The sequence below is a fragment of the Semicossyphus pulcher genome, unplaced genomic scaffold (assembly GCF_022749685.1).
Source record: "Semicossyphus pulcher isolate SPU_LCO1_2020_fin unplaced genomic scaffold, fSemPul1.0.p SCAF_23, whole genome shotgun sequence".
Taxonomy (NCBI): Eukaryota; Metazoa; Chordata; class Actinopteri; order Labriformes; family Labridae; genus Semicossyphus; species Semicossyphus pulcher.
This window is the reverse complement of record NW_027211697.1, coordinates 13,555,682-13,659,564: the sequence shown is the minus strand read 5'-3', so window position 1 is coordinate 13,659,564 and position 103,883 is coordinate 13,555,682. Positions and strand designations below refer to the sequence as shown.

The window sequence follows — 103,883 nt, the reverse complement described above, 5'->3', positions numbered from 1 at the left end:
CTAAAGAGAAGGGAATGTTAGAACCTAACGTTTTTTTTATAAACTTTTTTTCCACAATTAAACATCAAGTAAAACTAACACTGGAGTAAAGGCTACAAAATACAGTATATAATGGCAAATACGCAGGGGGACTGATTTTAAAAAAAAGGTAAAGGATATAAATAAAGTTGAATACATCTTGTATAATTGTATTAATAGCCTCTTTTCCTTAAATATATCTATCTATCTATATATATATTTAAGGGATATATAAGGGATGTAAAGCTTGGTGGGGGTGTGGTTAGAACAGAAAACGCAATGATAAATTAATGACGTTCTGGCTGTCAGCTGCTGTATTTCCTTCATAACAGAGTAAGAAAGACCCTTCAGAGCACTGCTCTCACACAAAGAGGAACGAGATGATCTCTTGAGCCACACAGGACTTAAAATGACATTTGGGTGCTGGATTTTCCTTTTTTTTATTGTGGCTTCTCACTACATTCAAATAACAGGGGCATTGGCTCTGACCCATGGAGACCTACCTGTTGGCTCCTAGTAACAAATGGGGAAATGGGGCCTTTTCTCTGCTGCACTCATGATATTTTGAGACAGAACTTTTGAAATGTAAAATGTACAGCAGTGAGCGCTTATAAGCTGACCTTGGGACCACAGTTACATGCCCTTAGATAAAAACAATAACATACCACATTCGACAAGTCCACTGAAACATAAACATGCTATAGTGCAACAGCAGAGTAATTATATTTGTTTGTAAGAGTACTTCGGTGGGTGTTTCAAGCAAATGTGTGATTGGAGTTGTGAAAAAAACAACAGAGTTGTGATATTATCTCGCAGTGGTTTTACAGCTACTTCCCTTAGCTTTTCCTGTAAACATAATACAGAAAATCACAACCATATCAATGGGTATATGTATAGCATAATATTTTTAATTATTATGGATTAAAACTGAACACTTAAAAATCCAAGCCCTCTTTAATAGCTGCTGAATTGAATTATACTTAGGGACACTTATTGATTTTATAAATTACACCTAAAGGGGAATGATGTTTTAAAATGTTTTCCCTTATTAAAAAATACACAATACAAACAGCAAAATCATCATCAGGCCCCATATTCTTATAACAATCATCATGGATTCTCTAAGTTGTTCGAATGTTTTTGCTAATTATTTGATTATAACATGTTAAACGTTCCTGATGCTATTCATGGCTAATACTGAACATGGGTATATAAATAACACGTAGATCATATTGAAGGGTATATCTTCTCTTTATAAACACAGTTAAGTTTAGTGATGGCAGATATATCAAGAGTATTATGACCTCCCATCAGCTTTTGTTCAAATGGATATACAGTCAGGGCCTCTGATTGTGAATAAACATCATTCTGCATCATATTACAGACCGGACAAAACAAAAATAATCCACTGTTCAAGATTTACTTCAGTCCAAACGGCTGTCTGAGATGTTTTTCTCTACAGCCTAGAACACATTATAAAAATGAACAGAAGTTCAAATTCCACACAGTAAGCAAAGTTTGAATTCTGTTTCCCTTTGCTGCAAACAAAGTGACAGACAATTGTAACTTCTGTCATACTAATTGTTTGCTGCCATGAGAGATGTTTTTGTAGACATTTATTCACAAATACATAACTCCAGATGTGACATTTCTGACCTACTACTAATCTACTGAGCCTCCAACTGCACATGGATAAATGCAGAATAGATAGTTTACTCCAAATTGCTGCATATTGTTCAGTGGGGAAAATGTCTAACCTAATGTGTTGATATGGGTTTGACCTATATAAGTAGGCCTTCACATTCTATTAAACTGCATGGCTTAGAGCAATCAGTATATCAGTTGAACACAGGCGAAAGTGTAGGTATAATAGGTGTCATTGCTCCCTGAGTTTTGCACATAAGGTTTTCCTTGTTTACAGCCAAAGAGGGCGCGGCTTTATCCCTACTTTATATGCGCGCGCCGAGTTCATTCAAGTTAAAAAGGAACACGCACGCACGCACGGCCTACTTTCCCCCAATTATATCTCTCATAAGCGGAGACGTGAGGGGGGCATAGGGAGCATAAAGAGTGGGATTCAAGTCCCTTGCAGGCTGCTGCCGCTGTGTCAGTAAGCGAATACTGGTGGATCGGTCTCTCCAAATTGAGTCTGCGCTGGAAACGAACATGCGACTGAACGACGAGCGCGTCATGCGTGTCTTCCTTGTCTTTTGCTCTGCGCGATCAGTGGCTCTGTGTTCCACAATCCCCTGGGATACTGTACCGCCCTCGATGGCTCTGCTATCGGTGTTTCGCTCACATTGAATGGCTGCCCGGAGCGAGGAAAAGCGGGGAGAAAGAGCCCAGCCTCTCCTCCTTTGAACCAGCGCTGTCTGCATCAACTTCCCGGCGAGGGGGTGAGTGTCTTGCCTGCCGTGGCGTGAGGCGTCCTGCCGGGGTCGTCTGAGGATTCACCGGTGGCGGTGGGCAGAGGAAGAGGAGGGGGCAGAGGGATATGTGCCGGGTGCACTTAGTTAGAGCCCTGGATTTGGGTTAATGATGATCGGTCCAGCTGATACGAGACAATTAATGCAATGGGAAAAGTCTGAAGATTTATTTTGCACAGCCCTAAACTTTCTGTGGCCCTTTTAAGACCCAATACTAAACTACATTATGGACTTGGAATGCGATGTTTATAGTTTAGCGGTTAATTTATCTAAAATATGCAAAAATGCGGTGGCAGTCAGGTTTTTTGGCAGGGCAGCTCTCGCGCGCCGGTTGTAAAGAATTGTGCCTTGTTGTGCCCCCCCACCCCCCCGCTCCGTGCCGCACTGGTTCCGTCTGGCTCGCCCTCAGCTGCTGCGTGTCCTGGGATGACCTGTTGATGTCGGTAGAATGGAGAATGGCAGGGGGAGCGATTTCCCCCATCACCAAAATATTTAAATAAGCAACATTTGGGCTTGACAACCGGCGTCGCAGCACCACTACCTCGTCCGCACGGCAGTAAGTGTCTCGTTTATCTATTGAGTGTGGATTATCGCGGAAATGCGCGACATTATGCAGCTGGGCTGAATGTGCATGAGGTGGATGGTGCGCCGGGGCCAACCCAAAATATTTAACAGCACTGTTAGCTTAGCCATTAGCCACATCTATGGGCCTGCTGCGGATGGGGAGAGGACATGAAACATTTCAGCTTTGACAGTTAGAGGGGAAAGATGAGGAAGTTACGAGAGCTTCGTCTGCTGAAGATGGGTTAGATTAATATACTTTAATGTCATTTGATGGCACGTAAACAGGAACACAGCGTCGCCCTCACCCGGGTATCACCGGGGCTTGCTGCCATCCTGTGTCGCCCCCCTCCCGTCGCGTCCCGGCTCCGGTGCCAGCAGACAGTGGAGCTCTCCCGGCGGGTAGCCTGGCACACGGCGTGGTTCAGAGCTCCTTATCGGTTCCTCGACATCCTTCCCCGTTGAAACATGTCTTCACAGAGACAGACTATAGTCGGGACAATCATAATGTCTTCCTCGGTAATGTGGAGTTAAGAAGTTTAGACGCGTTTGATATATGTACTCTTTGAAATTCAGTTTCTTCCTGTTATATAAGAATAACCAAGACTCTGGCCTGTATGTAGGCTATATCTTGATTTGATAGGAGTATAGCCAAGCAGGCATGGGCAGATGAGAACCAGGAAATGCCTATAGAGCATGCATTGTGTGCCAGCTGCACCAATGACTCCACAGTTATCATGCCCATAGCAAATTAAAGGCTGTTTTCAATCGTGCAAGTGAACAAACTGGAAAGTAGGTCTACATTGGGAAATGTATTGTCAGCTGTTCTATCATAACATAAAATAAGCCCTATGAAGACTGGCAAAACATTCTTAAGGCTTACTATGAAAAGTCTATGGTCTTAAGCATGTTGTGAGTATGTTTGACCTACTTTCCTCAGGAGGCTGGTTGGTTTGAGATTTAAGCCACAGGGTGAGTTCGGGTGAATTTCATTCTTTCACATCGCTGCACTCTATATATTTAATGGAATAAGGACCTGAGATGATCCCTCTTCATCTCTGCAGGCCTCACTGCCCCTCCTTGGTGCATAAAGACACACATGCAAACACACACACAGTCACATTCTCTCTCACTGTCAGGACAAACTGTGCAAACACACCCTGCTCTCAGCTCTGTGCTTGTGTGTCTTTATGTGCACGCATGTGTGCTTACTGCGGCTCGCCAAACTGTAAACAAGCAGTATTGTCTAATGCCTGTGTGTGACTCAGTGTGCCTTTTGTGGGTTTGTTTGAGTTTGTGTGTGCGCATCTGTGTTTTAGTATGAGGGAGAGGGAGCTTGAGTGAGACAGAGACAAAGAGAGCATTTCTCTTTACCCTGGAGCTTGGCGAGGTCCCAAATGAAAGGCTTTGGATATGATGGGGCGGCTCACTCCAGCCTCATCAGTCAGGCACACCAAAGTTGGTTGTATGCCTCTCACAGGGTGGGCTTCAGCCAGTTTGCTCTCACATTATCAGAGATCGTCGTTGATTGGTGTAAGTGCGTTTGTGTGTAGCATGCATTCATGCAACATTTTTAAGTGGTAAAGCATCCGTATGAACAGAAGCTTTGTGTAGAGTATGCATGCACACTTTTGTACAGTGCAGACCTGTGCACGCCTCAGGGGGGTTTCTGGGCAATGAAAATGTTATATGAGCTTATCAGCGGATTAGTGTTATAGTGGAGGTTATATAGTGATTGTGGGGACAGAGGGCATGTAATGCTTATACATGTGATGTCTCACTGCTCAGAAAGTAGATTCCACAAAATGTTATTCAGGTGAACGAGTTAATGCATTCAAACTGTAAAGCAGAAAACATCAGGTAAAATATCTGCAGCGTTTCACACAAAGTGACACTGAGAACAAAGCTCTCTGACAGAGCCCAGCAGTCGTGTTGCTGCCTGCACACACTGTGTTCATGTCTCAGTCTGAGGGAACTTTGGTTCACTTTAATTTAATATTGACATAATGTAGGAATCTTGGAGAGGGCGCAGAGCAAGGGGGTATGTTTGCCTTTGACCGTTTAGAGAAGTGCATGGAAAATGTGATGTGGTGTTTGTTTAGGCCACACACATTTGCACATAGAATGTGACCCAGTTATCCAAGGACACCAGGATTTTATAGCTCATAGAAGACAGAAAATAAAAAGGCTTTCACTGAGCCTGCTCCTGGCAATAACAACTTCTGGAAGGCCGGAGTGACGTATAGGATTAATGCAATGTAGATTATCCGTGGAGGCTTCAACCAAACTTTGTTTCAAACATCAACGTCCTGTAAGCCTGCCAGAGGCCTGCAGTGGGACTGTGTGGACAAATATCTTGGCCTGTGTCAGTCGAATATGACAAAGGAAATATTCTTTTTCTGTAGGGCAGAGGCATTACATTGTGAATAACCTGGCCTGGTAGTAATTAAAACACAGACTTTCATTGGGGTTTTTGTGTGTGCTCCGTATCACTCCCAGCCATTTTATGGAGTCACTTGACATTCCTCGCCTGTATTGTTTTAGGTCTGTTTTCGTTGAGCTTCCTGTCTTTTAACATCACAGTGTTACATTACACCCCCTGCCCGCAATGTCTTCTGACCCCCCCGACACCAAGCAAACAACAGTTGATAAAAAAGCGCATGTCATTGTGTGGAATGAGTCCTCGGCCCGCTTAATGTCCAGAGATGAAGCATGAAACGGAAAACACCGGGTTATAAATAGAGCTGCAACGACTGATTGATAAATTGATTACTGGGTAGAATGAAAATGAATCGCCAGCTATTTGAGTTGATCGATGAATGGTTCCAGGCGGAGAAGTCAGAGATTTTCTGCTTCCAGCTTCTAACTTGACAGGATTTTCTGCTCTTTGTCTTTGAGTCGATGACTGTTGGTTTGACAAAAGATCTATTTTATATACTAAAAGACTTGTTGCAGCCACAGTCACAGATTCCACTTATTCTTTAGTTCATGAATGAATTTCATAAAATCAGTCCTCCTTTGAAACCCTCATGTCCTAGTGAAGCTATGAGCTAGCTATGAGAGATTACTATGTACCTGCCCAGGTAAAGGTCATTGTGTCACAATCCAGACACTCATAGTAATAGAGTAATAATTAACAGCAACATCATGATGATGTCTCATTTCTGTCTCTCTTCTTTCCCAACAAGACCCTTTGGTGGTGTGCGTCGGCGCACCATGGCCCAGACCCTCCAGATGGCGATCCCAAACTTTGGCAACAATGTTTTAGAGTGTCTGAACGAGCAGCGGCTGCAGGGCCTCTACTGCGACGTCTCCGTGGTGGTCAAGGGCCATGCCTTCAAGGTAATGATGAGACAGCAAAGAATGATGGTTTTCATATAGGAATGCGACTTATTTTGAAAGTTGGGTGTAAACCTGTGGCTCCATGGCAGGCAGAACTAACTTCACGCACTTTGGATAATCTGAACGTGGAGGCCGTCTTTACAGCTTTCTTTGTAACGTTGTAAATGTGTGTATGCTGCTTCGATAGTACTTATATCAGTGTTTCATGATTCATAATGTACAAGTAATCTTTCAGTTTCTTATATTAATATTTTTTATGAATAAACACATGGCTGCACATAGAACCTCATTACTTATAACTTGCCTCAGTAATGTCTTAGTCTTTGCACTAAACTAAACTACTGGCGTATTTGAATGTTATCATCCCCTGAACTTATCAGTCTGTTAGTTATAAGAATCTCTTCCGACCCTGTCTTCATAGCAGGGGCAAAGAGGCTTGGACCTAAGTGGTCGTGACGTCCGTGGCAGTGGCATAAAGTCTAATTCACTCATCCCTTCTGTGCTTTTGTCTCAGGCCCATCGAGCGGTGCTGGCTGCTAGCAGTTCTTATTTCAGGGACCTTTTCAGCAGCAATAGCGGAGGTGGTAGCAGCAATGAGACAAGCCCAACCGTAGTGGAGCTCCCGTCGGCGGTGCAGCCCCAGAGCTTCCAGCAGATTTTGACCTTCTGCTACACAGGCCGTCTCAGCATGACAGTGGGGGACCAGTTTCTCCTCATGTATACTGCGGGCTTCCTGCAGATCCAACAGATCATGGAAAAAGGCACTGAATTCTTCCTTAAAGTAAGGATTACCTGAAGGAAGCATGTGTGCTGCACTTAAGACATTATTGAGCAATAAGATGTGTAAAAACCATGTCAACACCCGAAGTGTCGGTGGTAATAACATTATAATGTGAATGTGGTTCTAAATAAACGAAGGGGTCACATGAGCTGCATTTCCTCCACAGGAACTTCCCCCCCTGGCCCGGCGCTTTAGAGTGCTGCGAGGGGTGTAGTGCTGAAGATTTCTGAATTTGAAAACGCAGACAACAATTAACTGGAGAAACATTTTAGTCCCTTGAAAAGTAGCTCCTGAGACTAAAAGTCCCAGGAACTTTTGTTGGGCTTTAATCATTAAGACACGTTTACTGAAAACGATGAATAACCTGAGCACATTAAGGGGCCATTACCTGTCAAGATGTGTAGCTGTTGGACTGACAGATTGTCCGTCCTTCAGCCCAGCCACTAGCAGACAAACATGTTTTTTTCATGTGTGCTGACATAAAGATGATGTTTACCTTTATCTCTAGGTCTCCTCCCCCAGCTGTGACTCTCAGGGCCTCCACGCTGAAGAGGCCCCACCTTCTGAGCCCCAGAGCCCTGTGACACAGACCAGTAATGGTGCCACCCGGCCTGCCTCATGCGTGACGCCGCTCTCTCTGGTTTCCCGAGTGAAGACGGAGCAGCCGGCTAGCCAGCCAGAAGCAGCCACTCCTTACTCGGTTGTCTGCACTCCTGTAGCCAAGCGGCTATGGGAGGGTGGCAGCAGCCGAGAGGGAGGTGGAGTAGGCTCAGGAGGGGGAGGAGGGGCCAGGAAGGCGGCTCGTTATTCCCAGGAGGCAGTGCGTGGCAGTGCCATCCAAAGCCCAGGCGCTCTGGGACTGGCAATGGGTATGGGTGCCACAGCAACCAGCCTGGCTGGTATGGTGGCCAGTGGCGGGCTCAGCAGCAGCGCAGGCACCAACGGGAGCTCTGCAGCGGGTCTCGGCATGTCAGAGGGTGCCAGCCCCGGCACCCTGAGCACCTACGCCAGTGACTCACCCATCAGCTACCATGACGATGAAGAAGAGGAAGAGGGGACTGATGAATGTGCTGAAGAGCAGTACAGGCAAATCTGCAACATGTATACCATGTACAGCATGCTCAACATGGGAGCTGCAGGTAATGGACATGACACACAGTCGTATGTTTAAATGCATCTGCACGTAAGAGACAATGTGTCACATGGTCGAAGGTTGATGCCCACTTATATCACTTATAACAGTAATCCCATGTATTTCTGGTTTAAGCAGGCATTGTACCGTGTGCTCTGTTTTCTCTGCGAGTAAAAGTGATGTGGTTTTATTTTAATCTTACAGTAAACTGTTTTTCAGCAGCTGGTGAGCGTGTTGAAGCTCTACCGGACCACACAGAGACACGGGGTCGGATGCGAGGCAGAGACCTCACATGTCTTCCTGCAGAACTCATCGCTCAGATAGGCAACCGCTGTCATCCCAAACTGTACGAGGAAGGAGACCCTGCTGAGAAGCTAGAGTTAGTCTCAGGTAAGTCACGTGTTTTTATGTTTTGATTCATTGTCAAGAAGTTTTTACAAAAGTTTGACATTCAGAGGAGCTTATGAAATACACAGACTTGTGTTTATTGTTTCTCTCCAGAAATAAACAATTGGGCAAAATAATCCTTCAGAAATGTTCCAATGTTAGTTCATTCAAGGAATCAATAACACGTATTTGGAAGAAGCTGTCCTGAGATGACTGGGCTTGGCATTGGCATGCAGATTATGCGTCATTCTTGCACGCGGCTCAGTGTGTTTATGTTACGGAAGTCCTGTGACAATGTGTCTGTTACCTTACAAACTGAGCTGCATACCTTTCAATCTCGCGAGTCCATGAGACGTGAATAAAGAAAGAAAGGGTTGTTGGCGAGTGAGTCGTGAATGTACCTACCGTGATCGTGGTAGTGAGAGGAATAAAAGTGTTAAGATGTGAAAGAAGAAATAAAAACTCTAAATACACAATGACATGTAACTAAAGCACAGCCTCTTCAGTCTGAAGTGAGTCCCAGTTGTCACTAGATAAACAAATGTTCCAGTAAATCAGAGTGAGGATCGTGACTGTACATGACCCACATAATCCGAACAGGTCAAACAGGCTGTCAGTCATAAATGGTGATAAGTACTGATGACTTTCAGTGGTTCATTTGTTTGTTGATATACTTGCTTGCAGGTACTTCTGTGTATATATCGAGAGCCCAGCTGATGAACTGTCATGTGAGCGCAGGGACCAGACACAAGGTGCTGCTGAGGAGGCTGCTGGCTGCCTTCTTTGACAGGTCTGTTACTTCTGTCTGTGTGTCTGAGTCTATTTCTGCAAGTCTTTCATGTAAAGTTAGCAAATGCTTAGTTTTGATATAGACATGAATGTATTTTCTCTCTACTGGCATTAAAGCGGTTTAATAATTTCTGCTTTTGTCTGTTCCGTGCAACTCTGTCTTGTTTTAATGTATCAGGAACACACTGGCCAACAGCTGTGGAACAGGCATCCGCTCGTCCACCAACGACCCCAGTCGCAAGCCCCTGGACAACCGAGTTCTGCATGCAGTCAAATGTGAGCATGCATGTTTCGTCCACAGAGCACGCAAACGGCACGTGTTAGCTTGTAAGGATGACAACAGATGAAGGGGAGTGTGCATGCATTTACATTGTGCATGAATGTATTACACGTACTTCTCAGGCTCAGTTAATTTAACAGTGAAACAGGTCAGAGGGTTTGAGTGCTTTTTGATGAAAGTGCAAATAAGATTTTATTTGTTACCTACTGCAATAACATGCAGTGACCACTAGATGGCACCATGAAACTGAACGCAAGACCCTGACTGTTGTGTGTGTGTACAAAAAACTTTGATAGCTCAGTGACGATTCAGTAAGATTTCTCTTCATCTCATCAGTGCAGTGACTCAGGCAGCAGCTCGTGTTTCAGGAGATCAGTCTCTGAGCTGCTCATTTACAGTTTACGTGTTGAACCAGCATGAGCTCAGGAAGACCTCCAACCATCATTTTGAAATCATTTAACCGTCACTTATTGAGAGTATACAGTGTTTGCTGAGAATGTATTTTTTAAGGGCGCAGCTTTTTTCATTTTAGATGCTTCCGGATTTTCCATGCACACTGAAATCTTGGGATGTAATGCCCAAACTGACAACACACTGACACGTGTAGACAGGAGACGTTGGGCAAAAACCCCTGTGGAAAAAACAGAACTTTAGAAAGTACAAATTTAAGCAGCATCCTGCTACATGGTGTCATAAAGTAAGCTGAGCTCTACTTGTGACATGGTTGTTGTTTTGGGTCCGATCTGCTTCATGGCACTGTTGGTTCACAGCACAAGTTGCAACAGTTCTGACTGTGTTTTTATTCTTTCCTACATTAGTTTACTGCCAGAACTTTGCCACCAGCTTTAAAGAAAGCGAGATGAACGCCATCGCAGCTGACATGTGCACTAACGCCCGACGCGTGGTCCGTAAGAGCTGGATCCCCAAGCTGAAGCTGCTGATGGCTGAGAGCGACGCCTACACCGCTTTCCTTCCAGACGGTGTCAAGATGGAGGACGACACCCTGGGGACAGACCCGGCCTTCGACCCCGCCTCTCTGGAGGCTGCTGGCGGCGTGGGCATTGAGTCAGGTGGCTCTTCAGGTGAATCACTACCAGGTGTGGGCGGGGACGGAGGACCCTTATTTTGAACATTGTGTCCAGGGGAAGGTTGAAATTTGGAGACACAAGTACCAGTATTCCCCAGCTCTGCTTGCCTCCTCACTCTTTGGCCCACGCTGATCTCTCACATCTGACTGTACTACACTGCTCGGGTCCACAGCTGTTGGCACCCTGATGTAACAAGGACATGAACACTTTAATTCTTGCTTTATGACTGTACAATGGAGTTAGTTAAGGAAAGGGAGAGAGTAAGAGGGTGTTAAGTTTTCTTCTAACGGCCCTCTGCCTCCCCTTGTCTTTTTAAGGTGTATAACACATCCACTGTTGCATATTAAATACATTCCCTGAAATGCAGGTGGTGGGGGGAGCTGCGTGTGCAGCCTGAGAAAGAAAAAGTGGCTGAATGGACTAGGAGAAGAGGGGGCGAGTATATTGAATGTAAGTGTCGGTGGCATTTTTCTCTATGCAAGCCTGACGACTTGTATTCCAGCCTCGGAGAGGAAATTAATTTAAAATGGATTCAAAATGTAACGAACACTTCCTGTTCTTCCTCGTCTCACACCCTCCACTCACCACCCTGCAAGTATTCTTCACCCCGAATCCTTTCTGAGACCAGAGAATCTCACCTGAGTGTGTCACTGTGCAGTCTTATAGAAAATATCTCATCTTTGTTTTCAAAATGTTTCTCCGTCTGTGAACCGTAAAGAGATCCAGAGAGAAGGGAAACGCTTTCTACTGAGATGATTGTAAAGAAAACGGGAGGGCAACAGGTAATCAAAGATGGTCATATTTTTAGAGGATAAACTATATTTATACATGTGCCCATGCCAAGAATATGGTGTGAGCAAGGAGAGACAGAGAGATTGTTTTAAAATCTCGATCTTCATGTTTTATTGGAAGAGGTCTTGTCAAATAAGGAAAAGTGCTATTTTTGCAGAAAAAAGGAGTATATTAAAGCAGTCTTATCATAGGACCCATAGTTGTTTATTTTTATCCTTTCTGACAGAACTGAGTGATGGAATGAGCAGTAAGACTGCTAAATTTAAAGCATTTCATCTTCTGTTCACTAGCTTAAAAGGAATAATAAGACTGATTTAGCTGGCTTGACTGTTTTCTAAGATAACCATTTCTTGTGAGGTTATGAACCTGCAACGTTTGCCTCCTCCGATTAAACACTGACCCACAGTTTTGAAGATTGCATGTAGAAATACAAAGGTTTCATTGATGTGACAACAACACGGCTTGTTTTTCCTTTGTACTGAAACAATGCAAAAAGTAATTCTGGACTATTGGAACGTGCCTTTTAGTTTAAACCATGAAGCAGAGGCCGGGTGGGCTCAGTGACGTCATGAGGGGGTAAGATTGCTTTAAGGTACTATCATGTGTGTGTGAAACAGAAGGAGAGTCTGTACTGCATGGCTGTGTGTTCTGGTATGTAGTTTATTCATGTATCTAATGCACCACCTCTTTAATTTTGCACCTTTGTGAGAGGTAGAGTGGAGGTTTCTGCACCTTAATGAGAAGAACCAGTGGTTCACGCACCTTTTTCAGAATTGTTGTGTAGCATCTGAACCCCTTTAGGTGGAATTATAATTTGTTTCCTGCATAGAAGTGGCACAAACCCTACTGTAAATAATCAAGAAGACTGTTGAGTTAATCCCAAGTGTTCTTCCTTTCTGTTGCTGGATGCATCTGATTATTATATAATGTCAACAACTGACCTTTTTTATGTGAACGTTTGTTTGCTAGAAGAATGCATGTTGACCTGTCGCTCACAGGTTCGAACGGGGGATTCATTATTCCTGTTGCAGGCGGATGGAAGTGAAAGTCGTCTGGGTGCAATTTAGGAATCTGTGCTTAATCCGAAATGCTTCTAAAGACGACTGATGACTCCTTAGAGGCATTTCCTGAAGGTTATATTTTTGCTGAAGAAAGGTAAAAAGTAGTTATTTTTTCAGTCTTGTTGGAAAATAACTGAAGGCATGATAGATATAGATCAACATATGTTTATTATTGATTAAAATAATCAGGATGAGTTTACTGAGATGGTTTGGCCTGAGGATATAGGGACAGATAAAAATGCAGTACCTTGTAAGTATTCTGTTAAGGGTAATGCCAACAAAACCTCAGTACGCTTTGCATTTGACTGTAGATGCCACAAGAGCATCCCTCCCCCACTTACCTCTTTGAAGACTGCTGTGCTTCCTGTGCTTCATGCAGCTGGTGTCATGTTTCACTTCCACAAGTCTGTTCATGTGTGTCAGCCAGGCAAAGCAGCGGTTTCAGGTAGTTAAATCTGAAATATAATGTTTCATTTGCTTAGTGGCTTTTTCGCTGAGCAAAGTTTGCACAACCTCGACACGACTCAAGCTACATCTTTGTGTTTTTCACCCACATTGTTTTAATTATAACGATACTCTAAGTTTTTCTAGGTGTATTTAAGTTAGCACAATCCCTGCAATAGTTTGAGAAATCACATGTTACACAGAAAATCTGTAATTTCACACAAATGAAAGGACCAAGAGGAGTTCTTTCAAGTGGAAAAGCTACGACCTCTGAACTTAACGTAGGACGTGTTGTGGACATTCAGTCTGTCGGTGATATTGCACTCTGTGAAAAATCTCCTTTAGCATATTGTCGACTAAACCTAGTGATCAAAGCAGGTCGGACCATAGCCAATTGATTTCCATGATTAAAGGACTGTTACTGAGAGGCGTTTGCACAACCAGGAGAAGCAGAGCGTCTTTTTTTAACTAAACAAAATAAGACTTTAAACGATCAAAAACGAATAAGCTAATAACTAAAAATGAGAAGCAACAAGGGCTCTGATTAGTTTCTTACAGTAACGATGTTACACTGTGACCTGCTGAATGACTTGTGCTCCATTCTGAGTCACTCACTCGTGCTGAAATGTCACCACTGAATCAGCATTGATTGTAAGGAAACCATGTTGGTCTGCTTTTGGCAGCACAGCAGCTCAGCCCGACACAGATGCATTGATGAAGTCAGTGTGTCTGTTGTGCCTCATGAACCAAGTTTAAAAACACTGGGTGAAGAGCTACAGAGCTACTGGATGATCGAGTTAACGTCACGGTAAATGTCAGGGTCAGCCATCAGGGCCCGCTCTCTGATGTCCCTCGTTCACACCTACTTATTTCATGCTATTTTTTTCTCAACGTGCTTTTTAAACTTATTTCTTTATCTTTTAACGTCTGTGTTTACACCTCACAAAACACATAGACCTACACACTTGAATGGATAAGGTGTGGCACCGGCATGGGGAACCTTTTGTCACTAAACAGTACATATATAAATATGATAATACACATGTATAGATAAATACTGTATATTATATATAGACGCACACATAGGTCCGATTGTTTGTTGTGCACTCGCAGCATGAGGTATATATTTACCCAGAAACGACGCTTTTTCACACCCTGTGCAGTACTTGGTCTGCCCATGTCTTGGCCCCTGCTCCTGTCCCTCTGTAACCCTGTAGCACCAGTGGACATCCTGTACTTGTCATCCTCCTCTTTCTGTGTTCCAAGTGCCAATAACTTTGTGAAAGCCCTGTAACTGTGACCCAACATTATCAAAGGTAATTGCACATTAACGACTGTAAAATAAATAAATACAAATCATAGAGAAAATGTCCACATGGATTAAATAATGAATATCTTAATAAAAGATTTGTAACAATTCTGTGTGTGACTCTTGTTTCTGCCGGAGTGTTCAGCTGCCTGTCCGTCTATTTTTAAGCCGAGATGTGAGATATGTGCCACCACAGCCTCCTCGCACTGAGCCTGCATGGCTCATTTGGTTACTTCTCATGCATGAACCCAGAACAAGGAGAACTTCAAGGAAAGTGATTTGACTATGAAACGTGTTTTATGCACTGAACATTTGCACTCTACATTTAACTTTTACATAAAAAATAAACCGATTAAAATAAAAGTTACCATACTCAACAGCACCGTGTCTACTGTGGACACCTTCAGGTTCCTGGGATCCACAATCTCCAAGCACCTGAAGTGGACGTCCCACATGGACACTGTCAGGAATAAGGCCCAGCAGAGGATGTACTTCCTGCGTCAGCTCAGGAAGTTCAACCTGCCTCAGGAGCTGCTGATCATGTTCTACACGGCCATCATCCAGTCAGTTCTCTGCACGTCTGTCACCGTTTGGTTTGGATCTGCCACCAAACAGGACAGGAAAGGACAATCAGGTCTGCGGAGAGGATTACCGGAACAGACCTGCCCTCCATCCAGGACCTGTACTGTTCCAGGGTCAGGAAGCGGGCAGGTAACGTCACTGCAGACCCCTCGCACCCCGGACACTAACTGTTTGAAACACAACAGAGCACTAAAACATGCAGACACAGAAACAGGCTGTCACTCTGATAAACGCTTAACAGTCACAGAACGTCACAACAATCAGTGTGGAACAACCCTGTTACCTGTAAATAAATTATTGTTCATCTCATCGCATGGACACACTTTTTATTCATGTCATCTGACACGAATCTATGCACACTGTTTTTTACTGTAAACACTGGAGACTATCTGCCTCATGTAAATGAACCCATCTGTTACATAACTACACAGTTTTTACCACAGTGTATATTTCAGCATCATGTTTGCACTATTGTCTCATGTAGGCTTGATCCTAGTTTAATATGTAATGTTTAATGTAGGCTTGTACATATTAGTTTAATATTGTTTAAGTGTACATAGAGAGCGAAGTTAGACCGCAGTCAAGTTCCTGGTATTCTGATTCTGAAGCGCGCGCGCTCATCTTGAACACTCCTCTCTGTGCACACACCTGGAGCCTTTCATGTATGACCGCTGTTTTCATGCTCTGTAAACATGCGTATCCTCCCACACACTTCTGTCTGCCTTCATTTGGATACAGTTCTGCTCTCATGACTGATAAACACTACTTTACATACTGCCTTACGATACCACATATTCTACTTTGTAAAGCAAATACTTGTGGTGGCAGACTGGCAGTTGTACAACTTATTTCTTTATATTGATTAAAAAATACACATTTAAATAATGTATTTAAAACAGTGATTGTACTTGTCCTCAAAGTGAACCTGTTGCTTCAGTTTTAAATAATAACTCGGTACATCGATTGATTTGGTGACTTTTTTAGATATTATTGAATCAAAAACAGGCTCGGTTAAATTATTTATGGAGGTGATAAATGAATCAGTGGTTACTGGTCTAGCCACAGCACCAACCGTCGCCTCCTTAATGACGAATCGTGACCCAAAGTTTTTAACCAGTCAAATTTATTTCACTAAAATCTGTACAGTTTGGACCTAAATTCATTCACTGCTTTTTTCAACAGAAATAAACTACTGTAGGGCTCATCAAGTTTCAAGAATGTGACTGTAGCAGGGATCACCCAATCAGTGGCTACACGGAGTGTGAATGAACTACACTGCTACTGCACATGTTCTACAAAAGACTTGGTCACAACTTTGTTATTTTCAAGCACACTTCTGCGACCCACTTTTGGGCCCAACCAGGACTTACATCATGGTCCATATAAGATCATCAATTACATGAATCCTAAAGTAAATCTGACTGGATCAACTGACTGTGAATAATGCACTGTAATCATTTAAGAATGAGATGAATCGTCGCCTCTCTCTTCTTGTGTTAAACTTCACTTTGTCTCTAAAGGAAACACTGAGTGCTGCACAGCACCGGCCGAGTCAAGTCATTGTTTCCCTGGTTAGTGCACCACCCAGTGCTGGAACGTCGATAAGACAACTGACTGCTGGAAGTCAGGTGGATAAGACTGCAAACAGCTCAGCAGTTCAACCATTAACATGTTGTACTGAACATGAAGGGGAGGGACAAGTTTGGTTGATGGATTTTTAGTGTCTTGTTTTCACTGCTGGAATCTGAGCGGTTCTGAGGGACTGAACAGACGGCTGCACATCATCAGAAACACTCATTAATCCAATGAACAGTTTGTAGCAACCAACCAACTTTCTGCACACGTTCTCTGTGTTGTTCACTCTCATCAAACTTGTTTTCAGCAGTCAGATGTTCTTTGCACTGTGTGCCGCTCTTACAAGTCAAAATGGAAAGCATATATTAGCAAATGAATAATGAAAACAGAACTGTAATTCGGTTAATGGACCAAATGTTTCTGTCAGAAGTTGCTGGAAATTAAAACACAACTGACACTTTTGCTCCAATGACAAGAATGTGTGTCGCTGCTCATTGCTGTGTTGTACTGCTCCCTAGTGGTAAACATTGTTTAATACATGTTTAAGTCACAACAGGAATTCACTACAGTCTAATTTAGAGCTCCTGTGAGGAACTTTCGGTTTGTGTTGATTTTGGCGCCCCCTGCGGACAAAGCCGTACCTTTTATCTCTTTGCTGATTCTGTCCTGTACATGCTTGAAGGATGTTTTTTTAACAAAGAATCTCATCCTGCTTTCTTTCACAGTCATATGAATCACTCACTTTACATTTCTGCCCTGGAACATGTAAACAAAGTCAGCGTGCAGTTAACCGCTTCGTCTGACATTAAAAATAACTATAGAGAAATAATCAATGTTGTCGCTGATGGTCTGGTTTGCGTTTGTAGGTCATATAAAGTAATTAGACTTAATTTCAGTCTGTTTCATAACCTGCGAACACTGGCTGCCTGACTCTCCCGGTGTGGAGTTGCAGGAAACAAATTACACAATGGATTTGGATCTGACCAAAACATTGATTGACTACGTAATAAAAAAAACATGTAAAGGGCGTTGTGAATAGAGAGAAAAAGTAATTGTGTTGCAAAGCTTCAGGTTGTGAATCAAGGCCACAGGTAATTGTTTACCACCTGCGCTCTTTCCTCACTACACACACTGTCGCCCTGAAAGAGATTTCAGTCTGCTTCAATTCCATGAAGCGGCCACAGGAGGGCGCTCTTTCATCTGTTACTGGGCTGAGATGTGAGCACCCTAAAATGAACCTAAAAGCGTCCCTCCACCTCTACAGATGACTTCACGCACTTATAAACTGCTGAGTTTCTGAACAGCAGCAGGAGACCGGACAAAATTCATTTAAGGAAACTGAAGGTTACTGAAACTAAATGTATCAAAAAAACAACCAAACAACTCTAAATAAGGCTATACATGTTAATTATGTGTGATTCTGAATTTAATGTATTCGAACCAAAAATAAAAGTGTGAAAAGGTTTTCTGACATTTACAGCAGATTTTTTTTTTAAAATGCAAAAGCTGGATTGTCACAATTGCAACTGATGTTTTGCTGGAGTGCTACCATGCCAAAAACGATCACCTGCATACCACAGATTCCTGAACGCGGAGGTTTTAAAACAAAGGGGTTCTCTCTGTTGGCCTGAGACGATTACATTCTGCTGGGCCCACTCGTCTTAAAGCCGTCGATCGAAAGTAAAATGTACAGCATATTACGTCATGCTGAAGTAACGTTCAGTTTCTCTAACTGAAAATAAAGTAAAATAGTTGAGCAGTTTCTGAGGCGTGGATTCCATTGCCCAAATATGGGCAGAGGGAAGTAGCATGCCCTGACGCAATCCTCTCTGCTGTTACTTTAAATGGCTACAGGAAGCAAGGGCTCCCACTCGCGTCACGGGTTTTCCTCTTCATGTGCCTCAGGAGCAGGATGTGCTAAATATGGGCATCTGAGTCCTCACCCCCAGCCCCCCTTTTTCATTTCCTTCAAAAGGAAGCAGCGCGGTGGGGGAGGGGTGAGACTGTTCTAAACACGGCAGCAGGGGAATGCTCGTCTGTGAGAGAGACTGAACAAAATGATCTCTCCGAGTCAGGATTCTCCTGCTGCAGGTTTGGCTTCTCAAAGTCACACACGATGGGCATTTTATAAAGTGTTACTAGTTTTGAAACATGTAACATTGAGAAATGTGTGACATGCGTTTTTACACTGTTCTCATGCTTGTGTAGCCCGGTCCTGAGCTCGCCTGTGACATGATTTAATGCTTTTTAAATTAAGTTTAATGTTATTTTAGTACTTTACAACATTGTGTAGTATTTTATATACTCTATTCTTTAGATATTGTACTGATTTATATTCTTAGTGGTGTGTTTCTTCCTGTCCTGTTCTTGAGTTTATTTTCTCACTTCTAGTGTTAGTGTATATTTACTGTGTATTTATGTTTCCTGTGCAATGCTGCATAACCTGCTGCTGTAACACAAAAATGTCCCAGTTTGTGATCAAAATAGTGAATTTATCCATCTACCCATCTATTCTTTATTTATCCATCCTCCTAACAGGGATGATTCAGCCTGATTAACAAAGATGCCTTTAAATAATGGCCTGATGGTTCACCATTTAGAGGGACTGGATTGAGTACATTGCCAGTACATTGAGCAGCCAGTTTTACTACAGATTCAGATTCAGCTTTTAAAGCAACAGACAAACATTCGTCACCAAAACCAGTCCAACGCAAATACAGGTGCATGCTTGACATAGGTGTGACGCTCTTACAGTAAGAGAGAGGGGCGCTGCGGGTCTAAACTGCAGAGCTGTCTGCATGTGGAACCTGTTTATGTGTCATGTACAGTAAAATGCCAAACTAAACTCCAGGAGCATCCAGCAGCTGTATGCAGAAATATATGCAGCCCAACAAGCAGCTGCTATCTCTCTGTGTGGTGCACACACACGAGCATGTTAGAAAGATATCTTTGGGGCTGTTTCAGGCTCGTTTCTCTGCATTTTCTCCTGCTCTCATATTTTGTGGTAGAATTTTATGGCAAATAAGTTGGTTGGTTGTTTTTATCACCAGACAAGCGTCTGTGCTTCATTTCTGTTTGTTCTGTGCTCTCAGCACAGTTCTATGGGCCTATCACGTGATAGAACATAAACTGAAGCGTGTTATATTATAGAATATAAGCTCTGACATATTTCATGCAGCAGCTCGGCAGGATGAAGCAGCCACAGTTGTCTCACCAGTTGTTGCCAGGCTGTTTCAAATAGCAGCCTGGGTATGAGGCCGGGTGGGCGGGGCTCCTCATATGACGCTGAGTGAGTGACGTCACCGAGGTGATAAGTAGTTGTCCTGCAGCCTGCCTGTATTGTGTCTGAGTGAGAAGTCAGAGGGGAGAGATCGAACCCACGAACCTTCTCCGTTTGTCCCAGACTCATTTCAAAACAAGCTGCGACATGGAGGTCAGCGCGGAGGCCAAGAGGATCATGGTCGTAGCTTTGGGGAAACTATACAGCTCGCGCACCCAGCGAGGGGGTCTCCGTCTCCACCGGAGCCTGCTCCTGACTATGGTGATGAAATCCGCCCGGGACATTTACCATGAGGCCCAGGCGACGGAGGAAAGCCTTGTGCCAACATTTGAACAACACCAGTCAACGGCAGAAGTGACAACACAACCTACCAGTGGTCATCCGGAACTCCAAGGTCCTCTCCCCGGAGAGGAGGTCGTGGGTTCCCCTTCAGAGCTGCGCCACGACGCACACGCGCGCCCCGGCGCAGGAGACAAGGAGAATGTGTGTCCAGCTGTCCCGGCGCAACACTCGAGGAAAAGACGGGGCAAAGCAGCCGTGGAGCCGGACTTCCTGCCCTGCAAGAAAGCAAAGCTTGAGCAGGAAAACTGTCCTCAACTCATTGTGAGTTCGGTGTTGATGGACTATGTGAACTGCAGCAGCGAGCTGGGTACAACCCCAACCCCCCTGCCTCTACAGAGAGTAATTGCAGCGTGTTGAAACCTGCGGAGGCTTACGGAAATGAAACTTTTCGACGCGGGAGTCTGAGTCTGTTCCGGAGCCGTTCGTGTGAACAACCGGGTTACTGAGCCCTCACTGAGTCCCAAACATGACTCTGAACAAGCCGGGGCATGTTTCAGGAGGAAGCTCAGTCGGTGTGTGGGAGCCTCAGTGACTTCTGGCCTAGTTGTTGGCCTCGGCTCATCACAGGGACTGGCTGCAGCTGGCCGGAGGCGGAACTAAAGGAGTTGGTTCATCCGGATGAGGCCTTGAGCTGCCTTCAAGAACATTTACACAGGGCCTGTTTAGGAAGCAGGTTTTTCTGCTCCACGCAGCAAACTGAACAGTTATGAGAATGTTGATGCCACAGTGCTGAGATCTGATGAATGCAAGTGTAAACCATTCAATGACTACAACTACCTCAGTATTTATTAAACGTTTTTTACTTCAAGTGACTTCTGAGTGCTGTGTTGTTTCTATCTCATACATCATAGAACTAGTGTGAGGCCTATATTTATAATATACTGGTCATGATATGCAAAATACTGTTGCTGGTGGTTTAGTGGGAGTTTTGCTTTTGGTGCAAGAATGCCAGTGGGAAAGTTTGTGTGTGTGTTAGTCAGGAAACTGGTTTGGGTGTGAAGTTTGCTTCCTTCCCCCAGAGCTTCACACCCACGACACTGATTTGCAGGACAAAAAGCAGGAACAATTCAGGAGCTCACAGTCCGAAGAGTGCAGGGGGGGGGCAGGGTCATAAACTGAGAACAATCAGGACCCCGCGACTCTTTACGAAGTGTTTGTGGCCTCACTACTGTAATGACAAATGGTTCAGCTCCAGCTGCCTGGGTGCAAAAGGTGAGGTGACAAGAACCTGTTATCAGTCGAGTGATGAAAGACAGTGTGGAGGATAATCAGTAGGTTAAATAGTTTACTGCATTGCTCTGTGAGGAGAGTTTTATCACTGGCAGAAAGTTTTTACTGAACAAACACCTTTTATATTTATTGATGTGATATTTATATTGAAGGTGTGTATTTAAATAAGATCAAGCTTTTCCTTTCACATGTCAGCAGGCTGAACGTTTTGGAATTCAGACTGGAGCTGCTGCGACAGGGATTCACTCATGTTTGGGGGGAGGGTGTTAACAACAGAAGCAGGAATGTGGGGGGAAGTGCCTGTGGGAGCCCCATGGGGCCCCCTGCTTATTCTTCCGGCTGAAACCAGAGCACCCAGTCTGTGTACACAGGCGGGGGGTGGGGGTGGGCTGGAACTGTCTGGACATGCTTGTGAAAATACACACGTCATACACACACACTCACTGGCCTTCTCATGTGTGTCTCTTCCTGTCACTCACACACTTTCTTTAATCCTTTTCTCTTTCTGTGTTTTCTCTCACACACAACCTCACTGTACACGATGACACGTCCTCTGCATGACTAAGCATAAATCAATAATATATCTAAATAATATAAATAAATCATCCTGCAGGAAATCAAACATCACAGAAACAGGTCAAAAAGAACAGGAGTGTATGAGCTGGACAGGTACACTGATCCTCACCAGCACAGCAGGTTTGTTTACTGAAAGCTGCATTAGTTAATTTAGAGTTATAATCTCAAAGATCTCAGTGTCGTTCTCTTTGGCGGCTCCTGTTGCGATAAACAGTAAATACAGGAGCACACTTCCCAGATATCCAGACAGTGCTGCATGTGTGACGTCCACGGTTGGCTCCGGTTGTAACTCTTGATTTTCCTGGCTGACGGTCGCTTTCCTTTTCAGACTGTTTGCTTCATCTGAGTGTCGAGTTTGTTTCTTTTTCTTTGGATTTTCACTTCTTGTTGAAGTTGTATCTGTAGTCATCCATCTTTTCTTTGTTTGTTCAGCCATAGTAGATTACTGTTTACTCGCAACACTTGCAGAGAGCGGAAAAGCAGCCGCTTAGCTCCGCCTACCCTCTCTGGCAGACCAACCACTGCTGGCTGATGGAAAACACGTCACTAACTGGGCGTCGCTTGTAATTTTTGATGAAAGTCGCCACAGACACCCGGTCTGTAATACTGCAAATGCAAAGGCTTTCATCAGTGGGCCATAGGCTCAGTCACCATTGTGTTACCTCATTCAGCGAGAGATGGTGACTTAACAGACGTTTATTTAAATGAAAATCTTTTTAGAGTTGTAAATGTCACAAGTTGAAAATGAAATGACAAAGGTAAGAAAGTATCAGCTGGAAATGTTTGAATGTGCTGGACAGCCGTCGCTGATGAAGAACGTATACATGCCGTCAAACGTGCATCTCACAGTTATAATGTGAGTCTCTCGTAGGCTGAAAACGTGTGGTTGTGCTGCATGTGATCCGGTGTGACTGAGTCAGGTACAAAACATCGTCACTGTGAAAAGGACTAAAGCAATAATATGGACAAGAAAGGAGGCGAAGCGGTGTGCATTCTCTCTGGATTTTATTCTTTAGGAAGAGTTCTGTTTGGAATTACAAAATGCACTGGTAGAAATAGCGGTGAGACAGGTTGAGAGTGTGACAGATAAGAGTGTGAGAGAGACAGAGTTAGAGAGAGAATCGAAGGAGTGAGTAAGAGATCGAGGGTTCAGACCAGTCAGAATGAGAACATCATCAGACTTGGCTCGCTCCTGCACCCCCGGACCCCCACAGAAAGTAGAAGGGAGAATACACCATCTTCTGAACTGTACTTTCTTTTCTTCTTATATTTCTTTTTTCATTAAAAACAGTTCTTTTTTTGTGGTGTCCTGAACATGGTTGTGTTGTGCCTCAACCCCATGTAACAGAAAAAACAAACGAGACTTACTCTCACCAAAGTCTCTTTTAATCTTTAGACATTTTTTTTTTTGTGCAATTTTTCAGCTTTTTTGTTCTCAAAAATAGAAGGAAAAAAGAAAACGTTGCTTTTTAAAAACATCTATCTATTTATATATCTTTTTTTATTCCTCTGAATTCATTAATCTGCTTTTTCTTTTATGTCCTGAAGATGACTGTTAACCCACGGTGTGGCATGCACATAGCACATGCATTTCTGGAACTAGATATTTTTTCCTTTTTTTAAATCTTTTGTACTTAAAAAACTTTTTTTTTTCTCAGTAGCGGCTTTACATTGCTTCTTGAAGACTGTGTGTGGTTAATCAGCGTGTTAGTGGATTTCACTGCAGCATTGACACAAAGATGGACGGTGAATGTTTGGGGCTTTGCCTGTTTCATTCAGGGGTTACACACACACACACACGCACACACACACACACGCACACACACACGGAGAAGGTTTCAAGATGATTTCTGGAGACAAAGAAAAGAAGCAAAGCAAGCACAAAAAATGATCAAAAACTCACTCACACATGTACATACACACGCAAAAACCCACTCTTACACACGCACACACACGCACACACACACACACCACAACCAGGAGCTACATACCTAGTGTGCTTTCTGATTTTAAGTGTAGTGATGTGAAAAAATACTCGTCTGTGACATTCCACTGAGGTTGGAAAGACACTAATAGGCAGTTTTTTTCTTTTCTATTTTTTGGTGCATTCTCTGGTCAACATGTGATGGGCCTCCAGGTAAAACATGGGTCATATAAAGAAATACATGAAATAATATGAACAATGTTGGGGCTGACAGCGGTGTGTGTTAGTGACCAGTGTTAGTTTGAGGCACACAGAGAGAAATCAAAGATATATAGGAGTGATACACACAGAACAAAGATGATTTCCAAGGACACAATAAGGCCCAGACATCTTTTCTCCAACCCGTCTGAACTGTGTGTTTACACGTGCTGAACACAGACAAGGTGCTCTACAAGTGAGAGAATGAGCTAAACTGTTTTCTTGGTGCACTGACACTGCAGAACGACTCGGTAGTAAGTAAAGGGAGAGGTACAAAAACAATGCTTGTCATTCAGCGCCACCACAAGGTCACAAGTGGTGGTGGAGCTCTGCTTTGGCATCTGCAGGAGGGAAGACTTTCCCCGTTTGATCTGTTTGACTTTTTTTTAATTCACTCTTCTTCATCTAAAATAATGACCAGAAACCTTGTTGTCTGCTTGCCCTCCTGCAGACTCATTCTCCCACAATTCATCTGTGAGTTAGAGCTCCACCTCAGGGTTGGAAAAATGATTAGCCGAGCTTCGAAAGAAAAAAAAAGAATCGGTTTGTTTATCGATTATTACGCTCAGTAACAAAGAAAACAAAGATGAAGAGTTTCTCTCCTTCCTGCACCTTTCCATTGGTCTCTTTCTCTCTCATGTCTCTGTTTGAACCCCCAAACCCTGGAAGACTTTGAAATGTTACTGATTTGTTGGACCCAATACGGACACCAAGTCCTCGAACCACTTTACCCTGCTTCCCAGTATATCGTTTTAGGATTATCACGTAAGGTATAAAAAAGTTACTTCCACAAAAAACTGTGCAATTCGAGCTGTATCAGTGGCAGGCATCTGGCACGGAACATACAAACAAGCAAGCAAAAGGTAATCATTCTGTTCCTTCTAGATATAGATGAAGTAACGATCCAATTCTCTGTCCCCGGATTGGACACTGTGTGAAGGTACAGAGAGAGGAATGTTTGACAGAGGAGAGAGAAAGAGAAACAGATTCGCCAAAAAGAGAGAAACCCTAAAGACCACAAGAGAAATGACCAAGTAAAGTTTCCCCCAGCATACAGTAGATTCTCATTGTTGCTATTATTATTATTATTTTTTGTATCATTCATGCAAGATTCAACAGGGTGTACAACTCCGCAAGTCTAAAAACCGAAGCTGTGTGGGGTGCAACAGAATATTCAAGCTTCAATGTTTTGAAGAAGTAGAAGAGAAGGAGGAAGAAGAAGCAGGAGTAGAAGAAGAAATACTGCAGAAAACAGTTACTGGTTTGTATGTTTTTTGTTTCTTAAACCCATCTCCACTTTTTTTGTTTTTCTTCTCTCAAAGGTCATAGGTCGAGGTTGGTTGAATAGTTTGTTTGTGGGAGGAGGGTGATCTCCAGTGCCCGGGGTAAACATCCCCCAACAGACCCATCCAGTCCTCTAGATTTTGACTTGTCAACCCCGTTCAACACTCGCCAACACTCCCACCCACTTGGCCATCTCACCTCATACAGGTGGAGGGCTCATTGTCAGTTTTTTATTTAAAAACACAGATGATAAAACTCATCAATATTCAACTGGTGGCTGGGAGGGTTGGATTTGATTCTTTTTGAAGCTAACTTAGCTGAAGTTAGCTTTGAGAGGCAAAAAAAAAAAACAGTGGTCGCTCTTTTGTCTCTGACTGTAAAGTGTCTTCGTCGAGTCGCAACTCTTGACATCTTGTAAGTGGCTGTAGCTCTTTACCAGAGGCATAATTTAAGACACACAAAGACTCTTGTCCATCACCCCTCCTGCTTGCATCCTTAAAAACTGCAGTTTGAGGTTAGTCTTATTTGGCATCAAGAGATGGATGCAACAACAATGCACGCAGGACACGGAGGTGGTTTGTCGTCCCCTTACACCACTTGTTTCTTTAGATCCTGCCTTTAGCATTTTTGTTCCATCCCTTCATCCTGACACCCGTCCTTCATCCAGCCCACAGTCCTGGGATGGCCAAGCAGCGGAGGAGAGGAAAATTGAACAGACAAGAAAGAAAGAATCATGGTTTCCCTTGGCAGTCAGAGCTCCGGCTCAGAGCTTCCTGTCTTCAACTTTCTGTCCATCAATCAATTCTTTTTCCTCCTAATGCCCCCCCCACCCCCCTTCCCCAGAGGCTAGCACCAGTCGTCTGCCTCCTTCTCGCCGTAGGGTTCATGCAGGCCCTTGCGGGGACCCCTTGGATGCCCAGCTGGAGGGGGGACCTTGTGAGGTCCAGTATGTGGGGGTCCATGGAGATGTGTGGAAGGTGATGAAGAGCGGTAGCCGTTGGGGAGGCGGCGCTGGGCAGCAGGCTGCATCTGGCCCTGCACAGGCCCGGTCAGGGCGGTGGTGGGTGGGGGCGCATGGTGGACAGTCCTCGGTGAGGTGCGACTAGGCTGTTGGTGGGGTGGTTGATGAGGGTGGGGGTTATTTACAGGATGTGGTTGGGGGGGAGGGAGGGGATGGGGGTTATGGGGCTGTTGTTGAGGGGGAGGTGGCAGTGGGTGGTTGGCCAGGGCATGAGGGTGGGGGTTGCCACCCTGCATGGGGTTCTGCTCGTAGGCAGGTGGTTCATGGTGGGGCTCATAGTCCTGGTAGTCCTGGTTGTAGAAGCAGCCATCTCCTTCCATTGAGCCGCCTCCTCCACCGGTGTCTCCCCAGCGAGGCGGGGGATGATGACCCTGGCGAGGTGCGCCATGGTGGGCCAGTGGGATGCCAGCGGGGGGAGGGCCCTGGCCTTGGGGAGGCTCAGGTGAAAAGTGACGGGGGGCAGGGGCTGGGGGTCGACTCTGTGGTCCCCCAGGTGGTGTGGGCATGGCCTTGCGGACCACAGGGGAGTAAGTCACATGGGGCCGGGGGGTTGCGGGGGTCTGAGGCAACTGCCGACGGCCTCGACGTGGAGTACTGGTCCCCGAGGTCGAGGGGACGGGACTTCCGCTGACCGAACTACTGCCCTACACGAAAAGTGAAATAAAGCAAATAAAAAGAACGAACCACAAATTCAAGGACAGAACATGTAGAATAAAGGAGAGGATGGGAAAGATACACAGAGAAAAAACAAAGAGAAGGAAAGACAGAATGCAAGAGAGAGAGGCAGAGAGGAAGCAAAACAGTCGAGCAGAAGCAGAGCAACAATCAGAATAAAAGCACCAGTCAGAATGTACGTGGAGGAGAGACAGGCAGAAGTGACAGGCATCGAAAAGTAAGAGAGCAGAGGATATGGATAAAAAAGATGTTTTCAAACAGCACCATACAAAGAGAAGCAACATGTTACGGAGAGGAAAGGAAACAGAAGACGACAGGAGAAAAAAAAGGGTAAAGGGTTGATTTCCGGAGCAACAAACGTGGTCCAGGGTAAACATGGAGGCTAAAGCTACATTACAGGCGTTTGGTTTTAAATTATCGTGCTCTGTGATACGTTCAAGTTATAACACAAAGGCAAAAATTCAAAGGGAAGGAAACCTCAATTAGTAATCCTTTGCAAGACATTTCAGGTTATAAAGTGACTGAATGCTGGCCGACACTTATTGTGTGCTGAAAGACAAAACAGTGGGGGGGTTGTAGAAGTATAGAAGTGGGAACACAAGCAGTTTGACAACATTTAGGGAGGGCAGAGAGCCACGTTCAGGAACTCAAATATACATTTACATGCATATTTGTTTGGCTGTTAGAACAGTGATTTAAACAGTGAGATTACAGCAGCATGTCGTCAAAGGTAGATGTACATGTGAAGGTGCAACAAGGGCTCATACTGTCTTTAGGTAGCAGCAGACAGGAAAGTCGTCCCGTAATAAACCTAGATATCCTGTAGTTAAATGTTGTACATAAGTGTGTCACTTAAAATGATTTGTTTGTTCCATTGCACTTTGTACAAAACAAACAAAACACCACATGCACACAGGTACCCAGAAGCCCACCTGTCTGTGTGTCAGGCACTCTCGACCCTCGCTGGGCGATCGAGACCAGCGCCGGTCCCTCTCTCTCTCCCTCTCCCGGTCGTGCTCTCTGTCGCGGGAGTGCCTGTGTCCGTACTCGCCCCCTCGCTCTGCTACATAGCGCTCCTTATCCACAGAGCCGTGGTGGTGGTGGTGATGGTGGTGGTGCTTGCGGTCTTTGGAGCGGCCGCGATCCCTGTCACGATCCTTGTCTTTGGACGTGAGGTCGCCTGACTGCGTGGTCGTGCTCAGGTCTGTGCCCAGGCCTGATGGCGGGGGTAAATGGAGTTGTTATTGGGGTAATTCACGTTAGCTAAAACACGTGTATTTGCTCTCAAAGTAATGGATGCAATGCTACCTGAAGGCTCTGCAGGGTTAGCTAGCTCTATAAAAAAGCCACCAAAAATGACGTATTTACGTTACAAATCTCCTACCTGTGTCAGCCTCTGTGTATCGACAGAGGGACCTTTCAGACGCCCGATGACCCCGGTCTTTTCGCCGGTGTCCATGTCTGGAAGTTCTCCCCTCCTCAGGCACGCGCTCCATGTTGTAGTCGTCTGGTCCTCCTTTGTCTCTGTGTCCTCGCCCGGACCTGCTGTGGCCCAGAGACGAGGCGGAGCGCTTCATGGTACCGCTGTCGTTGATGGTCTGAGAGAGAAAGACAGAGAGCATCGAGGCAGGCAGGAGAGAGAGGGAGAGATGCAGGGAGAGATGTTTCCTTTGATTGTCCAGTTGGTGTTTTCTGCACGGTGTATGTGTGGAGATGTTTATGTGTGAATGGGGTCTGTTTGTTGTTGTCTATGAAAGCCAACCTCCCACATCCCATCCCAAATCACAGAGTCCCACCAATCATGCTCCTTCAAAAATAAAGAAACTGAATAAAATGTATCGGGCAGGGGTCGGCAAAAAGCAGCCCGTGGACCAAATGTGGCGCTCCATCACAACTGACCCTTCGTTAAGCCCCTCCCTTCAACAGCCACTGTCTAATTAGCAACCGTAACTAGGCGGTGTGCAAATGGAATCTACAAGTCGGACAGCAGATATCCTCAGAGCAGAGACGTCGGGCATGGATTAAAAAGTGTGGAAGACTTGCGATCCTGTCTGGCCTTCGCTACCGCCACAGATGATGTGGGCACAGCCTTTATTTCACCACCCCTCGGTTTGTGCCGAGGGGTGGTGTTTCTTGTTGTGCCTTTAGGAGATCCAGTGTTTGGATCAAGCCAACGATACACGAGCGATAAAAGTGGGATCATTTAGTTTTGCTAGCAATGGGCTAAAACAAAATAGATAATGAAAGTTAAAGGGAGTCATAACTAAACATTGGCTTAAAATAAAACAATAAACAGACTTACTCCTGTATATGTCTGTCCTAAACATGAATTGTCAACACGCTTGCATTGGGACTGGTGAGCTTCTGCCTCCATCTTTATGTCCTCTTCATTCTCAACACTCCGCTCACAGATTATATTATATTGTCGTCCTTTCTGTCGACTTCTCTCTGATACTTGGGAACTGTTTTTCCAAAAAGTTGCTGTTATTTCCGGAACATCTCTCACTGTTGAGAACGCCATAATATTTACATGCCGGTGCGAAAGCTTGACAGGCGTAGCAACAGTAACCAAGGGGGGCGGGACTTAGCGAAGGGTCAAAGTGATTTGGTCAAATTGGTCCGCACAAAAAAATCTGTATTTTTCATACCTTCACTTAAAAGTTAAGAATTAAAAGTGCAAAAGGGAAAAAACTCCCTCTTCTGGAAAAAAACTGAAATCAAACCCACGTGAAGTCGAAACCCTCTGTTCGTTTTTCATCATGAGGTGTCCTTTCAAATAAAAGCTTTTTACTATTTTTCCAGAAGACTATGTCCCCCTTTCTAATTTCAGTGTTCCCCACTCAAAACACCTTCGTCACTTTGACTGAACTTCTGATTTCTCCAAACTCTATTTTTTTATTACAATTTAAGGCGTTTACAGTTGTCTTCACTGCACCTGTGCTGGTCCCTTTGAAATGGCTTAAGGCTTAAACTACAGTACTTGCCAACCCCTGAAAAACTGGAATGAAAAAGTATAATAAAAAAATCAAAGAGATGATGGCAGACGGCCATGCCTCCCATGCTTCTGTAACTTGCTTTGTAAAAGTAAAAAAGAAATTAGCAGGGTCTGTATGAGTCCTCCACCCTCGCCACCCCTAAACCGCTGAACATGGTACATTCCAGTCTGCAAAACTATTTCTGCAGTTTCAATGTGCTTTATCCAGCCATGCATGCAGGTACATAGGCGGTGCCCGGAGTCCTCATGCCCTGACGTGGGACAGCAGGACAGAGCCTATGGAGCCACAAGCTTCTGACCTGAACATGTACGACCATGTGAGGCTACTTCAGTGCTAGATCCTTCCTGAGCAGTTTTTCAGTTATTGTGACAATTTCACTGACAGATGGCAGATTGGAAAGATGTACATAACACACCAGATTATTTGGCTTCACAGAAGTAGCACTGAGAATCCCAACAACACATCCATTCACACACACACATCCTGAATCATTCCCCTTTCTCTCTCCCATCAACGCTCACACACTCACAGAAACACACACACACACACACTTTTCAACACATTTCTTGCATGCAGGTAGGCAGGGATGGATGGAGACTCGGACATAGACAGGGAAGCATAGACAGCGTCGTCATAGACGATTACACAGGCATGAAGACAAGGAGCAGTAAAGCACGAGCAGCAGAGAGAGAGAGAGAGAGAGAGAGAGAGAGAGAGAGAGAGGCCACGAGACAGTGTGGCATGACATGCAGACATCAGCCCAAATCCAAAGTCACTTCGTCTGGTGCATGACAGAAGGAGCAAAGGATGCTGGGATCAGTTTGGAAACTGGGCTGCCATGAGATTCGGTCATGCCAAAACAAATGCTGATACACTTTAAAGAAACGCCTGCCATGATGAAGACACAACATGGACACATGACAGATGAGGAAACAAGTTTCTCGAGTGCTCGAGAGAGAGAAAGGGAGAGAGAAGAGAGAGAGACAAGACAGGGAAGACAGGGTACATACACTGAGGTTACTGCCACGTTGTTTCCCTTTCCTCCGCTGCTGTATGAGCACAGAGAAGACACACACAAACACACACACACACATAGGGCCACAAATACACCAAAGGTAAGGTCACACATGGAGTGGACACAAAACCAGAAAGGGAGGAAGAGGGAAGGAGGGAAGGGAGACAGGGATGGAGTGATACACAATGGAGGAGAAAGGGGTACAGAGGAGAAAAACCAAAGAGATGGAGTGCAACGGTGGAGAAAGAGAGAGAAAGAAAGAAGGAGGGACAGAGAAAGAGAGTCCGATTAGACACCGAAGCTGCAGTGAAGGTGGAGAGAAACACTTACCACAGACACTGGGGGTGAAGGTGCCCACACAGGGTTATAGAGACAAAGTCGCCATGAGAATGCTCACTCAACAGCACCACAACATCAACAGCAGCGACGACAATCAGCAGAATACACACACAAATGGATAGGCATAGTCACAAACACACACACACACACACACACACACACACACATTTACAGTTACACATGACAGAAACAGAGTGATATTCAGGGTACAGAAAACACTACTGAGCACACACACACACATCCACACACACTCTTCTGTAACACGCACACACACACACACATTGGAAACACACAATGTCATGCTGGTTCCCGTCCGAGTGGAAAAAAGGCCCCAAAAAGAGTTCAGCACAGATAAAACCTTTGATAAAAAGGAAGAGACAGTTTAGTACAAACAACACAAAAGATAAAGAAACCAAAGAAGAGGGGATAATGGGGGGCACAGAAGTGTGTCAACTATATGTTTGTGTGTGCGTGTTTTTGTATGAATATGTGGAGTGCGTATGACAACCAGAGCACTCAGCAGGATATGAAACAATATAAAATGGATGAGTGTGTTACATGGACACGGGACAACCACGGTTAAAAACCTCCATGCAGGTGGCAGGAAGACAGAACGAGAACGCAAACAGGAGGTCTGACTTTGCCTTGCTGTGCTCCTCTTGAATTCACGCTCGGAGGTCAACATTTCAGCAAAACATTTCCATGTTTTAATCAGAAATGTTGTCAAGTCGTCACATTACTGGTTGTTCTTTGCAAAAAGAATGCAACCTTTGCCTTTGTTTGCATTTGTCCGATGGAGTTTAGACATTTTCTCCAACATGGATTCGAGCAATCACAGCAACTAACGTTAAAGCAACATGTCAGACCTTTGAGAACATGATCTTTTCAAACCAAAGCAGATGAGGAACACAGAAAATGGGTGAAATAGAAAGAGAGTGGAAAGGTGGGAATGCTGCTCACTTGGTTGTCGCCTGGGAGGCGGGGCATGGAAGCGGCCCTGCCATGGCCTTCCATTGGTGGAAAGTGCTCAGTATCCGAGTAACCATCCTGCCCCATCTCTCTCATCTCTACCGTCTGCAAACAGAGCAGGAGAGCAGGAGATGGCTGCCATGAAAACTGATAGGGAGCAGGGGGACAGGTGGGACAGTGTGTTATCCAAAGAAAGCAGAGAACTGAGGGTCTCAGAGAGGTCAAAGTCGTTACTGGGAAATTTGGTGAGTGTGTGTGGAGAGGGACTATTTTTCTTTGTTTTAGTTTTACATGAATTACAATGAATGAGAAACAAAGGAATCGGGTGTTTGGGTTTTAGATGGATACGATTGGAAGTATGCTCCACATAATGCAAAGATTCTTTGTTTCCTGGCTCTGCCATGTTGAGGCGGAGTGAGCTTGAGGAGAAACCTCTATGTAGCCTGAAGGACATTTACAAAACACAACCAATCAAATGACACTGTTGGCCAGGCACAGGCGCTGGCAGTTCGGGCTGTCGGCTCGGCCTGATCGTCTTATCGTGTTTAGAAAGACCGCCATTTTTAAAGTGACGATCTCGAAGATTACCGGTGAAGGCTCTCAGTCCTCCTGGCCGTGGTAATTCTAAGCTTAATCCAAAAGGCAACTGGACTTGGTTGACGTTCTGTAAGACGTCTCACCTCTCATCCGAGAGGCTTCTTCAGGTCTGACTGGTGGATGGAGTGAGAAATATAAGCCCCAAAAGCTCCGCCCACCAGTCAGTTTAGACCTGTAGAAGCCTTTCGGATGAGAGGTGAGACGTCGTGGATTAAGCTTAGAACTAAATGTCTGTTAAGTCACTATCTATCCCCGAATGAGGGAACACAATGGTGACTGAGCCTATGGCCCGCTGATGACAGACGCCCAGTTATCGAACTAACTGCAGGTTATCATTCAAACTTGTTTGAATGAAGCCAACAGCCACTCTCTTCTATCAGACTGCGTCGTTTAAACGTCTCCAGACCTCTGTCGATGAATGCGGACATGTGGATTTGTTACAGGGCCGACTGGTTCAGAGACCGGTCGGACCCTCCAGGAGGTCTACAAGCAGAGAGGTTTAACAGTATGCAGACAGAAACACAACCACTCTGGAGACAGAGGCAAGGAAGACTCTGAATGAAATGTAGAAATGTACAGTGAGGGAAAAAATTCATAAATTGTTTGAAGAGACATGTTCGATAGATGAAACTAGTTAAAGAAAATGTTTACGCCATGAAGAATTGAAGGAAAAGAGCAGTAAAGATGGTACAGTATGAGCTCTGAACCTCTCTTTTTGTGACATGTTGGCTTCAGATTATTTACTCGTGTTGTTGTTTATCATGACTGATGATCACTTGACTTGAAGGAGTGTAAAAAACATAAAACAACAAGAAGCAAGGTAATGCCCTGATCCACACGGGTTGCTTTATCTTTACCTTAACCTCAGTTTCAATGGAGGGACCACAAACCTCGCGTCCTTATAATAAACTGGGAGGAAACGCTGCTTTAATGGAGATGAAATTCAAGTCTGTAACTGCATGAAGATCATCGTTCATTCTCCCTTCCTCAGCGTCCTCAGTGGTTCTTTGGAAGATCATTTGGTAGCGATGACATGAGAGTCAGGACAAATGTTGAATGGATCGAGTGTTTGAATACTTGTTCACACAGGCTTGGTGTGTGACAAAGATGTGTTTTATTTGTATAGTGTGTGTGTGTGTGTGTTGTTTGGTGTGTAGTCCTCAGTGTGTGTGAGTACGAGCTTTCTACCTGAGAGTTGCTCATGCTTCCCAGGCCGTCCTCAGGGTGTCCCTCAGGACTCCAGCTGCCCACCTTCTGAGACATCTCCTGAGCACGAGCCGTCACCCACGATTGGCTCTCCGGTATCCCGCCCCCAACCGGCCTATGGCACCCACACACACGTTTAGAAACACACACACACACACCATCACAGACACATCTTCCTTAGCCGCTCCGTTTCAACAAACCACCTCCAGTAAAGAAAGGCCGGCATCCAACTCACAGGCTGTTTGCAGTCTCTGTTGTCTCAGGTGGAGGCAGAGCTTTGTTAAGTCCCGGACCCCCATCCTGGGCGGGGGAAGGTGGCTCCACGCGCTGAAACAGTAATGGCGTTCGATTCTGTGTGAGATATACAACATGGCCGTCGCCAGCTATCAGGCAGACTGACAGGGAAATGGAGGGAAAAGGAGCAGAGCAGGAGCAGAGGGGATGTAGGGAGAGAGAGGGGGGGGCTGTCGGCTGAAGCAGAGCGAGGCAGAACAGGTAATGCAGGAGGGAGAAATGGGGGGAGGGCATTCTGGGACCTGGATAACCTGTGAGGTGTCCAGGTCCATTCTTTAATATCAAAAAAACATAAAGAGCCGCACAGCAGGAAGCTCCCGTACGGGGTGATTATGTTTTTTTGGTATGCCTGATTGTTTTGAGGATGTGCGCGTCTGGTTTTGATTTTAATCAGAGAGTTTTATAAGGTCCAATACGGCAGTGAAATACAGCTGAGGGTCTGATCAGGGTAATTGATCAGAATGGTTCTGGGTTTGATCGGGTGAAGGATCTATGTGGAAACAACAGAAGCGGGGGGGTTTGATAAACTGTGGAGCAATAAAAGAGGGGCCTCATTCAAAGCAGGGATGGTCGTCATGGAGGAGAAACGCTGCAACAATCCTGCAGAGGGGAGCATAGCAGGTGAAATGCATGATGGGACAAATGCTGCATTCATTGTCATTCAGTTAGAAGTCATCAGCACTCCCAAATCACCTCCTTCATGATTTCAAAGTGGGCGTGAACTTGTCACAAATGCTTAAAAACAAACCTCCAGCGCGCGTCGAGTCATCAGGGAACTTTTCTGTTTCAATTACTTTTGATTTTAAAACATTTCAGACATTGTTTTGTTTGTTTTCCCTTTAATTAAATCCAAACTGTGGCAATGAGCCTACCATCTATGACTGCAAGAACTGAACATTACACTGAATTAACTTTCCCACCAAAATTAGCGCGTTGACGCAGGTTTTTCAGACCCGGGAAGACCCGCAAATAAATGTCTCTTTCCCCATTGCCAGTGAAGTATCCTCCTGTCTGTCTCTGTTCTGCTGCTTCACCGTCACAAACGTGCCGGAGACAGGGTTAGGAAACAATAATACGCACAAAGAACTTACATTATACTCTTTGGTAGGCAGCATGGATGCCAGTGAAGATGTTAGGTCTTTATTGAATCTATTACTCATTCAGCATGTTTATCAAACTCGGCGCCGACAACTTGGGAACGATGTTCGAGCGCTGCTCGGACGGTAGCTGAGATGACAGCAGAGATTAGCGTGTCGACCTGGGTTTACCTGGGTTTACCTGGGTGTACCCATCAATGTCGACGGGAGCCGAGGCGATATTTCACCGGGTCTGGGTGCTGATTGTAGCCTTTCCCACTTAGCAAAAAGCCGGGTGTTAGCGGGTTCTTGACCAGTGGGAAAGCGGCTTTATGTAAAGTGCAACATGTAAAGCAAACCTTTGAATCCGATGACATTTAGGATCATGAAACGCTGAGATGATGTCCAGTATGTGTTGTGGGAAAGAATGGGCGAAAGAGTTAATGTGAAGGTGAAACTGACTCCTCCTTCTTCCACTGCGGAGAAAGAAGGAGCAGCTCTCCAGGTGTTTATGGTCCGAGCTTTAGATCTTATGATATGAAGATGCAAGACAGCAGAATTCATGTGGACGGGGGGGGGGTCGGCTATATCTGTCAACGGTTGCTGTCCTTTAACGGGGACAGAGTGAACAGCAGAGTCATTGCAGCAATATCGAACTGTCCCAGGTCACAGGCATGGGTGATGGGGGGTGAGGAGGAACAGTATCTTTACAAGCAGTCTACACGGGAAAGAATCAAGCTCAGGAGAGGGAGCCAATCAGAAGGCTCCTGTGATGTTCAGGCATGGGCACCTTCAGGGCTGTGACAACACGGAGGCCTGTTTAACACCAAACCCTGCAATCTCAGGCGTATAATCGAACCGTTGTTATGAATGAAAGAGCACTTTTCTTAAAAGTCTCCTCATGTTTTATGTGTGCATTTCCTTCTGCATAAAGCCAACGCTACAACTGCTGCAAAAGCAAGAAGTAACAAACTTTCACCAGCAGATGGCAGCACTGGTTATACTGTTAGAGAAGGAGAGATTGTTAAGTCATGTGTTTACCCCCAGAATGCCCGGGTGAGGTGGCTGAAAGAGGATTCCTCCCTGGATCTGCACAAAGGTTGTCACAGCCCTGGCTTACATGAGTGGATTACAGCCCGGCAGCCTTGATTTCAGTGCGTCAGTCTGCCTTCACTTTAAAGGATCAGATGCAGAAAGAGTGTTAAAGAGTGTCATTCTCTTTGAGACAACAGTACCTGCTCAAGTGCCTGTGAGCGCTTGATTTTGCTCTGCCGGTAGTACTCCATGATCATCATGGCAGCGTAGATTTTCCCAACTGTGAGGTCTGTCGCTGCTGAGAGAATGACAAGTTACCCTGCAAGATTAGACCTTTGGTATGGACCCTGAGCGCGAGGAATGGCAGAAAGGGGTGAGGCGTGCACACAAACAGACACACTTGGACTCACATACACACACACATGAACATTGAGCATATAGTCTTTTCACAAACAGATTTTTAAACCTTTATATTACTCTGTTTGAACTTTTTAAAGCATTGATATTTGTCACAGTCTTGTAATCAAAGCATCTCATTGTGATAAAGATGAAACCAAACTCAGTCGCTCCGGGATTCTGCAATCATGTGATTGCCAGAATCAACATAAATTTAACTGAGTCATTTTAAAATAAATAAAAATACATGAAATAAAATCTGATTGAGACTGTAAACGACTTAATAATAAAAGCATAAAATATTCCATAGTTTTAACAGCAAATGTCATGCATCTCACAAACCAATCTACTGTATTATGCAACTAGTGCGTTAGCACACGTGCATTTAGTTTCAGTGTTCTTTTTTTATCATGCACCGCCAGCCATCTAACGTACACAGCTGACTTCCCCTGGAGTGAAAAGACGTCTATAGAGAGTTGATCTATAGTGAGGCACCCTCTGATCTCAGGCACACAGAGGTGAAGTGTGGGGACCGGGGGTGGACTACTCACAGTGAGAGTGGTAACTGTAGCTCAACGTAAGGACAGGAGTGTGGACTGTGCGTGCGTGCGTGTGAGCGTGCGTGCGTGCATGCGTGTAGTAGGTTTGTGTCTACCATGCAGCTTTAACTGTATCAGTGGCCCTGTTTACTCATGGTATGAACATGCATCCAAAGTGACCTGATCACAAGAGGACAGCCTTGAAGTGATAATCTGGAAGATCTCAGGTCCTTTCTCTTTGGCGGCACCTTATGGTGATAAACGGTAATTACAGGAGCACACTTCCCAGATATCCAGACAGTGCTGCATGTGTGACGTCCCTGGTTGGCTCCGGTTGTAACTCTTGATTTTCCTGGCTGACGGTCGCTTTCCTTTTCAGACTGTTTGCCTTCATCTGAGCGTCGAGTTTGTTTCTTCTTCTTTGGATTTTCACTTCTTGTTGAAGTTGTATCTGTAGTCATCCATCTTTTCTTTGTTTGTTCAGCCATAGTAGATTACTGTTTACTCGCAACACTTGCAGAGAGCGGAAAAGCAGCCGCTTAGCTCCGCCTACCCTCTCTGGCAGACCAACCACTGCTGGCTGATGGAAAACGTGATTTTTTTCTGCTAATGTCGCCACAGACAGCCAGTCTGTAATACTGTCAATGTAAAGGTTTTCATCAGTGGGCCATACGCTCAATCACCACTGTGTTACCTCGTCCGGCGATAGAGAGTGACTCAGACATTTATTTACATGAAAATCTTCCAGATTATTACTAAGTAAAAGTGCAAAAGCATTCCTGACACACTGAGAAAATATCGAGGTTTGATCTCGGGCACATTTGTCAGTGGTCCGAGACACATGTGGCCAGATTATTTCATTAGTGTGGACGCAGACGTGTCCTGGGCCATCCTGTTCGTCATAACCGAAACCGTTTCTGCTCCTTGTGTCACTCGTTTTCCTTTCTAATCATCATTTTTTAACATGATGCATTTAAGAGGATTAGTAAGGACAGGTGCATAGTATTGTTTATAATGGCACAATCCCTTACAGACAGGTGGCGGGTGAGAGATGTGAGCAGATGAAGATTTTTAAAAGAGGAGATGAGAATAAATAACGTGGATCGGCCTGTTTGTCAAAGTTTAAACCACAGAGCTGCAGAGGAACATTTCTGGCCATAATCGGCCGATCCCTCTCTCGCTCATCCACATTGGTGTGGTCTCTCTCTCTCTCTCTCTCTCTCTGCTGCACATCTGTTGTTACTTTATGTATAATAACGACGACAGTGGCGTCCTGTTTATTTGCATATTGAGCAGCGAAGTGAGATCTTATCACGAGTGGTCACTTGAGACGCACGTGAAGCCGTGTGTTAATACCAGGAGTAAACAGGCTCAGAGCCTCTGTTTCCTCATGTGTACATCGTGATGTCTCTCTAGATTTGTGGTGTATGCGTGTTGATGTGCGTGGTTATGTGCCAGCTGTATCAGAGGGTGCAGCAGTGACAGAGACTGGCTGAGAGAAGCGGTCCTCGGGTGGTGTGAAGAGAAACATCGTTGGAGCACTGGGCGGCACAGGGTGGCTGCATCCAAGGCCACAAAGCTGCGCCTGCACCCATACTCTGCAACTTACACTTGTGCGGCGTAACCAGCAAATCCAGAGTCTTCTGGGACAGGTTGGGCCAGATCGCCATCATCTCTTTCCTCAGCTCTGCGTCCATCTGGTGCTTGTCGACACCGCCTGAGCAGATCCAACGAGCACACGCACATGCACGCACACACAAACACGCATGTCGAAGTCCGTGGACACACATCAGGTCAGACACAAGCGTAAGTTTGATCATACACACACAAGCGCACACAAGCCATTCACACACATTCAGGTTGATAGAAAAAGGTGTAAGAGAGGACAAACAAGAGAAACGTGGTCTTATTAGTAAGGCCATTATAACGGCTGTGATCAAGCACAGATCCTTCAGTTTAACAACCCAGACACCCAGATCAGATTAACAACATGCTACACACACAATCTACTGCCAAAGACAGCATTGTACTTAAGCTACAGAAGGAGAAGCACCAGGAAGAGCTCACGGGTTCTGGGATCAGCACAGAGCTAGCAGACAGCGCTGCACTAAAGAGGAAATAAGACAAAGGAGAAGAATGCAGGTGAAAGTCGGAGCAAAGGAGGTAAAATGGATTCCAAACCTTCCGCACCCTTGGCGATCTTGATGTCCAGGGCCGTGCGGATCAAGGCCATGAGAGTGGAGTTGAAGTGGACCGTGTTGTCGTCGGCCACGGGCAGATCCATACGGAGGAGTCTCTGTGGGAGAGCCAATCAGTGTGGGCAGTGAGGAAATCGGGAATTAAGCGGGATGTGTGGAACCTCCAGGTGACAAGGGGGAGTCGAGAGGGAGGGGGGAGAGGGAGAAGAGAGGGGTTTGGGTGAGGGAGGTTCGGGGAGCTGTGCACAGCGTCTGTAGCAGGCTCTGACTCTGCCTGCAACAAGTGATTCAACTTCAGTGTCACATTAGACGTGATTTTCAGAGCTGACGTGAGAACACACTCATGCGTAAGATTTAATGTGTTTTATATGAAACAACCTGTGAGTGCAAAGGTTCAATCCTGTTCATGTTTAGCTTTCAGATTCGTCCCTTCATTCATTCATTTACTTTATAACTGTGGTTTAGTCTGCGTGTGCGGTCTGACCTCAGAAGAGCTCACAGGTTGGTTACAGTCTTTGACGAACGACCAGCAGGACAGATGAGCAGCAGCTACTGTGTGCAGAGCTCCCCCTGGAGGTTTGGAGGTTCACAGTGAAAACCACAAAAACCAGATGATAAACCAATAAAGCAAAAACAGCTAAGGGACCACTCTGAGGAAAAGGAACTTGACTTTTTGTTTATTGGTTTCATCCTTTATGGCTCTTGTTGGTTTTTAATTGATACAAAGACACACACCAACTCACAGGCGACAGAGTGAAGTTAGTGTGTGTTTGGTGACAGAATACGGCGACAACTCGGACATGCAGCGTATCATGCCTCCCCATAATGTCTCCTTTAATCCATTCATTTAAACTCCTTTCAATAACCTTCATTCCCCCAATCCCTTCTTGCACATCTCACCCCCATGCAGCATGCGATGCACACGCAATATGCCTCACAGGACAAGCAGCTGCGCAGCCGTACACAGAAAGCATCCTCTGTTGGCGACATTAAAATGAGTTTGTGAGCCGTTTTAACGCTACAGGAGAAAATAAGAAGACTTGTAGAAGATGGGGCTAAAGTGATAGAGCTAGTTGCTCTATCGCTAACTATCTGATGTCTAATGTGTGAAAATGGGCACAGGCTTGGAGGGTTAATAGGTGAGAGAGAGCAGCCTTCTTTGGAAAAAGAAAGAAACACAAAAATGGCCTCCATGTTGTTTAAAATGCTAAATGGTTGTTCACTAAACGGGAGAATACGTAGATATTATAGAGACGAGTAAAAGGGGAAAGCTTAAAGAGATGCTCGATGGGTTAAAGAGCTGCAGCATGTGAAGAGAAAAATGGACAAAGAAAAGAAAGTAAGAAAACAAAGAAGGAAACGTCACCACACTAAGTTGGCTGTGTCTGTAAGAAAGCGTCCTGCCTGAGGGCTCAGCTGTCTCTCTTCTGGACAGAGAAGATCAGAGGTTAAAAGCAGTGGAGCTTGATGGGTCATTGTTCTGTGGATGGGCAGGAAGGTCGGGGTAAGGGTGGGACTCATCTCATTGGCAAGATGCGTAGGGGGAGTGGGAAGAGGAGGTAAGGAACTGTCTAGAAAATGTATCCAGTAATAATGATTAGTTTTGCTTAAATCATGCTTGTTAACGGGGGTCTGGGGGGCACTGAGGGGCACTGAGGGGGGGGCTGTGTTTTAGTTCAGGGAGGAGGCTTTTAGGAAAAATGTAGGAGGGTAAAACCAAAAGGATGCAGAAAGAAAGAGGGCATCAGATGTAAGGCGGGGTGAAAAATAAAACATGATTCAGTGAGAGAGAGAGAGAGAGAGCTGGAGGAGCAAAGCCTGGGTCAAATAGTACTGTGTAGTCCACACAGGTAGCACTAACTTTAGACTGTGAAAGCAAAGCAGCAGATGATTATCAGATTGTTCTCTGACATGTTCTCATATTTAACGGTAAACACTGTCAGCATATTTGGCCCAGGTCTGCAGGAGAAGGAGAGGAGGGTCGGATGAAGCGATGGTCAGCGATGGAGTGATCTCCTGCGCCTACAGGCTGTTTGGCCGGCTGTCCCCTGAGGCTCACAGTGATCTGCCAATGATGTCTCATGATGCTGATTACAAGAGGTGAAAGGTCACTTTGATGTTTCTGTTCTGATAACAACTTGTGGAAGATTAACTGTGTCTGTGGTTCTATGACAGGCAGGGTGTTGGTGGTTATCGGCCATGCAGAAGGCAGGTAAGGGAGTGTGTATGTGTCAGGAGGGGAGCAATATGCAGAGATGAGGGGGGGCTGGAAACAGAATAGAACTGCATTGACGACAGAACCAGAAGGACAAAGAGAAGATTGGACTTGCAGATAGAAAAGGCTGCTCGGGGGCTTGGAGCTGCTACATGAAGGGTAACAGAAAAAGAACTGCTTCTGAATGGCAACACAAGGCTCTCTGAGGAGAACACATCACTGACACAAGCCTTCCTGCTCTCTCTACCGTTAGAATAAAAGACAATGTCTATGTGTAGGTTGATGGAGCTGTGAGTCTGTGTGTTTGTGAGTCTGCCCCATCCACAGGACGGGATGAGTCAGAGGACGTAAGTCTGGCGGACCTTCCAAGCCCTGCTGCACACGTGTGTTTCCGTGTAAGAGTGTGCGTGTTTGACAGCGTCTTCATGTGTGAAATGTTCGTCTAATTAATCAGAATCTTCAATGTTTATGTACTTAGATGTATTTTTGTTGATTATAATGTGCGTGGCTTTTGCATGGTTGTGGAATCAGTGAATGTCCACGGTACGCTGCGCAAACGAGCTGAGAAGGTCCCTCTTTTCATTCCCTCCTGTGGATACACAACCCCTCTAACCCTTCACCCTAATTGTCTTGCTACCTCCACCCACCCATCCCACACCACCACACAACGCCACAACACCGACCAGGCCACCCCCACTTTCCACGAGAAGAAAAGGAAACAGAACCAAAGAAACGACGACACTAAACTTTACACCACGTTGAGCGCTTAAATCCCTGGCCCCTCCCGCCCTCCTTCCCTCCCTCTCTCCTTCCCTCCCTCTCTCCCTCCCCAACAAACATAAGAGACTTGGGTGGAGACTGGGTCCTTTCTGACCTTGTATGCCACCCGTGCTGGACACCTCTTCCCGAGGCCTAGTGGAGGACACATGTGCCTCAGCATGTCATACATTTCCCTGCAACTGATCCTGCCACTGCATCATCATCAGCCAGAGCCACCACCCCGTTTACCAGAGCACAAAGAAGGGAGAGATGGAGATATTAGGAGAGAGAGAAGAGGAGAGAGTGAGAGAGACATGGTTGAAAGAGAGGAGAGGTGTCACGGTGTCAGAGAGTGAGAGAGAAAAAACACCAAAACAAAGTAAAAGAACAAAAAACAGAGAGACAAGGTTATTTGGCTGACGTGGAGCGAGCGTGGCCGCGCGGCTTCTCTACCAGCTACAGGACTCGAGTTTGTCATGTCAGAAAAGAGAGAGGGAGTAAACGACAGAGGGAAGGGAGACAACAGGAGGAAGATAAGGATTACATGTTGTCTTGTTGTATCTGAATACAATTCAGTGCAAGCATGAAAAGATTTGTGCGTGTGTGTGTGCGTGCGTGTCCGAGATCGTGTGTGTTTGTGAGCTTGACCTGCTGGGACGAGGAGGGAGGGGGGGAGGAGGAGGAGGAGGAGGAAGAGGAGGAGGAGGAGTCAATGCAGTTTCTGTCTTTCCCCGAACCCCCAAAATACCAAGAACAATGCAACACTACAGTGGGCAACCGTAGCTCGCTACGTTATAGCCATGGCTCCACAGCAAGCAAAAGAAAAGAATATCGAAAAGAAAGAAAAAGATTTCTTTGACGCTCAAACGTCTTAAAGTGGATTTTTTCCATTTCACTGAGTGCATTTCACATGCTTCTCTGGGTGTCTGCATTGTCCCGCACATTCTCTCAGCAGTTCAGAATGCAGGTCGATAATGGTTTTAAATTGAAATGAAAAAGATAAAAAAAGAAATAAAGCGGCATTCATTCCATTCCCGAATGCTGTGGCTAGCAAGTGTGGTTGAGAGATTTTGTTTGAATGGAAGTCAAACCTTGCAGGCCACCCTATGGGGGCATTTCTTGCCTAAGCCGAGAGGCGGGTCGATAACTCGTAATAAACTGTACATGTCCTTATAATGAATGCGCCCGCTGCAAGAAGAATACAGGGGAGTTAAGAAACACACAGATACACACAGGAAAACACACACACACTCAGAGAGAAGAGAAAACATTGGGAGGAAGAGCACAAGATTGAAAAGTACACAGTGTCTGAAATGTTGACATTAATAACTCTGTTTTGTCCTCGTCCTCAGCTCCTCTCTCTGCAGTCCAACCCCTCACTGCGTGTATGTGATTAAGGAATTGCACACAGAGTAGAAAAGCATGGGCTTTGTAAACAGCTAAATGCTAATAGCTGCTTGTCGTGTGCAGATCCCCTCCCTCTTAAATATGTGTTCCTTCTGTTTCCTGTGCAGTGGTGGCCATGTCGAGGGCAGTGAAGCGGGACTGAAAATAGCATGTTAGCTTAAACACAGATAACATTTTATACATTTTAAATATATATCTATTTCCAAGCCTTTTGTAGCAAACATTAACCATGTTCATCTCACACTTTCTGTTTATTTAATCCTTCCATTTTCTATTTCTTCTTCCTTTCCTTTCCCTGTCGAGAGCAGTCCATGTGCAGGCTACAGGACAGCACGAGGGCGACACACAGGCACTGGAATACAGATACCGTGAAACGTAGCGCGTCTGCAGCAGAGACTCATTAAGTCGCCACATAAAGTTTTTAACAGTATGCAGATTCCAGAGGAGGGGACGTGTTTGGGAAGGGCTGGGAGGTAATTTGAGGACAGTTTACTGAAAAGAGGAGGAGGGGAAGGAGGAGGGAGGAGGAGTTGTACGGTGTTAGAGAGATAACCAGATGCCTGATGAGGTTATACTCAGGTCCGTTACAGCTCCTGTGCAGCTCTTTAGCCAGAAGATTCAACGTTTGACAGTTCATTTCTCTGTTTGTACACTATTTGAAAAGACTTGTGGTAAAGTTTTATACAATAAAAACACAGTTACATCATGTTGTCAACAAATACTAGGAATATACACGTCCTGATTCTAGTTTTATGTTGACTATTTTTGTAAACAAAACCAGGAATAAGATGTGTGCATGGATTTTACTTTTGACTTAAGTGAATCATAATAGTTTGCCACATTACCACTGGATGTACGTATCTGTGTGTGTGTGTGTGTGTGTGTGCACCTGAGGGCGTGCACGTAACCACTCACCAGGCAGCAGGATCATACTCGGCCCATATCCTGACATACTCATCCAGGTGGTGCGGTCCCAGTATAGATGAGTCTCTCGTCAGGTACTCAAAGTTGTCCATGATGACGGCTACAAACAGATTCAGCATCTACATGTGCACACACACACACACACACACACACACACACACACACACACACACACACACACACACACACACACACACACACACACACACACACACAGAGAAGAGTTACACATCTGATCTGACACACGTGACTGATGTCCTGTCCGAGCTGTAACAAGCTGCAGAGAAACCAGAGGATGATCTGATGCTTGGATCACAAACAAAGTGAGAGCAGCACTTCGGAGGATTTCTGGAACATGCTACATCAGAGATATACTGATCACTATATGAATGTTGTAGCAGCAGGATTTCACATTTTTAAATAACATCTCATGCATGTGAGGTGTGGGCATGTTTCCACACGCACTGAATCATAACACAGGCACAGGGTGCAGAAGTGGGTGTCGGATTATGTCGTATGAACTCACCAGGAATGAACAGAAGAAGATGAAGGAGACAAAGTAGAGGTAGGCGACCTGGCTGCCGCACTCTGGATCTGTATTCCCTGACAGCTCGTCACAGTCTTTACCCCCCAGGCACGACAGCATGATATCATGCCACGCCTCGCCCGTCGCACTCCTGAAACACACGTATACTGGCCTCAGTTTATGAAGGAGTTGGAGTATAAAGTGGCAGCGGTTGGTTCCTTTTGTTATTGAAGATGATCTTTCTCAAATAAACTCTGTTTCTATAGAGATTCCTGCACACACACACACACACACGTTCTCACACACACACACGCACCTGAAGAGAAGCATGAGAGCCTGTATGAAGGTCCTGAAGTTGTTGTGCTGGGTGATGGCACTTTCGCCTCCTCCGTCTTCTTCAATCGCAATATTCCCGAACAGCTGTTGAACACAATCACACTGTTAACATGCTGTTTCACTGTTCAGGACTCCAGCGGCTCATCAGTGACCTTCTTCATCACTAAAACAGGTCTTTAACACTGAAACCTTTACTGCACACACTTCAAAGCCAACACTCTCATTATGATCCAGTTATGCACCAAATCCTTCTGCGGATTATCATCATCCTCATCCTCCTTATCTGCCTCATCCTCCTCCTCATCATCATTATCCTATAAAACATATTCAATTTATCCCAAAGGCACTGGAGCAGGTTTCAGGCTGAGGCTCTCACCCACCTGCATCCCAATGATGGCGTAGATGAAGAACAGCATGGCGATGAGGAGGCAGACATACGGCAGCGCCTGAGGAGAGACAGGTTGTCATTAGCTTTGATACATATGAGCGCGCTCTGCAGCGTATATGAGGCTGCATGTATATCTGCACAATATTGGAAATGAGATATATATAATGTGCATGTGACTTGTGTGTGTGTTATGCTGTATAATCGGGTGTGAACCTTGAAGGACTGAACAAAGGTCCAGAGCAGGATGCGGATGGTTTCTCCCTGCCTCAGCAGCTTGATGAGACGAGCTGCCCTGAACAGCCTCAGGAAACTTAGGTTGATGAAATTATTCTAAAGTACAGCCGAAACATAACCGCAGAGAACGAGACAGAAAGAGGACATGAGAGAGAGGGGAGGGGGTGGGGACAGTCGAGACAGGAGGATAGGAGGAGGATGGATGGAGTTGGGGTTGGAATAAAGGGAAAGAGTAGTTAGTTCTGGTGCAATGTGTGAAACCTGTTTTCCTCAGACAACCAAAACATAAAGAAATAAACTGAGGGAGATTCAAACTCAAGACAAATCAAAGAATCAGGAGCCAAACAAGTCAAAGCAAACCAAACTCAAATCAGCAAGGCTCCAACAAGCGTTTCATGTCCATTAAGTTAGGCAAAACCAAACAACACAGGGGAGAGGATCATCCAAATCTAACTAGGTTCATCCAATCGGGTTACGGAGTAGTAATCGTGGGAGGAATGGTGAGTAGTTAAAGTGCAGGGATGTCAGGACGTTTCCTTGGAAGGACAACCAAATGCACTAATTCTCTCAAGGCAAAGTGTGCAGTATCTCAATATGGACAAGCCCACAGCATGCAGATGTGCAACTCACAAGGCAAACCAGTAAAGGTAATGGCAGCTGATGCACCATCCAATAGGATTGGCTGCCAAAGTCATGTGACATTCTGTAGTGATGTCACAGCCCAATATGAGCAAGAAGGTGGCTGAAGGACTAAACAAGGTCATAAGTACAACATCTTTTATTTTCAGTCTCATTAGTTGTTTCATATTTCCCCAATCAAACATAAACATGGGAACATATTGTTTTATTTATACGATTATATCATTATTCATTTATGGTTATGACATTGGACAGAGTTCTTCAACCATGTACCACAGTAAGAACAGAAGAAAGCAGCTGGAGTGTAATTAAAGTGAGCTGAGGAGAGAGCTGAGGGAGTGGCAGCAGGCACATGCAGGTTCCATCTACGCTACAGCATGTGTTACACTGATGTGTGTGTGTGTGTGTGTGTGTGTGAGAGAGATAGAGAGTGTGTGTGTTGTGTGAAAATAAAAGGTTCCTGCCAAAGACATGCAAGGGGTAGCATGCATCACTTGCTCTCTCTGCCAGGGGCAAAGCTTTGGATTCACTCTACTGTTAGTTGAAACACTCCACCAGTCACTGTCATATGTGTCTGTGTGCACTGATACGATGAACGGCTAATCTGAGGAGATGTATGCAGCAATGTATTCCACTTTTTACAGGCCAATCCTTTACAGTGTGTTGCTTCCAGTAAAGGACGTGCAGTAAGGATAACAGAGTATGTGGAGCGATACAGTGACTGGCAGCGAGGATAGTAAACAAACGAAAAGGCCACAGGTTCAGAGCTCAGTGTCGAGGGTTGTGGGAGGGGGGGTGGGGGGGTCAAGCAAAACATGCACATCTCACAGCAGTAACATTGGCTGGGATGCAGATGCAGTAAAATAAGATCTCCAAAAAATTACAAACCATCTACATGTGGATGTTGCAGACATATGGTTTATAGCGGCAAATTTTTGGATTTTTGGTTGGTTTGAAGAACAACCAGAGAGATTGACCAAGCCAGTTGTCATGGGTGGACACAGAGGATTCATAGTGCATTTTGATTGGACGAAATCGCAGGAAGTAGTAGTAGTAGTAGTAGTAGTAGTTGATGGGGGGAGAAGGGGGTTGGGGCGGAGTAGATTACAGTAGATCATCGTTAAGTTTGTGGACGATTTAAAGAAAGCATGTAAAAAAGATAAAAACAAGAAAGAAATCAAGAGTCATTACAGAGACAAGTTAGCACAGCAGCACATCTGTGTCTGCAGATGTTGTACATCAACACAGCAGGAGATTAGATATAGAATATACAGTATAGTAAGCATGTAAACATGACTGTGTGCTAATATTAAAGGCTAACAAGTAAGTGGAATAGTTAGCTGGAGCATCAAGTAAAGCTTTACGGGTGTTTGAATCATTGGTGTCTCCAGTCTGAACACGATGTGTGTACAGTTTCTAAATACAGCGCACACACACACGCACACACACACACACACACACACACACACAGACTGGTGCACATACCAACAGTTTCACATCTTTTTACGGTCACATTTTGTCTTAAAGGGCTTTCAGGTTTTAGTAAGTAAAGTGACCTCCTGCAGCTTTTCAATGACTTGAACAAGTGTCACTTTATTATATAAAAATACCTAACGACATAATGTGGTCAGGAAATAATAATTTGCTGCTTATTTCCAAACTGCTGAGCACCGGTCATCCCCGGCTCGGAGCAGTGAAGCGACTGACTGCAGAGCAATAATGTAACTCCCACAACAGAATGCAGCTCTGATGTTAAACAAAGGAGCCGCAACTTTAATCTCTCAGAGATTCATTTTATTCATTTGTTTGTGCACAGTCAGATGTCCGATGGACCTTCTCATAGTTATTAGTAACGGATGCCTGATTCAACTTCAAGCCTCCATTGGCCACCTGAGATGCAATCTGATTGGCTATTAAGATGCTTGCAGAAGCTGTGCACTGGCTGCTTCCTGCCTCGCTGCCTGGTCCTCGTCCCACCAACGGGGACATTTATATAAGACTTTCAAGAGACGTTCATGCATGACTGAGCAACGCAAGGCTCCACAGTGGCCTCTAACTCATGCTCGACTTAAACTCCTCGTCTGGTCTGCTGTGTGTTTGTAGACAATGTGACAGATGTACGGGCCCATAGACATGTGCTGAAGGTCACCTAACAGTCCCTCGCTTAACAAACAAACAAACACTCAACAAGCATTCCTGTGTGTTCATCTGTACATCAACATAAATGCCCCGGATCCTGCTACTTACCCCAAGCTCTGTGACCAGGATGTCGGTGATGCTGCCCAGAACTGTCACACAGTCAAAAATGTTCCAGGCATCTTTAAAATAATTCTGTGAACGGGACAGGAGAGGGATAAAAGGAAGAGAGAGAGAGAGAGAGAGAGAGAGGGAGAGGGAGGACAGGAAAAGGTAGCAGAAAGTGGATATGTGGGAAAGTCAGGGAAGAATAGATGAAAGAGTGAAACAATGCGAGACAGAGAGAATAAAGTCAGAGGGAAAGAGGAAGAGAACAAGAAGTGAAGAAGAAAACATCATGTCAGCGTCTGACAGGAACAGGAAAGAAATTAGATAAGACAAACGGACCATCGGTGACGCCATGTTGGATTTATGCCAGCAGACGAGCTGGGGACAACTTGTACTGCATCAGAACTACAGCACACATCAAATATCACATACTGCTCATCCCTGTCATCTCCCCGTTATCATGAACCAAACCTACACACTTGATTCCTACTCGCCTCATACAAAAGACGTCACATCAAACTGGATGATTAGAGATCGTCTTAAAAGTAGAGAAAGAGGGAAACCGAAGCTGACGAGCGAGGTCCGCTCCTACATATCGCCTGCAGCCAAAGTGTGCATTAGACAAGCGGAGGGAGGGGAATAGAGCAGGAGAGGCGGCTATCAAAATAAACCACCTTGCCAATCTGAGGCCTGCTGTTGTTTGTGTGTGTGATTGTGCACCACCAGTGTGTGTTTAAGCGCGGATTCAAAATCCTATCCTGCTTAATCTCCACCCGCAGTGTAATCTTTGATTCTCTTTTCACGCCTAGCTGTCACTCACTCTCGTTCGTCTGATTACTGTTGTTACTCTGCCAACATTCACCCCTAAAACATCTCTTCCATCCAGTCTTCCTTCCCTGCCTCCCTCTCATTCCTCAGCCGCTCTGATGACTGCACACTTTATGGCTAATCTCTGTCTTCTACCTCAATATCTCCTCCACATTTCTCCTTTAATATGTTGGCTGTAATGAACAACAGACAATGTTTCCCTCTGAAGTAGACTGTCAGAGCTCGACGTCATAAAACACAGTGTCTTCAAATTTGCAGATCTCTTGTTTTCTACATCTAAAGTTGTGTCCACTTGGAGTACCCAGGAGCTCTGAGATTTTCATGTAAATAAATGCCTGTTAAGTCTCAATCTATCGCCGAATGAGGGAACCCAATGGTGACTGAGCCGATGGCCAACTGATGAAAGCCTTTTTAATTAGCGGCGCCCAGTTAGTGACGCGTTTTCCATCAGCCAGCAGTGGTTGGTCTGCCAGAGAGGGTAGGCAGAGCTAAGCGGCTGCTTTTCCGCTCTCTGCAAGTGTTGCGAGTAAACAGTAATCTACTATGGCTGAACAAACAAAGAAAAGATGGATGACTACAGATACAACTTCAACAAGAAGTGAAAATCCAAAGAAAAAGAAACAAACTCGACGCTCAGATGAAGCAAACAGTCTGAAAAGGAAAGAGACCGTCAGCCAGGAAAATCAAGAGTTACAACCGGAGCCAACCGTGGACGTCACACATGCAGCACTGTCTGGATATCTGGGAAGTGTGCTCCCGCGATTACTGTTTATCACCATAGGTGGCGCCAAGGAGAACACAACTGAGATCTTCGAGATTACAACTTTAAGTGACTAAAGACCCGAGAACATCAGACAAATTAGTACACATGAACTCAGTCAGAAATGTTCAGTGCTGAAGACCCAACCCAAAAGTCCCCGTGCTTTAACCTTTTCAGAACTTTATGCAAAGAAATGTGCAGCAATACATCCATACAATACACACAGACACACACACGCACACACACACATAGACTCACCAGTGCTCCAAAGGCGATGATCTTGAGTACACACTCCATGGAGAAGAGGGAGGTAAACACTATGTTCAGGTTGGCTAACACAGCTTCATAGGTATCAGAAGCTCCGTCATACTATAAACAAACAAACAAACACACACACACACACACACACACACACACACACACACACACACACACACACACACACACACACACACACACACACACACACACACACACGCACGCACGCACGCACGCACGCACACAGGCAGCACACACATTCATAACAACAATACCAGAGTACAAATGCAGCACAATGGATTGCCAGACACACAGATGTGTGTATGCATTAATGCAGACACACAAACACACACACGGGGACAGAAGAAGGGAGGTATGAAGACATGTAGAGACACACACACTCACCCAGTGGAGAGTCACACAGTTTCATTAAGACGTTTTTAACGCAGGAAGAAATGAACAGTTTAGTTACTGAGACAGAAAGAGATAAAGGTACACACAGAGAAGGTGTTAACTTCAGCCAGTGTCAGTATGTTATTGTTGACGTGTGTTTCTGTGCTTTTACCTTCATCATCAGCACGACTGTGTTGAGCGCGATCATGGCCATGATAGTATACTCAAACGGCGGCGACACCACAAACTCCCACATCCTGTACTGGAAGCTGAGCTTGTTCTGAGGCATGTGACGCGTCAGAGGCCTGGCGTTGATGGCAAAGTCTATACAGGCTCTCTGCAAAGAACGACAAAGGTTTTATTCTGCTCTGATCATCCTATCCATCCTGCCTCGTTCTTCCAGTCCTCACCTCGTTTTTCTCTAAACTGTAATCCTCCATCATCTTGTCTCCTTGTTCCTGGAAGGTGATGATGATGAGAGCCACGAAGATGTTGACGAAGAAGAAGGGGAAGACCACGAAGTACACCACGTAAAAGATGGACATCTCCATCCGGTACCCCGGGCTCGGGCCCTGGTTCTCATAAGTCGCATCCACTGAATGCTTCAGCACCCTGAGGGGGAAGAGACGGGTACAGGGGGAGCGTCACAGGCTGTCAGGAGGAGGCATGTGTGCTGCGCGTGAATGAGCTTGTTCACGTGTACTCACTGCGGCCACCCCTCTCCAGTAGACACGGTGAAGAGGGTGAGTAGGGCCCAAGCCACGTTGTCGTAGTGGAAATCGTACTTCTTCCACTCCCGCTTCTGCGCCTTCACTTCGTTATCGCGTTCGTACACCAGATATTCGCCTCTGAAACACACACAGCACATCATCAGTGAGTAAAGGGAGGGGTCTGCATCCGTGAGTGTTCAGCCCCCTTTAACGTCTCCATATTGTGTCTGCAAAATTAAAATGGATTTTGTTGGGTTGTTGGTACACATTATAGTCCATACATTTGAATTAGTATTGATAAGTACTTATAGTACATATAAAATATGACAAACTTTATCTGTGAAAGCACAAAGTAAGACCAAAGTGCCTTCAGGTTAACTCGTGCGTCTGACAGATGTGAGAAAGGCCCAAATCAGTCCGTTTGAATTCCAGGTAGAAACACTGTAAAATGTGGAGAAGCCCAAAGCAGTAAATACTTCTGCATGGCACAGTATGTTTCTGTGTGTCCGAGTAGGTACTGAAGATGCAGAGGAAGCGGAGGAGACACTTGAAGTGATGAGGCAGCATTATGCATGAACAGCTCGATAACGAGAAGGTGAGCGGGACATTGTCAGGGCGGGACAGTCGTGTGTTTTCTGACCTGCAGTCGCGCTCAAACTCTTTGGATTCATCAGTGCAGAAAAAGAAGCGTCCCTTGAACAGCTGCACGGCCACCACAGCGAAGATGAACATGAAGAGCAAGTAGACGATCAGGATGTTGAGCACATTCTTCAGAGAGTTCACCACACAGTCAAACACAGCCTGAGGGCCGAGGAGGAGAACGACAGGGGGGACATGTTGGTGATTGTATCAAAGAAATACTCTGGGTCACAATTATGTGTCTATTTTGATCCACTGAAAGTTTAAAGGCAAAAAATAAAGGATTGTGCATTAATGCTTAATTTGAACTACTGTCTGGTAGCATATTAAGCACTTTATAAAGCCTAAGGTACAGTATCTTTGTTGTTTAAGGGTGAATTAATAAGAAATAAACCTTTACTTTGATCAAACATGAACATACCTTGAGTTTGGGAAGACGTTTAATCGTCTTCAGAGGTCGTAACACTCTCAGCACTCGCAGAGACTTGATAGTGCTGATGTCTTTTCCCTTACTGCTCCCTCTATATGTGCACACAAGCACGCCAACACACACAAATGCAAACCCACACACACACACACACACAAACACCCACACAAAGAAATAGAGTCAGCAGGTTCGGGCAGATATGACAGGCTCAGTCGTCTGGATCCCAAAATGGCAGTGGGCAGCCACTCGTTGATGGTGTTTGTGTCCGAGTTAACTCACAGAGAGTAACTGCGTCTGGGTTAAATACAGAAACACATGCAGCATCGCTAACATAATACGCTTTAGCCTTATGTCTAAGTGTGAGGTTAGCATTGTAGCTGCATGCTAGAGTTAGGTGGTACTTTGCAGGAATAACTGCTGTCATTCCCGCCAGAATGCTATCTCATAAATACACTTACGTATTACTTTGCAATGTATTTCAATGCTTTAATAAGACGGCTAAAGCCTTGGCTTGCACATGCCAAGCTAATGGTGAAATATACTCATGCTGCATTGAAACCTTGCTTTCCATGCTGCAATATTTCTCCTTTTTAAGCAGCAGTTTGTGTGATGGAGAACTCGATTCTACTCCGAGACATTTGCAGAGAGAGTTTAGTGGAGGTCTCAGGGAGACATAAACAACCACATGTGAAAGCGGCTGACTTACAGGAGCTTCGTTAGAGGGGTAACTTACAGCCAAATGTTCTGCTGTAAACATAATGACAGCTTTGAAATGCTCCACAGTGTGTATTTAAAAAGATAAAAGTAACTCCTCAAATGTTGAAACATGAGTCACAATGTGGGAGCGTCACAGTGTAATGTGGAATTAACAGCTAAACTCTCTCTTCTGATGACTCGACCAGTTTATTTCCATCAACTCTTCACTACAACTAGTTAATAAGCTGGTTTCACAGCATTGTTCGAACAGCATGGACTCTTTGCTTGTAAAAGTAAAAGGCATCTCCGGCTGGAAATGCTGAGCCAAACCTCTTTCTTTTACACTTGGTTACTTTCTGGTGCGTGTGTGAGGAAGGTCGCAGTGAACGCTCTTCACAAAGCTAAAGCTAGCCTGCCTGAGAACAAACGGACTTCAATACCAGACAGTGGATATCTAATCAAGTCCGAAGCACTAGCAGATTCGAATAAAGCGCCGCTGTAACTACTAACATGTTCATTTAAAGGTATAATAAGGAGGATCATTATACCTTCTGGGCCTCTCTACATGTGTGTTGGTGAGTGTGTGTGCAGACGCTTGTGAGACCCTTCCCTCTGCAGCTATTCTCTTGTTTTGCTTTGCGCGGGACATTTCCAGGAGGGGGCGCTGTCGTGGTTCCCTGAACCAATCACAGCGTATATGTGAGTGTGGGAGTGGTTCAAATTAGCAACTGGGCCCCATTCAGACCGGCGAGCATGGCGAAAGAGCGATGCAGAGTTGGCCTTCTTTCTGTTGGACAGGTAGGTGCCTCAAATCGGGTGGGACATGCTAAACGGCGGTTAGCATGCTAGGGCAAAAGTAACCGTGATGCTGTCGGCGTTAGCTCGGCGGGGTGGGCGTGTTCTCGTACAAGAGAATGAGCTTCAGGTGGAGGGGCTCCGTTTTTAAGTTACTGGTATATTTATCAGCAGCATGGAAAAGTTTGCACAAAGGTCAGTGTGCAGAGACTAAGGTCAAAGGTCACTGATCGTGGTCCTAAGGGGAGAAGACAGCTGTGTGTAAAGGCGCCTGTTTCTTACAGCTGTTATACCAGATGGTAGACTGCTGGTGTGTATGTGTGCATGTAGACTTTGTTTACACACACATGTATGGCTGTGCTTGCATGTGCGTCCTCCTTGGTTGTACAGCTTTGTGTGTTTTATTCTTGGTGCACTTGTGTCTGTGTGTAATTGTTTGGTCACATGTTCACCCTTCAGTGGTTCAAATCCTCACAAAAGTCTCCCTTCCTGCTCAGTCTTACTTTACTTATGAACAACAAAAGTTATGGTCTGTGTGTCGGTCGAGGACCTGCTTCAGGTTAACCCAAGTTTAGTTGTGTTTGAGTCAGAGCTGTTCCATGGTGAACAATGGATAACAGGGAGGAACAGACAAGTACAGAAGTCAACTGTGAGGAGGGACGGATGAAGAGGAAAGAGATGTGTGATCAGAAGACCAGGCGCTGAGAGTGCAGAAGGAGAAAAATGAGGAGGAAAAAGGGAGAGAACTTTACCCGCCGCCGCTGCTGTGGTCCGAACGGAGATATGAGAAAAGGGGTGAGAGACAGCGAGGGAGAGAGAGACAAAGAGACAAAGTGTGGGAGAGAGAAACAGAATGGGACACAGAGGAAGGAGGGAATTCAAGGGAAAACACATATATGAGACAGAGAGAAGAAGAACTCAAGGCCTCCCAACCAAAGACTACTGAATGTAACATGCATGCACATCAACTCTAACAAAAAGCAGCATTTACTTCTTTAAAAGAAACTGTTTTTAAATCTGTGAATCAGCACTTCTTTTCAAAGCTAAACGTCATGCTTCATGTAAGTCTGCTTCAGTTATTATTAATGAGGACTGCTCCAAATGCAAGATCGACAAATCAACATAGAAACTCATTATGAACAAGAGATCAACCATTGCTTTATAATGTCATGGTATCCCTTTCACCAAACTCAGCCGAGCTGGTGTCTCTACATCCGGAGCCGGTCTGAATGTAAAGCTCCGTCCGGCTGCAGAGATGTGCAGGACAGCAGCGCGAGCGGCCCAAGACACCAGCAGCCTTCAGACCAGACTAATTGGATTAAAGGAGCGATAAACATCTCCAATGAGACTGCTGAGCCTTTCTCGAGCGCTGCTTGATTTCCAGCGATTGAATTAAGGTTCTATCTGGATGTGTGGGAGTCTGTTCTGACCGGTCCGCCCCGTGTGCCATTAGTGTCGTTAACCCCTACTGTAGTTAAGTACGACTTTATTGGTTCAGATGGATTAATTGATTGTTTGTCTTTAAGCTAACATACAGTAAGATTCAGGCTCTCTCTGGTACGTATTTATCACTGACTTTTACTTGACCAGTAGGTATGCCTCACTTTTAACCGTCACAGCATTTAACTATTTATTCATCCATAGATAGTACTTCCCACTGGAACCACAGTCACAGAGAGAGGAAATACAGACACATATAAAGATGCAACACAGAGATGTCAGAGGACACATATATAAACACAAAGACAGAAACAAACAGGTTTACGTGTAACACAACGACCACTAGAAATTAGGGGGGAAGAGTGTTAGCGAGAAACACACAATGAGTCAGAGAGAAAGGCCAGAACAGAAGCCAGTCTTACAGAAGGGGCACCTCCACTAGAACCCTGGAGCACCTAACAACTCTCCATTTTCTTTACAGGACAAAAAACCTCTGAATATCGTCCTGGTTAATCAGAGTACTGAGCAACGGTGCACGACAGCCGTAAGTGTTATGATAGTTTAATCTGTTGCATTTCTCCGCGAGCACATACTGACGACATTTAGCCAAAGATGCATCCACATGCCTTAACGAAATCTTCATTTAAAGTCATAATCTGGAAGATTTTCATGTAAATAAATGTCTGTTAAGTCACCATCTATCGACGACAGCCTGATGAAAGCCTTTGCATTTGCAGTATTGCACACTGGGTGTCTGTAGCGACATTAGCTGAAAAAAATCCCAAGCAGCGCCCATTTAGTGACGCGTTTTCCATCAGCCAGCAGTGGTTGGTCTGCCAGAGAGGGTGGGCGGAGCTAAGCGGCTGCTTTTCCGCTCTCTGCCAGTGTTGCGAGTAAACAGTAATCTACTATGGCTGAACAAACAAAGAAAAGATGGATGACTACAGATACAACTTCAACAAGAAGTAAAAATCCAAAAAAAAGGAAAACGACCGTCTGCCAGGAAAATCAAGAGTTACAACCGGAGCCAACCGTGGACGTCACACATGCAGCACTGTCTGGATATCTGGGAAGTGTGCTCCTGCAATTACCGTTTATCGCCACAGGTGCCGCCAACAAAACTGAGATGTTTGAGATTACAACTTTAAGGTTGAGAATCACTAAACTTAATATGTGCTTAGATCGAACCACGGCAGATTGACTCTAACGAAAGTACGCATGCTCACCCTGCACAGTGAGGCATGATCAACAAGGTAGTAAATGTTCCTGTTAGTAAGTCTAAAAGCGTATCTGAGTTACTTGGTCTCCATGTGAGGAAGCTTTTTGTGCCTGCTGGATCTACCTTTTTACCCCCCACAGCTGTGACCCCCACAAAAGACCACAAGTACTAACAGTTGTGGGGCATGTGGGCACATTCTGTCATCACTTCATGAAATACAATTAAACAAAATCTGACATTTCTGCAGATGAACGGCGAGAATTTGTGTCTGAGGATACAGAGTCGCCATTATAAACGTACTCTTTACACAATAACGATCACACATTATATTTAATGCTGACTTCGGTCTTTAATGTCTGCTTCATGCAAAAGCATGAAAACAAACCCCAGACCTCACATGTCATGCTTTGCATCAGCACAGTGCTCATTAACAAAGCCAAATCTTACCCCAGTTACTCAACATTAACTCTACTGTCTCCTCACAGTCATGCAGATTAAGGGTTCAGAGTACCTGCTTGGCCGTGGAGAAGGGTGTGGAGATTTTGCGAGCCGGCTCAGGATGACCTGGCCTGGCTGTCGCACGGACCTTTAACTCTAGAACGCCCTGGGCACTAAAGGGTTACAGGTGCAAAGGGTGGTCCTCACCTCTCACAGGGGGAAGAGGAGGTGGGGAGGAAGGGAATGCTGGGATACTATTTTTTTTTTATCTTGGAGTAAAGGGGGTTGGTGGAGGTGCTTAGAAATGACAGGACTGGGACAGCAAAGTTGGAAGAGAGAGAAAAGGCAGAGAGAGGAAATGGTCAACTGTAGAGGATTGGCCATTTGTAAGCGAAGGTCGAAGAAAGAAAAGAAAGAGGAGAGAAAATGTGTGAGAGAATGAAAGAGAACAGAGAGAGGAAGAGGCAGAGAGAGCCGGAATTGAGACTTAAGCGGGGAATGCTGTACTCCAAGGTGCCAGTGAGGCGGCAGATGAGCAGGAGAGAAGAAGAAGTGAAGAGGGAAGAGAGGAGAGGACAGAGGGAGGCTGGAGGGAGACTTACGTGAAGGCGAAGGCCACCAGAGCACCACTAACCACTATAAAGTCAAGGATGTTCCACAAGTCCCGGAAATAAGAGCCCTGGTGCAAGACCAGCCCCAGATCCACCATCTGCGAGAGAAAAGAGAACACGGTGATGAAACGAGAAGCCCCGCGAGACGGACGTGGCCTCAGTGTGCAGTGACAGGCGTCCGATCCTCGTCTGGGCCGGGGTTCTCCGTACCTCTGGAGGAAGTGACTGAGTGTTGATTTTGAACATTACTTTACCTTTATTAGCATTTCAAACGTGAACACTCCTGTGAAGACGTAGTCGAAATAGCGCAGAACCTGCAAGAGAAAGAGGGGATGATTTCCGGAGACGTGATGGATCATTACTGTGTGATGTGACTTTTCTGTTTTATACCTTTATTATAATCAACTGAAACATAATACGTATTATATTATCTGATATTATTGCACATAAGGTGAATCTGAAGCTACTTATTCTACAAATCAGTGTAGAAGTGCCAGAGCAGGACACAGAATACCTGCATAAACACACTGTACAAAAAGAATCCAAATGTAACTATTCCTTTAATGTGATGTAAATATTAATCTGAAACCAGCTCCACAAACAGACACCAGCACATCAAACAAGAACAATAATAACATTAAGATCTGTACGCCTAATATTTCATGCAACTTCGACTGTCTTACGTTGTTGCGAGGGGATTCAGGCCACACAGGGTCTTCAGCAGCCAGCGCGATACTGCTCATAGCGATGACCAATAGGATGCACATCTCAAAGTAACGCAGGGTGCAGACGTAGTGACACGCCCGCCGAAACCTGCGAGCAGACAGAGACGGGTTTCATCCGAATGCATGTGTTATTCTGTGTGCACACGCCCGACAGTGCAGCCCTGGGTGTTGTAAGTAGTGAGTGTGTGTATTTGCACCCAGCCCACTTACGGGTTGGTGGTGGACAGGATGAACATGGAGCTGAAGGGAGGCATGGGCCTGGGTCCTCCTTCACCACCCTTCTCATCATCGTCGTCGTCCTTATCCTCCTTCGCTGGCAGAGGCTCCGTGTTGGCGTTCTTATTGACTGGATCAAAGCGAGAGAGAAGAAGGAGGGAGGGTGAAACTTCTATTCAAAGCTTCTGGAAAGTTGATGGGAATATTAAGAATGTGATATCAGAGTCTCATTAAGCGTCCACAAAAAACGGAGAGAAAATTAACTCGAAATCCAAATTTTTGCCATTTAGACCATTTCTCAAGATAGTGTAGGCGTGGCCGATCACACTTTGATATCTGCCTGGCTCCGCCCACAATGATAGCTACTTCTCTATCCATATCAGAGTTAGCTTTTAGCATACAGACGCAATTTTCTGGTAAAAGCTATGAATGCAATGCTAAATAATAGCCCATGATTGCATTGCGAGAGAACAACTAGCCTCACCCTGCAGTTTGGCGTTTGTGGATGGAAATATTGGCATGTCTACAGCTGTGTAGTCAGGGTGGGGCAGCCGGATCACACTGTTGGCACGATGATGTGCGATGCTCCCATAGCTATCCAATGTGACCAAACTCCCATGAGTGCCACTGTTTGCAAGATGGAGGGCAGACCCAAAGCTGGGGGCCACACTGTGGTTGGGGACTGGAGGGTGACCCTCGCTGGGTGGCGTAGAGCCAGACACCAGCTTGGTGTTCATGAGGTTGTCCATGTCCTCGCTGTACTGGCTGTCCTGCCTGGAGAGGCTCTTTTGGATGGGCCGTGTGGTAGAGAGGTTAGGAACACTGCAGTCCCTGAAAAGACGGAGGAAGAAGAAACAATTGTTGATGGAAGGGGAAAGTTGAAATGTAGAGAGAGGAGTAAAGATCAGAATGACACGCAGGTAAAGGTTTGACAGGAGCACAGACAGAAACATGAGAAGAGGGAGGAATAAAGAGGAAACACACAAGACAGAAAACGAGTCATTGCATTATATCTGCAGCCACATGCGATGGACTTACTTCCTTCTGTGCGAGCACATCCTCTTCCCCTCGCCCTCAGTTTGGTTGCCATGGCGGCTTCTTCTCGGTCTCCTCTCACCGCCATCTCCAGCTCCCTCCTGCTCTCCTCCTTCACCTCCTCCGTCGACCCCTCTGCTCTTGTGTCTCCCTGTTCTCCCAGCTCCTCCTCCGCCATCCTCGCCGTCTTCTGCACTTTTCCGATGTGACCTGGGCTTCCTGTGTTCTGACTGCCCTCCCCCTCGACTGCCGCTCCGGGTGTGGTGATGGCGCCTGGACGGCCTCTCCTCCGAGCCCGGCCCAGGAATCGCTGTAGCATCCAACCGGACGTGAGAGGAATGGTGGTGGTGCTCGCCTTTACGGCTCCGCCTGCTCTCTGTGGACTCCCCCCGCTCCATGGGAGGCCTGACTGGACCTGAGCCACCTCCACCGCCTCCTCCTACCTGGCCACTGTGTTCATGGAGGCGTGTTTGTCTGTGGAGCTCGTCAGCAGGGTGGTGCTGGCTGAAACAGAGGTCTGAGTTATTCGCAGTGGTCTTGTTGGTGTTGTTGTTGCGATTCTCATGTGGGTCAACAACCAGAGGTCGATCCAGGTGGGTCTTCATGTCTGGACGGATTTGACGGGAATAGTTCACCTGAAAGGGGAGAGGACAGAGAGGCAGCACAGAGGGAGGGATGGAGGATTGGAAAGAGGCAAAAGGAGGAGTTAGAAATTATGTTTGGACTCTTTCTCGCGAGACCTAAAGGGGAAATGTTTAATCTACCAATAACAAATGATCATCATCATCATCACTGCCATCACTTGTGTACACTGATAGCACAAGTCTAGGGGCCTTTGTTGCCTTGTCCTTTACATTGTTGTGCTCCTCCCTCCCTGTCCTTGCCTTCCAGCGGTCGTCGGGGTCCAGCTCGTTGTAAAGCGCCTCGCGGCTCGACACCAGCGTCTGCCTCCTCAGCTCCTTGGTGCGCTGTTCCCACACAGACTTATTGATCCCCTTGTGGTTCTTCTGCTGCTCCTTACTGCAAAGTGAGGCAGGGTGGAGAGAGAGGGAGGGATTGCCAGCATTAGAGACCTGTTCAAAGACATGCAACGCTGTGCAGATGTACACACAAAGCCATGAGAATGATGAAAACCAACACCAAAAATATAAGTACATAAAATAGCCAGGACATAAAGACAGACTAAGGGCCACAGACATTGAAAGGGTCGTTTGGCTGGACCTATAGAACAAGGCAGCTCAACAAAACAAGGTTCTGGGTGTCTACACAGCTTGCCAAAGCACCGGGCCGGGCAGCCCTACTTTGGTAAACCATGTGGGGACACAAACTGGAGGAGAACACTGAGGCAAGGTCAGAATTTGTTAGAATAGTGTATGCTGAATCTGCCTACCTAACCTGAAGTAGACACACTTTAATGAACAGCCCAATATCCCCACCGATCTTAATTGAAAAGGAAAATTTGCAATAATCACAAGAAGCTGAAGTCTTGTTGTCTACTTGGTAGGGACACCACTTCCTCTCTTAGCCTCCTAAACTTTTACCACTAATCACCTTAACTTTTTTCTCAGGGCCAATGTTCGTTCACAGTAGGGCAACAGCCGAACTGCGAGGTGCAGGCAACAGAAAATGTACTTTTAAAACATAAGCCAACACAAAAACAGCTAAAGAAAGCCAGGTATGTACTTGAGAAAAAGGAAAGGAACAAAGGGACAGGGAGAGGAGGCTGCTCTAGAACACAAAAGAAAGCAAGGAATGGTTGAAAGTCAATAAACAGAAGGGATTCAGAAATGAATAAACAAATAAATAAATACCAGTCCAGAAAGGGGTCGGTAGCGTTGTGACACTCACTGTGTACTTTGTTGCTGAGGAGGGAAACAGCTGGTGAGTGAGATGGCACGAAAGAACAGAAGGAGGATTTCATTCCAAAATGGGCTATCCATCCACCGTTATAAGAACATCAGCAGAGCCTCTAAAATCACGTTTCATATCAAACGGCCTTTAAAAAAAACTGAACCAATCAAATCAGGAAAAATATTCATGAAAAAAAAGTGTCGGAAATTTAGTTCAGCATTTTGGAATGCAACCCTTCACACACATAAACACAAACACATGCACCCGCTGGCTCACACACTCTCCTCTTCACATCTAAAACAAACCTGCGTGAACTCTCAGATTTCCTCTTTCTTGCATCACTCACTTCCCTGCACGACCACGCTGCTCGGGCCTGATCGCTCTGTGACCGTATCCTTCTCACAGCGTCGTCTCTGATGTTCCCGTTTGTTAGTTCATTTTCTTCTTTGGATTTTAACTCAGCAATGTTTTTCTAATTTTTCTTTCTCCTTTTGCCACATTATTATTTTAAAAGTGCAGTTTGTTTTCTTCTCTCTTTACTACAGTTCCTTTATGTCTGTTTATCATCATAGTCCGTTAGCGAACCTCTCCTCTTTCACATCCTGTTTAAAGGGGACATCTTTTAGCTCTGCAATCAATTTTCTATTAAGTGTTTGTGAATCACGTTGGTAACGTTTAAAAATTACATACGTATTTTAATTTAATTATTTTTCGGAGCCTCTCCTTCCCTGGCTGACAGTATTTGGAGCGACCGCGTGGCCACTCCCACACCTGTGCGATCCCACGTGGGGGAGCGGCCGCGCTGCTCCGTCACTCTAAAGTTGTAGAAAACATGGCTGCCCTCGGATCGGTTATTCGGCCGTACATGTACGAGCTAGAATCTCCAGGAGGTGTCGGAATGTTAAGTCGAAATTGTGACAACGACTCGACAAGCTTGTGTGAGAAGGCAGGTGAACGGTGGTGAATGACGATTCAAGGTTCTACGTAGAAACCTGCAGCTGTTCTAAACGGCTCATTTCAGAGGCGACCTTTTTAAACATGTCATTCTGGAAAAACACGGAATTATGCAGTTTCACTTTTTCACTGTGAACAATAAGTGATGCTTCTGACCTCAATCATGCCTCTTATGGCATTTTCATAAATTCAAACCTAACCCTTTCCTCCCCTTTAGCTCTCACATTCTGCACCTCTTCCTCCCATCCCTTCACTCTCTCTCTCTCTATCTCTCTCTCTCTTCCTATCCGTAGGGCCCTCATAGGGTTTGTCGTGCCCGGGCGCTACGGCGGATCCCCAAAGAAGCTTCCCAAAAACGACGGCATCAAACACTAAGTTCATCATTATCAATTTGAATATTAATAAATAATTGTTAAACCGCATTCTGTTGCTGGTGCGGTCCTTGCTAGTGAAACACCCAGAAATGTGAAACCCACGAGAATATCCAATTAAAAGATATGACCCCTTTAAAAAACCCCGCTCCTCTACTAAACATGCATTAAAAAATGCTTAACGAAACAGAGTCTCATGTGTTTAACGATCAGGACGACATGCGAGTGTGTGCACGTTGTGAAAAACATTGTACCACGAATGAGACGTACTCGCTGTACAATGTTTTAAAAACAGATTCATCCTCTGCTGTAGATCATGCTAACACTTTAGCACACAGCAAAGCTAAACAGAAGAGCAGGTAAGAATCATTTCAGCAGTGTTAAGTAGTGAATCTCCTCCTTCCAGCTTTCTACACTCACAACAGATGAAAAGCTGATGAGATTGTTCGGCTCTTTCACGATGCAGTGCGTTGTCATTTTCAGAGTACTAGTTGTTGTTATGTAGCCTTACAGCTGCTTTGCATGGGTTTTATGTAGCATCCATGGCAGCCTCCTTCCTGAAACAACCATAGAATATCTGCTTAAGAGATTCTTCACGCACCACTGATGTCCCCAAGTTTCAAATCCCTGCTTGGAAAAACAGGACTTCCTCCATCGGAATATAAATGTCTCTGCTGGCTGCAGAAATTAGGGATTTGGTTTTAAGCCTGAACAGCTAAACGTAGCACGCACTGCAGCAACACTAAACTAGAACTACACACACACACACACACACACACATATATCTATATACATATAACTACATTTCAATAAATAATAAAATCCTTTTCTGGGTAAATATTTCAGCTAACAGTCCTCGTTAGTTTGCAGCAGGATCCTGGTTCAGAGTAAAGCTCGTCACACACACACACACACACACACACACACACACACACACACTCATACAGAAACACACAGATACATGTGCATTGTATTAACAAATAAATAATTAATCTTAAGAGGACTGCTGGGTAAAATAAAGTTCACTGACACACTGATACGAATGCTCACAGCACGGGGACGTACAGCACACACAGGAACAACCGACAGTATGATTCATGAGACCATGAACATGTCATGAGATTTAACTCCTGGGCATGTGTGTGTGTGTGTGTGTGTGTGTGAGAGAGAGAGAGATAATACAGTGTGTGTGTGTGTGTGATAATGTGTGTGATATAAAGTGGACAGAGGCTGATGTATCAAAGCGCTAAAGGTCAGACCCGTGTGCTGTGTGTGTGGTATTTCTGAGCAGACTCAGGGCCCCCTGTTTTGCTTTTTGCGGGACAGACCACAGTGAGGTGTGTGTGTGTGTGTGTGTGTGTGTGTGTGTGTGTGTGTGTGTGAGAGTGTGTGAACTTTACCCAGAGTGAAAGGATCGACCCCTGTGTGTATACAGAGAGAAGAGATCAAAGACTCTGACTCTCCTGACCGGAGGAGGGCTGGCCCGGATCAATCCAACACTGGCTTGTGTACGTGTGTACGTGTGTGTGTGCGTGTGTGTGTGTGTGTGTGTGTGTGTGTGTGTGTGTGTGTGTGTGTGTTTAAATATGCACAAAAGAATAACTAAAAGAAGATACAGATACAGAACACGGCTCTGAGTGCGCACGTGTCCCTATGAATGTAGAAACTGTATGTGACCTGTTCTCTTTGGAACGATGAACGATATGAAAAGAGTAAAATCTGTTTCTAAACATTTGCATGTAAATTTGCTGCAAACAATCTTCCCACAGTTTGTCTGCTGTGAATCAGAATTTCCTTCTTAAACACACTTTTATCAGAGAGTCGTCCCTGATTTGGTTTTGTAAACCAAAGCAACATGCTTTAGGTCTGTATCGCCCTGTCATGTGTGGAGGTGGACCCACTGCCCCTAAACTGTGATTCACAAAGCTCCTCGCTGTCAGGCTGACACCTAATGAAGTGATGTGGGAGGGGTCCAAACTTAAGGGGAGGCCAGACGTGTGCTGTTCCCCGCAGCGCTTTCTCCAAGCTGCTGAATGAGCTTCTTTAAAGATAAGTGCAAATATTCTACCTGTTGTGAAGATGTTTTGAAATGATATGAAAACAAAAGTGCGGCATCAATAGAGTCAGAAACTCACGCTGCAATGGAGAGGTTGGCAGCAGACAGCGGGCTGACTTCAGCCACCTCCTTAGCTTTCTGCAGGGCGATCTTCTGACTGGCAGCCTCCTCTTCCTCCTGTTCGTCCTGCAGAGAGAGAGGGAAGTCAAAAGAAGAGATGAATGAGTTGGCACTGATAAAAACGAGGGAAACAGGAGGAATTTAAAGTTCACTTGTGCTTTCTAGCGTTCAGAAAAGAAACTGGGCTGAGACTGTGAGTTAAAAATGGATCGTTGCGTACCTTGGTCAGCTCCTGCGCATTAGCTAAATTGTCGACGGCGATAGCCAAGAACACATTCAGCAGAGTGTCTGAACACGGAGTTAAAGGAAAGCCAGCATGTAGGAGCACTTACAAACAGCTCTGCACTCATTACAACACTCGTTACACTGCAGCGCCTGGCACAATGTTTTGTTGGACAGACGACAAAACAACCAACATGTCAGCTGTGTTACAAGAACATCCCTGTCACTCATCACTAAACGTGTGTAGTTACAGAAGGAGCCCTGTGAGTAACATATTTGTTTGCATGTGTGTGTTTTTTCTATATTCAACAGATACAGTTGCCGAAGAGTGTGAGCACGATGAAGAAGACGGAGAAGGCCATGCCCTTGTTGACTCCGCCCTGAGATTTGATGCCGTCGTACATCACCATGTTCCAGTCCTCGCCGGTCAGGATCTGACACGCAAACACACGTCAGAGTATTCAGTAAAAGTATTCAACTACATGTTCATAAACACACATATAATCATATATATCCATGCACACACACACACACACACACACACACACACACACACACACACACACACACACACGCACACACCTACAACATGCAGAAGAGCCTCAGCACGATTATGCTTTGGACTAATGACATTTAAGAATTCAAAAGGATCATTCGACATGTTATATCACTTCCTCGTGTGCAAATCCTCTTTAGTCTTTTAATCGGTTAGTTCTAATCCAGCCCTCGCCTCACCCTCCCTCCCTCCCTCCCCCTTTCTACGCTGTCCTCTGCTCACCTGGAACACCGTCATTATTGCTGCCGGGAAGGTATCAAAGTTGGTCGGAGGAGTGCCATTTTCAAAATTAAACCTGGCAGGGGGAAACAAATCGAATGAGAGAGGAGATGTTTAAAAAGACAAATGAGAAAATTACTATTAAAAAATACTGAAATAAAATGTCTTGGCCAAGCAGGCAATTAAAAGAAACCAATCTCTCTGTAGGAAATCAGATAAGGCCGATCAGAGAGGAAGGAGAGAGAAGCCAAGAGAAAGGAACAGAGCACTGACTGTCCTCCGAAGAGCTGCATGCCCAGCAGGGCAAAGACAACGATGAAGAGGAAGAGCAGGAAGAGCAAGCTGATGATGGACTTCATGGAGTTGAGCAGAGAGACGACGAGGTTACGCAAAGATGCCCAGTACCTGACAGAGAGACACAGAAAGTGAGTGTTATATATAATGTAGATTACATGAGCAGAAGAAATAACACAAACCATAAATCAGTGCACTCACTTTGTGACTTTGAAGATCCTCAATAACCTGAGAGCTCTGAGCACACTGATGCCAAACGATGTGCCCGGCTGGATGATGGACCACAGCACTTCAAATATACTCCCACATATCACCTGACACACATTTAAGCACACACACGCATGAGTTTACTCATCATGAAGAGATAATAATGTGCGCACATCAGAAATAAGTCATGCATGTATTTGTACGTGTGTGTTAAACCCCTTTCCCAACAAAAATGAACAAGCTGACGCAGTTTTTCAGACCAGGGAAGATCTGCTAATAAATGCTGATTGTCTCTTTTCCCATTGCCAGTGAAGTATCCTCCTGTCGGTCTCTTTTCTGCTGCATCACCGTCTGACATCACAAACGCGCCGCAGACAGGGTTAGTAACCAGTGAAGATGTTACGGTGGTTAGGTCTTTACTGTATTTATTACTCATTCAGTCTGTTTATCAAACTCGACGGCGACACATTTGGAACGACGTTTGAGCGCTGCTCGGACGGAGACGGGTGGAATTTGTAGCTGCGATGACGAGGAGTCGCAGAAGTTACCGACGGATCGGACCCGAGGCGATAACTAACCGAGTCTGCAGAGTCATTTGACCTGAGTCTGAGTGCCGATTGTAACCTTTCACACTAAGCAAAAAGCAGAGTTTTGGTGGGTTTTTGACCAGTGGGAAGTGGGCTTAACTGTCTTTACATGGTTATGTGTAAAGTGAGTGTGTTTGTGTGTGTTCATTTGTGTCATTCCTTGGGGGGGCGTGTCCCCGAGTGCCGTGGGACTCACAATGCAGTCGAAGCAGTTGAAGGAGGAGTTGAGGTAGGCCTGCTTGCCCAGGCCATACATCTTCACCATCATCTCCGTCAAGAATATCCCCAGGAAGATGAACTCAGCAAAATCTACATGGAGGGAGGAAGACGGGGAGAGAGGAGGAGGAGGATCAGCTCAAAAGTCAGATAAGACCATCAATCATCTGCTAAGTATCCGCCCACCCATCCGTGCATCCATGTCTGTCAAGAAGGCAGAGTTTACTACATATATATTTAAGGATGCATGTGAGAAAGGAAACAGTGTCATATGCATTTAAATAAGCAGTTGTTTGGATGAAGAATAAAACTGTGTTTTTTTTTTAATCTAATAAAATCCCATTCGTCTTTAAAAAGCAAAGAAACACAGCCAAGACTGCGAGAGGAAGACACCGCGGTCCGGCTGTGCTTGTGTGAACTGTTGGGTCAGCTCTTTCTCAGATTTAGTCACATTTACACTTTTTCTTTACTTTAAAGACTCTGCTCCCCCACTCCTTCCAGTAATCTGTGATGAGAGTATTTGTGCATTCGTGGAGGTAATCTGTGCATGTATCCCCGCTCCCTCCTACTCACAGAGAAAGTCTGAGAGTGGTTCCGGCTGGTCGTAGTGCACTACTGCCACGCACATCGTGTTGAGTCCCACCAAACACAGCACGGTCCAGTAGAAGGCCTGGGACTTCACGACGTGTCGGATTAAGAAGCGCAGCCGTCGCTCCCGCCGCTTGAAAGTCGATCCTTCCAGCTTGGAGCTCTTCAGGCTGGCACGGGCAAACGGTGACCCTGAGAGAGAGAGAAGGCACGTTGTGTATTATTGTCTTTACAGAGAAGTGAGGTTTAAAGGTACGATTGTTTTCATTTAGGACCTTTAAACGTAGCAAAGTCATCAGCCTCTTTATAAGCCACAAGAAGAGGTCGAGTACATAATAAGATCAGTCACAGTCATTTAGCATGGTGACAACAGTAGGTGATATATGGTGCGTGGGAATAAAAAGGAGAAATCATCTCTCAACCTGGATTCAGGTGAGCACCACAGGAGAGTTCTGGAGAGTCAGTGGTTGAAGGAAAGAAGTTTTGAGGAGGTAAAAACAGCGTGTGAGAGAAAAGAACGGGGCGAGTTGAGGACAAGCGAAAGAAAAAGTAACACGAGCAGAGAAGAGCAGAGCAGCGAAGGACAGGAGAGGGAAGGAGAGGAGGGTCAGGTAATGCTGATATGCAAGATAAGATAGCATCTGTATGTTCCTGTGGTTTGCCTTTCACTGTGTGTGTGTGTGTGTGTGTGTGTGTGTGTGTGTGTAGGTATCTTACCTACTGCCAGATCTCCCTCTGCTTCCTCTGGGTTTAGAAGCTCAGCTTTGCTTTTATGGTTCTTTGTGGCTCTCCTACGGGAGCCTGTAAGGGACGAAAAGCACAAATCTTTCATCTTGAACAAAACAACACTAATAAGTTTGAATGTTTTAAATGTATTAGTTTTATTTTCATGTTATTTTCATGCACAAACACAAAACGCATACCATCATAATCATTTTCGTTTTCATCGTCTGCCAGGATGACCTCTTCTACCAAACACACAGAAACAAAAGGTTATTACAGAACATGGTCGCATTGAAAACTTTGTCTTTTATTATCCATTATAATTTCTCCTTTTAACTAAAGCTGGAACCGAAGTCTCTGCCATGCACCCGTGCTGTTCACTCATCCCCTTCTCCTTTGTTTTCTAGCTTCCTTGTTTTTATGTAGATTATCTTTTCAAGAAGATCAAAGGTCTGTCCTTCGATCGGCCCCTTTATCCGCTCCTTCAAGCATCCAGCATCCAACCCTGCATTCATTTTATCTGTTCTACATCGCACCCTCTGCAGAGCGGCCAGATTACAAAAACAGGAAGAAAACTTTGGTCGTCTTTAGTCCCTGCTGCAAGAATAAAATACCGGCATATATGTGTAACTGCACAGGTGCACTGATTCAAGTCAAACACTTGTTCTTTACCTCCCCAGCAGGTTAAAACCCACAGACTCCTACAGAAGATAAACCTGCATACAGCTGCAAGTGTCTGATCACCTGAACTACGCTTGTTTGGTGACGGTGATCGTGCAGTGAAGGAGGCACTGTGCCTCAAACTATCGACAAAAACTACTTGAGCTAATGTGTAACCTTCAAAGATAATATGACCCCAGTGACAACACGTTCTCTCCTGCAGCGGCTTCACAGTGAACCCCAATAAAGTCTCTGTTTGCTGTGAGGCACCGGCTGAATGTGTTGCTTTAATAACATATACGAGTACAACATGTGCACCTCTTCGATGTGTGAAACCTCCATGACAATGTCTGATAATAACCAGATTCAAAGACTTCATATCTTCAACGTGCCCGATGGATTGATTCATACTTTGCACAAATGATTGAATCTAAATGTTCTTCGGCCTGTTTGTGTCTTTGCATTTAACGATGTCGTCCATACCAGCTTTGCAGATCCACTCCAGATAACCGTTGAGTTCTCTTTCGATCTGCTGCTGTCTTCTGAGCTTCAGAAACTCGCTCCTGTTCTCCACACGCTCTCTCTCTTTGGCAAACTCCCTGCACACACACACACACACACACACACACACACATACACACACACACGCACATTTAGTGACACTTTTTATCTGCATACATTGCATTTGTAGTGTGACATAGAACATGCAATCAATCATGTGTTAGCGGATAAAATATGATTAAACAACCTTTACGATTTCCACACTTACCCCGACAACACACCCAGCACCAGGTTGAGCATGAAGAAGGAGCCGATGATGATGAGGGGGATGAAGTACATCCAGTTCCATGCACTCCCTGAGGCATCGTTGCTCTGGAAACACACACAGACACACGCACACACGCACACACACACACAGACATCAGACAGAGTAATCAATGTTTTTCTTTCCTCCTCTGAACTTGATAAAATAGCATCTAAGCTAACAGAGACCTCACTTGGTTGATTATAGTGAGATCTGCTCATAATGTGCAAAGATTTAATCAAGTGAGAAACGACTCTTTCATCTCTGTCAGAAGGAGATTTCGTGTGTTTGACCAGTTTTACTTTATAAATCTGTGAACCAGGCCCAGCGTGAATCAGCTGCAATGCCAGATGTTCGAGCCGCTCTGTGCTTAAAGTTAAGGGTTTGTTCAAGTCTATTGTCATTGTCATTTATTGAGTCTGCCAGTCAAAATAAGCTGCATTATCTGCTCCCAGGCGCGGTACATACGCTCTTATTGCTCTTAAAGCTGTGCATATAAGACTTAGTGCACATGGTGTTAAAAATTGCCTTTAACGCATCATTTAATGTCCAGACAATGTGGCCATTAAAAAAACAGCACATTTAAAAGTGTTTGGAAATATAAACAACAGCAGGGCCGACATGGTTTTGCTTTAAGTCATCTCAATAAGTAAATGCATATCTGCCACTCTATTTAGCTGCTCAGTGCAGAGTAAATAATGTATAACAACTGCTCTCGTCTCTCCCTCTCTGTCTCTACCGTTCTCTGTCCACACCCTCCTTCCTTTCTCTTTCATCGCTCCTTATTCTGCCTCCTTTTACTTCCTTCTTTGGGACCCATGGTCTCCTGCTTTTCCATTTTCACATCACTCATTTTCACATTTGTTCCCTCCTCCCTTATTTTTCTGTGCATCTCTCCATTCTTCTCCACTGTCTCAGATCAGCCTCCCTCATTTCACCCTTACCCACCTCAAGACCTCTCCTTCCCGCTTTGCGCTCTATTTCTCACGGCCTCCCTGACTGTCGTCCCTCCTTCCTCCATCCTCCATCTTTCCTTCTTCCTCCCTGTAAGATGCTGTGCACCCAATGTACCGCAGACCCTTTTTTCTACCATTAAACTTTTATCGTTCCCCTCCCCAGCAGCTGCAAGAATAACTTGGGCTGAACAGGCCCTTTTAAATATAGAGCAGCACCGGGAAGGAGGGACGCGGGGAGAGAGACACAGAGAGAGCGGGAAGGAGAGGAAGGGAGGGAGGAATGCAGAGAGGAGAGGAGGAAAAAGGAATGAAGAAAGACAATAAAAGGAAAAGAGGAGACGACTACACTCAAAGACCCTCATCTACCTCCAAGCAACCGTTGCCCCTGACAGCCGGGAACTATTCAGTCCTGAGTATGAGTAATGACGCTGTTCGAGACCTGGTACCTATTTTATGGGCGGATGCACACAGTGAAAATTATCAGAATTTTAGTATTTTATGAGGAAACATAATCTTAGATGGTTTGGATGTGCAGCACTGTAAGATGGAAAATACAATAGTCATTATTAGAAGGACATGTTGGACAAACACACAGAAGCTCAAGTGCATTTAAAGCTAATTGTTGCTGTTTCCAACCCATGCTAAACTACCATATATGACAATATTAGGAATTCTAAACCAACTACTCCTAGAAATCGGATAAGGTGTTTGGGCTGATGGGTTTCCATTCTGGGTTATCATCACCGTCACTCGAATCATCCTCTCTTAATCAGAGTTTTGTGCTGCTTTTTACCCGACTAGTCCCTCACAACAATCAGGGGAGGTATCAAGTCTCGGACCTCGGTGGTACCGATGTTCAGCCCAGATGATCTTGTCATGTAACGGGTTTACAGATCAAATCTTAAATCAGCCGTCTCCATCATTTCAAACGTCTGACTTTTAGGATTTGAAATCGTGATGATTACTTCTTTACTTTTCTCGCGGGACCACAACAACCAATGAGGTAGAGGGAGCTGCTGAAGGTGTAAACAATGTAGCCCCCGAGGCTAACGTTAGCTTGACTTGAGTGTCGACAGAGGATGACACAGGGAAAAAGGCACACCGTGTATCCCCAAACATTTTCTCATGCAGACTCGTTGAGCCTTCTGCCTTTCTGTTATTCTCAGTGCGATCGCGTGAAATGATACACGATCAAGTGAGGAGGTGCGTTGCTCCCTCCTGTACACATGAGGATCTTAATAATATCCTGCAGGAAGTGATGAGTCATTATTTTCATCTTGTTTTGTCTGAGATCAGAAAGAAGTCAGTGAAGTTTTATCTCAACCTTTGCATCGTTCAGGGTTTTAAAGTCCTGTAGTCTGAGCCCGGCTGAAGCTACTGGTACAGAGACCTGATGCTCCCGACTGTCTGGGCGATCAGTAAACCTGATGATGTGTAGTGTCGGTGAGATGATGTACACAACAATTTCCATAACAACCGACTAACTGGAGCATGTTCCTGAAATCCTTTCAACAAAAACTGTGTAACTTCAGCATCTTTCATTCCTGCTGACGTGATTTATATCTGTCCAACACATGCAGGCTGAACTGGATAACTATGTGGTCTCAGTGTGCTTACGTAGTAGAGCAGGTCGGTCCAGCCCTCCATGGTGATGCACTGGAACACGGTGAGGATAGCAAACAGGATGTTGTCAAACTGGGTGATGCCGTAGTTTGGTCCCAGCCAGTACTGTCGACACATGGTGCCCACCGGACAGAGCCGCGACGGAAGCTCCGTCCCACATGGAAACTCCTCTCGGATCTCACCTGGAAACGCATGAGAGTGGGGAGGTTAAAGAAAAGGCACATATAGGTCTGCTTTGGAAGACAAGTGTGTTCTATCTATGAGCTCAAACACAATTTAGTCTTTTACTGTCTGGAATTTAATATGCAACATGATCAAAATACATCTGATAGGGAAGCACTACAAACAATTTAAAGTAATAATCTCAAAGATTTTCATGTAAATAAATGTTAAGTCTCTATCTATCGCTGCATGAGGTAACACAATGCTGATTGAGCCTATGGCCCACTGAAAGCCTTTGCATGTGCAGTATTACAGACTGGGTGTCTGAGGTGACTTCTGTGGAAAAAATCACAAGCGGCGCCCAGTTAGTGACGCGTTTTCCATCAGCCAGCAGTGGTTGGTCTGCCAGAGAGGGTAGGCAGAGCTAAGCGGCTGCTTTTCCGCTCTCTGCAAGTGTTGCGAGTAAACAGTAATCTACTATGGCTGAACAAACAAAGAAAAGATGGATGACTACAGATACAACTTCAACAAGAAGTGAAAATCCAAAGAAAAAGAAACAAACTCGACGCTCAGATGAAGCAAACAGTCTGAAAAGGAAAGCGACCGTCAGCCAGGAAAATCAAGAGTTACAACCGGAGCCAACCGTGGACGTCACACATGCAGCATTGTCTGCAGGGAAGTGTGCGCCCGCAGTTACCGTTTATCACCATAAGGTGCCGCCAAAGAGGACAAAACTGAGATCTGAGATTACAGCTTTAACATCAAACATGTTATTGTGTTCAGCTTAATTGCATTTCCATTTTTAGTCAGTCAACCTCAACCAGAACGGGCTTCGTCTTTATTGGTGCAAACAGTTCAACAGTTACTGTATTATTGGCAAACACACACAGGAACGCTCCTTCACCTGTGTGATTGTCAAAGCAGGTTGTGTGGAATTTGCCCATGTAGAACTCCAGGCCGATGATGGCGAACATGAGGATGGCGAAGAAAAGAAGCAGTCCAATCTGCAGCAGAGGAATCATGGCCTTCATGATGGATTTGAGCACCACCTGTAAGCCTGCGGGACACAGTGCACACAGTGTTAACACGTTAACACTATTAATTACATTGCATCCATTAGAGAAAGCCTCCTGTTACCTGGTGCGTGTGACAGGATGTGATGAGGGATTTCATCTCAGTATAAGGCGACACTTTCAGTTGACGACAAGCCGGGTACAATAAAGACTCATGAATGTTTTCACTAAATGTTTCATGAAACCAATCACTGTTTTCAAATGTGTATCACATACTGGAAAGGAACTGTAATTTGGTTCTCAATGTGAAGCTGAGTGACTTTTATGATGAGTAAGCTCGGTTTGCCTGTTCAGCTCTGTAGTGGCGTCCGAGCTATTAATAACACTGCAGTGGTGCTGGAACACTACTGACATTATAACATTTAAAAACGGAGCAGAGCGCGCACAGCAGAAGCACTTTTATTTGAACACACTGGGTGCATTACGCAGAACAACACCGGAGCTGCAGAACACCTCCACTCAGAATGTTTCTCCGGGTTATTTAGATGCTCCAATAATGTCCGCAAGTGTTCCATGTGTTAATGAAATGTCATCCCTCATAGAAGGCTGCTTGAGATGAAGACAGTTCATGTGAAGAGCGGTGACTTACTGGGAATACCGGACACCAGTTTGAGAGGCCTCAACACTCGCACAGCCCTCAGGGTCCGCAAGTCGAAATCGGAGCCCACGGTGGACAGGATCCTAAAGGGAAAGAGACAAATGCACAAAAGTGTGCACAGACAATCAATACCTAAGCTAATCAAGCTTGTAACTGTCAGTCAGCCTCTCCCTGTTTTCCTCTCCCATACACACACACTTTTACAAACACGCACATACTTAAACACAAACCAGCGCCAGGTCATTACGAGCAGCGGGGTGAGCGCTGTCTGTATGTAAATCCTGTAAGAGCGGAGCTGATCAATACAGCTGACAAGTGAAGTAGGACAGAGGAGTGTATCAAGACGAGAAAGGGATGGGCTGAAGGGAGAGTGTTTTGTGTCGGGATGACAGAGGGACTACAAAATGAAAAAGGAGAGATGGAGCGATGGGGAGGAGAGGGGAGACGGGAGGGCAAAGAGGGAGGGCAGCGGAGAGAGAGAAGACGGAGGGAGCAAGGGCGAGCTGGCAGATGGTGAGAAGCAGAGATGCTGACTCGCTCATTTCTGACTATTTTTATTCTCTGTACGTTTGAAATGTTGCTCTTCAAGCCGTCGCAGGACTGCACGGCAAACGTGTTGTTGTGTGTGTAACAGCACCTGTGTCACCACTCATCATCTGAATAAAGATTGTAAACAGTGTGTGTGTGTGTGTGTGTGTGCGTGTGTGTGTTCTCGAGAGGGTTAAGATGTTCCCTCGTGCTGCCAGACTTCCAGTCAGTCCCTTCGTCTGACGCACACAATGAATCATCCTCTCCCTCTCTCCCTCTCTCCCTCTCTTCCTCTCTCTCTGTTTCTTTCTCGCTGACACATTTCCACTTTCCTCTGTTCCGCTAAGAGGCCCAGTGACACAGCAGAGCCTTAATCACAGGTTTGAAGTCAGCCTGCTTTGGAAGGGAAAGGTAACACCGGCCCAGGATCTATGGTTGAACATATACTCAGTTATGGCTGTGGATGATGTATCACATTACCAGGAAGCCCCCACTAGTGGGCGAGGGTCCTTGTGATGACATTGAGAGAGATCAGATGCCTGATCCGTTGCTGACTGGTAACTGAGAAGATCCTGGTTTGGTCGCGAGGCAAAACTGTACTTCAGCTGTGTGTGGAGATAAAACACGGCAGCAGTACCCTTCAGTAAATCTGACAAAGAAATACAGAACATCCAGGAAGTGATTTATTCACATTAGAGCCAAACTATAAGATTCTTATGGTGTGTAGATATCGACTGTTATATGCTATCAGCATATTTAGAACAGAAGAAGATATTGCAGTTACAAAATGCTACAGTGTCCATGACAAACGTTTGTCAACCTTGAAACACTGACAAGGTTATTTCTCAACTTCATAATATCTCATATTTTAATAACCAAGTAAAAAGGATTTAAACTCCATTATCTCACAGTAAGCTTCTTTATGTTTGGGATTTGTTTGAACACTAAACTTCTAGTGTATAAAAAGAGTTTAGAACAAACTCACTGACTTTACTGAAGTCACTTTAATGTCATCGCTTCAGCAAAGTTGTGCTTATTTCTATAACACAGTATATCTGGTATTTTCTCCTAATGAACCACAGTGACTTGAATAAAAACACCGTCGGTTAAATCAGCGTTTTCACACAGACTCAGGATGAGGATTAAAACTCAGATTTGGGTGCATGCACGTGTTTCCGTGACATCAGGACATTCAGGGATGAAAGAGCAACTTGCAAGTTTTACTACATTGATGCTCAATCTTGTCTGAAAATGGCTGTGGAAAAGGTGAATCCCTGATTTCGTATAATAAGGGCACAAATTTAGTTTTCAGTAAAGCTGTTAACAACTGCTTTTATTCAACATGGCGTCATATCACATCACAAGAGGGACTCGCGGTGTCCGACTCTGACTGAGCTCAACATGCAGAAGCAGGTGAGTCTGAGCGGTCGTATCGTATTGTGTAGATATTATTTCAGTTGCATTTCACCAGTTCTTATGATGGTTAATTTTAGCGTTTGTGCCGGTTGCACAAATTGTAGCTTGACGGGACATTGAGCCCGCCGTTCTCCTAACAGGAAGAGGAACGGAGCGAGCTTTCGTGCCTGGGTGTGTTTTGTGCAGGTGAAGAGACGGGACTTCGGGACGGGACACACGAGCACCAATCCAACAAAGTATCAGGAAACTATCACCGCTCTCTCTCCCTCTCTGTCTCTCACACCACTGTGGCACCGGAAAACCCATTAGTAACTGTAATGGGTAAGTATTAACACTCCCACTTGCTACTACTCGTGATTTGTAAGAGGCAGTGATAAACTTTACAGTGTTGTGATGTGAGCACAGCATTAGCCAACGCCGATCACTCATCACGACACCTGCCCAGTTCTCTGCTGGTTCTCGTCACACTGCAGCTCACTATCAGTCCTGTTGTTTCTCCTAGAGTGCAGCACTATCGCCTCACAGGAAGGTTCCTGGTTCAAATCCCTGTTTGGCTGGGAGTCTGCACGTTCTCCTCGTGCGTGCATGGGTTCCCTCAGGGTACACCGGCTTCCTCCCACAGTGCAAAGACATGCTCGGTAGGTTCATTGGTGACTCTAAAACTGCTTGAATGTGTGAATGTAAGTGTGAGTGGTCTGTCTCTATCGCCCTTTTCACACATGTGCCCTTTCACACATGTCCCTCACAGCGGAGGGTTTTCCCTGTCGGATGAGGGGGAGGTCTCATGACGTAAAAGGTACCTCACGACTGGTGAACCATTTCAGCGTCAGCCCTCACAGACAGAAGCTCCCGATTCTCTTCATCTTTATCCACTCTTCATCCCTCCAACATGCAGACAACTTTACTGTTGTCGTCATGTGAGGTTTGTAATCATCCTGTTATGTGTCGCGTTCCTGGTTTCAACGTCATCACCCTGCCCACTTGCTCACGGTGAATGTACCTGACCGTTACCTGCTGCGTTCACACATCGGCTCACCCGACTTCCTGCAGACATTTCACCAGGAGGTTGCAGGAAAAGATCTGCATAAAGTCGGGGTGAAAAATGTGATGCCTACACATGCAGCACCACCCGGACAATGTCAGCACGTTTTAAGGAGTGCAGTGCTCGTGTGAAAGGGTCTTATGTGTGAACCCATGACATCTGAGTGTTCGTGAGGAGGACTAACCAGCTGCAATCATCTCACTCACAGCTGTTTTAATATACACACATGACAGACGAGTACGTCTGTGTTGTGTCTCTGCATTATTGAGGATGCGATGCAAAAGAAGTGTTAGTTAGGTCAGTAAACACACTCATCATATTATCATATTCTCTGTGATCTATTTCTGTCATGTGACCGAGAATAAAGTGAAAACACTGATGATGGTAAAATGAATTTCCGTCTCAGCAGCAGCCATGAGGCAGTTCCTCATTCACACTGTCTCCACGGTTACTGGGCCCTTTCTCATTCATAAGTGTTTCCATGGCAACAGGGACCTTGGCTCATTGATAGAATCTCTGTATCACCTTGGTAACAGGGCCGAGGGAGGAGCCTGATTGATTTGTTTTTTTTCTTTCTCCTCTCTTTTTCTCTTTTAAGTAAATGTATCACAACACACACAAAGACAAACACACATGTACGCACACACACACACACAAATAGATACAAAGATGTCAAAAGCACACACACACACACACACACACACACACACACGCACATCTGCGGAGGAAACAGGCGCTGGTTGGAGATCAAACATATTGAGTGTGAATCATTTTATTTGCGTATGCACACTGGAAAGTAGGTCATTTGGAAACAATCTGTTCCTTATGACGGATAGAAATGTCATCTACAGAGCATGTTACACACACACACACACACACACACACACACACACACAAAGACATGAGCTGCACTGTATTCAGAGAAACACGAATGATTAAGGAGACTCACATTAAGGATTATTGCTATAACAGTCTCCTCACTGACCTCTTCTCGTGGGACACCAACACATTACACAAACTGTTTCTGCTTCCCTCCGCCTGCTTTCTGCTGACTCCAGCTCAATGTGGCTAATTATCTCTGTCCACATCAGCGACCAAATCGCTTCGTCTCTTCTCCCAACTCCTCGCTAATCTTCCCTCGTCTCCCTTCCGTCCTGTATCGCTGTGATTCAAACATTTCTTATAGTTAATATTTTCTTATATTAAGATCACAGCCAACCTTTGCCGGAAAAGAAAAGATTATTATTATTATACGTTCTAATGATGTTACATTTAACATCATTTTACATCCGTGAAGTTTATACAGAAGTAGACAATGACAGAAGTCAAAGCAGCGCCTCTCGCCTGCTCAACACAGGATTTAATTATCTGACTGTGACAGCTGCTCGGAGCTGCGATCATCACAGTGACCATAAAACACATTTAAACTGGGAGACAAACTACTTCATGGTTTCTTCTAGAAAGACAAAGGAGGATGAGGGAGACACTTTTTAATAAAAGATTAGTCATCATTCTGACTGTCAATATTCAACTATAATCATAGACTTAGCTCATTTAACTGTCAGCTGACGACAAGGTCAGTGAAAGGACCTTCTTCCTGTCTTTCTTACTTCCCTGTACCGCTCGTATCTCATCAAAAGATCCTCAACAAGGAGCACAAGGAGGAGGAGCAGAGCGAAGGAAGCAAGCCAAGAACGGCTGTAAACTAAGGGTAATTGGACTAGTAATCAATAGCAGGCATAAAAAACAACTAGCTTATTCCCAGGGCCAAATCACTCACGCAATTTACTACAAGAGATAGGTCAACGCACACACTTAGGCACAGGAACAAGTGTGCGCAGCATACGGCTGACATCCGACGACGGTGTGGAGTGAATCCATTCAGACATGCGAAGAGCCATTTGTGTGTTTGTGTTGCAAAAGGAAGTGCACTCGGACTGAGTAGGAAATGGAAAGGAATGTTTGAAGTGGAAATGCGTGCGTGTGCGTACATTGGTCAGCGTGTTATCAAAGGTTTGGGCCAGAGGTGGGCAGAAAGGCCAAGTAGCCTTTCATCTTCAAAGAGCTGCACGGCTAAAAAAACCTCCATTCATAGAGAGCACAACAAAGAGTGTGTGTAGTGTGTGTGTGTGAGTGTAAAATGTATTGACTTCAGTCAGTGTGCATAATGTATCTCGGGAATATACAGTGCTGTAAGTGCTGCAGCATATTATCCGTCTGTAGATCTTACTGTAGCTTCCTGCTGAGTCCAAACAACATGGCTGTTTGACGGAGACGTGAATTTAAAGCTCATTTTAACCGTCTGTAGTGAATGGTGTTCAGAGCAAGGTGCAAGTCTGTGTAGGGCGTGTCCAACACACCTTTGCTATTTACACGGCACACTATCATATTAGCATCTTACCAACGAACACGGTGGATGATGCACATTGAGTCAGGGCCCTTTAAGAGTCTAAAGCCGAGATTTGTTTGTCTAAATATATTTTACATTTAAAATATCAGAGACGGGCTGTAATTACAGACAAAGGCTTTGTGGTCATCTGGATGTTATTTTAGAGAACATTTTCTGCCTGCATGGTATATCGTCACCTCCACTACGACACCAACATGTCTGAGCCGAAAGGAGAAACTGACGGAGGTCTGAAGGACTGGCTCGCCTCCTTCTGCTCTCTGCGTCTCACTGCTTCCTGCTGTCTCGCTGACACTCGTCTTCTCACTCCTCCTCTCTCCTGCGGTCGCTGTGCGGAGCCACGCTGAGATGAGCTTGGCTTCATGATTGCTCTTATTAAAGCATAAGGACATACTGCCAGACCGGGTGCTCACTCACTCCTTATGTGTGTGTGTGTGTGTGTGAGGGAGAGAGAGAGACGGAAGTGGATCGAGGGGTGCTTTGTCAGCAACGACCCTCATGGTTTATGTAACCCATGAAGCTCTCCAAATCTCCACATGCACACACAGAAACATGTGATGATCTCATCATATAAATCTGTGCCAGCGCTTCCACACACTCCTTTAACTAGCCCAGAACCCTGTAGTGACACAGTTTCCATGTGCGACTTACAGTAAATTCACTGGACACAGCAGCCTGCAGTTAAACTCTGTCGCTGCTGTCAGACTTCAGGTGTTCACTCTGTTTCACTTGACAAGCACAACAGAACATTTGCAAAGTTGCAGAGAAGAGAAGCCGGCTCTCAGTTTGTTGTTACTCTTAAATTGTAAGAAAATCTTAAGATCGGATATTAACAGGCATTTGATGCAGATGCTTCTTTTCACAACTGCAGTCACTTTCAGCTAAATAACAGTTAAACCTCTGAACACGAGCAGCACCGATAGAGCAGCGTTTTATTACATGTTATAGTCGTATTGCTGATCGGATGGAGTGATAGATCCGATAGGTACGACTAAATATCTAATGTTAACAGGTTTTTATTGGTTCGCTCATCTTCCCTCTTTTGATTCCTGACAGTCCAACATGTCTCTTGTCTCCGGCCCCTCACCAGGATCTATATTTGGTGATAGAAACATTTCAATCATTTGTCTCAAATTATCCTCTTGACAACCTTTTCTGTCACAGTTTTAAGTCTTCCCTGTGCGGCTGCGCGCTCAAATTAAATATTATGGAGTCTCTTTATACAACAGTTGCTTCTGTAACGTATTTAGTCGACTCCTCTCCCCCAAAATATTTATTTTAGTTTGCACTTGGCGTCTAAATCTACCCACAGTTTCACTGTTGGTCTTTATGCTCCCAGTTCTGCTTCCTGTATTGTCTGTTGTATTTTCCCCCATTTGCCCCCGTCACTGCTGATCCACCAGCACCTGTGAGACTTCTTACATCCTGTCTTCGTACCTTCTACCCAGTGTCCCCTCCGTGCCCCCCGCCCCTTTATCTCTGTGTATATTGTGGTGACATTTGTTCACTACCCAGGCTGCTGGCTGCCTGCAGCTCTGCTCTGTGATCTGACTGCTGCCTGCACAGAATGGGGCTGTTCATTAGGGCAAAGGAGCAGGGACAGGACACACACACACACACACACACACACACACACACGTAAAAAGACTCTCTAAAAGTGTGACAAAAGACTTCATTTAGTTGAATAAGGAATAAGCACATCGTCCATCAAGAGTGTGTGTTCAGTCAGGTTCATACTGGGCGTGTGTGTGTTTGTATTCGGAGCGTTGTCACTCACCCTGTGAGCACCACCACAAAGTCCATGACGTTCCATCCGTTCCTCAGGTACGAGTTCTTGTGAAAGGCGAAACCAAGTGCCAGGATCTTTATCCCCGACTCGAAGCAGAAGATCCCGATGAAGTACGGCTCTGTGTCATCCTGAGGAGAGAGGGGGCGTGAACACGTGCTGTTTCTAATGTCTCATGGTGAACAGAGCATTAACATGACTACAACCTTTATAAGGGTGAAAAATCCTGGTGGATCAGCTAAATAAATAAATGAGTCAGAGCTATCACCTGGACTGAACTTACATGTAGCTCACACAGAGTTTATGTGTGTTGAACTCACCAGGCGCTCAGACAGCGGCGTCTTGTCCCCATCAGGCAAATGTTGTTCCAGAGCCAAGACGATGCAGTTGGCAATGATGGTAGCTAGAATCATCCACTCAAATGGAGTGAGGAGGTTCAGTCAAGGAACAAACACTTCAAGATACAAACAGTTTATATCCCAAATGAGATTTACAACACTTAGAAAAACCTTTCTACTAAAACTAGAACAGTCCAAGTCTTTAGTACGCTTTTCCATTGATGAAGATAATTAAATTCCATAACAGATATTTGTATTTCTCTGCAACCCATCATTGAAACATTTGTTTGCTGTATCATTATAACTGTCTTACAGGCCTGTCACTGTTAAGTATTAAATAATCTCACATATCGTTCTATTTGCTTCTGTGCTTAAAGATATAATCTTGAAGATTTTCATGTAAATAAACATCTGTTAAGTCTCTATCTGTCGCTGAATGAGTAAACACAATGGTGACTGAGCCGATGGCCCACTGATGAAAGCCTCTGCATTTGCAGTATTACAGACGCCCAGTTAGCGACACGTTTTCCATCAGTCAGCAGTGGTTGGTCTGCCAGAGAGGGTAGGCGGAGCTAAGCGGCTGCTTTTCCGCTCTCTGCAAGTGTTGCGAGTAAACAGTAATCTACTATGGCTGAACAAACAAAGAAAAGATGGATGACTACAGATACAACTTCAACAAGAAGTGAAAATCCAAAGAAGAAGAAACAAACTCGACGCTGGACGGGTGCGCCCGCAATTACCTCTTATCACCATTAGGTGCCGCCAAACAGAAGAAAACTGAGAACTTGGAGATTACAGAAAAGGTGTCACAGATCTGCAGTATAGATGAATAACGACTGTGCACTATTCAACAATGAAAGAGAGACAATAGTTAATTAATCAGAACTTCTGTTGAGCTGCAAATCAAACCAGATGACCAAGATGGACCAGATGATGGTGTTGTGCAGCTAAAGGCAAAGTGCAGATACGAGCTTTGTTAAAGAAAAATACCTGCGTTGTGTAAGACAGAAGTTTTGTCACCTTTAACTGATTAACAAAAATCTGATCATAATACAATCGGTATTTACTTCACTTACAGTTTCGATCTCCTTTTTTTAGTTACTGGATGAAGTGTGGAAACCAAGAGATACGTGCAATTATGACAATTTAAATCCTGCACACATGACATATTCGTACCACGGTGGCAGCGCATAACAGGCACCGAAACATGTCGAAAAAAGCACACTAATATTAAATAAAAACACCACGTGAGGATTAAAGGACGAAGTAACGCCTTGGATAGTCGGCTGTACGACGGATGAAAAGATTAAGTGACAAAGTTAAGAACATATCGCCACTCTCATGTCAAAGGTTCAAACAAATCCATGGACTTTAAGTGAGTCAGACCAACAGCTCGAATGGACTCATGTCTGGCTTCTCACTATCACCGCCACAGGCACACACACACACACACACACACACACACACACACACACACACGAGCCATCATCATGAGTCAGTTAAATATGTTCTGCTAAGTGTATGTACTGGTGACACACCACCCACACAGACATGCAAAACAAACAAACAAACAAACACACACACACACACACACATACACACACACACACACACACACACACACAGGCAGGCTGTGTTAGTGTTAGTGTGTGATAGCATGCCTGGACACTGAGAGAGATTCATTGTGACATCACCGTTTGGCTCTATGTACATAACATCTGAGGGCGAGTTCAGCGAGCGAGAAAGAGAGACAAACAGAAAGAAGGAGGGAGGATCTCATTGTTCATCTAATTGTATTTGTCACAAACTCTCTCTCTCTCTCTCTCTGACACACAGACACACACACACACACACACACACACACACACACACACACAAACACTGGCCGTGTCTTCTTAAATCAATCCCCCTGTCTCGTTAAGGTCACAAGATGAATAGTTACATTTAAAGGAGGACAGAGCGAGTGGAGAGAGAGCGAGTGAAAGGGGATGAAGGGGAGAAAAAAAGGGAGGGGGCGGATGGAGGAAGAAAAAACGCAGGAAGGACCGGAGGAGGAGCGGAGCCTCACGTTCATAATTAACACTTTTATTATGTGCACATAAAGAAGAAATATCAATCAACTAAACTATTGTTTATGGAGGGTTATAATATCTGTTCTATCCTTTCCTTGTCTTTCTCCTTTTCTTCACCTCTCTCCTGCTTCCTTCCTCCTTTGGGAGCAGAATTCCCCGGGTGTGAGGGAGGAGGGGATAAAGCGGAAGAGGAGGATATTAATGGAAACATACACGCGTGTGTGCTACATGTATGACCGTGTGTGGACCTCAGTCTGTTTGTGGGTGTTTGTTTTCTTCTGTCATGTTCAAGGGGAACAAAAAGCTGCGGTCTGAGCCCACAATGCACAATGTGTGTGTGTGTGTGTGTGTGTGTGTGTGTGTGTGTGTGTGTGTGTGTGTTTCGATCATACACATCTGTTTGACTGCTCTTAACATGCATACATTACCAGAACACCCAGGGCACCGCTCAATTAGCCTCCCTGCCCCTGTGTGTATGAAAACGAGTGTGTGTGTAAATGTATATATGTTTGCGTGTGTGTGTGTGTGTAGCTGTGAGAGGGCAGGGTGTCTTTGGCTGAAAAAGGGAAAGAGAGAGAAGGAGAGAGACTGATATAGAACCACAGGGACAAAGGGGTAATTGAGTGTGTGTGTGTGTGTGTGTGTGTGTGTGTGTGTGTGTGTATGTGCCTAATGTCACACTCACGGTGGGAAGCTCAACTGCTGTGATATGTTGAGCTGCTCTGTTCCAGGTTGTATTATTGTAACTGCTGACAGATCGATCAGCGACTGTAAAGCAGCACTTTGTTTCTATGAACAGATTTTCTGGTTTTCAGTTTGTTTGTGGTTTTGCAGCCATTGGCTGTGTGCAGGACACACACTGTAATAAAAGATGGCCGACATGACAGCTCCATAAAAGTGGAGCCAAACCCTCTCTATCGCCCCCTGCTGACCAGCTGCAGTATAGCTCATAAGCCCCGCCTCCTCCATGTTAACAGACATCGAATACATTTTTCTCAAACACGGTTTCTGTCAATATAGTTAGTTCTTATCATGCTGATTTATGTCCAAGAGTTCATTTAAGTGTAAGTTTAATTTTAATTCATTATTTGATGCTGTCAAAGGGATGATTGACAGCTCTGTTGACAAATAGGGCTCCTGCAGCCAATCTGCTACACTCATTGAAGTTTCCATACCTGTGAACGTTAACCTCAGACCAACACAAAGAAGTCGTTCGGTAATTTAAGTGTGTTTTGGTTGGAGGAAGTGGCTACGGCGGCTCCACCCGCCGATCTCTACGGCGCAGTCTCTGACGGGTCGTCCATCTATTTATAGAGTCATTGGTGCAGGTCAACAGTGTGGAGAGACAAAGTGGCAGAATGCATGAAATCCCAGATCTCATCTGCTATCGTCTGAAGACAGAGATGTGCATGTAAGTGTAGATAACACTGCAGTCGTACATGTCATCACCCCGATCCAACACATTTCAGTAAAGGAAGTCATTGCTCCAATATCCTTCACCGCTTATCCGAGTAACTGCTGGCCACGTCTGAAAAATTGCACATTGCTCCCGAAGCGATATCGTAACACTTGCTGTGTCTCAATCCAGGGGCTGCATCTTTCGAAGGACGCGGTCTACGGAGGATGAGTCATTCATAGTCTGAGTAGACGGTAAGGCCGAACTGAAACGAGACGGTCTGGTCTGCGGAGGATTTCCTGTTTGCATCACCAGCTGCTCCTGCCCTTAACCTTGCCGCTAACTAGTTAGCATAACAACTTAACCTTTCACTTTAAAGATGATTTGTTTCAAGGCCCCTTTTTGATTTATTATTTGATTGAGTTGAAACAAAAAAACATTTACATTTAAAGTGTAGTCCTCGACTGCTTGAGAGTCCGCCATCTTGTTTGAATTGGAGCACAATGAATCTCGGGACACACTGGGCCACGAAGGATGCACCCGATGGACCCTTCGTGGCCCAGGATTGCAGCCCCTGGATTGGGACACAGTCCTTATCATTTGACAGTGGCATATGTCAAGGCAGGAAAGGTTTGAATCCCACGGTAACGTCAGCACACAAGTGGTTAAGTGCTGCGTGTAGCTGTTTTCTGATGGTAATAAGCCTCGTGTCCTTCAGGTGATTCGTCAGACTTTGTCTTTTCAGTCGCTCGTAAATGTTGAAGCTTTGAAATTCTATTGGTTTTCATATTTCCTGCTGTTCTGACCCCTGGAGCACAGCAGTGCGACAGTATAACAGCGTTTGAGCCCCACACCCTGAGCGTGACGTCAGGGGAAAATGGCCGCCCTGTGAATAGAGTGAATTATGCTTCGTGATGCGCTCCCTCTTTACACCGCGTGTTGTTGTGGTTGTACGGGTGTTTGTGTGTGGGCAGGGGTCGTCTTTAATGATACTTGTGCCTCTGTTATTATCACACACACACACACACACACACACACACACACACACACACACACACACACACACACACACACACACACATACATGTATAAAAATCTAGAATATGAATATTTGACTCACACGCTGCCATAAACCTTTCAATAATACATTTCCTCTTCCTCCTTCCTCAGCGGCTATATATAGCAACATGACAGAGTTAAAAGCAAGAAAGAATCAGGGGTGAGGAAGAAAGAGAGAGAGAGAGAGGGAGAGAGGGAGAGAGAGAGGAGTGAATGTGTCTCTCATCCTCCCGCCCTTCATCTTTGTAATGTTTTCTTTGTCCTCAGTTTCTCTCTCCTTTTGCCTCTCCTGTGTTTCTCGCTCCTCCCATGCCTCTGCATATTCTTGCTTTTTGTTAACCGTCTACGTGTGTGTGTGTGTGTTTGTGTGTGTGTGTTTATACACTGTAATGGGGGACAGTAGTAGGTCGTAGACTGAAGTCTCGCCAAGAAAGGCCTTTAAACTACTCCAGCAGAGCCAAATGACGCACACACATACACGCACTTCAGCTGGCCTTTCCCCAACCTTGTCCATCCGGCTCCATGCTGCCTTCATTCTGTCCTCCTCGGTAAAGCCCCTGCCTGTTCCTCGCTGATATATTTCTCTCTCTACCTGCCCTGGTAAGCCTCCTCTCTCTTTCTCCTATACCTCTCTGCTGCTATATCACCGTCTCCTCTTACGTTATTCTCTCGCTCATTTATTTCCCATTTTTCTTAATCTCCGCTCTTCCCCCTCTCCCCGACTTGTTTCTCTATCTCTGACACTTTCTTCTTTCTCTCCTCAGTCCACCTCTCTCTCTCTCCGAGTCCGCCCATCAATCATCCTTATCTCTATCATGCCATCTCCATTCAGTATCGAATGAGATGCCGCATCAGCAAACGCGCAGGGACACCGACGGCAGGAGACAGAGCACAGGAGGTGATGAGGAAAAGGGTTGGATGGACAGAGAGAAATATATGAAGGGCTAATTGAAGGAGGGAGGAGAGTAGGAGAGCTGTCCTGTGGGCACAGACATGACTGAAAGGAGAGAGTGGTGAGGAATAAAAGAGAGGAGGGAGGGAGGGAGGGAGGGGACAACAGAGAGGAAGAGAGGAGGGCTGAATGAGGGAGAAAGCGAGAATGACAGAGGGGTGTGAGAGTATTGCGGTATTTTCTTCTCCTGAGCGCTGTGTGTGCTCTGTCGAAAGTAGGTTAGTGGCAGAGCGCACACACACAAGCACACACACACGCGCGCACACATATGAAGGCAGGGGAATAAAAGATAGAGCGGGAGGGAGACTATACATTATCCTGCCACATGCAGTATGTATGAGTGTATGTATGTGTGACACTGAATCACTGCAGGCCTCGCATGCTTCCACACACCGACTCTCTCGCACATTTCTGCACCGACACATCAAAATATGTGCTTTTTTAAATGTCTCACACATGTCTCACACAAGTGGACGTGCTTCAATCTGATGCAGGATGCCAGCAGCATGACAAGTACACACATGAATTACACACAGAAGCGAGGGCCGACCAAAGACAGTCTTGGTCCTAAATTAGTTTAAATTAAAGGGTTTTAAATGACAGAGATATTAGCCTTTAAAATGTAACCCTCACAGAGCGAGCGTCTTGTTAGCAGCAATGTGGACGCCAAAAGCAGCAGTGACTCTTTATGTGCTGTACAAACCAGAAGACTAAAGGTTTATTTGTAACGTTGTCCCTCCCCAGCTCGGGTCCTATAGCCTGATCTAGCTGACTTTAGCCCGGCACGTAGCTGCTAACTAGCTTGCTAACTAACCATCAGAGGTGTAAAGAGTACGGAAATATTCTACTCAAGCAAAAGTAAAAAAGTCATTTCCAACTGACGCCATGAACGGTCATAAAGCTGGTTATGAAAGCTTTTAATCTGTCGCCCACAGCTCCCGGTTATGATTAAAATGAAATGTGGTTGTTTTCAAACCCCGGCCCTGTGTTTACATGTTTTAGTGTCAAAATGACGAGAGACCAGAAACAGCAGCTCTCTTTAAAGCCACCAGACTCCACTGGCAAAAAAGGAGGTTATCGTCACAGGTATGGAAACTTCAATGACTGTAGTGATTGTGTTAGTTACGTCTCCTCTCGCCGTTTCTCCTCGACTCTGCTAATAATCTTATAGTTTGACTCATGTCCCATCTGTTAACATGGAGGAGGCGGGCTTTATGAGCTATACTGCAGCCGGTCAGCAGGGGGCGACAGAGAGGGTTTGGCTTCACTTTTAGGGAGCTGTCATGTCGGCCATCTTTTTATACAGTCCATGCAACAGTCTAGTCTAGCTCACAATAGTCTTAGATAAATATTTTACTCAGTGATGGATGGATGTAGAAATTTTGCGAATTACTTCATTTTAAGTAAAAGTAAAATGACTGACTTTGAGAAACACTCAAAGAATACACAGGAAGCTACTTAATTACAGTGACGTGAGTACTTGTAATTCGTTACTTCGACCTCGGCTAACGAGGCTCCTGAAGAACGGCCGTGAGTCTTCGTGGTAACGTTTCATAAAACAGGAGCTTTATTCACTCACACACACAACTCTTTCACAACTTCCTGCAGACTTCTGTTACTTAACAACACAAGGCCACGAGGCCACCTGCCCTAAAGGTAAAGGTTCAGCTTGTTTCAACGACGAACCTTTGGTGGACCGTTAGGGGGCATCCTAACCCCCACCCCCCCACCCCCCCTAGTAGATGCATGTGCCATATTGTCATTCACATGTTCTGAACACACACGGGCCAACACTTCACTTTACTTCCTTACAATGTCTGCCAATGGAGTCCAGACCAGCTGCTACCCTTTGGGAAGGAGCCAGCCCCTCTATTAATAAAACCAAGCGTGGTAGTGTCGGCCACGCTCTCCCCGACGCTCACCATCAGTGCAAAATGTTTGTTTACTATAATACGCTCACTTTGAGTGTCTGTTAATAAAGAAGGGCTCACAAATACTGAAACTGTCCTCATCGTCCATATTTTAAAAAGAGGACGTCAGAGAGAGAAGAAGCTGGTGGAATGACCTTTCTCTCTTTCTGTGTGCGTGTGGTGGAACGTTGGAAAGGAAAAATTACTTAAAAACTGAATTTGTGAGTTAAAATGAGTCTTCTCAGTGTACCTGTGCAGCGCATGAATGTATCATATCTTTAAAAAGACGCAGAGATCACAGAGAACTCGCTGAACTTAGCAGCCTCCTCTGTTCTCCGTCTGTTTCCCTCTCCTCCCTCCCTCTCCGTCCTGTTACATTATGCAGCAGAGCTCTGGCAGAGCCGCTCAAATGATTCCTTCATTTTCTTGTCACTTTTCCCTCAGAAGCACTGATTTGATCAAATGAGCGGGACTAAGCACTGGTTGAATCCTATCTAATTATTTTTGATAATCAGCAGCTAAAGGAGATAAGAGACAGGATGAAGGGCTTCATTTTATTCCTGCATCATACGTTTTAATTAGAATCGCAGCACGTCTTCAGATTTCATTTCTTTGCACGTTCACATTTTGGAATATTTCAATTTAATATGAATGAATTTAAGATATTTACATTTTTTTCAAGCCTGCACAAATATAGCCGCTTTCCCACTGGTCAAAAAACCCACTAACACCCGCTAACACCCGCTAACACCCGGCTTCTTTACTTAGTGGGAAAGGTTACAATCTGCTTTCAGACCCGGGTCACATGACTCTGCAGTAGACCCCGGTAATTATCGTCTCGGCTCCGATCGGCATTGATGGGAACACAAAACCTGTGTTGACACGCTAATCTCCGCCCCCTTTCCGGTGCAATGCCGTGCTCTGTCTGTAACTTCTGCGACTCCTCGTCATCTCAGCTACAAACTCCGCCCGTCTCTGTCCGAGCAGCGCTCAAACATTGTTCCAAATTTGTGGTGCCAAGTTTGATAAACAGACTGAATGAGTAAAAGATACAATACAGACCTAACCACCGTAACATCTTCACTGGTTACTAACCCTTTCTCCCGCGCGTTTGTGACGTCAGACGGTGACACAGCAGAAAAGAAACCGACAGGAGGATACTTCACTGGCAATGGGAAAAGAGACAATCAGCATTTTTTACCAGATCTTCCCGGGTCTGAAAAACCTGCGTCAACGCGCTAGGTAATTACTTTACAATATCCAGGATGAGGATAAGCAGTTTGCTTTTGTGTCCCCGCAGTACGCTCATTCGGCAGTGGGGACAAGAACACCCGAGATCGAGGCCTCGCCACATGATCAATATCCCTCTGAAACAGTGAATTTTTCCGTCCTATCAAACGCTGTGATCAAAAACAGGACAAGAACTAGCATGAAAACACGATCCGACATGAAACTCAAAGCAAACTCTTGTCCGCACCTCAGTGCTGCAAAAAATTCTACATTTATCCAACTTTGGCTCCGATTCTGACTGCGTTGCCAAACAAATGGGAGTGCCCGAAGGCCAGTTTAGCCCTGCTTGGCCTCGCTCAGTCTGATTTAGCATCAATCAGTGTGTATAGTCTTTAAATCGCCCACTTCTCCTGCCTGTTTATTCTACACGCATATGTTGTGTCTCTATCTCACCCCTGCCACTGCCTCTCCCTCACCACCCACATACAGCCGAGTTGTCACTTTGTACAAGATGCTGACGCTGGTGGTGTGTGTGTGTGTGTGTGTGTGTGTGTGTGTGTGTGTGAGGGAGCTGTGGGCTGTGTGCATAATATGAGTGTAGCATTAACATTAGCGGTATGTTCAGGCAGGCAGTGCGGGTGTGTTAGTGTGAATGTGTGTTTGTATAACCCTTGCTGATGTAACCGTGTGCACCTGCCAGCTTTTCCTCGCCAAAGTGTGTGCATTTACATGTAAGTGTGTTTATTAGTGTGTGTGTGAGTGTGTGCCAGCACACCCTGCAGGTGGAGTGCAGGTTTCCAGCAGGGTTTGTCTAGTAACAGCCGCAGCACATGACTAAAGAACACGGGCATGAAAAAATCAATCCATCACAGACTCTCTCCCTCTCTCTCTCCATTTTTCTCTCTCTCCACGTATCTGAATCCCCAAAATAGCTCTCCTCCACGTCACTACACCCCCCTCCCTTCACACACACACTGACAAAAACACACACAGACACACACACACGTCCAAACTAGCAACTGAAACTGAATAATTCAACAGAGCCAGAATGCACGGCTAAGAGAAAAGGGAATAAGAAAAATGCAGAGGGAACGGAGAGAGAGACAAAGAGAAGAGAGAAACAGGAGCGTCTATTCACTGATGTGCAAACATGAACTAGCAGATGCTAACATGTCACAAGTACACCCAGCATGTTTATCTTCATGCATGTGATGTTTGTAGTCAGTCAGAAATATGATTTGACCATTAAACATTTTCTGTTTTCTCCAGGGTTTTGTGTTAGAAGTTATTTGAGGTAATGTGAGACGAGATGGCAGGAAGGACTTCAAATCCAAAATGCATGACTGGAGATTTTTTTTTAGACTGCATGCACACTGAACCTTTACAAAGATCTCTGTGGGGTCAAAGTCTCAATCTTTGTTCCGACTTCTGACCTCATCGGACGTCTGACGTCAGAGCAGCGATTTAAAAAGCAACGCCTCGTCCAACAGAAGGAGGTAAAACCTCGCCGCAGACACGGTGTGACTGACGCCGGGGCGTCCGCAAATTACGGTGACAGCTTTCAACACCAATATTCCTTTTGTGATTTATACGCGCGTTGCTCGACAGCAGCATGTTTCCATATTGATTTTGCTTCTATTTCTCAATTGCCATATATGTTACAAGGGCACCCGTCTGCATTATATCAAAAAACAGCCAGCTCAATGCATTTATCAGACTTAAGAGGATCAATTCACAATCTGAGAACTGTGCAGGTTATTATTTTCCATCGCTCCGCAGCACTTTATGGCACCTCTGGTCAACATATAAATATGTTTATTTGGCATCATGCTCGCCATAAAACTCAGAGGCCAAAGGACATCAGCGCTCTGTGGCTTTAAGAGGCTCTGCAACACTTTGTGGTTACTTTTCTTACATACAAGATCCACAAAAACATCCACAACGCTGGTCTCCAAAATAAACGTTTCATTAGGATTTTAAACTGCAGTGTTTCGACTGAATGTCTGATAAATGTACATGCATGCTGTCTGCAGACTGCTTATTGCATTTTATTTTCTTATGTCTAATTTTATTCTATAATGTGTACTGTATTTTTGGAGCTGTCTGGCACTATAATTTCTGGGATAAATAAAGATTATTTTATCTTTATTAAGACATGTTGTACTAATGGGCTGTATTCTAAACGCAGGCTTCCACTGAGTTCATCTCTGAAGTGTTTTACATCGTGCAACGTGGCACAGTGTATCGTCTTTTCTGTGCAAGTTGGAAAAAACGGAATAAAATATAGATTCAGCTTTAATGAAAGAGAGGCGGATGGAGAGAGAGAAGTGTAGATTCCTCTCCGCCTCGAATGACCTCAGTGTTCCTCCACCTCTGTGTAAGAACACGGTGGGAGGACAGACAGATATATTTCAGTACATGCACACACACGCACGTGCACACACGCATACACACGCCGAGTCAAGATAAATATGCAGCAATGCACCAACAATGATCAATATCACAGAGTGAAGATAACTACAGACGTAAAGGTGATCCTGTCTCTCTGTACTCTAATAATGTTGACTGGTTATTTATGTCACTTTCCTGAGACTACGATGAAAAACATGAAGCACATAATAGGAAAAATAAAAAGTCATGTATCCAAGAGGAAAAAGTGAAGGGAACAAATAGATTTGGCTTCTCATCAGCTCAATTTAGTTCCTAGCTCTGTGAGTCAGCCCGTAGGGACTCAGGATACAGATCAATTCACACATTTATTAACAAACAGTCAAAGGTACGAGATAGGTGGATTGAGCCCAGAGGGCGCACACACTCTCACTCTCTCACACACACACACACACACACACACACACACACACACACAAGACTTTCTGCTTTTAGGATGTTCTGCAGAATTTCCCCAAAACTTCCAACAAATGCTTGAAATGAGCAAAACAAGAGGCAGAAACGACCAATCAGAGGGAGGACAGGACGCAGAGGAGGCGAGCGAACAGGGGAGAGAGCGAGAGAGAGACAAAGACAGCATGATGGATCGGATTTGAGTGAAAGAGGAAAAGTACAGGTAGTGAAACGTGAGAGGAGACGACAAAACTTCACTTCCCATCAGTCAAAGAGACAGTGTGGGGGGGGGGGGAATCAGCAGAGAGTCATTGTTACAAAAAAAAAACAGCCCCCTGACAATTAAAATCAACCATCAGAATTTATGATGAATCTTTAGCTTGGAATGTCCGTTAAGGCTCTTTCGCCAAAGGTAACACAATGCTGATTGAGCCTATGGCCCACTGATCTTTGCATTTGCAGTATTACAGACTGGCTGTCTGTAGCGACTTTAGCAGAAAGAAATCATAAGTGGCGCCCAGTTAGTGACCTACTATGGCTGAACAAACAAAGAAACGATGGATGACTACAGATACAACTTCAACAAGAAGTGAAAATCCAAAGAAAAAGAAACAAACTCGACGCTCAGATGAAGCAAACAGTCTGAAAAGGAAAGCGACCGTCAGCCAGGAAAATGAATCAATACACTCTTAATATTTTGTCCAATACACATGTATCTGTATGTTTCCATTTATCATGTAACATGTGAAATAAGAGTCTGTTGGCTTTTGTCATGTGCGATTCAGATGCACCAGCTTGATCGGCGTAGACAAAGAACATTTACTTTAACGTTTATTAATAGAATTCAGTACCTGAGGCAGAAACACACAGTTTGAAGTCTCAGTGCTGTTGTGCTGTACATCAGCACTCATGGAAACTCTGTGGCCCGATCCACAAACTGTGGTTTAATAGACAAAAACAAGTTTGTGTGTGTGTTCTGTAGCTACAGTGGAGCTGTCTCTGCACCGCTTTGTGTTCACTGATTTATATTCAGACAGTTTGATTGTCTCTCTGTCTCTGTTTCCTTGTTTCTCATTAGTCATAAAGTCTCTGTCTTACCAACCCCCCTCCTTTCTCCACTTCTGTCAGTCAACAGTCCATCTCTCTGCTCCGTGTCTCCGCTTCAGCTGCATGTTACAAGCAGAGCAGAAACAGCTCATCTCTCTCAATCTCTCTCTCCAGTTGTCCCAAAAAGGCCACATCACTACCTCTCACAGACCCATCCCTGAACCTCTTTGCCTAAATATCTGGGAGACAAACTCTCTCTACGATCGAGCCTCGGTGTCTACCGGAGAAGGGAGGAGGAAAGCTGGTTAAAGGGAAGGGAGGGGGGAAACTGTATCTCAGCTCAAACGGGCTCTTTTCAAGCAGCACCTAGTATTTTTAGGCCGGCCTGATGTGAAAGAGGAAAAGACAATGACTCATGAGGAAGCCTGTGTGTGCTGGTATCTGTTCTCCAAATAAAAGGACAGTGTAAGAATGGCCGGACCACAGACTGTAAAATGTTTAAACACATTTATCCTTGACATAAGCTAAGCTAATGCTAAGTCTGAGTTGTTATCAGCTGACAGTTGCAAGCTGGAGAAAGACCAATAAATAATTTACATTCTGCAGTGAATGTAGATCAGTGAGTCTCCACATCCACCCAAACAGCCAGGTCCCTCTCTCTCTCCCTCTCTCTCTCTCGCTCTTGTGTCTCACTTTCTCTCTGTCTGTTTCTCTTAATTACCTTTTAACACGGCTGTGTTGAATACTTTGTTCTGATTGGTCTGCTACTTGTTGCTTTGGGCCTCATCTAAACATTTCACGTCCGCCGGTTCACTAATATGTGTAAGGCCCTGCGGCCAAGAGGAAACGAAAGAAGACACAGACGAGCTGGACGACGTGGAACTTCACTGAACTGAAGAAGACACACGGAGGAAACACTGAACCGAACACGCTGTGGACCACATAGAGAAGTCAAATCAGGAGCTGCTGTCATTCACGCAGCTGTCACATCGTCTCACTTCACCACGAATTTAAAGTTAAAAGAGCTTCGTAGGCTCATTTTAAGAAGCCTACAGAGTCGCTGTGGCAGCAGTTTGAATCATAACATCCAACGAGTCAGTTTAGCAAAATAAAAATCTATTTTGGTGTCAGATTATCAATATATTTAGCAAGTAGCCGTGTAGTAAGCAGGGTAATGTAAAGCGAGTGGGTTGATCCTGCATCTCTCCGCTATAACAACCTGCTCACTTTACATTATCCTCCATATATCCCGGCTTTATGTGTCTCTGGATGCACATGGCTGTAAAGGAGGAGCAAGACCGGACTATCGTGCATGGTCGCCCGGTCAGGTACACTTAATGTGTTGCTACTGACTCTTACACACTTACAGACCTGCAACAGTTCAGTGTGTGCTCCTTCTGCCAGTTGGTTGACACAATCATGAAGTCACCAATCACACCAACTCTAGGAAAGGTCAGTGGCTGTGTTCAAAATGGTCTACCATACTACATACTACATACTACATACTACATACTCCATACTACATACTGTATACTACATACTGTACACTATAAACTGCACACTGTGTTGGGCGGTAGTTTGTAGTACAGCCAGGCGCTAGTTCTGGTTTTGGAAAGCGGAAGTAAACAACTGCTGCTTCTTTGGCTACAGCGCCCCCTTCTGCTCGAATGTGCTTTCGTCCACCATTTCAACTGCCGTTGTGACGTTTCAGCGCTTTGCATTGTGGGATACATTGGAGATTTTTTCCAAATCAGTACGACATCCGGGTATTTTTAGCACACTGTAAATTTTGCTTTTGTTTGCATGCTACAGACTACATTTTGGGCAAATCAGTACGTACTGCTAGTATAGTATGTGATTTCGAACACAGGCAGTCAATCAGAATTTGAACGAGGTGGCAGTGTCGAGTTACCATCCTTTATATTGCTAACACAAAGGCTGTTTGCACGAAACCTACTGTAATGATTGACATCGAGGCGGCGATGTGGAGACCAGAGAGCGTGTTTTATGAAATGATTCATAAGGGGAGGCTGACTGCTCAGTGACACAGCTGAGCACATAGATTCAACGTACTCGTCCTGATTGGTTGTTTGATCTCTCATTGATTCTGGGTCATAGAGCGGGATGAGAAGATGAAGGCGTTACTGTTCCCTCACCAGACGCCATAATCACATAGCTTAGAACATGCACAGTATGCACAGGATAGATTGTACTGCATTCACATGAAATAAACAATCCACAAAATACTCCACCTCATGAAAGGCTTAGAAAACACACGACTTGTGTTACATGTCAGAGTGAGCTCATTGTTTCTATGGATCGCCTGATTGACTTCCTCTCCTTTTACAACAGCAGTGGAAAACATACTTAAGTGTACGCTGATGACGCAGGCCACACCATATGGTGTGTGTGTATGTGTGTGTGGTGTGTGTGTGGTGTGTGTTTGTGTACATGCTTGCAGGTTCTATAATTAGTGCCCTGCAGAGGTACACATTATGAACCCAGCTGACACATTGTCGAGTATGGCTTCCTCCAGAGTGTGACACCAGATACGCATTTCAGAAGGTCAAAAGGGCAAAGAGGGGTCAAAGGTCAGCAGGAGCGCAGATATGGATTTAATTTCTCAGGTCTTACAGGATGACCCATTTAGTTTCAACTTTCCTGCAACATGCAATATGATATGATATTTCTGAGACCAAAGAAGGACACGAGCAGAATGATCAGCTCTGAAGCTCAGATTACCTGTTTCATCCCAGAGCAGAAAAAAATCGATTAAGCTGCCAATCATTTTTATAATTATTATTGATTATTGGTTCAGTCTATGAAATATCTGAAGAGGTGAAAAATGCATAATTTCCAAAGTGTATCAGGCAGAATCTGACATTAGAACACGGTTGGTTCTAGAGAGGGCAGGTACGTACAGGACGTACGGACCGTCAGTTCTACCTCTGAAAAAGGTTTTACAACAACAAATATGTAAAGAACAATGTTTAAACATGAAGCGTGGTTTATCTAATGGTGCCTTCATTAAACTCAGTGACAAAGAAACATATCAGTGTTACTTGTATTTGACACAAAAAAGGAAATGGCTCAGCAGCAGGCCTGATCGCTGTGCAGCTAATTCTAATTAAGCAACCAAATATTTCTCTGCTGTATCTAAAAGGGGATGTAAGAGAATAGTTATTTATAAGGTACTCCCATGGGTCTGCAGTCAGTTCACAACTAAATAAAGCAGCAGGTCACAGTTCTGCTGAATCCACTGAGACTCAAACATCTGCTGAATCAAAAGCGCGTTCAAATCTCCATTCACGGAAACATCAGACACTTGAGCAACATGCACCGGGTAACACTCGGCTTTAGGTTCCATTGAATTCATCACAACTCTACATTTCAGTGAACATCACTGCGTCTCTGTCTTTACTGGGTTATGCAATAAGATTTACTTTTCAATGCTGACCATGAAGCTGTCAGTGAAAGACAAATGGCATACAGGAATGTGCAGTCTGTCCTTCAATATCAATTCGGGAGATGAAACATTCGAGATATGCGATCATTACAAAATTGATGTTGATTTTTTGCCCCTCATCTTGCTTTAGATCCATTCATGCTAGTATGAACCAAATATTGTTTTTTCCTTACATCATACAGCTATAAGGTTTATTTATGAATTTAGATGATCAGTAATGGGGGGATTGCTTTTGTGTTTGGAGCAGCCTCTGTCAGACCGCAGCATGCAAAAGGAATGGCGGTTTTAAATGCAGATTTAAATTAGTGCACTTTAAAGGCAGGACACCTCTGCAAAAAGTTACAAGCTGACGGCGATATAGCCTCTGAGGACAGCAGTGAACATGCCGGACGTGTAGCCAGAGGTTAACGATAAATGACACTTTTTCCGCATGCTTTGTTTACCAACAAAGAAACAGTTTTTTCTGAATTACTTGCCTTTGCCGAAATGTCAACATCATGATGCAGATTTGCAAAAAGTAAAAATGAAGCTTTGTCAGGTCTGTCCTCAAGCGGAGAAGAAAGCTACTTTTAAAATGCTCGTTTGTTGAACGGAGGTCGGATCCATCTTTTCTGATGCATTCAAGGAAGTCAGGAAATATGAACGCTGAACAGCTTTCATGACATAGCGTAAAGGGAATTAATCTCAAATTGAATTTAAGATTTAGAGCAGATTGTTAGCTGTTAGACGTCTGTTTATAGAGATTAATAAAAAGGTAAATCATGGTCAGACAGTGGCTGACGGGAGCTGGGATGTCGTTATGGCGCATTACGTTCCGCCTGCTTTTGCTTTCCACACGGACTGTTTGTCCTGCATACACCGCAGCCTGCTGATAAGTGATTGGTCAATATTTCTCGGACTACAAGCGTACCACAGATAGAAACCAGAACACTTGCCGTCCCTGAAATCCACGTCCCTGCCTACGTATCCTACATTTCTATGTTGAATCTGTAAATAGGGATTATAGGCACCCTCACTGAAATTGCTGGGTGAACCTCTGATGGTTATCTGCTGGCATTGGTGGATTTATGGGTCTTAATATTGGACAGTTACTGCATCTAAAAGACGCAAGGTTTATTCTTCTTTCTTCCTGTTTCTTAACTCGCTTGATATCAACTTTCTTTTAATAATTTGGATGTGACTGCTCTATAGACAGCATCAGTAACCTTGTCACTACAGCAGCTTCCAGTGCTGAACCAGTCTGAACATCTGGACACAGTCCACAGAGATGCGGGGGACTGTGGAGTTACCTGAGATGACCTGATGATCGATATGGGTGTCGTCTCTACACCCCCTCCTGCAGAGTGTGGACTTCCTCAATGCGCTCGAGCTTTAGCAGATTCCGTTCTTTAGTTCAGTCTAAAGACATTCAAAGACCAATCAGGCAGAGAACAATAAGTGGGAGCCTTCCAGAAGCTGCAGTGCTTTTTGTTTTGAGGTATCGATTAAAGGAGGTCATCAAAATCTAAAATAGCATTTCAGTGTAAAACCTGTTTCGTTCCTTCTTCTCGCTCGGCTCGGCTAGTTTTCCATCATAAAACCACAGAACGATATCACCTGTACCTCAAACTTACTCAAGCTTGCCCTCAATAGACCAGGTTATACAATAGATACATGATAAAGAGTCACTGTATTCCCTGGGGAGGGGTGTACAATGTACACCTGACAATTTATTACAATCCAATAAACACCAAATCCACAGCTTCAGAAATCACCAATAAATTGAATCAACAGCCTGACGCAGCCTCAGCAAATATTGAACATTATAAGCTTCACAAAGGTACGAGTTATTGCAGAGCTATTGTGTAGGATTATATTAGATTGTTCTGTTGTATCAAACACCTCTGCGTTGGTTCAGGGACTGTGCACCTGAAAGTCAATGCAAATAGACCGGATAGATACATTATTGCATATTCAGAAAAAAACCATCAGAGACCAACCAAGAAGCTCCTAGAAACCAACAAGACTCACTCTAATGTCTGCAGGACTACAACACGACTTCTGTTTATGTTTATAGAGCTACAGCTCTGTTTATGTTATGAAGCACTTCCTTCCTGAAGCAGACCAATCTCCACCAGGCTTTGGATATTTGCCCCGCCTCCCTGGTTTTGAATCCCTGTTCAGATGTAGCGGGCCTTTCTGTGTGGAGTTTACATGTTCTCCCCGTGCATGCGTGGGTTCGCTCCGGGTCCTTCCTCCCACAGTCAAAAGACATGCTCGTTAGGTTCATTGGTGACTCTTAATTGCCCGTAGGTGTGAGTGTGAGAGTGAAAGGTCGTCTGTGTCTGTGTGTCCACCCTGTGATTGACTGGAGATCAGTCCAGGGTGTACCCCGCCTCTCGCCCGATGACAGCTGGGATAGGTTCCAGCCTCCCCGCATCCTTGAACAGGATAAGCAGTTGGCCATAGATAATGGATATAAGAAAGAACACGTTTCTATTACCAACATCAGTGGCTGCATTGTTTACATGTGTCCCAGTCATAGAGTGTATAAACAATAGATGTAGCCACTGTGATGTCACCGGTTTGTTTACTGCCTTTTTGAATCCTCCAGAATCTGGGCTGCTGCTTTTTGGTTTTCTGAGGTCAGAAGTGACCACATGTGCAGAGGTTGGTGCTGCAGAGGAGTGAGGGGTCCACACAAGTTATCAAAGCCAAGCAGTCTGCAGCTGTGGCTAATTCATTAGCTGGTGAATGAGCTAGTTAACCATGGTGGTAGCAGCTGACTGCAGTTAAAAAATAAAGCTCTAATTCCTGAGGAGTTCCACGTTTAAAGTTAAAATCATTTAAAACATTATACAAATGACTATCCATTCAAAATAAATCAACTACTGGATAAAAAGATTTCCTGCACCCGCTCCATCTCTCTCACTAACACACACGTCTGTCGTGGAGATGGTGAATAGACGTGATTCAGAAGCACTTTAAGTTGCTCCTGCATTTCACCAGAGCAGCCCAATTAGTGTGTGTAGTTATGTGACGGCTCGAGCATCAGCATGGATCAATACAATCATTACTCCAATTTCCCCTCTTGTCATTAACACTCGCACAGAAACCAACTTCCACATTTGCATGGATTCAGACGTGCACAAATCCTGCAAATGAAAAATACTCAAATCACTCACTCACCACAGAATGGTGCAATACGTGCTGGTTTCATGAAAGATGAAGTGCTGGGAATGTAACACTGTCACGCTTTGGGGCTGTAGTGCACACACACACACACACACACACACACACACACACACACACACACAGAGTTTGAAATGGTTGGATTCATTCAGTGACACCTGCATCTTGTGTGATTAAGTCGAGGCTCAAAATGGGGAAAAATATAAATACTGTGTCAATGCACAAGTTAATAGCCTACTATATTCACACTGACATACCTCCTCACACACACACACACACACACACACACACACATCAAATCTAGACAGACACCTGCATCATGCTGATATGGAAGCTTGTTCGTGCATCACTGCAAGACACACACACACACGCGCACACACACACACACACACACACACACACACATTGTAGCTGCTTATTTTCATCTCCCTCTCTCTTGGTCTCTCCCACCTTTCCTTGCCTCCTTTCCTCCCCTCCCCCCTCTCCCTCCTGTTTCTCTACACTGGCGCGAGGCTCTGGGCCTGTACCGCACACTTGCTGACATCAGCAACCAGCAGCGCCCCCTAGACACCCCCTCAACCACTACCACCACCAGCAGCACATATTCACACACACTCACACACCGGAGGGAAACGTAAATCAAGCGAGTCCTACGCGACTGTGACATGAAATTGCTTACAAATGTGATTGATGGTGATCAACAGCCACATAAAAGGGACCGTCGGTTGATGCCCCCCCCCCCCCTTAATTAGCTATAAATTACACGTGCACTGCCCCTGTCACCTCCTGTAGCCCTCCTCACGTGGACCTGCCTTCGTGTATCTGTCACCTTTGTCAGTAGGACCTAAAAGGTGTAACTCGTGGAATGAGATGAAAAAGAGCAACAATTCAATCAGACATGTGTCTGCACATCAGGCCTACCTGCTCCTCGGGTTAGGCCTACACAACAGCTTTTACTACTGCACATGCCAGGTAAAGGATATGGCCATTCGGTGATCTTTTTGGCGTATTTTCTGACGAAGTTATCCTCACTGAAGATGAACAGCGAGCGGTTGACAGTGAAACAGTTCTGGCGTACAGGGATGGGGTTATAGAGGGCCATAGTCCGGGCTCTCTGCGCCATAGACTGCTTGTACATTCTCTGGCCCCCGGGCCCTCCGGGTGGACCGTGACCGTGCCCGTGGCCATGCCCGTGTCCGTGTCCGTGGCCGTGACCATGAGGTCCTCCTTGCCTGCTACCACCGCGGCCGCCCGGGCCCCCTCCGCCGGGCCCCCCGCCGTACCTGGCCGGTACCTCATCTCCGAACCGCGCCATTCTCTGGTCACCGAAAGCCAATCTTCACGAAGCAGCGGAGAAGGAGACCAATGCTCAGCTGTGCAGCCACACAACATTACATCCCATCTGGATCAGAACGTCTCATATGCACAATGGGTTGTCTTGTAAGCTTCTGCTGAACACCTGCACCCGGCGAGCAGTTCTGAGCTGGTTTCAGCAGACGAGGACGCCCATGAACCGTCTCCTCTCTGCGCGTCTCTGCCAACGGCCAATTGTGGGTGTGAGGAAATTAAATGTGTGGTGGGTTGGCTGACCGGTTGCACAGTGTGGTAGTGCTGTGGATGCCTCAGTTCTAGTTGGTTCTTTTCACGGTATAAAGCAGGTTTCTTCCCCAACATGAAATCATTGGGAGACTGTAGCGCGTTA

General features: G+C 45.1%; 3 protein-coding genes across 6 annotated transcripts; 2 read left to right on the top strand and 1 right to left on the bottom strand.

The window, feature by feature from the left end:
- Positions 1–2,099: 2,099 nt before the first annotated feature.
- On the top strand, positions 2,100–14,520 carry nacc1a (nucleus accumbens associated 1, BEN and BTB (POZ) domain containing a). 4 transcript variants are annotated; one of them, XM_069674556.1, is made up of 8 exons: positions 2,100–2,414; positions 6,194–6,347; positions 6,862–7,128; positions 7,637–8,267; positions 8,480–8,650; positions 9,332–9,437; positions 9,615–9,712; positions 10,535–14,520. In XM_069674556.1, the coding sequence occupies exons 2-8, from the start codon at positions 6,222–6,224 to the stop codon at positions 10,843–10,845; spliced, it is 1,710 nt and encodes a 569-aa protein (XP_069530657.1). In that variant the 5' UTR covers positions 2,100–2,414; positions 6,194–6,221; the 3' UTR covers positions 10,846–14,520. The 4 variants fall into 4 exon arrangements, with proteins under 4 accessions (XP_069530657.1, XP_069530659.1, XP_069530656.1 ...); XM_069674558.1 differs by lacking the exon at positions 2,100–2,414 and adding an exon at positions 2,923–3,000; XM_069674555.1 differs by lacking the exon at positions 2,100–2,414 and having other exon boundaries at positions 6,142–6,347; positions 8,483–8,650.
- A 5,391-nt stretch (positions 14,521–19,911) lies between these two features.
- On the top strand, positions 19,912–21,001 carry ier2a (immediate early response 2a). The gene has a single exon (XM_069674455.1). The coding sequence runs from the start codon at positions 19,995–19,997 to the stop codon at positions 20,544–20,546; it is 552 nt and encodes a 183-aa protein (XP_069530556.1). The 5' UTR covers positions 19,912–19,994; the 3' UTR covers positions 20,547–21,001.
- A 1,982-nt stretch (positions 21,002–22,983) lies between these two features.
- Positions 22,984–83,130, bottom strand: cacna1aa (calcium channel, voltage-dependent, P/Q type, alpha 1A subunit, a). Its single transcript, XM_069674011.1, has 48 exons — positions 83,020–83,130; positions 82,691–82,830; positions 75,512–75,603; positions 74,754–74,906; positions 73,682–73,869; positions 71,073–71,176; positions 70,787–70,902; positions 69,844–69,888; positions 69,638–69,721; positions 68,906–69,112; positions 68,313–68,425; positions 67,524–67,636; positions 67,302–67,433; positions 67,032–67,104; positions 66,570–66,687; positions 66,252–66,319; positions 65,991–66,097; positions 62,491–62,541; positions 61,534–61,699; positions 60,683–61,314; positions 60,129–60,475; positions 59,639–59,774; positions 59,387–59,516; positions 58,958–59,017; positions 58,695–58,801; positions 53,499–53,598; positions 53,079–53,239; positions 52,436–52,576; positions 52,139–52,340; positions 51,901–52,065; positions 51,336–51,446; positions 49,493–49,576; positions 46,586–46,702; positions 46,365–46,430; positions 45,965–46,068; positions 45,649–45,799; positions 45,114–45,241; positions 43,883–43,979; positions 39,801–39,915; positions 39,229–39,336; positions 36,885–36,982; positions 34,515–34,630; positions 34,262–34,394; positions 32,468–32,581; positions 31,164–31,202; positions 28,542–28,755; positions 28,090–28,373; positions 22,984–27,126 (listed from the first exon to the last, which is right to left on the bottom strand). Exons 1-48 carry the CDS (start codon positions 83,110–83,112, stop codon positions 26,308–26,310), a joined length of 7,242 nt encoding a protein of 2,413 aa, XP_069530112.1. The 5' UTR covers positions 83,113–83,130; the 3' UTR covers positions 22,984–26,307.
- Between the last annotated feature and the right edge of the window lie 20,753 nt (positions 83,131–103,883).

Coding starts and splice junctions, on each gene's coding strand:
- nacc1a (XM_069674554.1), top strand. CDS start 6,153: ATGATGATGTCTCATTTCTGTCTCTCTTCTTTCCCAACAAGACCCTTT. Junction 6,348..6,861: donor TCAAGGGCCATGCCTTCAAG/GTAATGATGAGA, acceptor CTTTTGTCTCAG/GCCCATCGAGCGGTGCTGGC. Junction 9,438..9,614: donor CTGGCTGCCTTCTTTGACAG/GTCTGTTACTTC, acceptor TTAATGTATCAG/GAACACACTGGCCAACAGCT.
- ier2a (XM_069674455.1), top strand. CDS start 19,995: ATGGAGGTCAGCGCGGAGGCCAAGAGGATCATGGTCGTAGCTTTGGGG.
- cacna1aa (XM_069674011.1), bottom strand. CDS start 83,112: ATGATTCTAGCTACCATCATTGCCAACTGCATCGTCTTGGCTCTGGAA. Junction 69,889..70,786: donor GGAGTGGATCTGCAAAGCTG/GTATGGACGACA, acceptor TGTGTTTGGTAG/AAGAGGTCATCCTGGCAGAC. Junction 34,395..34,514: donor ACAGAGACTGCAAACAGCCT/GTGAGTTGGATG, acceptor TGGGTGCCATAG/GCCGGTTGGGGGCGGGATAC.